The sequence below is a fragment of the Lithobates pipiens genome, unplaced genomic scaffold, assembly GCF_037356315.1.
Source record: "Lithobates pipiens isolate NorthernLeopardFrog02 unplaced genomic scaffold, aLitPip1_a1.2 Scaffold_18, whole genome shotgun sequence".
Classification (NCBI taxonomy): domain Eukaryota; kingdom Metazoa; phylum Chordata; class Amphibia; order Anura; family Ranidae; genus Lithobates; species Lithobates pipiens.
In genome coordinates this window covers 58,929,744-59,073,922 of record NW_027507758.1, presented here as the reverse complement: position 1 = coordinate 59,073,922, position 144,179 = coordinate 58,929,744, and the positions used below count along the sequence as shown (strand labels likewise).

The 144,179-nt window shown below is 43.8% G+C and overlaps 1 protein-coding gene across 3 annotated transcripts; it reads right to left on the bottom strand.

The window, feature by feature from the left end:
* Positions 1-38,958: 38,958 nt before the first annotated feature.
* On the bottom strand, positions 38,959-131,777 carry SERTAD4 (SERTA domain containing 4). 3 transcript variants are annotated; one of them, XM_077485717.1, is made up of 4 exons: positions 131,529-131,777; positions 89,864-90,049; positions 71,484-71,596; positions 38,959-42,029 (listed from the first exon to the last, which is right to left on the bottom strand). In XM_077485717.1, exons 2-4 carry the CDS (start codon positions 90,030-90,032, stop codon positions 41,304-41,306), a joined length of 1,008 nt encoding a protein of 335 aa, XP_077341843.1. In that variant the 5' UTR covers positions 90,033-90,049; positions 131,529-131,777; the 3' UTR covers positions 38,959-41,303. The 3 variants fall into 3 exon arrangements, with proteins under 3 accessions (XP_077341843.1, XP_077341845.1, XP_077341844.1); XM_077485719.1 differs by lacking the exon at positions 131,529-131,777 and adding an exon at positions 117,119-117,132; XM_077485718.1 differs by lacking the exon at positions 131,529-131,777 and adding an exon at positions 94,817-95,278.
* Between the last annotated feature and the right edge of the window lie 12,402 nt (positions 131,778-144,179).

The window sequence follows — 144,179 nt, the reverse complement described above, 5'->3', positions numbered from 1 at the left end:
GTTTTTCATCGTTGAACGAATGTTATTTTAATGCAAGAGCAAGCATGTAGTGACATACCTTTGGCCCACTCAATAGCCAGAGCCAAACAATGGCCTGATCATTTCTGCAAATAGGGCAGAGCCTCTGTACATTCCCACTGTCTGTGGGAAGGAAAAAAAAAGGGTCACACCCTTTAAATTCCAGTATTGCATGCGAACAATTTCTTCTTCATTTGTTAGGTGGGGCGATCTGGACAAGACGCAACTCATCCTCCAGACGATGAGAATTGGCATGCTCTAGTCCTTTCTATGTTCCTCGTGTGTATAGCCCGTGGACTCTTCACCCCTGCAGCTGGGAACCCCCTGGGACAACGAGATCTATAAGGCTAATTTGGAGAAGAATTAGCTCATCAGAATATCAGGGGAGGAGAGGTTTGGTTAGAGGGTCAGTGAAATACATCAATATAACTGATGAGATGTCGAAAGTTCTGCAGGACATTTAAAGACCACCTGTAGGCCAATATAAAAAAAAAATGTATTACCTAGTATGATAATTAAAAATATTTTAAAGCTGAACTCTGGCCAGATATAGAAGAAGACACACATACATCATTACCTTAATTTTTTTTTAAAAGCAAGCAGTAAGTAACTGAATCCCCCTGTAGTCTCTGTATAGCAGGGCTGAATTGTTAGAGGAAGAAACAGCACAAAGGGCCAATTAGTTCATGTGCTGAGAAATTACATGCCAGTCAAAGGAGAAAGTCACAGGCTGGGAGTGGGTCCATGACAAGCTGAGTTCAGAGGGAGTGGGTTGAATGATACTGGCCATCAGACTGAAAACATCTAAGGGCAGAAAAAAGTACTGTGGGAGAAATGTCAATGTTATCTGTGAGTTTTGCAGCAAAAGCCGTTTTTGTCTTTTTTATCCTTTAATGTACTATTCATTTTTCTCCCTATTTTTGGCTGGAATTCTGCTTCTGACATTTGCCTTTTATGAGTTTTGCATGAAAGTGACTGTGTAAGTTGATAGGTGAAACGAGAAAGCACTTGAGGCAACAGAGAAGATGCCATGATCAAGCACTCAGTGCAGGGATGCCCTCCTTTGTGTTCCCTATGTTTGGTCATGTGATCTAGGGTCATTTAGCAAAGCACGGAGGGTCCATGAAGAAATATGACACACCACTGTACTTTGTACCCACTTAATATACAGGATTGGTTTGATAGTAAGAGAAACCAGTAAGACAGAAGGGGTCCTGGGCCAAACTTCAAAACTGACCCCTATCACTGTAGCTATGCTAATGGGGAGCCCTTTTACAAATAGGGGAACACAAATACATTTTCTGCTTGTGTAGCTGGCAGTTTGATATATATGGATGAAATAAAAAGTGGCCTTATTTTTGTGTACGCACCCCTCAGTGAGGCTTTTGTGTTTCCAGAAGATTAGAAGAGGAAGGGCACTGATCAGTTCTGTGGTAATTTATGTGTCTTCTGCCAGGCTTGACTCTGCCTGTTCATCCAGTATTATATTCATTGAATGTAAACGTATGGATGACGATGCCTCGGAACAGCATAACCAATAATGAATCAAAGATGTCACCAAACTGTATGCAATGGCATCTAATGCTGCGTGCATGTGGGGTTGGATAATCTGTACATTTTATGTGTGATGTTTAAAGGTCCCACCTCATTCCATTCACAGCCATTTCCTGCAGAGGGAATGTAAGAACTGATGGCTGTGCTTTGTGGAGAATGAATGAGGGTAAAGGCCATTGTAACATCACAACTAGCGTAATCTGGGATGATTCTTAAAGCCTAAATTGTCTGAGGTTTAGGTAATCACTGTTATGCAGAGTATTGAAACATGCGCTGGAAGCTTCTTGTAAATAGCAGAACACCTTTACTTTCATGTAGGATATCTTTATTGTGGCTTTACATCATGTAGACAGAAACACAGGAAGAGGACAACAAACAAGTGCATAGTGAGGAAAGCAAAAACTTCCTCTTATTACAGTACCATAGAATACCCATTGTAATACTGTAGTGCCATCTACTGGTAAAGATAGGTATAATGCATTAAGTATTGTTCACAGTATAAAGCAAATTTACATTACTTGCTGTTGTTCTTTCAACACCTCTTCTCAACAGTATGTGCTTTGTCAAATTATATTAAGCTTCTACTGGAAATAACTATGACATTCCTTCAAAAAAGGCTTGGTGAGTACTTGACGTCAATGTGTTTGGTCCTAGGATTGACCCTTTTTGATTGTGTAAGATTTATACATCCCTGGTTGTCTTTAAAAATGGGAATTGGTTTTGACATGTCTATCCCAATGTCCACAAAAAGTTGACAATTCCATATGACTTCTTGACATGTGTGTGCTGCTGCAATGTACTCTGCTTCAGTTGAAGATAGAACGACAGTTGTTTGCTTTCAAATAGACCAACTTATGGTTCCTTCCCCCATAATGGAAGATAAATCCACTTGTGGATCTGCGGTCTGTGCAGTCTCTGGTCCAATCAGTATCCACATATCCAACCAAGTTTGGATTCATCTGAATTGTTTCTTTGAGGTATTGTATCACTCTCTTCACCGCATTCCAATCATGCTGATAAGGAGCTGAGACTTTCCTGCATAGTATGCCCACTGCTGCGGCTATGTCTGCTCTTGTCACAGTGGCAACAGACAGCAGCTTACCGATTGCTCTGTGATACAAGTCATTGTTGGGTAGCATGTTTTCTGCTTGATTGCTCTTGATAGCCTGGTTCCATGGGAGTTTTCACTTTCTTTGCACCTTGCATATGAAATTGTTCTAAGGCTGCGTACACACGGGCGGACTGTATGGCCTACTTAGTCCGTCGAAACACATTTCAGCGGACAGTCCGCTCGTGTGTGGGCTTCAGCGGACTTTTTCAGTGTGCAGTCTGGCGTACTAAGTATTTCGGATTTTTCGAAATTCTGTCCGTCATACTTTGGTTTCAGCGGACAATCCGCTCGTCAGTAGGCTAGTTCGACGGACTAAGAATGGCGCATGCTCAGAAAGGATTTACACGGCGGAAGGGTGCATTGCTGTGTATTGGACTTCCTATTTCTAGTCCCGTCGTACGTGCTGTACACGCCATCGCGCAAGCTTTCGACGGACTGTTTGTGCATCCGTGTGTGGTCAAGTCCGTTCATTCGAAAGTATGACGGACTGTCCGTCGGATTGTATGACGGACTAAGTAGGCCATACAGTCCGCTCGTGTGTACGCGGCCTAAGATTTCAGAATTTTTGAGATTGGTTGAGAAGATAACTTCCATCTTCTTCTCTCTCTATTTGGATTCCCACATAGTAGCTAATGTTACCTGGCTCTTTGATTTCAAAATCTTCTTCAAGCTTGTGAACTGATTGTAACCCCCTTCTTGTTCAAAACAAGTTATAATGTTATCAACATAGATAAGGATATATATCCACCTGTCTGATTCCTGAAGCAGAAACAGGGGTCTGCTTTACTTCTTGAGAATCCCTCTCTGGTAAGCACTTTGTTCACGTTCTCATTCCACATACTTTTGCTTAGGATCGTAGATGCTCTTCTGAAGTTTACACATAAGGTTGTCTCCTTGCTCAAACCCTGGTGGTTGCTTCATTTAGAAGTCTTCCTTAACCACTTTAGCTCTGTAAGATTTTCCTCCTCAATGACCGGGCCATTTTTTGCGATACAGTACTGCGTCGGTTTAACTGACAATTGCGCTGTACCCAAACACAATTGACGTTTTTTTTTGCCCACAAATAGAGCTTTCTTTTGTTGGTATTTGATCCCCTCTGTGGTTTTTATTTTTTACGCTATAAACAAAAAACGAAAATTTTGAAATTCCTAATAAAAAAAAAAAAAACGAATTTCTTCCTCAGTTTAGGCTGATATATATTCTTCTACATATTTTTGGTAAAAAAAAAAAAAAACGCAATAAGCGTATATTGATTAGAAAATACTGTTTGATGGGAATTGAATGTGTGGGACTGCCAACATCCTGAACGTAGAGAGAAAGGATATGCAACAAGTGCAGCAAGAGCTGCCCCTTGGACTTTTAAGGCAGAAATGGGAGTAACAGAGTAAGTAAAGGGCAACAAAGTGCCATTTTTATTGAGTACACAATATGATAAAATTTGTGAACATGGACGATAACATTAAAATATACAAAGTATACCAATGAACTAACTAATACATGTGTATATATCAAACCCAAAGCAAATAATCCAGGTACTGCCAAAGTCAAGCTGAGGTCAGTCCATGAAGATTTATAGCATGTAACCCAACATGTTTCGGATATTTGGTATATATTTTCCTTCATCAGAGGATGTTTACACTTGGGTGACTTTGTCTTTTTCTGAAACATAGATATAGTTACATAGTGTTTGCACTATAGTACGTAAGAGCAAGTAGTTTTCATAATAAACTGTATAGCATTAGGCTTAGAGATACTTACATAAAGGGTTCACTGACAAAACATTAGGTAATGGTAAAAACGATTACAGGGGATCCATGTTGGCCGAGAGAGTCTGCATGGACAGCATAGGTGAACAAGCATGCAACCCCTGAGTAGCCACTAATTCCCATCCACAAGAAACACCCTGAAGGCTGCACCAGCAAATAAGTAATAATGTCTAAAAGACCAGAAAAAAAACAATGAAAGGAGATTAAGGATGTATTGAGATTAGTACACAAACACAACCAGTGTGCTGTGACAGCAAAGCAAGGGCATAAATTGCCCAGAATTGCATGTATTCAAGAGTTCATTTACCTTTCACTATGCTGGTGAGAGTGCAAACATCACAGCGGCCATGCTTGCACCGAGATATGCCATCTGTGTGTGAGCACTTTAAGTAGGGAGTAGCCCATCGAGGGAGCTAATCCTTGCAGGGGGTTGTGCTGGATGTCCGACCTCATTTGCTGCATAATGAGCGTATATTGATTGGTTTGCACAAAAGTTAAAGCGTCTACAAAATAGGGGATAGATTTATATTTTTATTAAATTTTTTACTAGTAATGGTAGTGATCTGTTTTTTTTATCGGGACTGCAACATTGCAGCGGACACATCAGACACTTTTTTGGGACCAGTGACATTTATACAGTGATCAGTGCTATAAAAATTCACTGATTACTGTATAAATGTCACTGGTAGTGAAGGGGTTAACACTAGGGGCAATCAAGGGGTTAATTGTGTTCCCTATGTGCGTTCTAACTGTGAGGGGGAATGTGGCTGACTAGAGGAGAATAGAGACTGTTGCTCTTACTTAGTAGGAACACACGATCTGTCTCCTCTCCCCTGACAGAACTGGGATTTGTGTGTTTACATACACAGATCCGGTTCTCGCTCTGTCACGAGCTATCGCTTCTGCGTCTGGCTTTACTTTGAAAGTCCACTTACTTCCTATAGTTTTGCAGTTAAGAGGGAGCTCCGTGACGGACCAGGTTTTATTTTCTTGAAGTAACATTAATTCTTCTTCTGCTGCCTTTCTCCATTTATTGGCTTCATGTTTTGGCAGTTTTTCTATGTCTTCCAAGGATGTTGGTTCAAGTATGGTGTGGGTTTTGACAGTGTATGACAGCTTGCGGGGTGGTATCCACTTTGTAGTCCGAGAGGATTTTCTGACTTCAGGCAGTTCCACAGGATCTGGTGGGGAACTTGATTTAGGCAATGTGAGTTCCACCTCTTGTTCTGACTCCTGCACATTTTCCTGCAGAGGTTCGCTTTGGTCGACCCTTTCTTCTGGTTCTGTCGGTCTGTGACGCTTTAAAGGTGACACTCCATGATGTGTCTGCAGTTTTCTTTGTGATTGCTTTGGCTCTTTCTTTTGTGGATAGCTTTAGCTTTTGCTGCTTGGCTTTCCAGATGGAAAAGTCCTTTTTTTAAGTGACCGGTCCTTTTACAGCGAAAACAGTCTTTCTTTGTTGTGATTTGTGCCTTTGTACATCTTAAGAGCTTTGTCATCACAGTGTGCATTTTCTTTCTGTCTGTCATATTAATCGATTCATTTCCCTTTGACATATTCAAGTGTCAGCTCCTACTCGGGTCTGGTTTATAAAGGGTTAATAATAGCAGTATATTTCTCTGGAAGGCTGCAGGGGGGTAGAGCAACTGTATGGTTATCTTTGGTATCTTTATCTTTCCTCTCCAATGGCACATAGCTGCTCTGTGATCTCTAGCATAGCATTCACGTGGTCACACATTTGCTGGCCTTCTTCTAGTCTCATCTTTTATACCTTTCTTAGTAGAAACAGCTTACTGTTGAGGCTTGAATGCTCATGCAGTTTTTGTAGCAGTCCACATAATTTTGGCCATTTTCTCTCTTCTTATGTGGATAAGCTGCTTTTGCCTTTCTGTTTTTCCTATCCCAGTCCTCCGTCTGTCTGTATTTAGCACTTGCCACAAGTCATCCTTGCACCAAAGTATGCTGACACCTTAAGAGTTCCCTTCACTGAAACTAAGGAGCCAAGCCCAACCCCTGAAAAACAACCCCACACCATTAATCCCCCCTCCACCAAATTATTTGGACGAGTGCACAAAGCAAAGTCCATAAAGACATGGGTGAGTGAGTTTGGGTTGAAGGAACCTGACTGGCCTGACCTCAACCCAATATAACACCTTTGGGATGAATTAGTGTGGAGACTTAGAGCCAAGCCTTCTCATCCAATATCAGTGCCTGACCTCACAAATACGCTTTGGGAAGAATGGTCAAACATTCCCATAGACACTCTCCTAAACCTTGTGGACAGCCTTCCCAGAAGAGTTGAAGCTGTTATACTCAACTCAATATTGAACCCTACGGACTAAGACTGGGATGCCATTAAAGTTCATATGCTTGTAAAGGCAGGTTTCCCAATACTTTTGGTAATATATTTTATATATTTACACCAAGGACTTCTTTGTTAGAGAAAAATGTGAAAGAACTGTGTGTTTGAGTGTTTGTTTAGTTTAAAATCAGGATTACATATTGCTGGGACTGTGGTGGCAGGAGATTAAAAGGGAGTGGTTTGACAGAATTCTAGTCACTCCTCGACCCTTTTGGCCTGTAGCCATTGATTCTATTAAGGGTTAAAATCTGCCATTTGTATGTTCTTGAAGTGATCTGTTTTCCTGTCCTTTAGTTGAGCTTGCCACCAGCTTACCCTATCTAACTTACTGCATGTTACAAACTCTTATTGCTGATTATACTGCCATTAAACAAAATTAACTGGTTCACTTTGCATGTGTGTGCCTTTGAATTCTTTGCCTACAACAGAAATGTCAGAACCCAGAGTGTCAGATGTCAGAGGACTTACAAATTCAAGGAAACCATTAGGGTACAGTATTTTTAAGCGGCCTTCATGGGTCGCTTAGGGTACACATGCTATTCTTGTATTCTCCAAGTGTCCAATGCTATATGAATGCAGAAAGAATGTCAAATGCAAATGTATCTTTATAACACAGCTAATCAACTGCTGGTCAACTTGAAAGTCCATATAGGTCTGGTGCAAGTGTGCGGTGCTTGGGAAGCTCCTGATAGCCACAATAGCAATATGAACTTGTAGACTAGCACATGTAGTGGGATTAGGATGCTATTATATTTACCACAAGATTAAAAAGCCAAGTGTCCTTCCTTGCTTTCATGCTTCAGCCCTGTGCGGGCCTATGGCTATGACTAAGGCCCACACAGGCTTAAACATGTCAACAAGGAAGCAGTCTACAACTTCAATCTTGCCTTTATGCAGTGTGCTTTTCATCATTAGGTCTGCATGCTTTTTTGCTCGGCAGTCAGGTGATTGGGAGTCATGCCTCAGTTCGGGCCTACATGGTCATATTTAAATCTTCTTTAATGTTTAAGGAGCAAAGTCCATTCAAACGCGCATCCTCAAGCTAATGCTCGCGCACATGTGCACATGTATATGCACGCGTAGCCCTGATTCTGTACAGAGTTATATAGTTAGTCTGGTTGAAAAAAAACACAAGTCCATCCAGTTCAACCCACAAAGAAGAAAAAAATACACACACACAAATTGAAAACCTCCATATACTGTACACCATGGATATGCAATTAGCAGACCTCCAGCTGTTGCAAAACTACAAGTCCCATCATGCCTCTGCCTATGGGTGTAATGCTTGTGGCTGTCAGAGTCTTGCTATGCCTCATGGGACTTGTAGTTCTGCAACAGCTGGAGGTCCGCTAATTGCATATCCCTACTGTACACTATCCTACACCCACAGTTGATCCAGAGGAAGGCAAACAAACCCCAATAAAGCATAACCCATTTGCTCCAGCGAGGGGAAAAAAAATCTTCCCGATCCCCAAAGAGGCATTTGGATATTCCTTGGATCAACAGTTCTGTGGATTGTTCTGTATTCGGTTTTCCTGACATCCATCTTGTAAGGCTTATCATGATGGATAAAGCCAATTTGAGTTTTGTTAGTCTAAATATCTCTTAGATTGGTGTGTATTTTCATAACATTACCTTTCTTACCCATAGCACTCATGTAGACTTATCTCAGAATATACATCACATGCCTCTTGATACCTCTATATGCCAGAGTGCCCTGTGATCTGGATCCTTCAAGAAGGATTTTCAAGCTTTGATCTGTCCCTCCATGATTTATATTGGACTATAACTGTGGTTTTTGGCCTCAATGTCCAATAGCAATCTGCGGTTGGTGGGATGAAGCACACTGGAACCTCACAGGCTGGCTGAAGATCACTAGAGGATGTCCAAATGCGTGTGGCACCCTAGAGGGTCCATAAGGGCACTAAATGTTAAGCACAAGAATTCCTAATCCCAAGGAAGCTGAGGTCTTGCTAAATGAAAGGTGTTCTGGAGTCTCTTGGTGGATGGCCAGTGTCCATAAATGGTTATAAAGGATAGCTCTTGGAGTCAAACCAATGTATTTGGCCACATGACTGCCACCATGGGCAAAACTGGTTGGTAAAATTTCAGTAAAATTATTATTTTGGATAGGTAGAGCCCTGTGCGTGTGTCCACTGCCACATGCTCATCACATACCCATTGCATGCCCATCACATGGCCATCAATTCAACAAGGGTAAAGTTTTTTATACTTTCATTGTTACTCTCACTTCTTCCTTTATTCTTGGGGAAAATTTGTGACATTTTCTTTTCTCAGGCCATCTTAGTGCCATGACAAATACTATCTCACAAAGACGACCCCCTGCAAGGAGCAATGCATTATGCAAACAAAATAATAAGACTTCCATATTCAGTAGGGATCATTGTCATGAAATACAAAGGGAAAAACACATCACGGTTTCTATTTCCATGCCAACCTTTTGCGATTGCAATATCTTTTCGTTTCTCCAGGCACCAATTATCTGTTCTGCCTTTTTTTTATTGTTACCAATTAGATTATAATTTGGGGCAGGAAATGAGTTTCATGCCTAATGTCACATAGCTTCAAAATATATCTAAAAGCTATTATTAGCTGTAGAGGTGCGTGATTGGACAACGGTGAAGAAATTGTTTTTGACTATACTTGCCAACAGCTGCACGGAGCTTAGTGCTCTAAATTGTCTCTTGAAACAGATTGAAGTTATCCCTAGACACCGTTTGTATGGTTCTATTACCCTATTTAATGCTTTGAGATACAAGTTTGTTATTATCACAGGGAAATTGTATGTTATGTCAGCTACACACTGGTTGCTAAAGGAAAATCACATTTGTTTTTTATTTAGGTAAATCTACAGGCTCGTGGTAAACCTTTTAGGGTTTGCTGTGGTTTTAAAGGCTGAAAGTGGTTGTAAAGTCTAAAGTTGTTTTTTTGTTTACCTTAATGCAATCTCTGCAGTAAAAAAAAACAAAAAACTTTTCTGTGCAGCGCCCCTTCCCCTTATACCTACCTGAGCCTGATCTCGATCCAGCGATGTGCACGAGAGCAGTGCATCTGTTGGCTCTGTCTCCCCTTGTTGGCTCAGCCACAGCAGTGCGAGTCACTGGCTCCCCCTGCTGTCAATCCCAGCCAGTGTACAGAGAGTGGGGGATGGGGCAGAGTTGTACTCTGTAATGTCGCGTACACACGGGCGGACTGTATGGCGTACTTAGTTCGTCATACAATCCGACGGACAGTCCGTCGTACTTTCGACTGAACGGACTTGACCACACACGGATGCACAAACAGTCCGTCGAAAGCTTGCGCGATGACGTGTACAGCACGTACGACGGGACTAGAAATAGGAAGTCCAGTACACAGCAAAGCACCCTTCCGCCGTGTAAATCCTTTCTGGGCATGCGCCATTCTTAGTCCGTCGAACTAGCCTACTGACGAGCGGATTGTCCGGTGAAACCAAAGTACGACGGACAGAATTTCGAAAAATCCGAAATACTTAGTACGCCAGACTGCACGCTGAAAAAGTCCGCTGAAGCCCACACACGAGCGGACTGTCCGCTAAATTGTGTTTCGACGGACTAAGTACGCCATACAGTCCGCCCGTGTGTACGCGGCATTAGTCTATGGACACACAGAGCCTGCTCAGAAGTCAGAAAATGATTGCAAGTGGCTTGCTATGGGGGCACTGAGTGGGGGGGGGGGGGTGGAGAGCCAGGACGTGGTGGAAGACCGTAGAAGAGGAGGATTGGGGCTGCTTTGTGCAAAACCATTACACAGAGCAGGAAGTTTAACATACTTATTTTGATGACTGGTATTACATTAAATACCAGTGTTATGGAAACAGCTAGCCATCGGTAAAGGTCGGGCTGACCCATTGGTAAATCCCGGGAGCGATCCGATTTGGCCATTTGCGGGGCAGGAAGACAAGTGAGGCCAAGATGGCTGCCACTTGTCTCTATGCCCTTGGAGCAGTGTTTCTCAACTCCAGGTGCCCCAACATTATTTTGCACAGGTAATTTGATCAGTTTCACTGCCTTAGTATTTACTACAGCCGTTTATCTGGGGGAAATGCTGAAAAAATTACCTGTTGGGGGGCCTTGAGGACTAGAGTAGAAGAAACACTGGCTTGTAGGACCACCACAACGTCTGATGTCATTTCCGGTTCCCGGGTCATGACAAAGTTGGGGCAAAAATTGAATACACAGCTTGACAAGTAAGCATTCTTTTACAAAATGGGGCACAGCATATTGATGCATCGAGGACTCTTTAATGCAGGGGTGCCCAACCAGTGGCCCGGGGGCCACATGTGGCCCGCGGAGCCCTCTGATGTGGCCCACGACCTCCTGCTCTGGGATAGAATAGAATGAATACTGTTATTAAAGGTTTATTACTAAAATCACAGTGTATATATGGGCATATCTTTTCTGCAGTGGTTACTGGGCTGCTATCAAACTGATCCGCAGGTGCAGAGCAATTTACCTGCGGGTTACCTGCACTGAGCCCAAGACTTCTATTATTACCTGCGAGTTTGGTGACCTTTCTGAAAGTGCACCAAACCTACAGAATATAATAGAAGTCTATTGCAAACTGCAGGAAAGACAAAGGTACACTGCGTTGCACACGTGGTGCGGGTAAACCGCAGCGCATCAGTGTGAAAGCAGCCTTGGACCCCTTTTCACACGGTCAGTCCGACATTCTGAACAACTGGACCCTCCATTCACCTGTAAGTAGTGACAGACATAAACCGACTTGTGCTCTACCTCCAATACGATCTGCTAAAAAGTATCGTGGGCTGCGTCCGTGTCTGCTCTCCAAATGCAGAGTGGACACAGACATGCCATCCACCCGCTCTGCTCATTGTGGCTACCAAGTCACTCAAGTGGCCCTCACTCTTCAAAAGGTTGGGCACCCCTGCTTTAATGCATAGGGATTTTCTTTCAACAAATGTCAATAAAGGTGAACTAAATAGGTAGTCATTGATTCTAAAAAATATAAGAACATTTACAAACCTAAACACATCTTTTGTAAAATAAGATGAACTTCAGCTTTTAAAACCTTCTTACTATAAATGGTGGGGTATGTTCCTGACTCATTAGAACTGAACAACTCTCTTGGATGAGGGATGAAGCATCTTTAACATTAAGGAACAAGTGCAGATAAAAGTGAATAACTACTACTAACCATTTAAATAGACGTAGGCCATAACTGGTTGATATTTAGTTTAGTAGGGGACTGTATACAGTGGGGAAAATCATTATTTGATCCCATGCAGATTTTGTAAGTTTGCCACTTACAAAAAATGAAGGGTCTATAATTTTTATTATAGGTTATATTTTAAATGATATATACAGAATATCAACTAAAAATCCAGAAAAGAACATGATACAATTGTTAAAAATTGGGTTGCAGTTCAGTGAGTAAAATAGGTATTTGAGCCCCTACCAATTTGTCACACACGTGACTTTTTCAAAGGGTCCCTTTGAAAAAGTCGCGCGTGTGTGATACAACGCATCAGGGAGGAGCCAGGTGTCTCTGTCGTCACTTCCGGTCGTGGCCGAGACCGGAAGTATCGCTCTGTTTACCCGTGACTATCGTATTTTGAATGTGAGTGTGGATATTTTTTAATAAAGCCGTTTTTAAGTAATACTACACATTGGAGCCCCCCTCTTCCTCTCCTTTATGTGCCTTTTTATATGTGATGATGTATGCAATTCTGGCGGACTGAAATACGTGGATTTAAGGAGGTGTGAGACCACAGCCAATTGTTTACACAGCGTCATATGGTCCTTAGTGGCCTTTTATAGAGGTGAGAGGCTGGGGGAAACAAGGGGTGCACTGTGAGCACTGAAGTGTGGATCATCGGTGGAGTGTAACTTATTGAGCTTTTTATTTTCACTGCATGGATATGTTTTGAACTTTGGGACTTATTATTATCACTTTTGGCATTGCACATTCAACACTTTATTTTTATTTAATAGACCATTTCTATGTCAAGATATATGGAGTTATTGCTTGGACTTTGCACTTTATTGAAGTATTGCACAAACAGTTGTTTTTAAGGTCACCATAGGGTTACGGATTGATTATTGGCCTTGGAGTTATTGCTTTGACCCAAGTCCAGTCCTGAAACAGGAGGAGGAGGATTTCTTGGAGCAAAAATCAGTTGCTTTATTAATCGTGAGCAATTATGTCATATGCCTTTGCTACAGGAGCTCCAGGAGAATAATCCGGATGATTTTCGGAATTATCTCCGGATGACGGACCCCTGCTTTCACCAACTCTTGGCATTGTTGACCCCCTATATTAAGAAGCAGGACACATGCATGAGGCTTTTATTTAATTTTTTGGTTGAATAATGATTTCATTTGGTATATTTTCTATATTTTTGGATGCATAGAATGCACTTTTTGGTTAAGTTCTGTTGGCAGATAGCATGTCTAATTGTATTTGTTTTCTTTTTTTTCAATGCACAATAAAAAAAAAAAATGTGGAGAATAATACATGGCTATGTGTTTTACTACAAATGACAGTTTGGGAGTAGGCAGTTACATTTAAAATAATACAATGTAAAATTGACTTGCACCAAAAAAAAACCCCAAAAAATAATAATATTATCGTTGATATCACTAGAAAGAAAAAGCCTTTGAAAAATTGTTTGCAATAACTCCATCACTATCACCAGCAAAGCAGCTTCATTATTATCCCATTAAAGTAGAAGAAAATTGTGCGCTGCATTTCCAGATATCATAATTTTCCGCGTCACGAATGTTAATTCGACATTATGAAAGCTAGTTTACAAGATCGACCGCTTCTGGCTTGTCCTTGCTTCCCGAGCATGCGTGTTTATACTTTGGACTTTTGTCCGACGGACTTGTGTACACACGATTGGAAAACCCGACAACAGACAACATTTGTCCCCGGAAAATTTTAAAGCCTGCCATCCAACATTTGTCCGAAAATCCGACAACAATTGTCCAGTGGAGTATACAAACATTTAGATTTTCCAATAACAGCCGGTCATCACACAATTCCCATTGGAAAATCCGATGGTGTGTATGTGGCTTATGGGATGTGTAGAGTGCATAAAGAAGCGCACATGACTGCAACTAACATGCACTGCTCATTCCACATTAACAAAAGTGAGAGGGAAAAGGAGAGGTTCCAGGGCCTCAGGATGCTACAAGGAGGCAGGAGGCGCAGAAAGAAAAAAGTAATGAAAAATCAATTACAGGGTCATTAATTAGTGGATGTGGATGGATTATTTGGGGAAAATTAGGATATTGTGTTGTGTGTAGCTATGTATTTGCTTGGAGTTGGGATTTAAATGCAAATTTGTAATATTTTACCTGCAATGTCCCTTTAATACTTCTGGCAACAGATTAGTAGGTATAGCAAATTGTAGAAATATTACATTGTGGTAATCTTATTTATGTTGTAGCTAAAAAAAAAAACTTTTAATTTCTAATTTGTTCATTAATTACAGTAATTACCTGATTACACAGCTTAAATCATCTACAAAGAGATTCAGATTTTTACTTTACTTCCCAGCAGAATAGCTGGTTTAATTTCCTCCGAGTTCAGTGTTAGACCAGTTCTTTGTTCATAAGCCCCTGTACACACGGTTGGAGATTCTGCCAACCAAATCCGTCGGATTTTGTCCGTCAGATTTAGTCTGACGGATTGTGTCCGAAACTGTTGCATACACACGGTCGGACAAAGTTGTCGAAAAATCCAATCTTTCAGAACGTGATGACGTAATTTTGTTACGATGGGACTACATTCAGGCTAGTAGCAAAAAGCTTTGATGTAGGAATTTGATCTGAGCATGCGTGGCACTTGGTCCTATCAAAATTCTCTACACATGATCGGATTAGGTCCGACCGGCCCAGTTGGTCGGGAAATATTTCCAACATGTTGTAAAATTGGGTCGGACGGAGATTCAGACGGAATCAGTCCGATGCATACCACACACAGTCGGATTATCTGACGACACAGTCCGATAAGACGCATTCCGTCAGATTCTCCGACCGTGTGTACGCGGCATAAGACTAGCTAAACCATTAACTAACACCAATATGTATTTGTGTGCCACGGAAGCAATCACTAGATCTTCATAGAATTTGCATACAAAAATAATTACATTTGTGTTCATGACAAGTCCTTATTCATGTGACAGCTAAAGGTGCCTTAGACTGGCCATACACCTATAGATTATCTGCAGATTTTCTATGGTCAGATGGAAAAAGTTTAACAGATTCCTCCATCTATGCTGAACTGTGTGGATGGAAGAATCTCCCACTGGCCCAAGCTTCCATATCTTGCTAGTTGGCCCTGCTGGCTCTCACAATACCTGAACATTCTGATTGGGTACAGGCATTGTTTAGGTTAAGAGCCAGTGGGGCCGACTAGCAAGATACTGAAGCTTGGCCCAGTGGGAGATTCCTCCATCCACACAGTTTAGAATACATGGAGAAATCTGTTGCACTTTTTCCATCTAACCATAGAAAATCTGCCGATAATATATAGGTGTATGGCCAGCTTTAGTAAATCTGCTGTCAGTCATATGGTCAAGTAGTATTTAGGTCTGAAAATCAAAGCACTACACCCATAGGCATGCACAGCCTATTCCATTAGGGTGTGGACCTCAAACCAAAGCCCAAACACACGTGCGTCTGTATTAATTTACCACTTTATTATTTTGAGTAAGCCAGACCCCCATTTATTTTAAATAATGAATACATATTAATAATAATCATGTTTAAATATAATTTTAAAAGTTTAATGTAAATTAGATATATAAAAAAAATAACAGTATTAAAAATATTAAAAATAGTATTTACATTAAAAAATTCCTTATTGAAACCTCTAGGCGCTAATGATCCCAATTCATATACCCACCAGGATTCCCTTTGACTGGGAAGTCCTAATAAAATGGCTGCCCCTTCAATGTATTATGTATTTTTCTAATCCCCAAAACTCACTTTATCAATTGAGATTATACAATAGGTTTAAAGATGATTTGATTATTTTCTGGGATGGCAATAAGGAGGAGTTAAACACATTTCTGATGGGAATGAATAAGAATAGTAAAAACATTGCACTTTCATTGGAATCCAGTCATACGAAAATCTATTTCCTGGATTTGGAAATCACTAATGAAGATAATAAGATAATCACAAAAACCCAATTTAAAGCCACGGATAGGAATTCGTACAGTATATACCCTAAAATAGTTGTCATCATAAACCTTGGCTGGTTAATGTTCCAAGAGGACAGTTCCTCAGGATTAAGAGAGATTGCACTAATGTAAGTGACTATGAGGAACAGTCAATGGAGTTAGCTAATAAATTTATCAGGAAAGGTTATGATCAAGCTTTTATTGAAAAGAAGAGGCAGGATGTAGGTAAAATAGAAAGAAATGTACCATTAGAAAGCAAACCCGTACAGGAAAGGCAGGAATTGCCTCTAGCATTGGTAGTGGATTATAACCTTCAACATAAACAAGTGGAGACGATTATATGGAAATATCGGGATATATTAAAACATGATGATATCCTAAAATCCCTCATTCCAAAAAAACCAAGGTTCATATACAAAAGAGCAACCAATCTAAGGGACCGATTGGTTAAAAACGTAGTGGAACCCCCTGCTAATAAAGCGGAGCTCCACCCTAAAGTGGAACTTCCGCTCATCGGATTCCTCCCCCCCTCCGGTGCCACAATTGGCACCTTTCAGGGGGGAGGGGGTTGCAGATACCTGTATAATACAGGTATCTGCACCCACTTCCGGGCATAGATAGCCACAGAATATCCACAGATACATCACTCCCCCCCCCCGTTGTGGTCCCAGAACACAACGGGGACCAGTGAAGACGAGAGGCGAGACTCGCGTATGCGCAGTAGGGAACCAGGCAGTGAAGCCGCAATGCTTGACTTCCTGATTCCCTCACAGAGGATGGGGGTGGAGGCAGCTGAGAGATGAGCGATTGCTCGTCTTCTGCTGCCGACATCGCGGGCACCCTGGACAGGTAAATGTCCATTTATTAAAAGTCAGCAGCTGCAGTATTTGTAGCTGCTGGCTGTTCACAATTTTTTTTAAGGTGGAGCTCCTCTTTAATACCTTCACTATATTCGATGTAAAAGGTTTTTATACCCGTGGCAGATGCAGTAGTTGTAAGGCAACTACGAGTAATATCAAAAAACGTGAAAAATTCATTAATAGTCAAAATGGGAAACAATATACACCGAAGGATTTTATATCGTGCAACATAGAGGGGGTAGTGTATGCTTTGGAATGCCCATGTGGTATGATTTATGTAGGGAGGACCAGGAGGGCTATGCATATTAGAATAAAGGAAGATATATACCAAATAACTAAAGGAAAAAAGAGCATTACCTGTACCAACATTTTAGAACACTACATAATAAAAAAGTATCAGGGATGAAGTTTTGGGGATTAGAAAAATACAAAAGACATTGGAGTGGTAGCCATTTTATTAGGACCCTCAGTCAAAAGGAATCCTGGTTGGTATATGAATTGGGATCATTAGCGCCTAGAGGTTTAAATAAGGACTTTGAGCGTAACTGTTTTTTGGCCAATTTTTTTAATTTAAATACTATTTTTAATCATTTAAATATTTTATTTTCTAATTAACATTCAACTTTTAAAAATATAATTAAACATGATTATTTTTAATCTATATATTCCTTATTTAAAATAAATGGGGGTCTGGCTTACTCAAAATTAATATAGTGGTAAATTAATATAGAGTATTCCGATTAAAAAATATATTATTTACTCCATTTAATTACACTATCATATAATTTATATTATCATGGTAGGGATCTCAGATCAGTCACTGATCTAGTGGTTCTGGGTCTATGGTAAAATAGACACACAACTGGGGTAGCAATCTAGGAACCACAAGTTGTATACATTACTAAAGAGTATACAAATAGACAGTCACTGCACCGGGGAAAATATGAGCACAAATAAAACTACAAGAAAATGGTCACTATGCATGTGTTACTGTGGGCTAAAAGAAAATTACAATGATTAATGAATAACATATTGGTCACTGTTCGAGTCTGTCAGGATCTATGGCAAATTATGGCAAATTAGGCTTACACACTGGGGTGGGAATTTAGAAACCATTAGTTGGATATATTATTAAGGAGTTTATAAATAAATGTATAAATCGCACTAGGATCAAGACAGTTACTGCACTAGTATTAATATGAGCATAAACAAATTACTAGAAAATGGCCGCTATCCATACGTGACCGCAGGCTACAGGAAAATGGCGGCCACCACCGCAATAAATAACATGGGAAGTAGGTCAGTAAATCACAATTCCCCAAGGAAGTGACAAAACCGGTGGGCGGAGCTTGGGAGGCTGACATACAAAGAACAAGGAAGTGCTTTGGATTAAAGCTACAGATGGAAGGAACACCGCTGACCGGGGCTTCAGATCTGGTTTCAGGTGACACCATCACGGTAGCACATATGAGTGCACCATCAGGAAGCAGTAATTTATGACTGGACATCTGTGCTAGAGGTTTACTAGAGGAAGGAGGAACCACAGGAGGAATATCTAAGTGTGTATATATATATATATATATATATATATATATCGCAGGCGCTTTCTATAAGTTCTTATGGTGAGGGTACATCCGGTAGAGGGGAGCACCAGGATTTTGTGCACATTGCACGAAGACACCAGCATTATATATATCCATCCACATATGATGGACTGTCATGTTATGTATTGGATATATTAAGGACAGTGTGCAGAACACGCAGCACTTGCACTTCATATTTTGGACATTATATATTTTAAATTCTATTTGCACATTTCATGCGCACAGGGGTGGACATTTTCTAATTATAGTATTTGTGTATAAGGATATCACACTATGCATATTTAATTAAGGGTCCGCTACTTAGTATATTTTATTTACTGATTGTTTTCAGCACCACATTAATTGTTTTCTATTTTTTTATCAGAAATCAGTAACTATGATAAACGTGGTCAGTTTACAGAGGGTAAGACAGGCACAGCCAGGATCAGCCAGGTATTGTACAACATAGAAAGGGACAATTGACATGGCAAAAGCTCTCAGTGTCATGCTGCCCCTGCCCCCCTGCCAGCTCTCAAACCTTATACACATGGGCCTAAAAATTGTCCGAAATCAGCCCTTACAGTAGAAACCAGACTTTCTGGCCCGTGTTTACAGCTGCTTGTCCAACATAAGCTGATCTCACAACCGGCTTCTGTCGGACAAGCCTGCTGGAAAACTTTAAACCTTTGTAATGCACTGGCTACTCTTTGGATTGCCCCCCTGACGTTTATTGGAATAAAATTGTAATTGGACCTCATGGCAGTGGTATGGAGCCGCAATTTCCATTTTTGTTACATTACACTACAAGCCAAGGACCATGGAGATTTGGGGGTGTGGAAGCCGCCTACCCGGGAACTAGATCATTTACATCAAGATCAAAACTTTAAAATAGCAATAAGATAACCTGATGGGTCCAGCGATATTTCTCCACTTTCCTCAAACCTCAGAATGTACCAAGGCAGCCAAGCAGCCAGTATTTTCAGGACGTCAGCACTTGTAGCCCACATAGGTCTCCCAGAACAAGTTTCCTTTTCATATAAAAAGCATACCATCACTTAAAACTTTTTTTGCCTTTTTTGGGGTTAAAACAAAATCAAATTTACGTTTTTTTTTTGTTTTGTGACGGAAAGTGCGCCCCTTGTCTCAAGTCCCTCATTATATAAAATATCTCTAGCAACAGCCAGTTGCCATAGCGACCTTGAGAGTGCCTGTTTATTAGACACCATTATGTTGTTCTTTCAATACCTTTTTTTTTTTCTCGGAGAATTCAAAAACTGCAAGAGTGCATTAGACATAGCGAAAAGATAAAAGGAGAGGCAAGTCAGAAATAAAAAATAAAAAGATCCACCCAGTTTACTTAATGGATGTATAATCCTTCCCTGTCTCTCAGGGGCTACATTTCCAGGCACTATGTGTGATAGCTGCTTTGATAAAAGCATTTTTTGTTTAATGCACTTGGAGCAATTTATGGTAATTACTTTTTGCTTCTTTTCTCTTGTTTTTATTCTCTTAGAAATCTTTAAGAAACCCATAAACTTTCTCTATAGAATAATAAAAACAACTCACTCCGATAAATAAATAGTGATATGTTTTTGAGATGTGGTTCCAGAGTGGATGGAGATCTTAGCCCTTGTACACACAGTCAGACATTCCGACAACCAAATCCGTTGGATTTTGTCCGACGGATTTTGTCCGAAACTGGTGTTGCATACACACGGTCGGACTAAGTTGTCGGAATCCGATTGTACATAACGTGATTACGTTATTTCGTTACGATGGGACTACGTTCAGGCTAGTAGCCAATAGCTTTGGTCTAGGAATTTGATCTGAGCATGCGTGGCACTTTGTCCGATCGGAATTCACTACAAACGATCGGACAAAGTCTGATTGGATCATGTTGTCGGAAAATTTTATGGCCCAGCTCTAAAACTTTGTCGGTCGGATATTCCGACGGAAACAGTCCGATGGAGCCCACACACGGTCGGATTATCCGACAACACGGTCCGATCGGACATTTTCCGTCGGGAATGTCCGACCATGTGTACAAGGGCTTAGACCAGGCGTCTCAAACTGGCGGCCCTCCAGCTGTTACAAAACTACAAGTCCCATCATGCCTCTGCCTGTGGGAGTCAAGCTTGTAATTGTTAGCCCTGCAATGCCTCCTGGGACTTGTAGTTTTGCAACAGCTGGAGGGACACCAGTTTGAGACCCCTGGCTTAGACGAAGTGGACCTTCTATGTACATCATATGTGGGTTTAGGTGTTTCGAAGGCAGGGTACTGCTAATCCTACAGCATATAAAGTCATTTTAGACAATTGTGCTCTTCTGACTTTGTGGTTCCAGTTTGGGGAAGGCCCTTGTCTGTTCCAGCACGACTGTGCCACTGTGAACAAAAACAGATCCATAAAGATGTGATTTGATGAGTTTGGTGTGGAGAAACTTGAATGGCCTTCACTGAGCTTTTACCTCAACCCACTAAACACCTTTGGGATGAACTGAAGCTAATTTTGAGCCATATGTGCTAGTCTACCATCAGTACAGGACCTCACCAATTCCCCTTTACCTGAATGGGTACAAATTTCTATAGACGTACTTCAAAATCTTGTGGAAAGTCTTCCGAGAGGAATGGAGGCTGTTACAGCTGTGGTGGTGTTGGGCTACTCCCTATCATAAAGTTGGAGTCAGGCAAAATGGAATCAGAAATGAATGGACCAAAGTGGTCTTTATATGAACTGATGTACATAGTTTCCTTGTTTTTCAGCTTGATTTTCATGAAGGTTCGAGAGCAAGGATGCTAGCATATTATCCCATACCTATTCAACATGTTTACAAGGATGCATTATTCAATAACACTTTAGGGTCATTGAGGTTGAATGAGCAGATATACAGTACATTCCAGTATTAAAGAGAAATTAAACACTGCCTTTTTTTTTTTTTCTTTGATGACCTGCAAAGTAAAGGCATAATGTGCTAGTATGCATCATTATGTGAAACTTACCTGCAAACAAAGCCCTTGTTGTCCCCATCCATCTTCGCCTGTCTTCCTTCCGGGTCCGCAGACTCCGGCTGTGTGACTGGCCAGAGCCACGTGACGTCACTCCCGAAAAATGCGCGCGGGAGCCGCCAATCATGGCACAGGTCTCTGAAGAAATGGCATGGGCGGACGTTCCTTCAGAGTGCATGCGTCGATGACGTCATCAGCGGTGTATACAGTAAATATCTCCTAAACGGTTCACGTTTAGGAAATATTTACAGTACCTATAGGTAAGCCTTATGGCTTACCTATATGTACATACAATCAAGGGAAGTTTACTTCCTCTTTAATGCCCATGATTTTGGAATGGGATGTTTAATAAGCTCATATGAGGTTTGCTGGTCAGTTAATCACAAACATTTGGTCCTATAGTGTATCTACACAAGGTTATTGAAAGCAGTTCTGGGATTATACAGTATAGAGAGGAAGTAGACAACTGCTAACTTTTCCCATTCTCTATAAATTTTGAAAGGGGTGTTCTGAAATTTTTAAGGGGCCAGGGCAACAGTTATTTGCTTACTGCTGAGTTTGCGACTGCACTCCTACACAAACATATGTTCCTTTAATTAATACATGTATTGGAAAAGGCTTGCCCATAGTGCCAGATGGTGTTTCCAGATGCATACATGTGGCCGGGAACTGGCCGAACAGATGTGCACAGATGCACGCACATGCCATACCAATCACGCTAAACGGTCTATTTAAATGGGGCTACTGCACTGGCTATTCGCTGTGTGCTTGTTCCTGATTCCTGTGCCCGACCTCTGATCTTGACCTGGCGTGCTCCTGACCATGCTTGTCTGCTCCCTGCCCTGACCTCAGCTTGTCCCCAGATTCTCCATCTGCTTCCTACTCCTACCTTATCCGCTTCCTGTTGCTGACAATAGCCTGTGACCCAACTATTTTTCTGATGTCCATTCTTGATATACCTGTCTCTTACTGACCCAGCTTGACTGACCCTGCATCCTGCTTATTCCGCCTGTCTGCTGGGACATCTGTCTACTTTCAGCTGCTCCGGTTTCCGAGATCGGCCTCTACAAATTTGGCGCAGTGCCTAAAAATTGAGAGCAACTGAGTATATGCAGAGCAGCATAAGACAATGTATTACTGGATTTTAAAGCAAAGTTCCACCCACATATTTTTTTTTAAGGCATCTGCTGGTATTCATTTAATTCTCTAAAGGATGTTAATACTAAATTAACTCTCCATTATTATGGCAACAAAGCTAATCAATCAATCAAATGGTGCTTAGATCCACCTTGCATCGCGTAATTTCCTGTTTGGAAATAACGCAATGCATTCATGTGGCGATGCCCACTGACTCCTGGGAATGATGACACAAATCTCCCAGGAGCAGAGACGCCGCTGGATATGACGTACCTCACCGCGGCGCCGAAGGAGGAAGAAAACACAAGACACCCTAGCAACAAGGTACACAAAGCTAGAAAAAAAAAAGCCAAATGTTGTTAGACTTGCAGGACTGTAGCCATTGAAACAAAGATTAAATGATGGGTGGAACTTCACTTTAAACAGTATAGACACTTATTTTTCATGTTTTACATATAACTGCAAAAGGGGCAGCCTGAAGTGATCTAGCTGCACTTCATTTTCTGACTAAATTTCCACTTTAAGGCAAAATTAAAAAATCTTTTCAATATGTTAATGGTTTATCGCTTTCAACTAGCTAAGTACAGAAGAATAATTGTTGATATGCCAGAAATATAGTGTGCTGTTACCTTCTCTTTGATATAACAACACTGTGGGGGACATTTAGCAATCATGTTGTAAGGCAACGCTAACCTGGAGCAGTGAGATGCATTGTGTGACTGATGTATTGCAAGGTTACAGCCTGAGCAATAAATTTGTCTTTTGGCTGCTCCAAAGTTGCACTTTTGACTGAATTAGTGGCAGCCTGTCTATACAGGGTGCAGGGGCGCCACCCACCTACACCATGTGCCCGACCTCTAATCTACATTTTAAGCACGCGATTAGAGCCTGAGGCTCTAATTGGCTTCAAAAAAGAGTGGGCTTGGGCCGCAGATCATTGCACCCTGAACCCAACCAGTTGTGTGACATAGTGAATTTACTATTGTCTTCCTGATTCTCCTCCCAGCCAATCAGGAAACGGGTCCTGAGACCCGATTGGCCAGCTCTCTGCTCTGCCCCCCCACTCTCACTGGAGTGCTGGGCTATGGGGGGGGGGGGGCAGGAGTGGCTGGCTCAGGCTCTCAGCGGTTTGCTGAGAAGCTGAGCCGGGTGGCGGTCCAGGGCTCTGATTGTATCCTGACCATATGGTCGCGATCCCTCCGGAGCCTGGACTGGTTCTGTGACGTCAGCTGACAGCGGGCTTCTGACCCCTGTCTGCTGAAAATGGGTCACAGGAGTACAAACCAAACTGCACTTTGGCTTTAACAAACTTTCTTGCGGATTCCTACCTTTTCTTATTCTGAAGAAATAGCTGTTTGTTTGTCTGTGTCCATGAGCAGAGTGAACATGTATGGGAGTGATTGTATAATTATCAAACAGCTCTTGAAATTGCAGGGCTCTAATGAGGGAAGTGTAAGGCTCTGCATCGCTTTAGACTTTATTTCCCTTTGGGAGTATCTCACCAATTATGACATTTTTGGTGCAGGAGATGCTCAAAATCTGACTTGTATCTTAGTGCAGCCAATCACACAAGCAGGAAATGACATTTCAGGGAAAGTTCTATACACATTCTGTGCACAGAACACCTCCAGGTAGTCATATTGCATTTTACATAAAATTACAGAGCTGCAGATTGAAAAGGAAAGGTTATTTTTAATAACATTCAATTGCAATGTAGCTTGTATAGCAAATGTATACACTACGGGAGTTATTTATGAAAGGCAAAGCCACTTTGCACTATAAGTGCAAGCTACAAATGCAAAGTGCACTTGAAATTGCACTGAAAGTGCACTTGGAAGTGCAGTCGCTGTAAGACCCCTTTCACACTGTCTGCGTTTTTCAGGCGCTTCAGCGCTAAAAATAGCGCCTGTATAGCGCCTGAAAAAAGCGGCTCCATTCACTGCAGTGTGAAAGCTCGAGGGCTTTCACACTGGGGCAGTGCACTGGCAAGGCGTCACAAAAAGTCCCGCCAGCAGCTTCTTTGGAGTGGTGAAGGAGAGGTGAACTCACCGCTCTTCCACCTCTGCTCCACATTGAAATCAATGGGGCAGTGATGCGATACCGCTGGCAAAACACAGCACCGGCTGCATTTTGCAGCCAGATCTAACCCCTCTTCGGCTGCTAGTGGGGGGTTAAAACCACCCGCTAGCGGCCGAAGAGTGCCGCTAAAAAAATGGTAAAGCGGCACTAAAAATAATAAAATAGAAACTATTCTTAAATGATGCTGGACCCTCTCTCTAAGGGGCTTTGAAGATATTGGATTATTTTTCAATGGTCACAGGGTTGAAAGTAAACTGGAGCAAATCTTTGTTGTTTCCAATAGATACAGAACCCCTCTTCGGCTGCTAGTGGGGGGTTAAAACCACCCGCTAGCGGCCGAAGAGTGCCGCTAAAAAAATGGTAAAGCGGCACTAAAAATAATAAAATAGAAACTATTCTTAAATGATGCTGGACCCTCTCTCTAAGGGGCTTTGAAGATATTGGATTATTTTTCAATGGTCACAGGGTTGAAAGTAAACTGGAGCAAATCTTTGTTGTTTCCAATAGATACAGAGGCCAAAACTATGGCTTCTAATGATATTCCATTGCAGTGGGTGGAGAATTTTAAATATTTAGGAGTTGTTATTTCCCGTCAAGTTTCTGAATTTATTCCCCTGAATCTGACTCTGATTCTGGGAGATATTGGATTAAAACTGAAGGCATGGAAGTCCTTTCCGTTGTCTTTATTGGGACGTATTAATCTTTTGAAAATGAAAGTTATACCAAAATGTATGTATTTATTTAGACAGTCCCCTCAGTGGCCCCCTATGTCCTTTTTTCAAAAGTAAATCAACTTTTTTCATCTTTTTTATGAGGTTCGAAGAACCCCAGATATAAATTAACCACCTTAACCTCCCTGGCGGTATGATTATTTCTGATTTTAGGTGCTGAAAGCGGTACCGTTATTTTGCATGTAAATTTGGCGTTTTAGATTGTATGTAGGCCTGCAATTCTTAGGAATAACTCATCCGGGTATGATAGTAGTTTGAAACACAAAATCATAAATTATAATTTATTAAATAACTATAAATAATTATAACAAATAATAATAATAATAAAAAATAATCAATAATGTAATCAAATCAAAAACACTGAAATGTGCTCAGTTGCAGAATTGTCGCTCTCATTAGATTTAGTGTTTGATGACGAATTTCCCCAGAAATCGCTATCACTCAATTCTGCAAGTGATTATAATTTATTATCGCTGTTTTCTAGCTGGTCTATAACCACTTTTGACATAAAGGGACACTTTTTGGTTGCTATGGACAATCTCCAAATTCCAGGCAGAAAAAAATGTATTTTATATATGTATTTTATACTGTCCAGTGCCCTGCATGTAGTTTATAAAACTACATGCAAGGCACTGGACAGACCACTAGGGACAAAGGGGGTGTGTAATTTTTTTATACAGTACTGTTATCTGTAAAATTACAGTACTGTAAGTGTATTGTGTGTTTTTACTTTTTTGAATTTGGAGCCGATCTCCGCTCCCGTGCGTCGTAACATCGCAGGGAACGGAGCTCAGCGGCACTCGGCACTGTGTGAATCGAGTGGAGGACAGCTCACACACAGTGGGGAGGACATCACAGGATCCAGGGGACAAGGTAAGTAACTCTCCCTGTATCCTGCAATGCGATCCCGAGTCTGGCTGAAATTCTACCCCGAGCCAGACTGGGGAATACCGCCAGGGGGGTTAATGCGCCCTTGTGACCAGGGAGGACTAGCTTTTCCGGACTTATATAAATATTTTTTAGCTACTCAGCTGGTTATGGCCACATGGTGGCTGAATCCTGATATATATAATTCCTCAACCCAGCTGGAAGCGGCATTAGTAGGTTCTATAGATGCTCTTAGGGTCCTTTTATTTAGGGGCTGTAAGGCACCATATCAGTTGACTCCTCCAATGCTCACTACTATTCGTGCTTGGGAGGCCGGTCTTAGATGTGAGCATTATATCCCAAGGGTGAGTTCTCTCCAAGTACTCCGTTATGGCTTAATCCTACCCTTCCTCAATTTTTTAAAGCACCAGAGCCCATCGCATGGACAAAATATAACATTAAATTACTCTCCTAAGTGATCACTGATGAGAAACTATCCACCTTTTCTGTACTTACCTCGACTTTTAATATTCCAGGCTCCCATTTATTTAGATATTTTCAGCTTCTCCATACTTTTCATGCTCAATTTCCACAGAATAGTTTAGTGATTAGACAATTTATGCTAGAATCAGTGCTTAGATTTGAGTGCCTGGATAAGTCTATTTCAAGATTATACTCACATCTTAAATTAATTTCTACCCTGCCACTAGAGGATCTTAGAGCTAAATGGGTGCAAGACATACCAGATTTAGATGTGGAGGATTGGAGGGGTGTGTGGGGTATTCCTTTCTGATCCTTGATATCCTTGAGAGATCGTATGATCCAATACAAACTGGTACATAGAGCGTATATTACGCCACACAGACATAAAAAGATAAATCCTCTTTACTCTTCAGAGTGTTGGCGCTGTGGAGCAATACAGGGGGATTTTACACAAATTTTTTGGACTTGCCCATATATAGCTATTTTTTGGGCCGGAAGTGGTGGATTTATTGAACTCTTAGCCCTTGTACACATGGTCGGACATTCTGACAACAAAATCCGTCGGATTTTGTCCAACGGATTTTGTCCGAAACTGGTGTTGCACACACACGGTCGGACAAAGTTGTCGGAAAATCCAATCGTTTGTAACATGATGACGTTATTTAGTTACGACGGGACTACGATCAGGTTAGTAGCCAATAGCTTTGGTCTAGGAATTTGATCTGAGCATGCATGGCACTTTGTCCAATTGGAATTCTCTACAAACGATCGTACAAAGTACGATCGGATCATGTTGTCAGAAATTTTTTATATCCAGCTCTCAAACTTTGTTGGTCGGACATTCCGACGGAAAAAGTCTGATGAAGCCCACACACGGTCGGATTATCCGACAACACGGTCCGATTGGATATTTTCCATCGGAATGTCCGACCGTGTGTACAAGGGCTATCACTTCTGCTCCTTTACCAGTTTCGATGTCTGTTTCTCTATTGGGTCTGGTAGAGACTATTTTTCCAATAGTAACCAAGCGGGTGTTTGCCAATATAGCACTATTTTATGCAAGAAAAGCTATTTTATTGCATTGGAAGAAACCTCGTCACCCCACGCTCTCATATTCAAAGCAACTGGTAAATAATAACCTTCCACTGTACAGCGATACCTGCATGAATAGGGGTTGCCCTAGCAAGTATGATTAATGCCGGCCATACACGGTTCGAATTTCGAAAGAATTTTCTTTCGAAAATCGTATCTAAGAATTTTCGTATGAATTTCGCACCATTAGTGGGCTGCAGCAACAGCCGATTTTCGTGCAGAAATAAAATTTGAGGAATCGGACATGTTGGAAATTTTTAGAAAAACGAACGATTTTCTAATCAATGATGGGAGAATCGTGCGAGAAACGTAAGAAAATGTACGGAGATAAAAGAAAATGTACGGAGATAAAAGAAAATGTACGGAGAGAAAAGAAGATTCCCAGCCAAGAAAATTCTTTTCTGTAGCAACATGAGGTGAAATTGAAGGCTTGGTCGGCCGAATTTCGAAAATCAATGGTGGCATCATTGGATCACAAAAAAAACGAATTTTCTGATTTTGAAAAGAAAATTCGTTCGAAATTCGACCGTGTATGGCCTGCATAAGTGTGGGCAAAGTGGCTGGATAAGCCTTATACAGTATAGAACATTAATGGGGGCTAGGATGTATAATATGTACGCTGCTACGTGAGAAATGTCTGAGGCTATTTGTGAGAGAATTATTGTCCATTGTAATTTGTTTGCTCTTTATTAATTTTTCTATTTTCTTTCCCTTTTGGATTAACAAATCATATATCAGATTTCGGAAAGTGTATCATTATATATTTTTTTTGATCAAAATGTATGATGGTTTGTCGTGTCTCTGTATGTTTTGTTCGTAATTAAGAAATCTAATAAAAAGATTTATAAAAAAATAAATAAATAGTGCCGCTTTACTGGGGATGCCTGGGGTGGCTCCGTGTGAAAGCCCTCTAAATCTGAGGGGTAGATCTGAAATGAGGGGAAGTTCTGCTGATTTTGTCATCCAATCCTGTGCAAGCTAAAATGCTGTTTTTTATTTTCCTTGCATGTCCCTCTCGGATCTACAGCGACTGCACTTCCAAGTGCACTTTTAGTGCAATTTCAAGTGCATTTTGCATTTGTAGTTTACACTTGTAGTGCAAAGTGGGTTTGTCTTTCGTAAATAACCTCCTTAATTACTTATTTTTATTTGCTATTTTTTCCCCATAAAAATGGAGTTGCCCTTTAAGTCTCCCAGGATTCTGTGTGTTAAAATTAATCCATTGTAACCTTATATACAAACACACAAAAAAAAAAAAAACGCACTGACGTACATCAAAATGAACATCAGCCCATATTAAAAGAGTGTTGGCATATGTAAAAATCTACATAAAAGCGTCATTTTATTGCACATTACCACAAGCGCATACATGTGAGCCAGCCCTGATGGTAAGAGGTCTGCAAACTCACCGCAAAATATATGAGGCCGTCCCCCTCTTTATGTTAACTGTTTTTTAGACTCGACCACCTATAAATAAATTATTATTGTGGGGATGGACCGGCCCTTTAAGATTGCATACATCAATTGCTTCGAAGGGCGTCTGGTTAGTTTTAAAGGAAAGTTGAAAATATAAAGCCATGGTGTGGTTTATATAATAGCCGATTCCAGGCAGGCATCAACAAAGAGTTGTGTGTGTTAAGTGAAACCACAAATCATCACCAGGCAAACTTACATCCTGCAGCGACATAACACTCGCTGAGCTTTGTGTGAGGAGAGTCACAGATTTTTTTTTTTCTTCCATGAACGAGTTTAAATATAATCACATATAACACTTCCTTATAAGACAAAGGATCCCGTCCAAAATAATGGAACTCACAGGGAGTGCGTATCTATTTTCTAGGAAAAATCCCATTTTCCTTTTCAATGTGAACCACACATACCAATACTCTGAGAGAGGATTCATATAAAACTTTTTTTGTTTTGGATAAAGTGGGGAAGCCTTAGGGCCCGCACGCTAAAACGTTCCCTTTTGGCAAGGAGTCCCTATTGCAGGGCAATGAGGAGTGTTGATATATGAAAATAACTGGAAACCGCACAAATAATGCACAAAGTGAAGCTGCAACCCCACTAATAGAAGATATCCATTTTAATATCAAACTGTAAATAAAAATATTGCACAAAAAAAAAAGCATTATTTTATTATGCCACTTTCACACGGGTGATCCGATCAGATCCGCCGTCAGTTTTCTAGGAGGACCTAATCGGGCCCTCTAGTCTCTTCTATGGAAATGTCTGCTGACACCCGCCGCCATTCAATTCAATCCTGTCCGCCAAAAATAGATGGATGGGGGACCTATTCCCCATCCATCTGGTGGATCGGATGGCACCGGATGGAAACAGACAGGCAGTCTGCATAGTAAAGCGGCGATAAGCGGAGAGATCCCTCGCCGATAAAACGGATAAAGTGCAAATAATAAATACAAACATTGATTAAAAGTGAAAAAGGTGTCCATGGAAAATCCCAAAACCAAAGAAAGTCCTGTATTAAACGTGCATCATTCCAAACTCTGCGTAGTTTTCAAAAAATGTGCCAATTACATCTACCAACACCCAAGAAAGGTGCAGGCTTAGCCCACCACAGTTACCACCTTATTCAGAGTGGTCAGCATAAGCTCAATAATATTAACCCAGGGCAGTGACACCTCTCCTTTATGATGGACATCTATAGCCTTCTCCAAACCTCTATTGGCTCAAATCCATGTAGAAACAAAAGGATAAATGCTCCTCATGGTGTAGTACAAAAAAAATTTAATGTAATGCATTATAATATCACTTGCATAAGTATCTGGACAATGCGCATTGCAAAAAAATCCCGGCCAATAATTGAATTGTAATTCCGGTTCGCTTCCGTTACATGATGCTGTCACTAGGAGGCTCCCACTGACATGTTTTGCCATCAAAAGGGCATCTTCTAGGGCACCTTTTGATGACGAAATGCGCTGGTAGGAGCCTCCTAGTGACGTCATCACGTACTGGAAGCAAACCGGAATTACAATTTAATTATCAGCCAGGTTTTTTTTTTTTTGCAATGTGCATTGTCTATATACTTATGTAAGTGTTATTGTAATGCAATACATTAAATTTTTTAACATAGTACACCATGAGAAGCATTTATCCCTTTTTTCCTACATGGATTTGAGCCAATAGACATCTGGAGAAGGCTGCTCTGTGTTGGTTATAGATGTCCATCACCAGTGTCACTACCACAGGTTACTATTATTGAGCTTATGCTGGCCGCTCTGGATAAAGGGGTCACTTGTCGGGCCACCTTTAATTTCTTGGGTGTTGGTGGATGCTATTGGCACATTTTAAAAGCTACAAAAGAGTTTGCATGTTTAATACAGGACTTTATTTGGTTTTGAGGTTTTTCATGGACCCTTTTTTCACTTTTAGTCAATGTTTGTATTCAATATTTGCAGGTTTTAATGAGTTTTTGGGGAATTTTTTTATTTTTTTTTGTTTTTAGTGCACTGTGCAACACTTTTATTTACAGTGAGGAGTGCTGTGATGGAAATATCTTCAATGGGGACAAAGGCATTACTAAAAAACAGCGTTTGAAACATTTAGAATCTCTGTTGGCACTGTTTCAGCACAGTAGACTGTTCACATTTTTTTTTTAAAACTCTATTGAGTGCACAAAGTTACACTGCAATCAAGTCTCCACCCTGCGGTACATTGCACTGTGGTGACCTGTGGTGTTGTCCAATGTGCTGTAGAAAAATGCAGCACGTCTGCATTTTTCTGTACTACATATCACCACAACATTGTAGTGTGAATACAGCACATAGAAAACAATTGTGCCTTAGCAGAGGTCCATACAGCAAGCAAAAGTTGTTTGTATATGCTTCTGGAGCAGTGCAGAGCCGCATGCAGACAACTTAATGGAGTTGCATCAGCTGTATGGACTCACCCATAAGTCTGACAGGCATGCAGGGACTGGTGCACTGCCCCAACGCAGTGTCCCTGCAAACCTTTCAAATTGGGGTATCCGGTTGAGTCCATGCAGCAACTGCATCTCCATTGACTAATGGAGTCTCCATGACTCTGCATGCAGGCTGCCTGCATGTAGCTCCACACTGCTCCAGACACATAAACAAACAAACCTTGCACACTGTATAGGCCTCTGTGTCTGTGTATTAAGCAAAAAGGAGCTGTGCTAACAGTGCAAACAGTGATGTTAAAGTGACAAATATATAAATAAATAAATGACCAATGACAGCACTCAGAAATTCAATAAAGTGCAAACAGTGATGTTAAAGTGCCAAATATATAAGTAAACAAGTGAATAAATAAAAAATAATCAGTAGTGATGAAATTGATTAAATTAAATATGTACATAAAAAGTAAATACATATATATGACACTAGAATTAATTATATTGAATATAAATACCTAATTAAAAATAATAATAATATCAGACCATAACATATATATCTAAAATTGCATAACATAAGCTCAATAGATCAATAATAGATAAAGTGAAGTGAAGTGAATAATATCCACGTATAAGTAAACAATATCCACATATAAATAATTCAAGAAATAATGATAATAATTAAATAATAGTCCATAAATATCCTGTGAGTTCTTAGCAGGTGTGACAACCAAATTTCCACAGAAGAAAAGTTTGTGAACCACCTCCACCACGTGTAAACACACTGCCGCTTACTGCCTATAATAAGGTGGTCCCTTATTATAGGGGGCCACACTGTGTATTGGGCTTTAACCACAGCCAGGGATGGTAATGTTGCCAAAGAAAAGCTCAACAACTTGACTAGGTAATCTGCAATGGAAATCCACACTTGTACTCGGGTAAACAAAAAGGTATCCAAGCTCCCAAGGATTAATCCATATAGGCAAAATATACAACAGACTTCCCAAAAGATAAAATAAACTCACATAGCGTAAAACCCTTTTTCAGATTTATTCATAAAAAGACAAATGCACACTTACAGAACAATAGATGGAATCAGCATAAAGAACAATGCGAGCCGGCCGGCCTCGCTCACAGCCCATAGCTTCCGGGACTAGGCATAGATACCTTCCTACGCGTTCCATACCTTTTTATTTACCCGAGTACAAGTGTGACTTTCCATTGCGGATTACCTAGTCAAGTTGTTGAGCGTTTCTTTGGCATCCTTACCATCCCTGGCTGTGGTTAAAGCCCAATACGCAGTGTGGCCCCCTATAATAAGCGTCAGTGTGTTTACACGTGGTGGAGGTGGTTCACAAACTTTTCTTCTGTGGAAATTTGGTTGTCTTGAATTATTTATATGTGGATATTGTTTACTTATACCTGGATATTATTCACTTCACTTTATCTATTATTGATCTATTGAGCTTATGTTATGCATTTTTAGATATATGTGTTATGGTCTGATATTATTATTTTTAATTAGGTATTTATATTCAATATAATTAATTCTAGTATCATATATACGGTATTTATTTACTTTTTATGTACATATTTAATAACTACTGATTATTTTTTATTTATTCACTTATTTATTTATATATTTGGCACTTTAGTGAATTTTTGAGTGCTGTCATTGGTTAGCGCAGCTCCTTTTTGCTTAATATTCTGTAGGTGTTGTATAACATTTTGAGCCGCAGCTTGTCATTTCTAAGATAGCGCAGTATATTTCTTTAAAATATCTCTGTGTCTGTGTGAATGATCCCTTAAAGTGACCATGTATCCAGATCATGCACACTAAAATATTTGCATATTTTGAAGGAGCAGTAATGGCACTTTATAAAACAAGCCTTCATTCATCTCTGTATCTATAAGCATTGTGGAGAAATTACTTTTCAAATTCACAATACAGGCACTGTGTTTTTATTTGAGAGCAAGCACGTGTTTCTTAATACAAGCAAAGGGCCCTTTTACATGGGCTCCTTCTGTTCTGATCAGCAAGGAAACTGACATCTTATCGGAGCAGAATGGGGTGGATGACAGATCCATGTCCACCGTTTCTGCAGAGTGGACAAAGACAGACTCCACTTTGCTCTATGGGTGGATGGGAGTAAACAGACTCTGCTGTCCATTTACACCCAGCTACATCCGCTATGGTCCTCACAAACTAAAGAGAACGCAGTCCTCCATTTTTTTTTTTTTAATGGTCTGAACAGATAAGGGGGTAGGTAGGTGTAAACAGACACAAGTCCACTTACATCTGCTGATCCATAGTAATGCATGAACCTTTCGATTGGGTCCGCCTAAAAAACAGGTGGACCTGATCAGACACACTGGACACCTTTGCTGCCATTGGGCTATCTGCTGGGTATCCAGTGTGCCCCTGTGCCTTTAAAGGGGGATGGGCTACTTTCAGGCTCACTTGCCCTTTATCTACCCATTAGAATGCACGTGCTTCCACTATGGAGGCTCTCATAAATTTACAAGAGTTAGGAATTCAGAAATATTGTGGTGCCTTGTAGCAGCTCTATAGATTATGCATGTATTTGCAAATGTGTGCTAACTAAACCCCTGTTTTTAACTAAAACTGTTAGACGGGATAATTGGGTTGAGTTGAGTTGGGAAAAATAAGCTTTTTTTTAACTTTTTTATTTCTCCACTTATTTAGAAGAGTATTTCTCAGCCAGGATGCAGTTTAAGTTCCCCTGGGGTGTCACAAGCACTGAGTTTGCTCAGAGATCAGTGTTATGAGTTGCCATGGTACAAGCAGGCTGCCAGCACCAAGACAACCTGTGGGTTCTGTAGGCAATGATGGGTTTTGGCCTAGTCCAACAAGGCCCAGGCCCCCGCCCCCCTCCCCCCCACACACACACAACCGGGACATCTGCCGACTGGGGTCCCGCAAGCAGCGATCGGCATTCTGTATCACACTCCTCGGCTCCTCCCCCACACCAATGTTCTATTGTACATGGCCAGGAGGAGGGGGAGCCACAGAGGAAGGACACAACTTTAGTGAGAAAGCCGCGCTGCTTGTCTGAGGCCTGTGTACTGTATAGTTTACAGTGAGGGGGGGAGATAACAGATGCACACATGGAGTAATGGGAGGGGAGGGGGGTAAGGGGATATGTGCTGGGGATGTTTTGGGAGGGGAGAGGATATGTGCTAGTGGGGGGGTCTGATCCCCCCCCCACTAGCACATGTCCTCTCCCCTCCCAAAGCACCCCCCAGCACATATCCCCTTGCCCCCCTCTCCCCCCAAATTAAAAGATGCCTCTGTCCTTATCCCGCGACATCCCTCTGTCCCTCTCTGCAGCGTCCCTCTGTCCCCTCCCCGCAGTGTCCCTCTGTCATCTTCCCATGGCATCCCTCTGTCCTCATCCCACAGCATTCCTCTGTCCTTTTCCCACGGCATCCCTCTGTCCCATCCCACAGCATCCCTCTGTCCTTCTCCCACGGTATCCCTCTGTCCTCTTCAGACGGCATCCCTCTGTCCCCTTCCCTCAGCATCCCTCTGTCCTTCTCCCACAGCATACCTCTGTCCTCTTCCCACAGCTTCCCTCTGTCCTCTTCCCATGGCATCCCTCTGTTCTCTTCCCACTGCGTCCTTCTGTCCTCTTTCCATGGCATCCCTCTGTCCTCTTCCCACTGCCTCCTTCTGTTCTTTTCCCATGGCGTTCCTCTGTCCCTCTCCCACGGCATCCCTCTGTCCCATCCCACAGCATCCCTCTGTCCTTCTCCCACGGTGTCCCTCTGTCCTCTTCAGACGGCATACCTCTGTCCCCTTCCCTCAGCATCCCTCTGTCCTTCTCCCACAGCATACCTCTGTCCTCTTCCCACAGCTTCCCTCTGTCCTCTTCCCATGGCATCCCTCTGTTCTCTTCCCACTGCGTCCTTCTGTCCTCTTTCCATGGCATCCCTCTGTCCTCTTCCCACTGCCTCCTTCTGTTCTTTTCCCATGGCGTTCCTCTGTCCCTCTCCCATGGCATCCCTCTGTCCTCCTCCCATGAAGATGACAGGATGGGTCTTAAAAAGGAAGGGGTGTGGCCTTGACATGAAGGGGTGGGTCATATTTAAATTAGGGGCTGTGCGAGTTTAGTTAGGCCTAGGGCAGCACAAAACCTTAATACACCACTGGCTGTAGGGCCAGGACTTTGGTCATGGCGGAGGTCTCGCCTGCACCATGGCAATGCATGGCTTTGATTGGGCCATCTCCAGCATTTAGGAGAAGATGAAAGTCTGCTTACTCCAGAGCACCTCCACCTCCACCTCCTGTTCTCTGCAATGCTCCTGCAGCCAAAAGGTAGGGCTCTGATATGAAGATGGGACTGTGTGACTGTGGAGCTCTATTATGGGGTTACTCTGATATTATGGGCAGACTCCAAAGTGATGTGATGGAATGACTCATGCAAAGGGTGCCTCTGATGTGATAGGGGCTGTCATGTATAGGGGGCTTCTGAAGTATAGGGAGGACTTGAATATGATGAGGGGGACCTCTGACATGAAGGGATGACTATGATATGTAGGTGGAACTATGATGTAATGGGGAGGAGGCACTGACATGAAGGGAGCCCTCTAATGTGATGGGGAGACTCTGATATCAAAGGGGGGCTCTCATGTGATGGGGGGACCTCTGATGTGAAGGGAGGCTTCTGATGTGAAGTAATTTCTTAGGCTCAGGTTTCCCATTGATAACATTTAAGTTTTTTAGACTGGGAGCCTTGGGATTCTGAATACTTTTGAAGAGTGCCACGACTAAAGAAAGGTTGAGCAACATTAATTTAACCTCCCTGGCGGTACGATTATTTCGGATTTTAGGTGCTAAAAGCGGTACCATTATTTTGCATGAAAATTTGGCGTTTTATATTGTAGTCCTGTAATTCTTAGGAATAACTCTCTTAAATCTGTCCAAACCAGAGTCTAGCAGACATCCCGGGTATGATAAAGTTTGAAAAATTAAATCATAAATTATAATATAATAAATAATTATAAATAATTGTACCAAATAATAATATAACAATAATAAAAATTATTCAATAATTTTATCAAATCAAAAACACTGAAATTTGCTCAGTTGCAGAATTGTCACTGTCATTACTTTTCAGTATTTGATGACGGATCTCCCCACAAATCGCTATCGCTCAATTCTGCGAGTGATTCTAATTTATTATCGCTGTTTTCTAGCTGGTCTAAAATCATTTTTGATGTACAGTGACAGTTTTGGTTGCTATGGACAATCTCCAGTTTCCAGGCATAAAGAACAGTTTTTATTATATAAAACTGCATGCAGGACACTGGGCAGACCACTAGGGACAACGGGGATGTGAAATATTTACATACAGCAATGTAATCTGTAAGATTACATTATACTGTATGTTTACTGTTTGTTTCACTTTTTGAATTTGGCGCCGATCTCCGTGCCCGTGCGTCGCAACGCTCGCAGGGCACGGAGATCGGCGATGTAATGCATCGAGCGAGACACGGCTCGCTCGTACAGCGGGGAGACAACGCTGGATCCGAGGGAGAAGGTAAGTAATCCTCCTCCTGGATCCAGCGATGCAGTCCCGAGTCTGACTCGGGGATACCGCTTTTGGTATGAAAAATCCACCCCGAGTCAGACTCGGGAATACCGTCAGGGGGGTTAAAGTATATCTAAATGTAAAACATTTTGAATAGTGTAGAAATTTTCAGAATATTGGGTTTTTTTGTTTTGTTTTGTTTTTTTACTGCATGTCCCATTGGGGGAATTTATCTTCACTTTTACCTTGTAGACACAACACAAAGTTAGAAATCCCTTTATAAGCAGTGGTCACTTTTAGGCTGGATTCACACCTATGCATTTTTAGTGCTTTTTGCATTTTGCACTACAGAATGTGTTCCATAGGAAAGCATGGTAAATGGACTGCAGTGCAAATCTGCAAAATGTAAAAAGCACTAAAAATGCATAGGTGTCAATCCAGCCTTATACTGGAAGATTTCCCTTCCCTCCTGTTCCAGTAGCAAACAAAATTATGAGATTTTCCCACCACTTTCAGTCCTGAAGATAGAAGTCACCAGGACAAGTAGAGATGCAACATGGAGAATAAAAAAAGAAAAAACTGACCGTGGTTCTAATTCCTCCACAATTTAAAACAATTTTTTTTTTGTATTTATACAGTTTAAAGGCCAACGCTGGGAAAAGTAAAAGTCCTTCCTGGCAGTGGGGCTGCACCGGCACTGCAAGGGCTAACTTCTTGTTTCTATCACTTCCTTTACCTGATCTTCCACTCACCCATGCTCTGGCAGCGGACTGTTCCTGGGAGTCCTCATTTCCAGTGCAGGGCTATGAACCCTTCATCATCTTGATAACAGCAAAGAACCTTAGAAAGCTGGAACAGGGGGGCAGATGAGGCTGCAGGGACTAGTCTAGTAGTGCGAAGGGTCAGGTAAAGAATGGCTATAACCGGCTTTCTTGTGAGAGGAGACATTTACACTGATAATCAGCGCAGCTCCATCAGTACATCATATCAGTGTATATCATCCACTGTATATCATATGCAGCATATCAGTACCCATCAGTGCAGCATATCAGTGGCCATCAGTGCTGCCTATCAGTGTCCATCAGTGCAGCCTCATGAGTGCCTGTTTATCAGTGCCACTTATGAGTGCCGCCTCATCAGTGGCCAACAGTGGCCATCAGTGCAGTGTCATCAGTGTCATTAATGCAGCCTATCAGTGCAGCCTCATCAGCGCACATCAGTGAAGGAGAAAAATTACTTATTTGCAAAATTTCATAACAGAAAGAAAAGGGTTTTTTTTTTTTCTAAAAATTTTGGTCTGATTTCATTTGTTTTGCAAAAAATAAAAAAAGCCTGTGGTGATTAAATACCACCAAAAGAAAGCTGTAGCTGTCTCAATTTTTTTTTAAAAATGTCAAAAGGGTACAGTGTTGCATGACCGTGCAATTGTCATTCAAAGTGCAACAGCACTGAAAGCTGAAAATTGGGCTTGGCAGGATGAGGAGGGTGAAAGTGGCCCAGTAGGCATTTTGAAATGCAAGAATGGACCCAAAGAACAGTAAGATCAGATTCCACCCTGATTTTAGAGTTGCTTATACTATGAGTGCAGCTTAGATTCCGATTTTTAAAAATACATTCCCCAAATTCTGACCTTTACTTAATATATCACTTTTTAATATCATATGATTTTCAAGTGAAATAAAGGACCACTGTTTCATCTCAATATTTATTTTAATGCAAATATTACTGATGAAATTATAGTCACTACAGCATAAAGACAGGTGGAGAAGAAATACATTTGCAATGCTCTAAAATGTATAAAAAAAAAAGAAAAAAAAAAGCTCTCAAAAGTTTGAGATTTAGATGCACCTAGGAAAGGCTTGTTTAGCGCCCCCAGACAACCTACTTATGGCTAGAGGCGACCATAATGTGAGAAGCGCCATAGTCATACTAGGCTCCCCTACACACATCTAGGGGGTGTATTCAGGCATCCAGGCCTGCGTGCAAAAATAACTTGTCATATTCTAAAGAGCAAATCCACCTGAAAGTGATTACTCAGTTTTAAGAAGATGCCGGATAGTTATGTACCTTGTCCGCTTGCTAAAGGGGCAGCCCCCCAAAGAGCAATGCTTTACTTATGCATGGAAGTGGATGAGTTGTATCTGTCTCCTTATTTCCCTTGCCCTCCACCAGTGGCGTCGCTAGGGGGTGGCTTTTGGGGCTATAGCCCCAAGTCTCTGCAGAGGTCCCCAACTACAGGGCTGCAGCCCACTACCGGGCCATGGCCTCTCTGCAGCCGGGCCATGAGTGCAGCGAGCAGCATGGGAGAGCTGGAGAGCGAGCAGGCAGCACAGGAGAGTGAGAGAGCAGAGAGATGACATCACTGCCCACCCTGCAACACCACTGTTCCGCCCTCACTGTGCGGCCGCAGGCAGCAGAGAGATTATATTATCTCTCACTGCCTGTCCTCTCTCTGGGGACCCTGTTGCAAGGGGGGCCTCTCTGGGGACCCTGATGCAAGGGGGGCCTCTCTGGGGACCCTGATGCAAAGGGGTATCTCTGATGCAAGGGGGTGTCTCTGGGGACCCGTATGCAAGGGGGGGCTCTCTGGGGACCCTGATGCAAGGGGGGCTCTCTGGGGACCCTGATACAAGGGAGGGGTTTTCTGGGGACCCTGATGCAAGGGGGGGCTCTCTGGGGACCCCAATATAGTGATATAGATATATACACATGCATTATATACATGTGTATGCCCGCCCAAGCGTATGCCTTTCTTTACTTTGCTGCTATGGGCTCTAGCCCCATATCTTTTGTAGACCTAGCAACGCCCCTGCCCTCCACCACACCCATGGCTAAGGGAGGCAAGGTAGTGCCACTCCTTTTGCTTTTTCCTTGTAATGTAAAAAAAACTAAAGAATTCAGCAGCAATAGTAGGATCTTCTCACAATGGCCATGGCAGGTGGTGGAGCTAGGAACTGAGCAACAGATCTCAGGTTGGAGACCCTGGGAGATACAAGAAGTCTGTAATCAACTTGCCAACATCTAATGAAAACTATACTGCCAGTACGGAAAACTTGGAGAACCCTTGTGATCCCTAAAAAGAGATACCCTATACAATTTTTTCTCACTGAGCCCATTTCTATTGTTGACCAATCCCCAACACCCTATAACAATGGTGGCGGAAACATATAACAACATTACTCAGCACAATACCAAATGAGAAATGTTCTGTTTATGAACAATGGCTGCCATCCCTGTTGGGTCTTAACTGAGTTACCAGTTTTGGGTGGTTTGACCTTTAAAGGGGATTTCCACTTTACCATAAAAGCTGATCACTGCTTAACATCTCCCCTCTTCTAACTTCCTATCAGCAGCCACAAGCTCAGAAAGTACCTAAAGTGTACCTGTAGGCAACAAACTGAACTATAGCTTATTTAACAAGAGGGTGCCTGTCCTCACATGAGTGAATGCGTGGAAAGGACCAATACAAAGCTCTCCAGATACTTCTGATTTGTCACTCTTCTACATAGAAAAGCAAATGATCCAGCAAGATTAAAAACTTCCTCTGCAATAACAAGGAAATGTCACCCCACAGGCGTTTTTAGCACCCTTTGCTGAAAACTGACCAAGTTGTTGCAAATGATGGTTTAAATCATTGCTTTTCATTTATGACCACTATAGGTCCACGAAAAATGTAAACAATGGCATGAGTCTCATGAATCCTGCAGTGTAGAGTGGAAACCCCCCTTTAATGAGGCACAGAATCAGACTAAAAAACCATCTTCATTTCATATGCCCAAGACCTGGGCTGTACCGTAAAACATTATAACTGTTTATCTGTTTTTAACAGATTTTAAAGGTTTTTAAAACACAAATAAAAACACTGACAATATTTTCCATATTAGAAATCCCTTGCGCATAAGGATTTTCATCACCATATAAAGCTACAAAAAACGTTTTTTTTTTTCCCACTGCGTAACAGAAACCTCACTTTTGAGTGACATAAAAAAAAAAATTCATAAACCAGAATTTCCAAAAAAAAAAAAATACAGTGCTCACATTTTGTTCCCTTTATTACAGCACAGTTTATTGCCCGGAGCAACCTCTTTCTTCCGCAGAGATTTTTTCCACGGTTCACTTATGCTAGACTTGTCATTGCAACCAGTTGCCAAAAAATCATAAATGCGACCTCTTCGTTCAGAAGCCCCACTTCCGGTTGCACCATCACAGCTTAAGCTGAGAAGGCCTCGTTTTTCCTCCGCCGTTTCGTCCTCGTGCAAGTTTAGCTTATGAGGAAGTCGGGAATTAGTCATAAAACCCCCACATGAAGGGCCCTGGATGCTGTTCCTGTAGGAGGCCACCTCTGCTGAGTTGTAATCCAAGTGGTGAGAGCACCCTGGCAAGGACACATTACTGCTGGATAGAGAAGAAGTTGAGGCATTCCCTCCATTTGCATTAACAGTAAAAGGGATGTTTAGATAATGGCTCCCGCATTCCTGGTAAAAACAACATGTCTGAAGGCTACTGTCATCCTTGGCCATCCGAAGGCGTTTGCGGTAGGGGCAGTCCTGGGGCACAAACCACTCCTGCGCCGGCGTTGATCCCAAAGCGCAGGCTGAGAAACACCAGTTGTTCTGCAGTAAGATCTCTCCATGAATCCTTTTCATCAAGTTGTTGATGAGGACCGACCTCCTCAGGAATACTTCTGGATCATCAATGAATTTTAATTTCTCCAGGGACATGTAAAGAACATGGGCCCTCTCCTCAAAGATAGATACATTCTGAAATGGAAAAAAAATAAGATAGTCAAAACAGGGAACTGTATCATATCAAGTCATCTAAACCAGAGGTGTACAACCTGAGGGTCATAATGCCAGATACCATCTCAATAACAACTACCAGAGTCTGAAAATGTATGACATTTAGGCCCCTTTCACACTAACGTCCCGTTCAGGCCCGCCTGTCAGTTTTTCAGGCGGACCTGAACGGGTGCTCCATAGAGCTCTATGGAGCGTCGGATGTCAGCGGTGACATGTCCGCTGACATCCGACCCGCTCCGATCCGAAAAAGTGTGACGGAGGAAAAAGCTATTTTTCCATCCGTCTGCGGATCGGATCGGATGACGACGGGCACTGCGGTCCGTCGTCATCCGATCTCCCATAGGGGAGAGCGGCGCTGTGACAGGTCCGTCCCTGCACAGTGTGCAGAGACAGACCTGTCATCTCCCTGCTCAGCGGGGATCGGCGGAGTGATCCCCGCTGAGCAAACGGATATCCACGGGGCGGATCAGAACTGATCCGCCCCGTGTGAAAGGACCCTTAGTCTGTTGGGTTCTTCATGGACCAAATATTTACAAGCTTGCAGAACAATGTCAGAATTATGATTTTCTAAGAAAGTGAATGTTATTTATAACCATCTGGTGACCACAGGAATTTCTGGTGGAAGCTTTTCAGAGTTCTGACTCACTGGTTGTGCATCAAAAGCAAAAACGGTTATTTAAAACAATACAGTTAAAAAATAAAAAAAATTATTAACCACTTTCAGACCGGACCATTTTTTGCGATTCGGCACTGCGTCGCTTTAACTGACAATTGTGCGGTCGAGCGACGTGGCTCCCAAACAAAATGAACGTCCTTTTTTTCCCCACAAATAGAGCTTTCTTTTTGATCACCCCTGCAGTTTTTATTTTTTGCGCTATAAACAAAAATAGAGCGACAATTTTGAAAAAAAAAACATTATTTTTTTACTTTTTATTATAATAAATATCCCCCAAAAATATATAAAAAAAAATGTTTTCCCTCAGTTTAGGCCGATACGTATTCTTCTACATATTTTTCGTAAAAAAATAAATAAGCAATAAGCGATTATTAATTGGTTTGCGCAAAGCTATAGCGTTTACAAAATATAATAGTTTTATGGCATTTTTATTAATTCTTTTTTCTTTTACTAGTAATGGCGGCGATCAGCAATTTTTATTGTGACTGCGACGTTATGGCGGACACATCAGACATTTTTGACACATTTTTGGGACCAATGTCATTTATACAGCAATCAGTGCTATACAAATGCACTGATTCCTGTGTAAATGACACTGGCAGTGAAGGGGTTAACCAAGGGGTGGCAGTGTAGGGGTTAAGTGTTCCTAGGGGCGTGTTACTAACTGTGGGGGGCTGGGCTTTGTGTTAGTGAACACTGATCTCTGCTCCAATCACATGGAGCATTGATCAGTGTCACTTGTTGCTAGGCAGAACAGGGAGATGCTGTTTACAACGGCATCTCCCCGTTCAGCTGCCCCGTGAGACGATCACGGGTATCCCTGCGGCGTTCGAGTCTGCGGGACCCGCGACCGGACTCACGGGGGTCCCGACTAGCGCGCGATATGGCAGGGCGGCATATAGAAATGGACGTACCTGTACGCCAATATGCCTGCCCGTGCCATTCTGCCGACGTACATTGGCGTGCGCCGGTCGGGAAGTGGTTAAAGTAATGCCAAAACTGATGCTTTAACATAAATGAGTAAGAAGTTGTTAAAACCCATATCAACCTATTTTGTCTGTTAGGCTGGGAAGATTTTCGTTCACTTTCTGTCTTGGAGATGCAACAAGAAATAAAAGGAAAACTTTCCTAAGTAAATGAAATTCTCTTCATAGAACGTTGTCCCCATTGAATGATTTATTTTCAGCTATTTCTCTGATAACTTTCTTGGAACCAACATGCCAGTATACTACTACGTGTATTCTGCCATGGATTGGCACCAGGAAAGGAAAATTAAGGTATTTGATACAATTTTCTTCTTTTTCGAGGATGGTCACCACAACAAACACAAAAGTTACTCTTCATAGCAGGCATACATACTGCAATATCTACCTGACAAAGGGTCTAACCCTTCCCTACTACATCTAAAGCATGGATGCTCAATCTGTGGCCCTCCAGCTGTTGCAGAACTACAAGTCCCATCATGGCTCTGCCTTTGGGGGACGTGCTTGTAGCTGTCAGCAGCTTGCAATGCTTCGTGAGACTTGTAGTTCCGCAACAGCTGGTAGGCCACAGTTTGAGTACCCATGATCTAAAGCATGGGTCTTCAAACTATGGCCCTCCAGTTGTTTGGGAACTACAATTCCCATCATACCTAGTCATGTCTGAATGTCAGAGCTTTACAATGCCTCATGGGATGTGTAGCTCCCCAACAGCTGGAGGGCCGTAGTTTGAGGATGCCTGATCTAAAGCTTAAAGCTAAATTTAGACCAGCCTTTCAAAAAAAAGGATTCTGCTGAGCCCTCTGGTTCCTCCAGAGTTTGCTATGGGTTCCTTAATCTGTGAGCGGTGATGTATTGATCTCCTGCCTGATGGTGTTCACATAGTTCTGGCACCAACGCGACTGATTCTTGCCACTGACCACCATTGCAAGGAAGCTCTTATCTTACTGCTACCAATGTGATATGGCTAATGTTCCATGAGCTGTGGATATAATAGTTTGTAATCAGCTTCCCAGAGACCTGAATATTATTTTAGGGGATTCCCCTATGTAAATAAATGTTGAGAAAGGCTACTCAAAGTGTTACTAAACCCAGGTCACTATATCTGGTCTCCCACAGTACAAAGAACATGGAAATGCAATTATTTTAGTAAATATAAACTGCTAAATACTTTTTCTCATCAGCAGTCTATAGCCCTCTAATGACTTCTATCAGTGTTTGGTTAAAGCTTGTATGAGGAGTTTTCATTCTACTCTGACTGTCCTATGAGGCTCCAGGAACCCTGACTCTCTGTCTGGACAGTGCTGATTGACCATATGCTGATCAAATTAGCCAATAATTGTGCTGCTTCTCCTTTCACAGTAGCAGGCTGAGGTGGGTCCAGGATAACCTGGGCTCACAGGAAGTGGGTTGAATTATGCTGGTCATCATACTGAGGACATTTAGCAGCAGAAAATGGTCTGCAGGGGAAATCTTTGGAGTTAATTCTAATATTGCTGGAAAAGCTGGTTTATTCATTACAGGTACTTATATAGCGCCGTCAATTTATGCAGTGCTTTACATATACATTGTACAGTCACATCAGTCCCTGCCCTCAAGGGGCTTACAATCTAAAGTCCCTAACTCACATTCATACATACACATACTAGGGTCAATTTAGACAAAAGCCAATTAACCTACCAGCATGTCTTAAGAATGTGAAAGGAATCTCACACAGGCACGGGGAGAACATGGAAACTCCAGGCAGGCAGTGCCATAGTTGGGTTTCGAACAGACGACTAGTGATGGCCGAACGGTTCGCCCGGCGGTCGTTTCGCGGCGAATTTCCGACTTTCGCCGTCCGCGGGTTCGAACGCCTTTTTCCGTCGTTCGCCCCGGCGGACTTACGTGTTTAATGTATACAAGAACTTTAACCTTTCGTGACACGTTTATCATGTGTTACAGGACAACCAATTGAGACATGACAGCTCATGGACACTTGGACATTCCCCCTAACCTATAAATACACCCGATCCGGTGGCCATTTTACATTCTTTCTTCTGTCACTGTAGGGAAAGGATCCTGTGTGGAGTAGGGACAGAGAAAACGCTAGCTATTTGGTACACAAAAGTTCTTTTCAGGACTGGTATAGGTGTTAGGTCAGCAGCCTGAGTTTCTTTTGTCAGTTTAGATAAAGGGACAGAGCGCTGTATGCTGCTATTTTAGGGACAGCTCAGCCAGATTAGTCTTTCTTCATCATCATCATCATCATCATCATCATTAGCTGTTACTATCAGGTCCACAAAAGAGCTGTTCCAGCTAATCGTTCCAGCCTACTCTTTTTTGCCAATTTGTATAGGGACAGGCAGGAAGCAGTGTGTCAGGCAGTGAGGATAATTTTAAAGACTTGCTGTTACTATTAGTTCCACAAAGGTTCTTTTCAGGACTGGTATCAGTGGTACGGTAATAGGCTTGTACACGTATAATATTCTTTCTTCCAAATATAGAAAGAATATTATACTTGACTGCTGCCCTTCTGCTGCAGTCTGCTAATCATTCACAACTCACTTGTTCCACAAAGCTCTTTATCAGGACTGGTAACTTGGTCTGTCTAGGGTGCTACGGTACATAGGCTTGGGTGCGGTACAGTCTGCTGTTCTGTAAGGACCGCTATCGGTCCACAATACATAGGGTTGCCGTGCACTACTGCTGACCGCTGCCCTATACTGCAGCAGTCCTTCATTGGTATAGGGACTGACGTACAGTCTGCTAATCACTAACACACAACCTGCTTGGTCCACAAAAGTTCTTATAAGGACTGGTAACTTGGTATAGGGTGCTACGGTACATAGGCCTGAGTGCGTTACAGTCTGCTGTTCTGTAAGGACCGCTATCGGTCCACAATACATAGGGTTGCCGTGCACTACTGCTGACCGCTGCCCTATACTGCAGCAGTCCTTCAGCGGTATAGGGACTGACGCACAGTCTGCTAAACACTAACACACAACCTGCTTGGTCCACAAAAGTTTTTATAAGGACTGGTAACTTGGTATAGGGTGCTACGGTACATAGGCCTGAGTGCAGTACAGTCTGCTGTTCTGTAAGGACCGCTATCGGTCCACAATACATAGGGTTGCCGTGCACTACTGCTGACCGCTGCCCTATACTGCAGCAGTCCTTCATTGGTATAGGGACTGACGTACAGTCTGCTAATCACTAACACACAACCTGCTTGGTCCACAAAAGTTCTTATAAGGACTGGTAACTTGGTATAGGGTGCTACGGTACATAGGCCTGAGTGCGTTACAGTCTGCTGTTCTGTAAGGACCGCTATCGGTCCACAATACATAGGGTTGACGTGCACCACTGCTGACCGCTGCCCTATACTGCAGCAGTCCTTCAGCGGTATAGGGACTGACGTACAGTCTGCTAAACACTAATACACAACCTGCTTGGTCCACAAAAGTTCTTATAAGGACTGGTAACTTGGTATAGGGTGCTACGGTACATAGGCTTGAGTGCGGTACAGTCTGCTGTTCTGTAAGGACCGCTATCGGTCCACAATAGATAGGGTTGACGTGCACCACTGCTGACCGCTGCCCTATACTGCAGCAGTCCTTCAGCGGTATAGGGACTGACGCACAGTCTGCTAAACACTAACACACAACCTGCTTGGTCCACAAAAGTTTTTATAAGGACTGGTAACTTGGTATAGGGTGCTACGGTACATAGGCCTGAGTGCGTTACAGTCTGCTGTTCTGTAAGGACCGCTATCGGTCCACAATACATAGGGTTGCCGTGCACTACTGCTGACCGCTGCCCTATACTGCAGCAGTCCTTCATTGGTATAGGGACTGACGTACAGTCTGCTAATCACTAACACACAACCTGCTTGGTCCACAAAAGTTCTTATAAGGACTGGTAACTTGGTATAGGGTGCTACGGTACATAGGCCTGAGTGCGTTACAGTCTGCTGTTCTGTAAGGACCGCTATCGGTCCACAATACATAGGGTTGACGTGCACCACTGCTGACCGCTGCCCTATACTGCAGCAGTCCTTCAGCGGTATAGGGACTGACGTACAGTCTGCTAAACACTAATACACAACCTGCTTGGTCCACAAAAGTTCTTATAAGGACTGGTAACTTGGTATAGGGTGCTACGGTACATAGGCTTGAGTGCGGTACAGTCTGCTGTTCTGTAAGGACCGCTATCGGTCCACAATACATAGGGTTGCCGTGCACTACTGCTGACCGCTGCCCTATACTGCAGCAGTCCTTCATTGGTATAGGGACTGACGTACAGTCTGCTAATCACTAACACACAACCTGCTTGTTCCACAAAAGTTCTTATAAGGACTGGTAACTTGGTATAGGGTGCTACGGTACATAGGCTTGAGTGCGGTACAGTCTGCTGTTCTGTAAGGACCGCTATCGGTCCACAATAGATAGGGTTGACGTGCACCACTGCTGACCGCTGCCCTATACTGCAGCAGTCCTTCAGCGGTATAGGGACTGACGTACAGTCTGCTAAACACTAATACACAACCTGCTTGGTCCACAAAAGTTCTTATAAGGACTGGTAACTTGGTATAGGGTGCTACGGTACATAGGCTTGAGTGCGGTACAGTCTGCTGTTCTGTAAGGACCGCTATCGGTCCACAATAGATAGGGTTGACGTGCACCACTGCTGACCGCTGCCCTATACTGCAGCAGTCCTTCAGCGGTATAGGGACTGACGTACAGTCTGCTAAACACTAATACACAACCTGCTTGGTCCACAAAAGTTCTTATAAGGACTGGTAACTTGGTATAGGGTGCTACGGTACATAGGCTTGAGTGCGGTACAGTCTGCTGTTCTGTAAGGACCGCTATAGGTCCACAATAGATAGGGTTGACGTGCACCACTGCTGACCGCTCACCTATACTGCAGCAGTCCTTCAGCGGTATAGGGACTAAGAGTTTTGTCACAGGGTCATTTAAAAAATGACATGCAGAGGAAGAGGCAGGCCCTTCCGCAGGGGTGGTAGGGGTAGGGCAGGAGCAACAGGCTTGAGCCAAAGTGGGAAGTTGCAGAAGGTGCGTTCAATTACTTTAAAGGATGCACCAGACTTGGTTGAGTGGCTCGCTCAGCCTTACTCTTCTGCACCCTCCTCATCCTCTCGATCTGCACCCTCTTCTTCACTCTCTGCTATGTGCACCCCCAAAGACACTACCACCAACAACACGACCACCACCACCACCACCACATACCTTCCGCTTGAGTCACTGGAATTATTTTCCGATCCATATCAAGAGGACATTTCTGATGCGCAGCCACTCTTGGTATTGGATCAGGAAGAGGAGGTAGCAACAAGCGCTACTCAGCAGTCTGACGCCAGTACCCAGATCAGCCCAAGGAGGAGGTTGGTCCCCGGTGTTGCTGCCTACTCTACTTATAGCGGTGGGGAAGGTGACGTTGATGATGACGTGTCTAGTGATGTCACGTGGGTGCCCACAAGAGAGGAAGAGGAGGGGAGTTCAGAGGGAGATATGGACCAGCAGATAGGGAGGAGAAGCAGCAATGACTTACATTGCACAGCAGGGACAAAGCAGACTGCAAATGTATCAGGAGCGAGTCATCGACCATGTACGGTCACATCTGGCGCTCCCAGGACACCGGCACATGGCTCCGCAGTGTGGGCTTTTTTTAACGTGTCCGCTGCTGACAATAGCGTTGCCATCTGCAATCTTTGCAGTCAACGCGTTAGTCGCGGTAAGCCCAATACTCACCTAGGGACGACCGCCTTAAGAAGGCACATGAGCAGCCATCACCGAGCCCAGTGGGAGCAACGGAACACACAAAGCCACACTGCAGGCTCTCACCGTCCAGCCTCGTCTTCTACTTCTCCTTCTCCTCTCTCCTCACAATTGTCCTCCACTCCACCTTCCATCACGCCAAGCTCACATTTTTCTGCAAAAAGGCAGGCTTCCGTGGGCCTAATGTTTGAGCGTAAAAAAATGATGACGCCGGATAACCCTCTTGCCCAACGGTTGGCGGCTGGCTTGTCAGAACTCATAGCCCGCCAACTACTGCCATATAAACTGGTGGACTCGGAGGCCTTTCGCAAATTTGTGGCCATTGGAACACCACAATGGAAGGTCCCAGGAAGGAAGTATTTCTCAGAGAAGGGCATCCCAGAGCTATATGGCCATGTTCAGCGGCAAGTGAATGTATCTCTGGCACACAGTGTCGGTGCCAAGATACATCTGACCACAGACACGTGGTCTAGCAAACACGGGCAGGGAAGGTATATCAGTTTTACTGCCCACTGGGTGAACCTTCTGACGGCCGTCAAGCATGTAACCCGTGGCACCCGTGTAGATTTGGTTTTACCGCCACGGATTGCATGCAGGCCTGACTCTTCTTCTCCTCCTCCTACTCCATCCTCCTCCCTCTCCTCCTCAGCTGCCTCCTCCTTTTCCGCTGCTAGCGTCTCTTCCACTGCACCGCCCAAGCTCCCCAGAACCTATTCCACATGCCAGGTGAGACGTTGCCATGCCGTGCTGCGTCTGTTGTGCCTGGAAGCAAAGAGCCACACTGGCCCGGCACTCCTTTCAGCTTTGCGTTCACAGGCAGATGAGTGGCTAACACCGCTCAATTTGACAGTTGGTAAAGTGGTGTGTGACAACGGTGCCAATCTGCTTAGCGCATTGAAACAGGGCAAAATCACGCACGTGCCGTGCATGGCACACGTCTTAAACTTGGTCGTGCAGCGATTCCTTGTCAAATACCCTGGGGTCCAGGACATCTTGCGGCAGGCAAGGAAAATCTCGGCCCATTTCAGAAGATCTTACACGGCCATGGCTCGCCTTGCTGACATTCAGCGGCGACACCATCTGCCGGTCAGACGTCTTATTTGCGATTGCCCGACGCGATGGAACTCAACCTTCTATATGCTTGATAGGCTGCTCCAGCAGAAACGTGCAGTTAACGTCTACCTGTATGAACTCTGCGAAAGAAACGGTTCTGGGGAGCTGGGTTTTTTTTCACCGCGCCAGTGGCTGCTCATGCGCGACACATGCAGACTTCTGCGGCCATTTGAGGAGATCACCAAACTGGTCAGTCGCAGCCATGGCGCCATCAGTGACATGGTACCTTATGCCTTCTTTCTGGAGCGTGCATTGCGTCGTGTCATTGATCAGGCTGTGGAGGAGCAGGAGCGGGAAGATGAGGAAGTCGCAATGCTGGATGAATTCCCAGGGGGGGCTACTCTATCTGAGACAAGTCAACAACAGGAGTCTGATGAGGAGTCAGAGGAGGATGGTGCCGGGGCGGATGAGCAGGAGCAAGAAGAGCATGCTTTAAACCTTTCTGGGATCCCTGTTGTGCGAGGATGGGGAGAGGAGAATGAAGAGGACGACATTATCCTGGATGATGAGCAGGAGCCAGGCCACCACACCGCTTCCACTTTAGTGCAAATGGGGGCCTTCATGCTCCAGTGTTTTAATAGGGACCCCCGTATAAAAAGCATGAGGGTCAAGGACCAGTACTGGGTGGCAACGTACTTAGACCCCCGGTACAAACACAAAATGGCGGAAATGTTACCGCCGTCGCAGAGGGCTGTCAGAATGCAGCACTTCCAGGCCTTGCTTCGAGAAATGCTGCATTCTGCTTTTGCGTGCGCTGGCAGAGGAGCAATTCCCACTCCCAGAGAAGGATTTGCGGGTACCAATCCAACAGCGCCTGCAAGAAGAGGCCGGTTTGAAGATGTGTTGGTGACTTCGGATATGAGGTCATTCTTTCAGCCGACCCATCGACAGGTGTCATCCGGATCCAGCATCAGGGAACGCCTAGACCGTCAGGTGTCCGACTACATTGGGTTAACGGCCGATGTGGACGCTCTGAGGAGTGATGAACCCCTAGACTACTGGGTGGGCAGGCTTGACCTCTGGCCAGAGCTTGCCCAATTTGCAATCGAACTGTTGGCTTGCCCCTCATCCAGTGTCCTGTCCGAAAGGACGTTCAGCGCAGCAGGGGGGATTGTGACCGATAAGCGTACTCGCCTAGCTCACCACAGTGTTAACTACCTCACATTTCTAAAAATGAATGAGGCATGGATCTCGGAGGAATTCAACACATGTGATCAGTAGACCATGTATATGTCTATAAACAATTTTTGGAATCAAGCACACAGACCTTCTTAATTCATTTGGCTCACTTCCCTGACCCAAAAAAGCACACCGTACTATATGCCCCTACCCTCCTCTTTGAAGAGGTTGAGCGGTGTCATATTTCTACTGGGGCTGCTTATTATGAGGGGTTCCCACCATCCCTGTGCTGTGCTGACTTCCTCCTGGGTGTTCTTATTATGAGGGGCTCCCACCATCCCTGTGCTGTGCTGACTTCCTCCTGGGGGTTCTTATTATGAGGGGATCACACCATCCCTGTGCTGTGCTGACTTCCTCCTGGGGCTGCTTACGGTGCTGCTGTCAGCGCTGTATGTCACGGAGCTGCTGTCAGCGCTGTATGTCACGGAGCTGCTGTCAGCGCTGTATGTCACGGAGCTGCTGTCAGCGCTGTATGTCACGGAGCTGCTGTCAGCGCTGTATGTCACGGAGCTGCTGTCAGCGCTGTATGTCACGGAGCTGCTGTCAGCGCTGTATGTCACGGAGCTGCTGTCAGCGCTGTATGTCACGGAGCTGCTGTCAGCGCTGTATGTCACGGAGCTGCTGTCAGCGCTGTATGTCACGGAGCTGCTGTCAGCGCTGTATGTCACGGAGCTGCTGTCAGCGCTGTATGTCACGGAGCTGCTGTCAGCGCTGTATGTCACGGTGCTGCTGTCAGCGCTGTATGTCACGGAGCTGCTGTCAGCGCTGTATGTCACGGAGCTGCTGTCAGTGCTGTAAGTCACGGAGCTGCTGTCAGCGCTGTATGTCACGGAGCTGCTGTCAGCGCTGTATGTCACGGAGCTGCTGTCAGCGCTGTATGTCACGGTGCTGCTGTCAGCGCTGTATGTCACGGAGCTGCTGTCAGCGCTGTATGTCACGGAGCTGCTGTCAGCGCTGTATGTCACGGAGCTGCTGTCAGCGCTGTATGTCACGGAGCTGCTGTCAGCGCTGTATGTCACGGAGCTGCTGTCAGCGCTGTATGTCACGGTGCTGCTGTCAGCGCTGTATGTCACGGAGCTGCTGTCAGCGCTGTATGTCACGGAGCTGCTGTCAGTGCTGTATGTCACGGAGCTGCTGTCAGCGCTGTATGTCACGGAGCTGCTGTCAGCGCTGTATGTCACGGAGCTGCTGTCAGCGCTGTATGTCACGGTGCTGCTGTCAGCGCTGTATGTCACGGAGCTGCTGTCAGCGCTGTATGTCACGGAGCTGCTGTCAGCGCTGTATGTCACGGAGCTGCTGTCAGCGCTGTATGTCACGGAGCTGCTGTCAGCGCTGTATGTCACGGAGCTGCTGTCAGCGCTGTATGTCACGGTGCTGATGTCAGTGCTCTGTATTACGGTGCTGCTGTCAGTGCTCTGTATCTCCTGCACCCTCTTGTTTGCCTACCCTGGTCCCTGACCTTCCCTCTCCTCCATTGCCTTCATTAGCTCCATAGTCCTGAATTGTCAGAACAATTTCCCAAATAAAAAAAAAATGCTTGTAGTTATCGATCCCAAATTCACCTCATACATGTATTATGCTATTGTCCAGGTGGTGGGACTACGTGCTACCCCCTAATAATTACCCCGTGGCCGCAAATTCGACCTAAAGGTTTGCGAAATTCGCCTCCCATTGAAGTCAATGGAGCCCGCGGCGAACGGTCGTTTTCGCGAACGTTTGTGTCCGTTCGCGTTTCGCGTTCGCGAAACGTCCCGTCGGAAGTTCGTCCATCACTACAGACGACCCTACTGCTGCTAGGCGAAAGTGCTAACTACTTAGCCACTGTGCTACCCATTTTGTTATTTTAGTTTTTAACTAGCTAATCATTTTTATCTTTATTTATTTTTTATTTTTTTTAATGTTGGCTGGAGTTCTGCTTTAAATCAGTATTGTACCCAAAAGCAAACATTTATTATAGCTCAGCTTACCAATTCATAGATGTGATGGCTGTTTTCATTTCTATCCAGAGTCGGGGGACTCTAATATAGGGGGTGTGTTACTTACCAGGTCACAAGGGCAAAACAGAGGGGAAAAAGCCTAAAAAGAAAGGATATTACTACAGCCTCCACATCTAATAATTGGTAAGATGCAATTTATTACATCTCACTGGTTTTGGGTTTAATACAAGTTTAAGTAGTTGGTTCTGTCCTTTGGGGCCAGATGCCAGCACCATGCAGGACATGCTAGGAGCCTCAGGTGAGGAGGAAGGTGACTGATTTAGTACTGTCCTCGGAAGGTAGTAGCTGGCACCATGCATCACAGGTTTGGAGCCCTGGCTGACCCAGATGAGAAGAGAAGTGACAGATTTGGTACTGTCCTCAGAAGGTAGATGCTGGTACCATGCAGCACGGGTTTGGAGCCCCGGTTGACCCAGATGAGAAGAGAAGTGACAGATTTGGTACTGTCCTCAGAAGGCAGATGCTGGCACCATGCAGCATGGGTTTGAAGCCTCGGCTGACCCAGTTGAGAAGATAAGTGACAGATTTAGTGCTATCCTCAGATGGTAGATGCTGGCACCATGCAACACAGGTTTGAGGCCCGGCTGACCCAGATGAGAAGAGAAGTGACAGATTTGGTACTGTCCTCAGAAGGCAGATGCTGGCACCATGCAGCAGGGGTTTGGAGCCCTGGCTGACCCAGATGAGAAGAGAAGTGACAGATTTAGTACTGTCCTCAGAATGTAGTAGCTGGCACCATGCAACACGGGTTTGGAGCCCTGGCTGACCCAGATGAGAAGAGAAGTGACAGATTTAGTACTGTCCTCAGAATGTAGTATCTGGCACCATGCAACACGGGTTTGGAGCCCCGGCTGACCCAGATGAGAAGAGAAGTGACAGACTTGGTATTGTCCTCAGAAGGCAGATGCTGGCACCATGCATTACAGGTTTGGAGCCCCGGATGACCCAGATGAGAACGGAAGCAACAGATTTGGTACTGTCTTCAGGGGCCCGATGCTGACACTAAAGCAGCACATTTTAGGATCCCCGGCTGAAAAAGGTAAAAAGGGAAGTGACAGATTTCCTTTGGTTTCTTTATAAAAAAAACAAGCATGCACATGATTAAATAAACTTGTGGTTTCTTTCTTGTGCATATCAAGGAATTTAGCAGGATATCTTCATATGCTGTGGCGACAGTATACCATATGAAATCTAAGATGTCTTTTGTAGATACACAGACGCCATGTATATAAATTATGCATTCCTTCAGGTCCTGTCTATTATAACTGATCAAAGTCAGGCTGTGCCATTGCAGCCACTGAGGATTGTAAATACATTTTTATCTTCTTCACTAATAGGACACACCATCAAAACATCAATAAGTGAACGTGGCCTTTTCTTTATGAATCCAGCTAGTCTTTCACAGGTATGTGGTGTTTTGTAGAATAAACCTATACACTGTCCCTGGGAAATGCTTTGAGGACACCATATCATGGCAAGTCTATTGTAGTTTTCTTTGTATATAATGCTCTCAAAGCCTAGTCATAATATTTCTGTAGATTGGATTCTATCTTCATTGGCTTTGAGATGACTATGGCAGCTAGATTGGAAGTGGGAATACTGGTGGGGATACTTGGGCAATAATGTGGCTACAACTTGATTTGCCAGCAACAAAGCAAAAATTTAGGTTTTGGGTAGAAATGTTCTCTAAACAATGCCTAGTGTGCACATTTACATTTTAATAATAATAATTAACTAAACTAAGTTAGTCAGGTAAAGAACAGATGCAAATATACTATATGAAGAAAAGTATGTCAATACCCAAATGACTGAATGTTGCTGCTTTTAGTGAAGGCTACTCGTAATCAGGGTTCTTTTTAATAGGGAATGCAGGGGAACACATTCCGGGACATCCTTCAACACTGAATATGTGTAATGGCAAGGGGTGGTTCACTGGAGGTTCTATTGTTGCAGGGGGGATCTGTTGTTGCAGGTGAGGTCTATTGTTGAGGACGGGGTCTGTTGTTGCTGGCTGGTGGGGGGTCTGTTGTTGCTGGCTGGTGGGGGATCTATTGTTGTTGGGGTCGATCTATTGTTACTTGGGGGGTATTTTGATGTGGAGGGTCTATCGTTATTGGGGGGATTTATCATTTCTGGGGGATCTATTGATGCTGAAGGAATCCATTGATGCTGGGGGGGGGGGGGTCAATTGTAGCTAGGAGAGATCTACTGTTAAAGAGTCAATTGTTGCTGGCTGCTGGGGTGGGTCTGTTGTTGCTGGAGAAAGGAGTATTTTGCTGCCGGGATCTTTTGTTGTTGAGGGAGATCTGTTGTTGCTGGGGGAAGATTTGTTTTATTGCTTTTCTAGTTATCATTAACACATTTTATACAAACTAATTAGCATCACAAAATGATACTTGGTTCTGTATTCTCTAAAAGAGGTGGTACTTGGAGGTGGGTAGGAGGTGGATCCAAGGGATGGTGCTCAGAGGTGGGTAGGGGTGGAGACAAAGGATAACTTGGGGGGGTTCCTGCACCTATTTTCTGCGAAAAGATTTTTCAGATAATAGTGAGCATCCAACTTTGGGGACAACAGTTTGGAGAAGGTTTTTTTTTCTGTTCCAGCATGATTGTGCCCCTGTATACAACGCCAGCTCAATAAGGACAGGGATGATTAGTTTGGTGTAGAGGAACTTGAACGTGACCTGCACAGAGCCCTGTCCTCAACTCTACTGAACACCTTCAAGATGAATTGAAATGAGTAAGCTAGGTCTTCTCCTCTAACTATATTATCTGACCTAAAAAATACTCTTTGGGGTGAATGGGTACAAATTACCATAAACACACTCCAGAATCTTTAGGAAAGCCTCCCCAGAAGAATTAAGGGTGTTATAGCTGCAAAGGGGGCCAGCGTCCAAAATTTAGAAGAGGGTGTCCACCAAATTGATATACTGTAGGTTGTAATGGTCAACTTTCCACAGCTTTTTGTCAATAAAGAGCATGCTATACATATATTTTATACGAAGAGGTTTTGCAATTTTTAAGAACACCTATACAGTATATACTTTTGAACCCCAACTATCCAGGAATTTTTACTTCATTACAACCCTACAATATGTATTTTAAATGGTGCCCCGTGCCCCTATGGCTACCCGGAGGGCTGATCGAAAAAAAAGAAAAAAACTGATTCCCCCATTTACACAATCAGGGTGAACTGAAGAATCCTCCCTGCTGTGCCATTGTATTCTGACAGGGGGACACTTCCACTGTCAGAATGCACTGATCTGTTGAGCGGGAATGGCCATATACGGATTCAAATTTGGCCGTTCCCTGCAAAATTTTTGCAAAAGTTGGCATAGTCCGCCTTTTGCAAAAATGTAGTAGATGCACCTTAATTTAAAAAAAGTGTTTTTATTAAATGTTTGCATTAGAGTGTAAATTCAGCTTCAGCAAAAAGCACACTACACTGTGGCATATGGGTATATACAGTGCCTTGGAAAAAGTATTTATACCCCTTGACATTTTCCACATTTTGTCATGTTTCAACCAAAAACGTAAATTTATTTTATTGGGATTTTATGTGATAGACCAACACAACGTGGCACATAATTGTGAAGTGAAAGGAAAATGATAAATGGTTTTCTAACATTTTTTACAAATAAATATGAGAAAAGTGTGGCGTGCATTTGTATTCAGCTCCCAGAGTCATTACTTTGTAGAACCACCTTTCGCTGCAATTATTTTTTTGGGTATGTCTCTACCATCTTTGCACATCTAGAAAGTGCCATTTTTGCCCATTCTCCTTTACAAAATAACTTGAGCTCTGTCAGATTGGATGGAGAGCGTCTGTGAACAGCAATTTTCAAGTCTTGCCATAGATTCTCAATTGGATTTAGGTCTAGACTTTGACTGGGCCATTCTAACACATGAATATGCTTTGATCTAAACCATTCCATCATAGCTCTGACTGCATGTTTAGGGTTGTCCTTCTGGAAGGTGAACCTCCACCCAAGTCTCAAGTCTTTTGCAGACTCTAACAGGTTTGTTTCTAAGATTGCCCTGTTTTTGGCTCCATCCATCTTCCCATCAACTGTGACCAACTTCCCTGTCCCTGCTGAAGAAAAGCATCCCCAAAACATGATGTTGCCACCACCATTTTCAAGGTGGGGATGGTGTGTTCAGGGTGATGTGCAGTGTTAGTTTCCCGCCACACACAGCGCTTTGCTTTTAGGCCAAAAAGTTAAATTTTGGTCTCATCTGACCAGAGAACCTTCTTCCACATGTTTGCTGTGTCCCCCACATGGCTTCTCGCAAACTGCAAAATGGGACTTCTTATGGCTTTCTTTCAACAATGGCTTTCTTCTTGCCACTCTTCCATAAAGGCTAGATTTGTGGAGTGCACGACTAATAATTGTCCTGTGGACAGATTCTCCCACCTGAGCTGTGGATACTCTTTCCATTTTCGGATGATGGATTGAACAGTGCTCGGTGCGATGCTCAAAGTTTGGGATATTTTTTTATAACCTAACCCTGCTTTAAACTTCTCCACAACTTTATCCCTGAGCTGTCTGGTGTGTTCCTTGTGTTCTAACAAACCTCTGAGGGCTTCACAGGACAGCTGTATTTATACTGAGATTAAATTATACACAAGTGGACTCTATTTACCAATTAGGTGACTTTTATAGGCAATTGGTTCCACTAGATTTTAGTTAGGGGTATCAGAGTAAAGGGGGCCGAATACAAATACCTGCCACACTTTTCACATATTTATTTGTAAAAAATTTGGAAAACCATTTATCATTTTCCTTCCACTTCACAATTGTGTTGCCACTTTGTGTTGGTCTATCGCATAAAACTCCAATACAATACATTTACGTTTTTGGTTGAAACATGACAAAATATGAAATATTTCAAGGGGTATGAATACTTTTTCAAGGCACTGAATGTGCTAAAACCCACCTACAAGTAAGGGCTCTCTTTTTGTTAAACAGAAGATTCTACAAATCCTCTACAGTCAGCAATGGCTCCTTCCTGATTTATTGTAGGGACAGAGCAGCGATTGGGACCAGCGTCCCCTAGTGCCACAAGAAAGAGCACCCTGTGCTGAGCCAGATGTTGGTCAGATCACAACATTATTTTCAAGAACGCTGTGGAGCCTGGACTGGCCCTGTGATGTCAGCCGACAGCAGACTTTAGCCTGCCGTCAGCTGAATCTGGGTCACAGGAGTGCAGAACTACAAGAGAAGTATGGTCAAGAGAGCTTTGGCCATACTTCTCCTTTAAACTGAAAGGGTTCCCTGGCTGGGGATAGGTTAAGAATAATATGCTGTTATACCCATATGGAACAGCATAGTGTGCTTTTTTGTAAATTTTTTGTAAATCTGAACTTACACTTAAAGCCTGCAAAGCATTGCAACCATGGTCTGTACATCTCGATTGCAATTCACAGACACCTACACCCCTGCCCTAGATCTGTAGCAATGTACAGAGGAAGTAAACATTGGACTACAAGTGCGTAGATGTTTGTCCTCCATTCAAATTTGTGAGTTTCTCTCTGGCATGGAAGATGGTATTCGTAGTCTTTGCATATGCAGAAATCTGAGAATTGATCTGTGAATGGATGATGCAACTCTGCTGCGCTAAATTCAGAAGCACCACATGATCTTGGTAAGTGTGGGTGGGGGCAGTTTAATGGTGGGGTAGTTGGTAAATGTGACCATGTTTCATGTTACACCCTGGGAGTAACATTAAATTACTTCCAAAGGTGAACAGGCCAACAATGGCAGCCCCATATCTGTATCCACGCGGGTTCCCTTTACATACAGGCATGTTCTTCATATGGAAGCGCTCTCTCTGTAGAATAAACCAAACAGGCTATAAAAGTCATTGTACTTGTAGAGAGCAGCAGACAAAGACTTCTGGAAATTATCAGGGAAGAACTTGGGCTTGGAGGACTTTACGAGAGTGGAGGATTGCCAAAAATTACACATACCGTGCCACGGAATGAGATGGAAACATTTCTACCGAGACAGTGCTGGTGGGACAAGTGCTGAAACATTTCCACCACACCAACATTGAGGTCATAGAAAAAGAAAAGGCCTTGGTAATTTGATTCTTTGATGCGTTTTATTATTTTCTTTTTCTGTTAACATTCCCAAAACAGGAGTCTGCTGTTCATCACTAAACAGCCGGGGGGAGAAGAGAGGCTCGCTGTGTAGTGGTCATGGACACGCACAAGCAACTGGAATGCCACTTAATGGAAAAAATAATAAAGCTTTATAATGGCCACTGCCTGCCTACTACACGTTCCTTTGTGTGCTGTCCTCCGTTCTATAGGTGTCCCCAACACTGAGAGCCTGCTTTACCATGAAGTGTAACACTCCCTTTGCTGTAGCTGCAGAAAATTATCCAGCAAATTGTCATATGCCTGAACCATGCCTGGACTCTAAGGCCGCGTACACACGCGGGGACTGTTCGCCCAACTTTGTCCGTCAAACAGTTTCGGCAAACAGTCCGCTCAAACTTAGCATGGACGGACATGGCCACACACGACGGACGAACAGTTTGCTGAAACCGTGCGCGATGACGTGAACGGCACGTACGACGGGACGAAAAATACGACGTCCTATACACTGCATTATAACTTTCGGCGTGAAAATCCTTTCTGAGCATGCGCGCAACTTTGTTTGACGAACAAGCCTACACACGAGCGGACTGTTCGCTGAAACAAGGTTTCAGCGGACAGTTTTTCGGAAATTCCGAAAAACCTTGTCCGTCAAACTGTCCGCTGAAACTGTCCGCTGAAAGCCCACACACGAGCGGACTGTCCGCCCAAACACTGTTCAGCGGACAAAGTTGGGCGAACAGTCCGCCCGTGTGTACGCGGCCTTAGGTGGCCTAATCTTCATCAGCTGAAAATTGACTTTGCAAAGGGGACCCACCCAGACTCCTTGATACTGATAGGCAGCCAATTGCTAGTCCCACACAATTTCACATGACAAAAGGGGTTACGTCACTGCTCCCAATAGACTATGAAACCAGTCAGCACTGGGGATTTGCTGCTCCATACAGTCATAGAGGCACTGGGTATTGCCCCTGGCTGTGACAGAGAAAGCAGCAGTAGGGGGGCAATGGCAAAGGGAATATTCAGGGGGCCCCTTTGCAAAAAAAGAATGTTTCAATTAGCCGTAAATGGAAAAGCTGACAGTTTAAATGAACCTGTTTCTTTCCCCTGCATGGGCAACTCAGGTTTACCAACTGCTCTGACAACATGGATTTTGATACAGTTAGGGGTAGCTTAAAGCTGAAGTGTAATTTATGCATATAATACTTTACCTTGTTTCCCTCGCCCCAATCAACAAGCAGTTAAAAATTTTGAATCAAATAATTTTGTTTTTGTAAAATATCTCTTTTGTGACCCCTTTGGTCATCGCTGGGTCTGTATGTTGGTCTTTGCTCTGAGTGTGACTGGAGGGGCTGGCAGGCTCTTGTAATCGGCACAGTACCCTGTCTTAGGGTATTCTCTTTCTGTACTGTATGAAAAGACACATCCCCAGCATTCGTTGAAACATGCATGCGCCTGCTGGCGACTGGATGCTGTAGATCCTAGCCGTGCAATCTGCTGATCAATTCCATTCATTTAATTTCTTTTTTCTCTCTAAACACCACTATTTGCTTGATTTGTAATCAAGCAACTGATCAGAAAACTGCATAGCTCACATATGTCAATGACAAGGCCCATGGGCCAAATCCGGCCTACCAGGCCTTGTCATGTGGCCCCCGCACCCAGTTTTGCAGTGGAAATGTGGTGGAACTCCATTCCGCCACCATTGGCTCTCACGTTCCACTCCCACTTCCCACTGTTTACAAGGGACAGCTTTGCTCTCAGCGGCTCACAGAACTAACCAATCTCTGCACACACTCAGATCTCCAGAATCTGAGAGAGAGAATGATCTTCCTGCAAGACAAGGCAGAGCTGCGTACACAGGGAGGTACTAGAGCTAGGCCAGGTAGGAGAGAGTAGAGCTGCAAGGAAGCTTTGGGGAAGGGTGGGGGAGTCAAGGTTGCTCACTGTGCACTCTATACGTAGCATACTCCTGAACCCTGCACTCTGTACATAGCGCACGCTTAAACCCTACACTCTGTAAACGGTGTACCCCTAAGCTCTGCACTCTTTATGTAACACACTCCTGAACTCTGCACTCTGTATGTAGCATACTCCTGAACTCTGCACTCTGTATGTAGCATACTCCTGAACTCTGCACTATGTATGTAGCATACTCCTGAACTCTGCACTATGTATGTAGCATACTCCTGAACTCAGCACTCTGTATGTAGCATACTCCTGAACTCTGCACTCTGTATGTAGCATACTCCTGAACTCTGCACTCTGTATGTAGCATACTCCTGAACTCTGCACTCTGTACGTAACATACTCCTGAACTCTGCACTGTGTATGCAGCATACTCCTGAACTCTGCACTCTGTATGCAGCATACTCCTGAACTCTGCACTCTGTATGTAGCATACTCCTGAACTCTGCACTCTGTATGTAGCATACTCCTGAACTCGGCACTCTGTATGTAGCATACTCCTGAACTCGGCACTCTGTACGTAGCATAATCCTGGAACTCTGCACGCTGTACGTAACACACCTCAGATACAACTGGCCCTTTGAGGGCAAAACCATACTGATGATGCGGCCCACAATGAAATTGTGTTTGACACTCCTGGCATAGCTAAAGTCTGCACCTACAAGGTAGCATGCACATTCAAAGGGAACCGAGGATGTGTTCTTTCATAGGGAGCAAAATGATTAATGGCATAGAAAGCTAATAGTTGTGAAAGGTGGAGAAAACAGATCAGGAGAAAAGATGACTGATAATGCTTGAAGTCATTCATACAGGAAATTGAGGCTGGCTCAAAATAGCTACTCTAGCTTGATATTGTGGAGATGTAAGCTTGAGTGCAATCAGTTTAACCACAGGAAACAACTTGCTACAAGTGTGGGGAAAAAAATGTAAGACTGGAGTTCAGCTTTAAATTAAACTGGTCTGTACCATTAAACAGGCCAGAGCACTACCTATAGGGGGGGCTTGCAAATACCTTGGACACCCCAAGTTCCCCAAATCTTGGGACATTCTAACATGCAACTGTAAACTCTTACCGGTATTTGCCAAATGCCTCCTATCTGCTGCACCCAATAGGCCTTTCAGTAATATGGGCAGCCTTACTAGCCAATAAGAAAGCGCAGGAGGGGTCACAGCACCCCTCGGCACTAGAAGAAAATGCTCAAACCAGTTGGCACATCAGGTCAGAAGAATCCTATTTACGTCAATAGTCTTCATAACCATTCTGAGGCTGTCTGATCTGCTTTGCCCTTCCTAAATATGCTAAAAAAAAAATTGGATAATTATGAAGAACGACTTCTCCCACAATGAAAGGTCCCCTTTAAAAGATCTTCTACTGCAACTCAGACAGTTTTGAAATTGAACTCACAGGATTTTAAAAAGCAATTAAAAATATGTTTTACTGATGTGATTTATTTTAACAAGGAAAATCCTTGTGTAGAAATCTATGCAGTAATTTATTTTCCTTTTCCATTCCATGTGCCCACACATGAGAGATGGGCGGATCACAGTAACTGGTGCTTCAATTTCGTGGCAGCAGCCATGATTGGTAGGGCTGCCAATATGCGCTAATTATTTCCAGGGATACTAAACTGCTAGCGGGGTCCAGATATGTGTGGTCCATCTATGGCAAGAAAGATGATACGCATGTATTAGCGCAGCCTTAAAGTGAAACAGTCTAGTTCAAACTATCAAATAAAGTGAAGCTGTCACAAGCCCAAAACAGCTGCTGCTACCATCAGTCTTTTTCCTTCATTTTAAAAAAGGAGTTTCTTATTAAAGGAAACCTGTCTTGGGAGTAACACGGAGACTGCCATTTATGAAAATGGCTGTTGCTTGACTGGTATGCTGACCATACTTTTTTAATACTCTGAATCATTGACCCAGGAATGCAGGTAAGGACGTCCCACTTGTCTATGGCTTGCCTGACGTGCATACTTGTTCTGTTTCCGTGACCCAGAAAGTAACGGTGCCCAAGGCCACAGAGGGGGGACCATTGGTCCTCCTGTAGGGGGCCTGGACAGCAGGAGGTTTGGTGGAGCAGAGAAGGAACAATGACAGAATAATGCCCTCTGTGTCTCTCACCCAGCAACTGAAAGCTGGTTTCTCCTCCTCTCCCTCCGACCGGCTTTTAGCTGCTGGGTGAGAGACAGAGAGGGCCCAGGCCGGGCCTTCCTTGGATGATGAGCCTGGCCAGCCCCCGCTGAGCTCCTTCTCCCCTTATCCCGCTCACAGCTGGGATAAGGGGATGGTAGGCTGGAGCAGATAGAGAAGAAGAGGCAGAGAGAGGAAAGAGCTGGGAGGAGGTGCGCTGTGTTGTGCTCGCCCCTTCTGTAAGAAAAGCATTTCTGTATATAGCACATGAGACCCACACCAAACACTATGCTGAGAGAAGAGCAGCCCTTGGAGGAGGTGTGTGTGTACAATGCACGTGTCTTATGTGCTGTATACTGTAGATGAACGCTCTTCTGACAAGAGGGAAGAGCAAAACGCAGTGCACATCCTTCTGGCTTTGCAGTCGCTTCTCCCTGTAAGTTGGGTGAGGGGGGTGGGTGGTTATTTGTGTTGGGAAAAGTAATGGGGATTTGGGGAGGGGGCATATGTGCTAGGAGGAGGGTTTGGGGGGGGGGGGGGGTTGAACCAGGAGAGGGGATGTTTGTGCTAGAAGGGAGGGTGTGGGATTAGTGCTGGGGGAGAATTGGGTAGGAAGGAAGAATTTGTGTTGGGAAGGGTAATTTGGAGGGGGTTGTGCTAGAAGGAGGGATTTGTGGGAATTTGTCCTAGTAGGTGGACTGAAGCAGGAAGATTTGGCTGGGAGGGGAGAATGGGGGATTTTGTGCTGGGGGGGGGATTTGGGGCTAATAGGAGGGATTGGGGGGGGGGGGATTTGTGGTGGCAGGGGGGATTTGAGGGGAGAAGATTTGTACTAGGATAGAAAGTTAAAGAAGAAAGAGGATATGTGCTAGGCAGGTGATTTTTTTGGGGGTGAGGGAGAATTGTACTAGGAGGGGGAATTGGGGTGGGATTTGAGCTGGGAGTTGGTGGAATATGTACATTATTGTTTGGGGAGAATTTTGGCTTGAAGATGGAATTTATATTTTTTTATGTATGACGGAATGTTTGTGTCCACTAATAATGATTTTCATGTATTTTTTGATATTTTCCCACGGAGAGCCCCGGGGGTTGTGAGTGGGGTTCGGGGCCCCGTCTGGTAGGCTGCCCTGCCGTAGAGTTACAGAAAAACCAACCAAGCAGGCAATACACAACTTCAGGTCAGCACAATGACATACTGTATTTTTCTTTGGGGCAGCCCACTGATGTAGTTCTCTTTGGAGCAGTCCAGTGAGGCATCTCTGTTTGGGGCAATTACATATTTGTCTTTGGGGCGGCCCAATGATGTATTTCCTGTTTTGGCAGCTCAATGATATATTTCTCTTTGGGGCAGTGCAATGACGTATTTCTCTTTGAGGCAGCTCAATTGAATATTTCCCACTGGGGCAGCCTAATTATGTATTTCTCTTTGGGGCCACCCAATGGCGTATTTATCTTTGGGGCAGCCCAATGGTGTATTTCCTTTTCGAGCACCCAATTTCTCTTTGGGACAGCCTAATGATGTATCTCTGCTTTGGGGAAGCCCAAAGACATATTTCTCTGTGGGGCAGCCCAATGGCGTATTTATCTTTTTATCTTTGGAACAGCCCAATAACGTGGTTCCCTTTGGGCAGCCCAATTACTTTTTTCTCTTTGGGGCGGCCCAATGACATATTTCTCGTTAGGGCAGCTCAATGAGGTATTACGCTTTGGGGCAGCCCAAATGCATATTTTTCTTTGGGGCAGCCCAAATGCGTATTTCTCATTGGGGCAGCCCAATGATGTATTTCTCTTTGGGGTAGCTAAATGATCTATCTCTGCTTTTGGGGCAGCCCAATGATGTATTTTTTCTGTGGGATAACACAATGATGTATTTCTCTTTGGAGCAGTCCAATAAAATATTTCTCTATGGGGCACCCCAATTACATATTTCTCTTTGGAGCAGACCAATGGCGTGTACAGTAAATGCTGCTGCTCGAAGTTAAACCTCTGGCACCCAACCCTTACATTCCAACATGCTGTGTGGGTGCCTCAGAGGCCGAAAAATATTACTAAAGGATGTAGGATATGAGGGTCTGAAAGCCAAAGTAGAGGCCTGTATGCTGAGTGCAGCAATGTCAGGGAATTAGCCTAAAATCCTCATCTGAATACGCCCGTCATTTGCCACCTATGCCAGATCCAGCACAGTTTTATACGTTTTAATAAATATTTCCCATTGGATAATCAAGTTTTTGTAACTCACTTTGCCTTTACTGCCCAAAGCTTTGCATTTCAGTTTAATTAACCGTTTACGAGTACCTTCACCCGCACCTGGTATTTCAGTTCTCAGTGGGCACTACTGAGTTATATCACCTGCTCCTTCTATCTCTGTGGGATTCCAATACTGAGATTTCTCTGCCATAGCTGGTGCCTTTGTCTGCTTTCTCAAGGTTATAACAAAAGTGTCATGCTCGACTTGGCTCCCCAATTATTTGCTCACGCTACATTAGACAGAATCCATTGGGAGATCCTGAGACCATCACTTGGCTTTATAATGGCCCTGGCAGAGAGAGAAACGTAGAATTCTGATAGGATATCTAACCACGGGAGCCCCTGAGAGATACAAGACGGCAGCAAGTGATTCACATTGCAAAATGGCATCCACGCAAAACTGAATGAACAAATTTGGGTTGTAATAACTGTTAATAATTCAATTTAGAAATGAGATAATATATTTTATTAATAATTACCCTCGTCTATGAATGCGGCTGACAGGATTATCTATGCTATCATCTCTAGCAAAATCTCTTTTTTTTTGTGTGATCAGAATGGTGGGAGGGCTATAGAGCATCTGTGAAGCTTTCATTTCTTTCTGTGGCCCTGTTGGGGGATTTCCTCCAACATTCTTTTCTGTCTGACATTCCTTCAATAGACAGGAAGTAGAAAATCTTCCCTCACTTCCTGTTCTTTCTGACACCCATCAGACAGGAATTCTCGGTCTCCAGTGAATATACAGATAGCATTAAAAATGGACAGGGGTTCTAATCCTTTCCTACTCTATGCAAAATGAAATAAAATATTTTGGCTGGAGTTAGGCTTTCAAGTATTCTAAATCTAAAATATGCCCCATGCATCATGGCAGTGCTTAACCATTGACCAAGCATGCCATTCAGCTAAAAATTGTACAAAAAATAGCCTTAAAGGGGAATTAAACCCTTCTATCCTTTACAGCCATGGAGCTGCTTTTGTTTGATCTGCAACTGCCATGGTGCTGCACGTGTTATCAGTTATAATGGTTTGACAGTTTGGTCGAGGACACAAGCAAATGTGACAGTTAGCAATCCCTACATTCCAGGAATGTAACTGTTTTTTGAATCCCTTAAATCAATGGGTTTAGTTACGCTTTATGATTTACTGCTGTTCAGGGGCTCTGGGCTTCAGAAAAATGTCAGCCTCCAGCACTCCAGCAAGAAGAAACAGAAGCAATGCTGGAGGCAATTTGCAGCACGCGCTAATTTTGGTAGCTTATTTATGTGGAATGTATGTACCTTGCTAAAGAACATTGTTTTTAAGTTGTTATGAGTAAAGTTTGGCTTTAAAGGAAACCATGAGGATTTTATCATTATTATCTATATAAAAACAGCAATCACAAATACATGTTAACTACAACAGGTGAGACTTTTGCTGTTGCATGTGAGCAATCAAAACATGGAATTGAGGTGCAATTACTAAACAAATGTCACACATTTTTCTACTTTAAAGAAGAACTCCAGGGAAAAAAAACCTTTTAAAATCCCATGGCACACAAGGAGTTAAGTGCAACAAAGTGTATACCACCTAATGGGGTTCTCTCTTTTTTAAACAATTTATTGTTTGGCTGCTGATACCATGTCCATTGCTATTCTTACAGTATTCCAACACCCCAGCTACAGGTATCCAACGCAGCAGCCATAGCATCATATGCAGCTTTACTGTCTGCCCCTCCTCTCCCCCTACCCAATCACAGAACAATTTTCATGTTGTAAACCCATTCACAAAATCCAAAGCTTTCTGTGAAGGGAGAGGGGAGAGGAGGCTTGGGCAGGAGAGTTGTATCTCCTCTCTGAGCCCGGACTTTAGCAGAAGCACTATTGGCACTCATTGAACCAGGAGGTGACATACACCTTTGTATGCCAGCAGTTTTTAAATGTATTTTTTTTTCTTTTTCTTTAACCACTTCAGCCCTGGAAAATTTGGCTGCTCAATGATCAGGTCATTCTTTGCGATTCGGCACTGCATCACTTTAACCGACAATTGTGCGGTCCTGCAATACTGTACCCAAACAAAAATTGAAGTCCTTTTTTTCCACAAATAGAGCTTTCTTATGGTGGTATTTGATCACCTCTGCGTTTTTTATTTTTTGTGCTATAAACAAAAGAATAGAGCCAATTTTGAAAAAAACAAAATGAGGGTTATTTATTAACTACTTCCCGACCAGCTCCCGCCGATTTACGTCGGCAGAATGGCACGGGCAAGCAAATGGGCGTACCTGTACGGCCCTTTAAATTTGCCGCACTGCCATCGCGAGCGCTCCGTGCCGGTCGGGGCCCCCGCAAGTCTGGTGGCGGGTCCCGCGGACTCGATCGCCACGGGCATACCCGCGATTGTCTCACAGGGCGGCTGAACTAGGGGATGCCGTTGTAAACAGCATCTCCCAGTTTTGCCTAGCAAAAAGTGATGCAGATCTCTGCTCCATGTGATTGGAGCAGAGATCAGTGTTTACTAAAAGAAAGACCAGCCCCCAACAGTTACTAACATGCCCCTAGGAACACTTAACCACTACACTGCCACCCACTGGTTAACCCCTTCACTGCCAGTGTAATTTACACAGGAATCCCTGCATTTGTATAGCAGTGATTGCTGTATAAATGACAATGGTCCCAAAAATGTGTCAAAAATGTCCGATGTGTCCACCATAATGTCGCAGTCACAATAAAAATCACTGATCGCCGCCGTTACTAGTAAAAAAAAAACAATTATTAATAAAAATGCCATAAAACTATTCCCTATTTTGTAAACGCTATAACTTTTGCGCAAACCAATCAATAATCTCTTATTGTGATTTTTTTTACCAAAAATATGTAGAAGAATACGTATCGGCCTAAACTGAGGGAAAAAAATGTTTTTATATATTTTTGGGGGATATTTATTATAACAAAAAGTAAAAAATAATGTGTTTTTTTCAAAATTGTCACTCTATTTTTGTTTATAGCACAAAAAATAAAAACCGCAGGGGTGATCAAATACCACCAAAAGAAAGCTCTATTTGTGAGAAAAAAAGGACATCAATTTTGTTTGGGAGCCACGTCGCACGACCGCGCAATTGTCAGTTAAAGTGACGCAGTGCCGAATCGCAAAAAGTGGTCTGGTCTTAAGCCAGCAAAATGGTCCGGGGCTGAAGTGGTTAAAGGCAAATCCACTTTGCACTACAAATGCACTTGGAAGTGCAGTTGCTTTAGATCTAAGGGGTAGATCTGAAATGAGGAGAAGCTCTGCTGATTTTATCATCCAATCATGTACAAGCAAAAATACAATTTTTTATTTTCCTCAGATCTACAGCGACTGCATTTCCAAGTGGAGCTGCCTTTAGTAAATCAACCCCAACATCTTTACTTTTTGCTATAATAAATATCCCACATTTTTTATAAAAAAAAACTTTTTTTCCCTCAGTTTAAGCTGATATGTATTTTTCTACATATTTTTGTTAAAAAAAAACAAAAGCACAATAAGCATATATTGATTGGTTGGCGCAAAAGTTATAGCATCTACAAAATAGGGCATAGATTTATGGCATTTTTATTATTATTTTTTTTACTAGTAATGGCGGCAATCTGAAATTTCTATAGGGTCTGTGACATTATGGCGGACACATCGGACACTTTTGACACATTTTTGAAACCAATGACAATTATACAACGATCAGTGCTATAAAAATGCACTGTTTACTGTACGAATGTCACTGGCAGGGAAGGGGTTACCTGTGTTACCTATATGTGTTTCTAACTGTGGGGGGGGGGGGGGGGGGGACTGTTTAGCAGGAGAGAGAGAGATCGGTGTTCATACATAGTATGAAGCGATGGGGTCCCTGTCCCCAAGCGAGAAGGGGTCCCTGGGATCCCTGTTCCAAGGGGAGGAGCTCCTGTCCCAAGGGGTGATGGGGTCCCTGTCCCAAGGGGTGATGGGGTTTCTGTTCCCAGGGTGATGAGGTCCCTGTCCCTAGGGGTGATGGGGTCCCTGTCCCCAAGCGGAAAGGGGCCCCTGTCCACAAAGCGGAAAGGGGTCCCTGTCCCCAAGTGAAAAGGGGTCCCTGCCCCAAGTGAAAAGGGGTCCCTATTCCAAAGTGAGAAGGGGCCCCTAATAGGGCCCTCCCTATTGCAGTGTCCTCTGTACCCCTATAGCAGTGTCCTCTGTCCCCTGCACCCCCCACCTGTAATGTCCTCCGTCCCCTGCACCCCCCACCTGTAATGTCCTCCGTCCCCTGCACCCCCCCACCTGTAGTGTCCTCTGTCCCCTGCACCCCCCCACCTGTAGTGTCCTCTGTCCCCTGCACCCCCCACCTGTAGTGTCCTCTGCACCCCCCACCTGTAGTGTCCTCTGTCCCCTGCACCCCCCACTGTAGTGTCCTCTGTCCCTTGCACCCCCCACTGTAGTGTCCTCTGTCCCCTGCACCCCCCCCACTCTAGTGTCCCCCTCAAACACACAATGTGTAGGTAGAACTCTCCTATCTTACACAGGTGTGCAGCAAGCAGAGCAGCAGAGATCGCTATCACAGGACTGGATGGGGATGGGAACTGCTGAAGTTAACTTTTCACATTAACAGGCTGGTGATTGGCTGCTAGGATCGCCTGGCAACCAACCACCTGCTGTTTAATAAAAAAGTAAACTCCAACAGTTCCCGCCCCCATCCAGCCCTGTGATAATGGCCGCTCGTCGCTGTCCAATGAAAAGGACAGCGGAGAAAACGTCCGCGGGCCGGGTGCCCGTGAATTAATCACTGGGACTGACGGGCTGGACCTTCAGCGGTGGAGGCCAAGCGGGCTGTGGGTTGCCGACCCCTGCCCTAGTGGATACCCAATAAGAATATATAAGGAATGCATTACAGAGAGGGGGATCAGATCCCACAAAAGGGACCAGAAGGAGGAAAATATCTCCGCACCAAGGCCACAAACATCTGCAAAGGTCAAGTAGATTAAAAAAAACAAAAAAACAAAAACAAACATGCCAACCTCAGTCCTCAAGAAGCCCCAACAGGCCATGTTTTGGGAATTTCTCTTAGATACAATAGCTGTCCAAAACACCAAGCCATTGACAGATAAAGGAAAACCTGAAAACATGGCCTGTTGGGGGTACTTGAGGACTGAGAACCACTGCCTTATTCCACCTACAAATAAAAAACTGTTGGAAAAAAAAAACAGGAAAGAAAACAATCACAATCGTATGATGTAACAAATGAAGGTAAAGACAAAATGGAACATACTTTATGACTACAGCTGCTGAGCCTCAGATGATAATCCTCTTCTACATATTTCCTTTTAAAGTGTGTATTCCTGGATGCAGTTTTTGGATGTGAAACTCCCCTGTAATGTGACTCTGTGGTAATAAATCAGATATGACAGATGATGACACATAGTTCGCTCGAGGTTCTCCAAACAACATAACTTTGTTTCCTAAGACACACATACACAGAACACATCAAGCCACACACGATACTCCACATCCCCGCTCACTGCCAATATAACATGGTGCTGGAAGACGAGGCCCAGTGCAGCTCAAGGAAATATGGCAAACATTAAAAGAAAACTATAATGGTATGGGGCCAGTTGTATTTTACTACGTTAATAGATTTAACAGATACCTATGGATTTTCTAAAGAGAAGCAGTCTGCTGTCTCTGATTGAAACCTCAGACAGAATTGTAATTAGGAAGTCATTGGTCTGATTTGTGTACACAATTCTGTTTGAGCTGCTGAGCTTAGTAAACACCTGAAAGAAAGGATATACAGAATCACTTGTGAAATGAAGCCTAGAGCATCAACTGCTGGCTTTTAAATATGAAAAATGTATGGGAAAAATAATATATATATATATATATATATATATATATATATTGCGACACGTGCCTTTACATGCACATGGATTTTAGTGCCATCGCAGTCTTATGCCGGCCATACACGGTTCGAATTTCAAAAGAATTTTCTTTCGAAAATCGTATCTAAGAATTTTCATACGAATTTGGCACCATTAGTGGGCTCCAGCAACAGCCGATTTTCGTGCGGAAATAAAATTTGAGGAATTGGACATGTTGGAAATTTTTAGAAAAACGAACGATTTTCTAATCAATGATGGGAGAATCGTGCGAGAAAAGTAATAAGAAAAGAAAATGTATGGAGATAAAAGAAAATGTACGGAGATAAAAGAAAATTTACGGAGAGAAAAAAAGATTCCCGGCCAAGAAAATTCTTTTCTGTAGCAACATGAGGTGAAATTGAAGGCTTGGTCGGCCGAATTTCGAAAATCAATGGTGGCATCATCGGATCACAAAAAAAAAACGAATTTTCTGATTTTGAAAAGAAAATTTGTTCGAAATTCGACCGTGTATGGCCTGCATTAGTCTGCAGGGTTCAATATTGAGTTGGCCCACCCTTTGCAACTATAACAGCTTCAACTCTTCTGGGAAGGCCGTCCACAAGGTTTAGGAGTGTGTCTAGTGTTTAACCATTCTTCCAGAAGCGCATTTGTGAGGTCAGGCACTGATGTTGGACGAAATGGTTTGGCTTGCGGTCTGTGCTCAAATTCATCCCAAAGGTCTTCTATTGGGTTGAGGACAGGACTCTGTGCAGGCCAGTCAAGTTCTTCCACCCCAAACTCACTCATCAATGTCTTTATGGACCTTGCTTTGTGCACTGGTGCGCAGTCATGTTGGAACAGGCAGGGGTCATCTCCAAACTGTTCCCACAAAGTTGGAAACATGAAATTTTCCAAAATGTCTTGGTAGGCTGACACCTTAAGAGTTCCCTTCACTGGAACTAAGGAGCCAAGTCCAACCCCTGCAAAAACAATCCCACACCATAACACCCCCCCCCCCCCCAAATGATGTGGACCAGTGCACAAAACATGGCCCATAAAGACATGGATGAGCTAGTTTGGGGTGGAAGAACTTGACTGGCGTGCACAGAGTCCTGACCTCAATCCAATAAAACACCTTTGGGATAAATTAGAGTGGAGACTGCAAGTCAGGCCTTCTCATCCACATCAATGCCTGACCTCACAAATGCTCTTCTGTAAGAATAGTCAAACATTCCCATAGACATACTTCTAAACCTTGTGGACAGCCTTCCCAGAAGAGTTGAAGCTGTTATAGCTCAAAGGGTGGACCACATACATATACATATACATATATATATATATATATATATATATATATATATATATATATATATATATATATATATATACAGTGGTGTGAAAAAGTGTTTGCCCCCTTCCTCATTTCCTGTTCCTTTGCATGTTTGTCACACTTAAGTGTTTCGGAACATCAAACCAATTTAAACAATAGTCAAGGACAACACAAGTAAACACAAAATGCAATTTGTAAATGAAGGTGTTTATTATTAAAGGTAAAAAAAAATCCAAACCATCATGGCCCTGTGGGAAAAAGTGATTGCCCCCTAAACCTAATAACTGGTTGGGCCACCCTTAGCAGCAACAACTGCAACCAAGCGTTTGCAATAACGTGCAATGAGGCTTTTACAGCGTCCTGGAGGAATTTTGGCCCACTTATCTTTGCAGAATTGTCCTAATTCAGTTACATTAGAGGGTTTTCGAGCATGAACGGCCTTTTTAAGGTCATACCACAACATCTCAATAGGATTCAGGTCAGGACTTTGGCTAGGCCACTCCAAAGTCTTCATTTTGTTTTTCTTCAGCCATTCGGTGGTGGACTTGCTGATGTGTTTAGGATCATTGTCCTGCTGCAGAACCCAAGTTCGTTTCAGCTTGAGTACACGAACAGATGGTCGGACATTCTCCTTCAGGATCTCTTGGTAGACAGCAGAATTCATAGTTCCTTTTATCATGGCAAGTCTTCCAGGTCCTGAAGCAGCAAAACAGCCCCAGACCATCACACTACCACCACCATATTTTACTGTTGGTATAATGTACTTTTTATGAAATGCAGTGTTCCTTCTACGCCAGATATACTTGGACACACACCTTCCAAAGAGTTCCACTTTTGTCTCATCGGTCCACAGAATGTTGTCCCAAAAGTCTTGGGGATCATCAAGATGTGTTGTGGAGAAATTGAGACGAGCTTTGATGTTCTTTTTGCTCAGCAGTGGTTTTCTCCTTGGAACTCTGCCATGCAGGCCATTTTTGCCCAGTCTGTTCCTGATGGTGGAGGCATGAACGCTGACCTTAACTGAGGCAAGTGAGGCCTGCAGTTCCTTGGACGTTGTTGTGGGGTCTTTTGTGACCTCTTGGATGAGTCGTCGCTGCGCTCTTGGGGTAATTTTGGGCGGCCGGCCACTCCTGGGAAGGTTCACCACTGTTCCATGTCTTCGCCATTTGTGGATAATGGCTCTCACTGTGGTTCGCTGGATTCCCAAAGCTTTGGAAATGGCTTTATAACCCTTTCCAGACTGATAGATCTCAATTACTTTCTTTCTCAATTGTTCCTGAATTTCTTTGGGTCTCGGCATGATGTGTAGCTTTTAAGGATCTTCTGGTGGACCTTACTGTGTCAAGCAGCTCCTATTTAAGTGATGCCTTGATTGTGAACAGGTGTGGCAATAATCAGGCCTGGGTGTGGCTAGAGAAATTGAACTCAGGTGTGGACAACCACAGTTATAGTATGTTTTAACAAGGGGGGCAATCACTTTTTCACACAGGGCCATGATGGTTTGGATTTTTTTTCACCTTTAATAATAAACACCTTCATTTACAAATTGCATTTTGTGTTTACTTGTGTTGTCCTTGACTATTGTTTAAATTGGTTTGATGTTCCGAAACACTTAAGTGTGACAAACATGCAAAGGAACAGGAAATGAGGAAGGGGGCAAACACTTTTTCACACCACTGTATTTATATACACACACACACATACATTTAAAATATGTACAAAACCACCATAGATGTCTTTCATATGAGCATGTACTAAACTAAGCTACAAAGGGCAGAATTTCAATTGAAGGCACCATAAGGTATCTTGGCATACCTCAACTGGTTGGAGGACAGAGAAATGCCACGTAACAAGAATGTCCTCAAACAAGAAAGAACAGGGGCAAGCTACCCATTATTGCGCCAGGGGCTTGGTTGCCAAGATGATAGCAATATCTTGAAAATACAGCAGAATGGAACATTTCATCAAACTGACTGATATATACAGTATCTCACAAAAGTGAGTACACCCCTGACATTTTTGTAAACATTTTATTATATGTTTTTATGTGACAACACTGAAGAAATTACACTTTGCTACAATGTAAAGTAGTGAGTGTACAGCTTATATAAGGCTCGGTTCACACAGGGGCGAAACGACTTCAGGACGACTTTGTGAGGCAACTTGGAGACGACTTGAACACGACTTTTAGACACGACCTGGGGCGACTTACAAGTCCGACTTTTGCCGTGGCCAATGAGCTCTGAAGGGGGAACTCCACGCCAAATTTCTGAAAAAAATTTGGTGTGGGTTCCCCCTCCGAGAGCATACCAGGCCCTTAGGTCTGGTATGGATTCCAAGGGGAACCCCCTACACCGGAAAAAACGGCGTGGGGGTCCCCCCAGATCCACACCAGACCCTTATCCGAGCACGCTACCCGGCCGGCCAGGAAAGGGGGTGGGGACAAGCGGGCGCCCCCCCCCTCCTGAGCCGTACCAGGCCGCGTGCCCTCAACATGGGGGGGTGCCTTGGGGGAGGGGGGGCGAGCGGCCCCCCACCCCAAAGCACCTTGTCCCCATGTTGATGAGGACAAGGGCCTCTTCCTGACAACCCTGGCCGTTGGTTGTCGGGGTCTGCGGGCGGGGGGCTTATCGGAATCCGGGAGCCCCCTTTAATAAGGGGGCCCCTGGATACCGGCCCCCCACCCTATGTGAATGAGTATGGGGTACAATGTACCCCTACCCATTCACCTGTAAAATAAAGTACAAAAAAAAACACAACACACAAGATAAAATAGTTTATTGCACAGCTCCGGGGGTCTTCCGTCTTCGGGGGTCTTCTCGCCGGACTCCTCCGCTATCTTCTTGTAGCTCTTTTACTAGCGGAGGAGCCCGGCTTTCTTCCTCGCCGCCGCCCTCTTCTTCCGACTTCGGGGGTCTTGTCCCCCTCTTTGGTTCTTCTGCCGGGCCACCGCGCCTTCTTATAGCTCTTTTACAGGCGGTGGCCCAGTCTTCTATCGCCGCCGCCGCCGCCTTCCGTTCTTCTTCTTCTTCTCCTGGAGATGTTGACTCGACGCTCTCTCCGGCCGCAATGCCAGGGACACGCTGCGCGGCGACTTATATAAGGACAAGGGGCGGGGTCATTGGTTGATGTCACATGGCGACAGTCCCAGCATCCTCCGGGACTGTGACATCGTAAGGGGCGGGGTCACCATGTGACATCAGCCCCATGTGACATTAACCGATGACCCCGCCCCTTGTCCCTATATAAGTCGCCGCGCAGCGCGCCCCTGGTATTGCGGCCGGAGAGAGCGTCGAGTCAACATCTCCAGGAGAAGAAGAAGAAGAAGAACGGAAGGCGGCGGCGGCGATAGAAGACCGGGCCACCGGTGTAAAAGAGCTATAAGAAGGCGCGGTGGCCCGGCAGAAGAACCGAAGAGGGGGACAAGGCCCCCGAAGTCGGAAGAAGAGGGCGGCGGCGAGGAAGAAAGCCGAGCTCCTCCGCTAGTAAAAGAGCTACAAGAAGATAGCGGAGGAGTCCGGCGAGAAGACCCCCGAAGACGGAAGACCCCCGGAGCTGTGCAATAAACTATTTTATCTTGTGTGTTGTGTTTTTTTTTGTACTTTATTTTACAGGTGAATGGGTAGGGGTACGTTGTACCCCATACTCATTCACATAGGGTGGGGGGCCGGTATCCGGGGGCCCCCTTATTAAAGGGGGCTCCCGGATTCCGATAAGCCCCCCGCCCGCAGACCCCGACAACCAACGGCCAGGGTTGTCGGGAAGAGGCCCTTGTCCATCAACATGGGGCCGCACGCCCCCCCTCCCCCAAGGCACCCCCCCATGTTGAGGGCACGCGGCCTGGTACGGCTCAGGAGGGGGGGGCCGCCCGCTCGTCCCCACCCCCTTTCCTGGCCGGCCGGGTAGCGTGCTCGGATAAAGGTCTGGTGTGGATCTGGGGGGACCCCCACGCCGTTTTTTTCGGCGTAGGGGGTTCCCCTTGGAATCCATACCAGACCTAAGGGCCTGGTATGCTCTCGGAGGGGGAACCCACGCCAAATTTTTTTCAGAAATTTGGCGTGGAGTTTCCCCTTCAGAGCTAATAATTCTGTTAAAGTCGCCTCCGTATAGACAGAGATCCGACTTGGAGGCGACCTCCATTGAAATCAATGGGTACAAGTCGCCTACAAGTCGGATTCAAGTAGTACAGGAACTTCTTTTGAAGTCGGAGCGACTGTCAGTAGCGTGCATTAAGACGGCTCTCATTCACTTACATTGATTTTTAAATGTTGTCCGACCTGAGGCGACTAGGGGCGACCTGAAGTCGGATCGCAGTCGCCCCTGTGTGAACCGAGCCTAACAGTGTAAATTTGCAGTCCCCTCAAAATAACTCAACACAAAGCCAAACCGCTGACAACAAAAGTGAGTACAAGTGAAAATGTCCAAATTGGGCCCAAAGTGTAAATATTTTGTGTGGCCACCATTATTTTCCAGCACTGCCTTAACCCTCTTGGACATGGAGTTCACCAGAGCTTCACGGGTTGCCACTGGAGTCCTCTTCCACTCCTCCATGATAACATCACAGAGCTGGTGGATATTAGAGACCTTGCGCTCCTTCACCTTCCGTTTGAGGATGCCCCACAGATGCTCAATAGGGTTTAGGTCTGGAGACATGCTTGGCGAGTCCATCACCTTTACCCTCAGCTTCTTTAGCAAGGCAGTGGTCTTCTTGAAGTTGTGGTTGGGGTCATTATAATTTTGGAATACTGCCCTGTGGCCCAGTCTCTGAAGGGAGGGGATCATGCTCTGCTTCAGTATGTCAGTACATGTTGGCATTCATGGTTCCCTCAATGAACTGTAGCTCCCCAGTGCCGGCAGCACTAATGCGGCCCCAGACCATGACACTCCCACCACCATTCTTGACTGTAGGCAAGACACACTTGTCTTTGTACTCCTCACCTGGTTGCCACCACACACGCTTGACACCATCTGAACCAAATAAGTTTATCTTGGTCTCATCAGACCACAGGACATGGTTCCAGTAATCCATGTCCTTAGTTTGCTTGTCTTCATCAAACTGTTTGCAGGCTTTCTTGTGCATCATCTTTAGAAGAGGCTTCCCTCCGGGATAACAGCCAAGCAGACCAATTTGATGCAGTCTGTGGCGTATGGTCTGAGCACTGACAGACTGACCCCCCCCCCCCCACCCCTTTATCCTCTGCAGCGATGCTGGCAGCACTTATACTTCTATTTCCCAAAGACAACCTCTGGTTATGACGCTGAGTACATACACTCAACTACTTTGGTTGACAATAGTGAGGCCTGTTCTGAGTGGAACCTGCCCTGTTAAACTGCTGTATGGTCTTGGCCACCGTGCTGCAGTTCAGTTTCAGGGTCGTGGCAAACTTCTTATAGCCTAGCCCTAGGCCATCTTTATGTAGAGCAAGATTTTTTTTGCACATCCTCAGAGAGTTCTTTGCCATTAGGTTCCATGTTGAACTTCCAGTGACCAGTATGAGAGAGTGAGAGCGATAACACCAAATTTAACACACCTGCTCACAATTCACACCTGAGACCTTGTAACACTAATGAGTCACATGACACTGGGGAGAGAAAATGGCTAATAGGGCCAAATTTGGAAATTTTCAGTTAGGGGTGTACTCACTTTTATTGTTAGCGGTTTAGACATTAACCACTTCCTGACCAGCGCACGACGATGTACGTCAACAGAATGGCACGGGCAGGCATATTGGCGTACATGTACATCCAATCTTCAATGCCACCCTGCCATCGGGAGCGCGCCGCCCGCGGCGCGCTCCCGCGCTGGTCGGGACCCCTGTGAGTCCGGTCACGGGACCCGCGGGCATACCCGCGATCGTCTCACGGGACGGCTGAATGGAGGAAATGCCGTGTAAACAGCATTTCTCCATTCTGCCTAGCAACTAGTGACGCTGATCTCTGCTCCATGTGATTGGAGCAGAGATCAGTGTTCACTAAATGAAAGCCCAACCCCCTCAGTTAGTAACACACCCCTAGGAACGCTTAACCCCTACACTGCCACCCACTGGTTAACCCCTTCACTGCCAGTGTCATTTACACAGGAATCACTGCATTTATATAGCAGTGATTACTGTATAAACGACAATGGTCCCAAAAATGTGTCAAAAATGTCCGATGGGTCCCCCACAATGTCGCAGTCACAATAAAAATCGCTGATCGCCGCCATTACTAGTAAAAAAAAATAATATAAAATTATTAATAAAAATGCTATAAAACTATCCCTATTTTGTAAACGCTATAACTTTTGCGCAAACCAATCAATAATTGCTTATTGCGATTTTTTTTACCAAAAATATGTAGAAGAATACGTATCGGCCTAAACTGAGGGAAAAAAATGTTTTTTTTATATATTTTTGGGGGATATTTATTATAACAAAAAGTAAAAAATAATGCGTTTTTTTCAAAATTGTTGCTCTATTTTTGTTTATAGCGCAAAAAATAAAAACCGCAGGGGTGATCAAATACCACCAAAAGAAAGCTCTATTTGTGGGAAAAAAAGGACGTCAATTTTGTTTGGAGCCACGTCGCACGACCGCGCAATTGTCAGTTAAAGCGACGCAGTGCCGAATCGCAAAAAGTGGTCTGGTCTTTGATCAGCAAAATGGTCCGGTCTGAAAGTGGTTAATTGCTGTGTGTTGAGTTATTTTGAGGGGACAGCAAATTGACACTGTTATACAAGCTGTACACTCACTACTTTACATTGTAGCAAAGTGTCATTTCTTCAGTGTTGTCACATGAAAAGGTAGAATAAAATATTTACATAAATGTGAGGGGTGTACTCACTTTTGTGAGATACTGTATATAAGTAGAGAATAGAATGGAGGAGATGAACCTTTCATTCATCCACCCGTTGTCCATTCATACAGCACTTTTCATTGGTGGAAGCTGCAGAATGGCTTCTATGAATGGAGGAGGGGGATTGCTTTTTTAAATAAAAATTTTACTTAAACTTAAGCTTTAAAGTGGGAACATCTAACTGCATAAAAAAGCGATTTGGGAGGCATACAAGTTGTGTATACTTCCCAGAGGATTACTTTGGCATTTAGAAAAACGAAACACAGGTGTGGCAGTGTGAATGAGGACTAAGACTACCCTGTCCTCAAGGTGACATAGCTGCTACCCAATTTCACTGCTTTCAAAAGAACACGGTTGTCACCCTATTACAGGAAATGGAAACATAACTGGCAGGATCAACAAGTGATAAACCTAAAAACTGCCGTGTTAGTGACAGACTGCATCATTTAAGTCATGTTTGATTTGGTCAATAGTTAAGGTAAAAAAAGTTATTTTTAACATCTCTATAGTGGTCTCTTTATATCAGCCTTTCGCAACATTTTCTACACAGAAGAACCCTTGAAATAACTTTCCGGTCTCAGGGAACCCCTGCTAAAAGTTACTCGAAACAGTTCGGAGCCATTCGCAAATACTCGGAACCACTCGAAAATACTCCATTCCCGAGTGTTTCTGAGTTCAGCTGAGCTGTCCCAGAGTATTTCTGAGGTTCTCCGGCGCCCCCTACCCACCTCTGGCCACATGCAGAATTGCATGCAATAGAAGTCAATGTCATAGACATATACCGTAATGTGCAGTGTGTGGGAATTAAAGTAAGCACCGCCACCTGACTTGACAAAGATCGAAAATCTATTGAGCGGGGTGGAATATTGGTTGAACACTGACTGCATTCCTCCAGATCTTCCATCGGCATCCCAATCCTTTTTGAAATTTGTTATCTACAGCATGTGAACCTTTTCCTATTGTGATATGGGGATGACACACACACTTATTATGCTGCAATAATACATGAAGCTGGAATTACATTACAGTGATCAGACATTTAATAATGACAGTGGTGTCACTTTACCTACAACTTATTATTGTTGTCTGTGCTGCACACTGGCTGCCATGTGTGTCTGGAAGGCGGTGGAGTCATCATTGTGTTTATCAGGCACCCACCTTAAATGTACTTATTATCAGATGTGTAACTATGGAAATGGGATTTGAAGGCTCATGAGCTTTGTCTGCCTGACACTGTTCCTGCCAACATGCCTTAAAATGCACAGGAAAAAAAGTACCGATCGATCGAGCTATCTGTCTATCGATCAATGGATTGATCGATTTATCTATCTATCTCTCATGTACAATCACAATGTTATTGGATAATTTTCTTAGATTTACCAAATGTAGTGCAACAGCCCATGTGCCCTTGCCCTTCATACTTTTTCACTTCCTCACTCACACGCAATCCCTCACCATTTTCCTCCTTTTCCAACACTTTTATCACAGTCACATCCCTTCACTAGTCCCTCTAAGTGGATAGTTTACCCATTTCAACTGTCTCACCCCATCCATTTAGATACCAGTCCCCCCTAGTCACGGGGGGAACCTTTGGTGATGTCCTGTGACTGCCAGGGTTATAGGTAAGCAGCTCTGATCTCCCCCCCCCCCCCCATATATATTTTGTTATTGACATTATTGTATTAAATGCTGTTACTATTCTGGTGAATTGTATTGTTGTTGATCATTTGCCAATCAAATTACAGATATCCTCCTGACGAATCGACATTAGACCACAAAACTAGTTCAGATGTTATCTGTGGTCAACTATCCCACTGTGATCATTATCTTGGTGATACACATGGATTGTTACCATGCTTTTAATCTGTACCTGATTATTCGTTATGTTTTATTAACTTTGTATTAATAAACCTTTAAATACAATTTTTACATATCTGCCTACATACTTGGATTTACTCTAGTTTATATTGTACCGAGATAGTTCAATTGCCCCCGTTCTCTAAGGAGGCTTGGTTGGGGACCAAGCTCCCGACCTCTTCATTTCTATCTTTTTTGCCTGTCAAATGCTGTCTGAAGATCGCTCTTCAGAGACCAAAGCACATGTGAACAAACTCAAATTTTTTTTTTTACATTTTCTTTTACAGTTTTTAGAATTTTATTTATTATTTAACATTTTTAACAGCACTGTTGGGGGGACTTTGGTGAGATATCAGTGGTCTAAACAGACCCCAGATGCCTCACTTTTGGGAAAAAATAAAAGGATTTCATTTACTAAAACTGGAGTGCAAAATCTGGTGTAGCTGTGTATGATAGGCAATAGTGGTGCACCAAAATTTCTGCCGCCGATAATTATCGGTCAAAATCTGTGTTTTCGGCATTGGCCAAAAGAAGAAAAGATGCCGATAATGGAGCTGAAAAGGGGGTAGTGTCCACCCCGGGTGCCGCCTATTGCGGGGGCGTCATCCTGGCGTGCCCCAGTTCTCCCCACCCTACCTCCTCCTCACACAGAGTGGTGATCTCTAGGGCTGAAACAACTAATCGATTAATCGACAACTAATCGATTATGAAATTAATCGATTATTATTTTCAAAATCGATTAATCGGCCACTAACATAATGGGGTTAAAAAAAACTAAAATTAGCCCTTTACGGTACAACTACTGTAAATATTACTTTCACTGTCTCATATTAAAAAATGAACCCCTTACAGTAGTAATTACTTGCTCTTTTTGTACTAATTTTTTTTTTTTAACCCCATTATGTTACTAAACCTCTCAGGCCTGGGTCACACCTCTGTGTTTTTGGTGCTTTCTTCAGAAACACACTACAGTTCATTTACATTGTTTCCTATGGGACACGTTCATATCCATGATTTTTTTCAGCTGCTTGGAAAAGACAAGTACTTTTTGTTTTTTTTGGTTCAATATACTTCATGTAATAATACGTTTTTGCGGCAATTTGTGTTTTTGAATCTGCCCAACAACAAATTGGCCAAAAAAAAATGTAAAAATACAAATCGCAGCAAAATTACATTTTTTTTTTTCCTTTTTTTAAGGTTTTTAACCGATTAATCGAAAACAATAATCGACCAACTAATCGATTATGAAAATAATCGTTAGTTGCAGCCCTAGTGATCTCCCTGCATCACTGAGCTGAATTGTCCGGGCGGCTGCAGTAAGAGCTCACTCCTGTGATGGAGGAGGTGAGCAGTAATGACTAGGCCTCACTTAATGTCCTAGCAATATCCTTGGAGTATTCCAGTCAGGCTTCAGGAGATAGGTAGGGGGTCTACACCTACACAGACATCTCAAGTCTCCCATGAGGTGTGGAAGACTCGCGCATTTTTGCAGCAGCTCCAGCACACCCGCAAGCGACTCCCGATCTCTCGGGAATGATTGGTGCAGGGAACAGCTGTGAAGACTGACTCTGTCCCCGCAAACGTCTCTGCAAACAGCTTCCGCTGCTAGCATCCCCATCAACACTAATTACAATCCTTGTAATTAGGGCTTCGGCTGGTGGCCATTTTGTGGTGGACCAAATTGCATTGATTTTAATGAGAGAATTTTGTAACGCTAGAGAACAAACCTTTTTTTGTCGAGGCTCAGTTTTCCTGAGAAAAACACCTCCTTACAGCTTAGGACTATATATATATATATATATATATATATATATATATATATATATATATATACACAACTCACACAGTTTGTTTATTTGTTATGTTTTTTACTTTATTTCAGAGCAGAAAAATATTTTGCCATAGGGGGGCGGCTGAGGGGTTGCGGGCGCGAATCGCCACCTCCCTGAGATTAGTTTTTGCAGGTCAGGATGTCTGCCTACAGTAAGGGTATAATTCAACTTTAGTCAGAGCTGCACAGTTTGTTTTTATCTACAGGCAGTTTTTTCCAGTAAAGGTGAACTAACCCTTTACCACTGCACTGAGGTATTTCCTCTGGAGACAGAGCCATCCTGGCAGAATCCAGGCATGGTATCCAGGCACAGCTTCCCTGACTAAGTGCCTTTATTAAAGATCAGTCATGCGGTCCTGTGAGGTGAATTCCCTGCAGCATTCTGGAAAGCTGATCCGTCTCCTCAGACATCCACAGAACCCGACATGCAGAAGGTAATGATTAATGCAGATTAATGCACACAAAGCCTCGCCGAAGAATGGCATTAAAGGAGTTTTCTATTCCGGCAAACATATCATTTTATAACTGACTCCGGGGACAAAGCTTTCCCGGGCACTGGCTCTAATATATATTCGAGCATTCGGCCCTGAATACCCCTCCAATCAAAGCACCAGAGCTGTCCGTATCCTCATCCTCTGTCCTGACCTGAATGTGCAGCCAGGAGCGTGTTCCCCAATTCCAGTGCTGACCCTGTAACCCCGGCCACATTTAGGGCTCATGCATGCAAGGGTTGTGTTTCTGCTTTGCTTGCAATGGTTTTCAATAGGACTGGCTGTGTCCAAAGAGAAACGACGCAAACCAGATGAAACAGTGCCCCCACACTACACTATTGTAGCGGTGTAGTTGCCACTAGTAGCAAACATCCACCAATTCACCCGCTGCCAGACCTCCATATATCACTTGCAGAGACAACGAACAGTCCTTTGCTGGTTTTGTTTTTGTTTATTGGGGGGGGGGGGGGGGGTACAACTTGGTTGGGGGAAAGGGGTATATGGGATGCCCAATAGTTCATTTCGCCATCATACTTAGAGATTTTACAGATTAACACATAATTAGAGCCTGAAGAAATGATGCACATGTTTAACAGCTATGATCTTTCTCCTGCATCACCATGCAGACTATTGCTCCTCCTCTGCATAACTTCTGCAGACTATTGCTTCCAGAACTTCCTCACCTATGACCGTGTAAGGATGTGGACATCACTCTTGACCGTGTAAGGGTGATGTTTCCAGAAATCCTCTCCTCTTGCACACATTTATCAACGTAATGTAATGTCACATGCTCTATAAGCAAGAAGGACCCACTCTGAATAGCTCCTCAAGCTGGCTCTGGTTGCTTGCTGCTACTAGGCCAGAGGCCTGCAACACCTCTCCCCGGAGGCCTAGTAGTTTGAAATCACATGTTGAGCAGTGGACTACTGTTCCCAGCTAGCCCAGCTTGCAAATCCTGTGCCCTCAGGCCACATGGATTTGACACAACCCCCCCCAGTCTCTCCTCTGATCCAGGACTCCTCATCATTGACCGTATAATGATGAGGACTTCACTAATGGCCGTGTAGAAGTGAAGTGCCCTCACTGGCACATCCAGCCCTCCAATGTGGTACACTCAATGACCTTTCTCTGCCCGAGTCCTTGATGGAGAACTTAACCGGACCACAGGTTCCGACAGCTTTACCTGCCCCTCTGGTGTAGGAGTTCCTTATCAATGATCGTGTAATGATAAGGACATCACCAATGACCGTGTGAAGGTGAAGTTCCCTCACAGTCCTCCCAGAGCCCCCTCCTGCAATCGGCGCACCCCCCCCCCCCCCAGGTGGAGGTGCTTTCCTGCTGCTGTCTAGTATTCCATTCTCCACTTCACTCGGCCAACCACTCCCCCCAGTGGCATGTTACCTCAGCTTATATAGGAGGCCCGCCTCCTGCCAATTCCAGTTGGGGATTGGTCAGGACTCCCACATGAGCTGCCTGCCACTCCAGTTCTAGGCCCTGCCCCTATTCCAGAACATTCTCCCTGGAAGCAGAGGAGGTGCCTCAGAACTAGAGCACAGGTGGTCACACCCACTGCTACACTAACCACTCCCAGCCCCCAGATCAAAACAGACAGGCCTAGCTTGCCTAGCTCAAACAAAAATCAAAGGTACGCTGGGTGAACATTTTGACTTCAGTAAGGGAGAAAATAAAACCGATATTGTCAAAAGTATTAGAACACCTGCCTTTACACACACATGAACTTTAATGGTATCCAGTCTTAGTCCATAGGGTTCAATATTGAGGTGGCCCACCCTTTAAGGCAGCTATATCAGCTTTGACTCTTCTGGGAAGGCTTCCACAAGGTTTAGGAGTGTGCCTATGGGAATGTTTGACCATTCTTCCAGAAGCACATTTGTGAGGTCAGGCACGGATGTTCGTCTGGCCCGCAGTCTCCACTCTAAGTCACCCCAAGCGTGTTCTATCGGGTTGAGGTCAGGACTCTGGTCAGGTTTTTATGGACCTTGCTTTGTGCACTGGTGCGCAGTCATGTTGGAACAAGAAGGGGCTATCCCCAAACTGTTCCCATAAAGTTGGGAGCATGAAATTGTCCAAAATGGCTTGGTGTGCCAACGCCTTAAAAGTTCCCTTCTCTGGAGCTAGGGGGCCAGGCCCAACCCCTGAAAAACAACCCCACACCACAATTCCCCCTCCGCCAAATGATTTGGACCAGTGCACAAAGCAAGAGAATCTTCATCTTCTTCAACCCAACCCATGATACCATGGTCATTGAAATATGCTGACCGAGTTGTCCATGTGGCTGTAAATACTGGAGTATGTTACCAACGCTATAAACAATATATTGCACTGTGCTGATCTTCCTAAATTAAAGTGAAAATTCACTTAAAAGTCAAAGTACTGCTAAGCTGCCTCACCCTTCCCCCCACCCAAGTAAAATATTTGAAAGTTTGGGGGGGGGGGGGGGGGGGGGTTCTGGGAGCGGGTACCTTTTTCATACCTGTACCCATTCCCACTTCCGCATTTCTCACCTAGGCAAGAATTTATTATGTAAGTTTGGCTCGTCTCCCCCCACCTTTAAGCTCCTGGGACAAGAAACATCCCAAGAGGCTGCAGGACAGTGAAGCACAATCTCACGCAGTAGGGAAGCGGCTGTGACTTCCTGCTGTTTACCATCCGGCTCCCCACTGCGCTTGTACAAAATCGCTGTGGGAGTTAGCTGTGAAATGGCAGGAAATCCCTGCTGACTCCCATAGCCATGATGGCGGTGCCAGGAATCCGAAGACCAGCAGAGAACTGGCCTGGGTGAAGACAGAGCTGGACTCCTGGGCTGGTGAGTGTCTGTTTCTTAAAAGTCAGTAGCTTTAGTATTTATAGCTGTTGACTTTAATTTGTTTTTAAACGACTGGAGTTCCTCATATTGTGTGCCAACTGTCATAAAACTCAGTCCAAATTGTAAGAATATCTCACAGGTGAAGCTTCTGTTAAATGTTAAAACCGCAGGAGTTTATGTTGTATTCGCACCACATGGAAACAAAGTTGCAGATCTCTTAAATGGCATTTCCAACTTCTGTTTCTCGCAGATGATTCACAAATGTGAGTACATGTTGCTTGTTTTCCCAATATGGCACTTTGTATCACAGCCACACTTTATCACCATGCGGTGGTGTTCAAGATGATTTAAGCTAAACTGCTGTTATACTGCTCCGACACTCCTCCTGAGGAAGCCTACTCTAGCGAGTAGAGGATGCTTTATACTATGAGTATTAGAAATTTGTTTGGTACTGTCCACCTCAGGTTTTTCTGCCCTTCCTTTTAAAAAATAAGCCTTGCTTCCATTTGTTATGTGTTCTGCCCCCCAGTACCTGTATTACTTTATCTCATCTTCCTACATACTGTCTAATGCTAGTTGTAAAGTTGGACAGGGCACCCCTCATCCCTCCACGGCCAACCGACAACGCAGATAACAAGGAGATGGCCGATTTGACAGACAGTGCTTTTTTTCTCCAAGCAATTGACAGCTTGCCTGGCATATTTTATCTGGCAAGCCCCCCTCCTGTTGCATTCCCCATGATATGCTGACAGAGCATCTGACAAATAGTAGAGTATCATAACAAATGGAAGCAAGGCTAACATCTTTAAAATTTGCCCTTTTTAACAAATGAAACCTACGAGCTCCTCATTCACTCCCTCGTTATCTCTGGCCTTGACTATTGCAACTCTCTTATCATTGGCCTGCCTCTCCATAGGCTACCCCCTCTTCAGTCTATCATGAATGCTGCTGCCAGACTTATCCACCTTACCAACCGCTCAATGTCTGCCAACCCTGTCCTCCAATCCCTACACTGGCTCCCAATCACCCAGCGAATTAAATTCAAAATACTAACCACAACATACAAAGCCATTCACAACTCTGCCCCGAGCTACATCACCAATCTTGTCTCCAAATATCACCCAAATCCCCCCCCCGGTCTTCTTCTTCTCAAGACCTCCTACTCTCAAGCTTTCTCGTCTCCTCCTCCCATGCTCATCTCCAGGATTTCTCCAGAGCCTCTCCCATCATCTAGCTACCTTCACCGGTCCGGCTATCCCCTACTCTTGCTACCTTTCAAGCAATCCTTGAAAACTCATCTCTTCAGGAAAACCTATCACGTCTCCAACTAATCTTCTACAACTTCCATCAGCTCATTCCCTACAGTTCCAACCTTTTGTACCACCTGCCCCACCCTATTAGACTGTAAATTCTTCTGAGAAGGGCCCTTAATCCTCTTGTATTTTATTGTATTAGAAATGTATTCTCTTCTTTTTATATTGTAAAGCGCTGCATAAACTGTTGGCGCTATATATATCATGTATAGTAATAATAATAATGCTAGCATTGGGCAAGTGCTTGGAGACAGAGAAAAGTGCCAACTGTCGGAGCAGACTTCTCCTTGCTAGCTGAGTTGCAGATGGGTGTGGGGGGATGAGGGGTGCCCTGCCCTCACAGATAGCCTTAGACAACACATAGGAAGATGGGACAAAGTACTAAATTTACTTTGTCCTCTGAGAAACACATAAAATGGATTTCCAGGCTATAACTATCTCATCTTAAATTTGCTACCACCCTCCTTCAAGGCATGTACTGGCCATCGGGACTACCGGGAGTTTCCCAGTGGGCCGATGGCTCAGTTGGCCACTCTGATGTATGGGGGCTGCTCGTGGGACACTCTGATGTAAGGGGGCTGCTGATGGGAAACTCAGATGTAAGGGAGTGCTGATGGGACACTCAAAATGTAAGTGGACCAGTCTGGATGAAGTCCAGGGCCAAATTTCTGTCCCAATCCAGCCCTGCCTCCTTCTAACTCCTATTCTATCTAGCCTGTAGAAGGGAGATGCTTATGCCTATTGCACTCTGGTCTGGTCACCTCATCTGCCCAGCAGCTAGCTTCAGGGGAAAGAAGAGAGAGGCAGCAGTGGATGGAATGCCTGCATGGTGACGCCACCCATAGGCATACTACGGGTCATCTGTTGTTCACTGTTCCTCCTCCGTTGGGAGCTGATCACATGACCAGCCTGGAGCAACCTAAGAATAGGTAAGTATAAGCATCTTCCTTCTACAGGGTAATTAGGAGTAAAAAGGGTGATGGGAGCAATTTCAAGATTAGATCATTAAAATCTGTAAATTCCACTTTAATGAAATAGAAGTGAGACTTCTTAAAAACAAGAAGAAGACTTTTTCTGATGGGAACCGCAACAAGTGTGCTGAACTTGAATCTCAGATGCAATGTTCCTCCTACTATGGTCCAGGGATCGACAAAACCATCATACATTTTGGGCATTACATATTTTGCAGGAAAAAAATATTTTTTTCTTGTTTCTGCCAGGGGTCTTGTATACACCCTCCTAGTATAATAAGTAAATCCAACACATTTCGTACATCCTCTTAGTTGGATGAGTATAGCAGACACGTACCTGTAGAAGGGTCACATAGTCTGTACTCCTGGTGCTGGGCATGGAGAGAGGTGGAGGATCTGTCTGCGTTGTCCTGGGACTCCCACACACTCCTATAGTCCACAATGTCAGTAGCACCCTCAGAGGTAATGGGGCTGCAGAATCTGTTCATGGACAGAACCACAGTCATCTCTTATAACCAGCGATCTGCAAAAAGACACAAAGCAGGATGTAAGTATTGTGCCAGCTGGCAGTTACAAGCACACTTCAAGTAACAGTGTTGTGATAAACCCCAAAATTATGTTCAAAATTCAGGTAAACAGTAAAATATACATCTATCCTCAACAAGACACCAGAATATTACATGACGCAGAAGGTGTGAGGGGCTCTTACCTTCATACACTAGGGCAGTGATTTCCTAGCTGCGGCCCAGGGGCCAGATGCAGCCCTTTGCCCACCTATAACCGGCCTTTGGGGCACTATTCCTCCCACTGACACCAACAATGGGGCAAAATTCCTCCCACTGACACCAACAATGAGGCATTATTCCTTCCCCTGATACCAAAGATGGAGCACTATTCCTCCCACTAATACCAATGATTGGGCATTGTTTACTCCAATTAACATTAGGGCATTTTCTACTGACACTGACAGACTGGCCCCCAAAGTCTAAAGAACCGTAAACTGGCCCTTTGCTTAGAGAGTATGGCGACCCCTGCTTAGCGTATATAACCATTTGATCACAAGTCAGTTTAAGGCCGGGGTCACATATGTCCGGCCGCAGTTCCCAGCATGTGGTCTGGTGCGTCCCTGTTCAATGGTGCAGGTGCAAATCAGGTCCAAATTTTTGCCTGAATTCGCACCTGAACGGGACACAAAGACACGCAGGACCCTTTTGGAATGCGGATGGTGGCTGCCCCGGACATGTGTGAACCGGCTCCATTGCGAGCCGGGCACACTCACATGTCAGGCAAATTGGATGCGGGGCAAACCACACATCTCAACCTAGCCTAATTTCTATATTTTCTCATAAATCAGACTTTTATGTGCCAGGTTGAACAGTCTGTGAGCAATCATATGGTCACAGAGCCTTAAGTGGGACACAGCAACACAATCTGACCATTTCCTATTGATTTACCTGTCTGTCTTATGCCAAACCAATGATTTCTGTCCCACCTTAGGGGCACTTCAAATCAAAAATAAATGTCTTTTTCTAAAAGGTCAAATACAAGTCATCCATTATAAGCAGATAGTAGATAGCGTTTGGTTGTTTAATTGTATTTTCAATCACATAAAGGAGAATCCAGATGGAATTGCAGGGTTAGCGGAAGAGCGCATAATGTTATAAAAAATACGGTAAATGGTCAATAAAAAGCCCAGTTGGGAGGACCCAACCATAAGTATCTTAATATATATGAAAAAATATCAAGACACTCAGCGGCCAAGAATGGACAAGACAAAAACAACCTATGTATGTAGTCATTATTGTGTGTTCAAAGTAAAAAAAAAATATATATATATTTATTTTTTATTATTTTATGTACAAAACGGCAGTCCTATTCCTCATTACTGAACAGCGAAGTGCCATAAAGTGCACCTGTGTTCACTCCATAGATGCAAACGGATAAAATAAAACTACTTTCTAAAATTCCCCAGCGGGTGACTGTTTACTTCCATGATCGTTGTGGTTGGATTTTTTGCAGCTACACCAGACATGGGGAAAGGTGACTACACCACTTATGGTGGTTGTTTTAGTGTTAGGGGTTACTAGGGGTTAATATAGGCCATAGATAGGGTAAGGGATTGGAGGTGTCATTCAATTTTAGGGGGACAGTTAGGCAGGCCATAGATTAGGCAATTTTCTTTCCTTCCACCACAGTCAGTGTTGATGGGGGTAATCCCTCCCGCCACTAAGCCTTCCCTACTGGCAGTACACAATGATGAGTGTTGCTGGCTATAGCCAGCGATGGTAATTGTTCGGGAAAACTCAGACAGCCTGGTTGTGCACAAGTCAATCAATAAATCAACTTGTGCACAACCAGGTTGCCTACATGGATTTAAATTTGGCCAGTCCCTGCTGGACCAGCCGAATTTCGAGCTATGTACGGCCAGCTTAAAGGGTCAAGTGTTAGGGGAGAGTGTATGTAAACCCCAACAATGAACTTCTCTTATCTGCTCCCATTTAATAAGAAAAAAATACTTGTTGATCCTACCAGAATTTCTGACCTTACTTCCAGCGATCCAACTGCAAGTGGAAGCGGGTACCTACCAAACCTAGGTGCCTGCTCCACCCCCCCCCCCCCCCCCCAAAAAATGCACAAAAGTGTTAGAGGATGGGGGGGGACATAAAGTGGAATTTCCCCTTTAGGGTGAAGTTCCACTTTCAGGTATTATTTAGGTGATGGTTAAGTATTAAAGAGAAGATGAACCCTAAAAGCTGTGCCCAAAACAGGCAAGCAGGACACCAGTCACCAGTGCTGTATAAGATCTCTCTGCTGTTGATCTTTTTCCCATTGCTGACTTACCATGTCTTTTTACACTTTGTGTCTTTGTGTGGAGACACCACCTTAGTACATGCAGGGCTTTGCTTTCTCAAATTATAGCCCCTGCATAACTGATGGTTGAAGGAGAAATGATCAAGCCTGAGAGAGATTCAAAAAGCACAGATCCATGTAAAGAATTAAGCATAATGTAGAGAGCAGGGCAAATCTTTGCACTGCAGGTACTCAGGTGCAGCTTACTCTCCAGCATGGAGAACAGTCAGCAGAACTGAAGTGGCATCACCAAACCTCATTCCAAATATCGTGAGACTGGCAAACAGAGGTGGCAGTACCTTAGATCTCAAACTGCAGATACACAGCTATGTACAAAGAACAGGTGTAGATGGTTATTTTTCTTCAGGAGTACAAGACAAAAGGTAGACTTTTTTGGGTGCTGTTTAGGCATTATTATCCTTTCAAGAAGTTCCCTATAACAGCTGATCTTCACTCTCTAAGTTCAGGTCCACTTTATGTGTTCAGGGATAATACACACACATACATATCTATATACACTATATTACCAAAAGTATTGGAACACCTGCTTTTACATGCACATGAACGTTAATGGAATCCCAGTCTTAGTACATAGGGTTCAATATTGAGTTCGCCCACCCTTTACAGCTATAAGAGCTTCAATTCTTCTGGGAAGGCTGTCCACAAGGTTTAGGAGTGTGTCTATGGGAATGTTTGACCATTCTTCCAGAAGCGCATTTGTGAGGTCAGGCACTGATGTTGGACGAGAAGACCTGGCTCGCAGTCTCCGTTCTAATTCATCCCAAAGATGTTCTATCAGGTTGAGGTCAGGACTTTGTGCAGGCCAGTCAAGTTCCTTCACTCCAAACTCCCTCATCTATGTCTTTATGGACCTTGTTTTGTGCACTGGTGCACGGTCATGTTGGAACAGGAAGAGACCACCCCCAAACTGTTCCCACAAAGTTGGGAGCATGAAATTGTCCAAAAGGTCTTGGTCTGCTGACTCCTTAAGAGTTTTGTTCACTGAAACTAAGGGGCCAAGCCCAACCCCTGAAAAACAACCCTACACCATAACCCCCCCTCCACCAAATGATTTGGAACAGTGCACAAAGCAAGGTACATAAAGACATGGATGAGCGAGTTTGACGTACTATTGTTTGCTCTAATGGCTGAATGTTAGTTTTTCGAAAAATCGGTTTCAACAATTTTTCGTATAGTGTATGACCAGCATAAGACTGGGATGCCATTAAAGATCATGTGTGTGTAAAGGCAGGTGTCCCAATACTTTTGGTAACATAGTGTGTGTGTGTGTGTGTGTGTGTGTGTGTGTGTGTGTGTGTGTGTGTGTGTGTGTGTGTGTGTGTGTGTGTGTGTGTGTGTGTGTGTGTGTGTGTGTATATATATATATATCCCCTATTGCAGGGATATGCAATTAGTGGACCTCCAGCTGTTGTAGAACTACAAGTCCCATGAGGCATAGCAAGACTCTGACAGCCACAAGCATGACACGCAGAGGCAGAGGCATGATGGGACTTGTAGTTTTGCAACACCTGGAGGTCCACTAATTGCATATACCTGTCCTAGTGGTTGGAAATTATTATATATATATATGTATATATACATATATATATATATATATATATATATATATATATATATACCCTAGTGGTTGGAAGTTATTATTTCTATAATATATATATATATATATATATATATATATATATATATAATACAGTATTAAACAATCATTTCCAAAACACTGGAACAATTAGAGCTGGCCTGTCGATGTCACAATTAACATAATGACTGATCAGAGTCCTTCGAAGGTGAAATCTGACTAGTTTCTATGGGCAAACATTCCACCTTTGCCCGTCTTTTCCTATACTTTGTTTAGCACACCTACAAAGAAAAAAACCTTCTACCCGTCACTGCATATTATCCAAATGGCACCAATTTGTATTGTAGTATTTATAAAAGTAAAAAAAATATATATATATTATAATGATTTGTTTTATTATTTTATGTACATGATCTATGTATGTATAGTATATATTATTATTATACACGATTTATATATATATATATATATATATATATATATATATATGCATCTATCTCTCTCCGTATCTAATATATATATATATATATATATATATATATATATATATATATATATATATGTGTGTAACTATTTGATTTAACTCATTCCAAAATAACCACTACAATGGATTTTGTATAGGAAGTCCTGCTTGCTGTAACATTGCACTGACTGCACCATTCCGAAACACCTTGTAAAGCGGACACAGGTACCTCCAGGTAGGAACAGAGACCACACTGACACTCAGAAAACACCCAACAGATTTCAGAACTGGTGCTAGGAAAGTGATAGCCACATTCTGATTAGTTGCCTTTGTCTGGTGTTTACACAGCAGGGTAAGCGATGCACATATCTCTTACTAACCTCGCGTTTTCTCCGGGTACCAGACAAGGAAAGTCCTCTTGCAGAGCAGTAAAAGGAAACAGTCGCTGGAAATATTTGCTATCGCGGTAAAGAATACGACCCTTTCCCGATACAATAGAAAAAAATGAATGCATTGATTTACTTAAAAGTCCTTTTTGTTTTCGGCCAGGTCACTTCTATGTCATCTTTTCCCGGTGACCAGCGACCCGTCTCTCTGTCGTCTTTATGAAGAGCAGAGCATCGCTTTCGTAGTTTCCACTCGGACTAAACTGGATCTGCCTCCAGTCAAAACATTGTGAGATTAAGACAGAAAATTGGCTTTGGTTCCAAGACGTGAGTTCCAATCCCACAGGAGCCAAGCACAACATGAAGAGAGCAGGGAGGAATATTAAACAGGAGTAGGGTTTGGGAGCTAGTCATCCGACACTCAGCCTCCGACTTTCAATAGAGCTTTCTCTCTCTCATTAGATGTGCCTATTGTGCTGCCCCCCTCCCTCCGCATTTCCCTGTTCCACTCTTATCCTCACCTTCCTATACACTAAGCTGCGTTTCATCTCGCTACATTGCTGCACACTTCCACAACTCATTATTTCCAGTATAACGCCATAGTGTGCACTCAGCAAGGTTGTAAAGAAGAAAGCCACATTTGCCATTCTAGGTGCCAATTCTGTGTTTGATTTAAAGCAGCGCTTAAGGCAAATATCTGAATAGGAATTAAAAGTGCACTTACTGTAGGTAGCATGCAATGTAAATTTACATTGGAACTTTCTTTACAAAAAAAATTAAAAATCTAGATTTGGGCAGATAGACACACAATCTTCACCTAAGCACCATATCATCACTGTCACATGCGGCTGGGTTGAACGGGTACTCCAGTAGTGCATTATGGGGGGGAGTGGCACCTGTCCCTGGTGATAGGGTAAGGTAAGGGTTAATAATCCTTTGGCATCTTCTGTGCAGCAAACTTGCTTCCTAAGCAAAGCTCAGATTTGCCACTTCAGCCCCAGAAGAATTGGCTGCTCAAAGACCAGGCCATTTTTTGCGATACGGCACTGTGTCGCTTTAACTGACAATTGCGCAGTTGTGCGACGCTGTACCCAAACAAAATTGACATACTTTTTTCCCACAAATAGAGCTTTCTTTTGGTGGTATTTGATCATCTCTGCAGTTTTTATTTTTTGCGCTATAAACAAAAAAAGAGCAACAATTTTGAAAAAAAAAAAAAAAACACATTTTGTACTTTTTGCTGTAATCAATAGCCCCAATTATTTTTAAAAAAAAGCTAATTTTTTCCTCAGTTTAGGCTGATATGTATTCTTCTACATATTTTTGGTAATTAAAATCGCCAAAAGCGTATATTGATTGGTTTGCGCAAAAGTTAAAGCATCTACAAAATAGGGGGATAGATTTATGGCATTTTTATTGTTATTATTTTTTTTTACTAGTAATGGCGGCAATCTGCGATTTTTATCAGGACTGCGACATTTTGGCGGACACATCGGACACTTTTGGCACATTTTTGGGACCATTGGCATTTATACAGCGATCAGTGCTATAAAAATGCACTGATTACTGTGTTGATGTCACTGGCAGGGAAGGGGTTAACACTAGAGGCGATTAAGGGATTAACTTTGTTCCTTATGTGTGTGTTCTAACTGTGGGGGATGGGATTTGGAGTATCCTATTGGACAATAGGAGGTGAGAGATTGTGGTTCCCAAGCTCGTAGGAACTCGCGCTCTCTCTCCTCACAGAAATTTGATGTGTGTGTCCCGAGCATCGGCACCCCTGCTGTGCGCCTGCTATCCCGCTTAATGGGACCGACGTACAGCTACGACGGTTTGAGGGATCGCGCCGACCTGCCGCAGTACAATGACGGTGGCTGATCGCGAGTGGTTAAAATAACTAAGTTGCCCATGCTGGGTAAAAGTAGCCACACACCTTGAGGCCTCGTTCACACCATGGTGCAGAGACATCAGTTTTTCTGCACCCGTTTTGCAAGGGCACAAAAAATTGTTCTCCATGTGCCCTGTTCATACCACAACACCGGTATAACGTGCGGGAAAAAACCTGACATGACATCAACATTGGTGTGAATAGGGCACATAACTGACGCGTATGAAAACTGATGGAAACTGATGTTGGTTTTCCCATCAGTTTTCATGCACGCATTGGGGGGGAAGGAGCCCTGGAGCCAGTGATGAGTGATGGAGCCACTTTAAGCCCATTCTCAGAGCTCTGACACAACCCCCTGCTATGTCACAATGGACAGGGAGATCTTCTCCACAGGAGACCACCAATGTACGAGAAGACTGCAGTTGGTGTGCCAGAGCTTCAACGTGGAGGCGAGACATATCTACTGAATTTGGGGTTCAGTGGAACCTGGGCAGCATAGGAGAAGATTATCTAACAGCTAGATGTACTGTATATACAGGCAGGCAACATCTGGTGTCTGCTTGAGGGAACTAGCATTAGTTAGGCATGATTTTTGCAACTAAAACCAGTTGGCAGGCTGTTCAGGGGCCCACTGCAACCTTGCAAAGTCAAAAACTTCACTGAGTTTCCTATCAATAGACAGAAATGGTGCCAAACCAAAAGATGTAAGAGTCCAAGATGATTATAGTTGTTCGCAATGTGATCACATATGAACTCTCCTCTTACTGCAATCATACACTGCGGTTAGCGGCAACTAACCACCACTAACCATAGTGTATAATTGTAGTAGAAAGGAGAGTCCATATCAGACTCAATACAGATTTTTTTGGGTTGTCTAAAATGTTTGTGAGTCCATTCAAGCCCTCATTTTTTATTTTCTAAACCTCTTTCTGATCCAGCACAAGGTCAGCTCCACAACCATTGTTTTATTAGCTTGGTGTTAAAGTGGTTGTAAACCCTTACAAACCACTTTGACCTACAGGTAAGCCTAGATTAAGGCTTACCTGTAGGTCCAAGAAATATCTCCCAAACCTATATGGTTTAGGAGATATTTTCCCGAAAACGGGCACCGCTGTCTACGGCGCATGCGCCGTAGACAGCGGCGCGCAGGCGCACTGAGCGCGGCATTTCCAAGAATGGAGCTGCCGCGCGTGCCGACTCCCATGCGCATGCGCGGGAGTGACGTCATTGCGGCTTCGCCCAATGACAGCAGCGGAGCTGCGAGACCCCACCAACAAGATGGATGCGGCGGACTACAGGGGACAGCGGCGACTTCGCTGGCTCCTGTGTCAGGTAAGTGACACATAATGGGCTACTATGCGATGCATAGTAGTCCATTATGCTTTGCCTTTGCAGGGAATGAAAGAGGAAGTAAACTCATCAGGGTTTACTTCCTCTTTAAGGAAATAGCGTGGCCTGCACAAAGTCCTGGCCTCCACCCTACTGAACACCTTCGGGATGAGTCTGAACGCTGATTGCAATTCAGGGTGAACATCAAAGCTGATCATCAGGTAATCTCTGCACCTTGAGCCCCTCTGCATGCGGGATTTGCATGTTTTAATGCAGTGTACCTTTAAATCAGCTTCTGTTATTGCGCTTTGATTATGTTCATTGTGTAATCAGCGCTGTAGAATGGCGGAGTTCGAAGACTACTGCCGGGAACTCGGCTTAATCCGCACAGGGATTGTATTACATGACTGTTATTTAATAAACCAGTCTGCAAAGGCGAGCTACTGAACAAGACATCCAGGGTTCAGCTTTTCACTGTCAATTGAAGTCCCACGAATGTAAAGTTCTAATTAATTCCTAAACTTCTGCAGAGGCTTGAACAGGGCGGTAATTACAGAGGAACTCCAGTCTAAGGAACCCTCTTCTGTAGTTTCCAATAGCAGAGAAGATTAGATCTCTAATCATAACCTATTAGCAGCCTTCAGAGCTATTAATATACACAATAAAGGATATCTGTAGCCCAAACCTTTCCCCTAAAGCTGGCCATAGATGGATCGAAATCCAGCTGGTTCAGCAGGGACTGACCGAATTTCAAAGCCATCTTTAACCTTTCCCATTCCACAGAAGTCAGTCTAAAGACTGACTTCTATCTAACTGGCTTGTTGGAAAAGTTCTCTTTGATCAGTGCTGCAGCCAATTAGCTGCAGTGCAGATCAGTGTATTCTGGCAGCGGAGCCGTCCTGCCTGTCAGAATACAATAACTCAGTGAGAAGGATTCCTCCATCCATCTTGCTTGTGTTGATAAGTGTAATCCAATAAATTTAGCTGATTGAAACAAAAAATAAATAAACCTTATTTATCATACATATGCTATTTTTGTACATTCAATGTCGCCCTTGCGTGGGCAAACAACGGCTTGTTATACTATCTTGAAACTTTAAAAAAATATTGAAACAGGAAAAAATCTGATCTATGTATGGCCAGTATTCGTTTTGGATAGAGTATAGGACAGTTAGAACCTTTGTTGGGTCTCTGTCGCCTTCGCGAGATTTCCTCTAACTTCCTTTGCCAAAGACACCAGGAAGTAAATAGAAAGAGAGGAAAAAATGTCAGATAGTTGTCACCACAACAAGTGTCCCCACTGGAAGATTCCACTCTACACTTGTTTCAGTGACCACAGTAAAATTCTGGATTTCATATCACTTTCTACCACCATGGAATCCCACAGTACATCACCATGATTGATGTAAGAAAGAATCATTCCACTCGGTTAATGGTAACAGACCTTTTTGTTTTATATATATGATCTGCAGGACCAGAACCAGTGCACATTTTTTTTGTAAAGCTTTCCAAAAAAGTATTATTGGTGATAATAATATGGATATCTCATACATATTACTAGGGATGAACCGATACCGATACCAGTATGCTGCCATTACCTAAACCTTTGGGGTGTGATTTGCGTCAATACAAAATGAATATGCGGAAATCACACTACAAAGAATCACATGCAATTTGAACGCTGTGCGATTCCTGTCTGAAATGCATGGAATTTCCCCCACTGCTCCTGTGTATGTGTGGGGGTGTATAAAAATGGAGTAAAGTGCCATCGAGTGGGCAGTTTAAAAAATCTTATAACTCACAGTACATATCTGTAGTACACAGTACATGCAAAATAATCTACATAGGTGTTCTGGTCTGCTGATGATAGCAAATCAGAGCCGCTGTAGGTGCTCACAGGGCTGGAGAAGTTCCCGAAACGTCTCCTCCAGCTGCTCTGATTTGCTATTACACTTATGTAGATTATTTTGCGCTAAATGGTGCTTTAATCCCTTTCTTTACACACACACAGAAGCAATTTGCGCTAATTTTTTTATTGATGCAAATCGCACCACAAACTATCGGTACTCGTACTCACCAATAAAAAAACGGTATCAGTGCAACCCTACATATTACATGTTAAAGAGGAAGTAAACCCTGATGGGTTTACTTCCTCTTTTTTTCCCTGCAAAGGTAAAGCATAATGGACTACTATGCATCGCATAGTAGCTCATTATGTGTCACTTACCTGACACAGGAGCCAGCGAAGTCGCCGCTGATCCCTGTAGTCCGCCGCGTCCATCTTGCTGGTGGCGTCTCGCAGCTCCGACCAATGACAGCGGCGAAGCCGCGATGACGTCACTCCCGCGCATGCGCACGGGAGTCGCGTCTCGCAGCTCCGACGCTGCCATTCGGCAAAGCCGCGATGACGTCACTCCCGCGCATGCGCACGGGAGTCGACAAATTAGGCAAATCCATTCTTGGACTTGCCGCATTTAGTGCGCCTGCGCGCCGCTATCTACGGCGCATGCGCCGTAGACAGCGGTGCCCATTTTCGGGCAAATATCTCCTAAACCATATAGGTTTAGGAGATATTGCTTGGACCTACAGGTAAGCCTTAATCTAGGCTTACCTGTAGGTCAAAGTGGTTTGAAGGGGTTTACTTCCTCTTTAAAGAGGAAGTAAAGTCTTCCTCTTTAATTGTACCTACAGGCAAGCCTGTAATAAGGCTAGCCTGCAGGTACTGTAAATATCTCCTAAACTTGCACCGTTTAGGAGATATTTACTGTATACCCTGCCGTTGACATCTTCAGCGCATGTGCGCGGAAGGAACGGCCTGCTTGTGCCATTTCTTCAGGGTCCGCGCCGGGACCGTCGGCTCCTGTGCGCATGTGCGGGAGTGACGCAATTTCTGCTCCGGCCAATCATAGCGCCAGAGCCCGCAAACCCGGAAGTAACTTCGGAAAACATGTCGGCCCTGTCAGCAGTGTGCCGACGCCAATCCAGGGCACCATTCTAAGGTAAGTATTTCATAATGAGCTAGTATGCAATGCATACTAGCTCATTATGCCTTTGTCTTGCAGGCTTTCTTTTTCTATCTTTTTTTTTTTTGAGGTTTACAACCTCTTTAAGTTCACATATAACCATGGTCTGTATGTAGGTACTTTATGTAGGAATGTAGTCACCCTCTCTTGCTCAGTCCTGAGATGGACTATGGGATATGAAGGGTGCTAGAGCAATTCATATGAGAAAGAGAAAAGTTTGGGACTTTAATTGAGGCACATGTGACAATGTGCCTCTATCCCTATTTGTATGAAATAAGAAGAGGTTGGGACTTTAAATGAGGTGTGTAACTGACACTTGGTAAATTGCATATTTATTTATTTCAGGTACTTATATAGCACCGTCAATTTACGCAGCGCTTTACATATACATTGTACATTCACATCAGTCCCTACCCTCAAGGAGCTTACAACCTAAGGTCCCTAACCCACATTCATACATATACTAGGGCCAATTTAGACAGGATCCGATATGAACCTAGTGTTAATTCATATACAGAAAAAAGATACTAAAATCCCTGTGTCTACAGACATCCACAATCTAACACTAACCTATCTAGCACTTTAACGTCTTCAGCCCCGGAAGAATTTACCCCCTTCCTGACCAGAGCACTTTTTGCGATTCTGCACTGCGTCATTTTAACTGACAATTGCGCGGTCGTGCGACGCGGGTCCCAAACAAAATTGACATCCTTTTTTTCCCCCACAAATAGAGCTTTCTTTTGGTGGTATTTGATCACCCCTGCGGTTTTTATTTTTTGCGCTATGAACAAAAAAAGAGTGACAATTATGAAAAAAAAAACACATTATTTTTTACTTTTTGCTATAATAAATATCCCCCAAAATATACAAAAAAATCTATTTTTTTCCTCAGTTTAGGCCGATATGTATTCTACATATTTTTGGTAAAAAAAAAAAAACGCAATAAGCGGTCATCGTCATCGTGTGACGAAACGCGCGTCGGGTGACTAGGACATGCTGACGCAGTCACGTGAACTCTGAGCGAACGGGCGCTCGCTTGCCGCTTGGCATATACGCTGTGATTTTACATATGTTTGTGAGTATAACCTATTTTTATTTGGAATAAAGCTGTTTACCTGTTTTATACTATGGGAAGCCTCTCTACTTATGTCTTTTGAGTTACCATCTGCATATGTGCGAGCTTCCCGAGGGAGGTTTCAATCTGAATTGGTGGGGAGTTGCGATCCATCCGGCAGACCACATTGTGTATACTGAGTGAGCGATCACACGCTTTCCTCTGGTAAGCGTGCATTTCTAATGGTGTTCAGCGCATTTTTCTTGGTGATGGAAGACTGCACGTTTGAATATTATCATTGAAGGAAATACTATTATCACCGAAAGGACTATTTGGATTTCACTTTAGGCTTTGGGTCACTTTTCCACAATAATTTATGCTTAACTGCTTAAGATTTCATTATAATTCTAATACATTTTTTTAAATTTTTATCTATTCAATTATTAACTATTTATTAGTATCACTTATGAATTTGTACATTATTTATTTATATATTTTTTGTATATGTTGATGAATTATTTGAGAAATCATTAATTTATTATTCTTTCATTTTATTCACTGTGGTGATGGTTTGAAGGTTGCGATAATACAGGTGTTCAGATTAATGCCTTTGAATTACTATGGAGGTTGGAGTATATAGGTAGCGCAGCTATGCAGCTATTGTTTTTTGTTGACACTTTACATCGGCAGATTGTAAAAATTGTACATGATTGCAGCAATTCATATGGTAAAACATATACATCAATAATAAGATAAAATTCAACCATAGCACACTAACGTAGGTATATAGAATTAAGCCCTTGTACACGCGGTCGGAGATTCCGACGGAATGCGTCCTATCGGACCGTTTTGTCGGCTAATCCGACTGTGTGTGGTCTCCATCGGACTACTCCGACGGACCAAGTTTTCCAACTTGTCTGTAAAATTTTCTGACAAAATGCTCCGATCGTACATACTCTGATCATGTGTAGCCTACTCCGACGGACAAAGTGCCACGCATGCTCAGATCAAATTCCTAGACCAAAGCCATTGGCTACTAGCCTGAACGTAGTCCCGTCCTAACGAAATAAGGTCATCACGTTATGTACAATCGGATTTTCCGACAACTTTGTCCGACCGTGTGTATGCAACAGTTTCGGACAAAATTCGTCGGACAAAATCCAACGGACCGTGTGTACAAAGGCTGAGAGCCGATTACGTGAAAGATCATAGTGGGTATTACAATATTAGTTCAGGATAGGCAGAAATTGATATAAAAACAAACATCTAAACACATAATTGTAACAGAAGAATTACATCCTATATTGCTTGACACGTTTTGTAGAATATGCTCCACTTCCTCAGGAGATGGTGCAAAATGTGTACAAAAAGTATATAGACAGCAATATAGTTGGATAGAAAAAAATATATAGTGGGAGAACCAGATTGAAGCAATGCCCTTCATAAATTTTACTCACAAATCAGCTCAGAGTATTAACACATGTTGCTGAGGACCAAGGGCTCGCTGGAGACGTCCATAATGGGGACTCTGGGAGTGATACCCATCAACATGTTATAAATACAAGGACTGCAGGAAAGGTGCAAATCTCTACTGTGGGATCAATGGTGGCACAGCTAACAATCCACAAGAGATTCTTTGAGGTTCTATGAAAAATCCATGAATCCATAGGCGCAAAATACAAAATAGATAATGAGTGTATGTAAGGAGTGTGTGATTCCAAAAAAGTTCACAGGACTGCAATTAATGTGCACTGCTCATTCCAAAACAAAGGAAAAGTGAGACGGAAAAAGTGAAGTCTATGAGTGATCTGGTTAGTAATTTCTGTATACTGGGGCAGGCAGCCTGCATTGAAGATCTGCCTGTTTTACATAGTATTCAGCAGGGATGCTGACTGCACAATCTGCCATGCAGCTAACCATTAAATAGAACATCCAGTGTGAGAGTTTCCCTCTGTGTAGGAGCGTGCTGTAATAAAGACCGCTCACTACTGCTCTCTCTCCTTGTGCAGGGTGACTGGTCTTGTTTCCGCCCCCTCCTATAGTTTTCTGCTGGAAGTCTGTAGTGGGTGGAGTCTGCTGGGCCCCTCCTACAGCTCTGCTCTCTTCAAAGTTTATGTACAGCACAGTGATGATGTCACCACTTCTTTTACAAGTTAATATATGGGTTTGTAAAGGTATTTTGTGTCCTTTCAGTGGATTTATATCCTTTGTGGCTTTTGAGAAAAATATTTAAATGAAAAATGTTGTGTCTGAAGTTGAGCTGGCACAGTAAGCACAGACCATGTGAACATTCTATAAAAAGTGACACAATCAGTAAGTACTCACTAGTAATATATTAAGTCACCCAGAAACGCTTGAGTCATATTCCAGAAATAAAAACATTAAAATGGATAACCGCGCTGGGTAAAAACATAAACTCAGAGAAAGAGCGCCTTTTCCTGTCCCGATGGATGCTATTTTTTTGTATTTTCTTTTTCTTTTACAAGTTTTCCTTCTAGGGGAATTAAAAACTAAAAGGTAGGATTCCATGCGGGTGAGTCAGTTCTACTGGAACCGCGTCCAGAAATTGAGGCCAGCTTTGCAGGAGCCCTCAGAAGAATGGTTCTCCTTATTGCCAGACGGCCTGCTCAGGAGGATTACTGGGGGTTTAGTCTGTGTACTGTATGCGTGTGAGAAATGCACACACATGGAGCTGGACGGGAGCCAAGAGGAGCTGTATGTCCTAAAAACAAACCCTTTCACCACCACGGGGCCCAGGAACATCGAGACCTTCCAGGAAACCAGAGGTACAGCTAATGTGCAACCAATAGGACATGGACCATACATTTTCTCATGTTACAGTGCATCTGGAAAGTATTCACAGTGCTTCACTTTTTCCACATTTTGTTATGTTACAGTCTTATTCCAAAACTGATTAAATTCATCATTTTCCTCAAAATGCTACAAACAATGCCCCATAATGACAATGTTAAAAAAAGTTTGTTTGAAATCTTTGCAATTTTATTAAAATAAGAAAATGTACATAAGAATTCACAGCCTTTGCCATGGCACTCAAAATTGAGCTCAGGTGCATCCTGTTTCCACTCATCATCCTTGAGATGTTTCTACACCTTGACTGGAGTCCACCCGTGGTAAATTCAGTTGATTGGATATGATTTGGAAAGGCACACACCTGTCTACATAAGGTCCCACAGTTAACAGTGCATGTCAGAGCACAAACCAAGCCATGAAGTCCAAGGAATTGTCTGTAGACCTCTGAGACAGGATTGTATTGAAGGCCCCAATGAGCACAGTGGCCTCCATCATCTGTAAATGGAAGAAGTTTGGAACTACCAGGACTCTTCCAAGAGCGGGTCGCCCCCGGCCAAACTGAGCGATCGGGGGAGAAGGGCCTTAGTCAGGGAGGTGACCAAGAACCCGATAGTCACTCTGACAGAGCTGCAGCATTTCTCGGTGGAGAGCCTTCCAGAAGAATAACTATCTCTGCAGCACTCCACCAGTCAGGCCTGTATGGTAGATGGCCAGACGGAAGCCACTCCTCAGTAAAAGGCACATGACGGCCCACCTGGAGTTGGCGAAAAGGCCCCTGAAGGACTCTCAGATCATGAGAAACAAAATTCTCTGGTCCGATCAGGCATGTACTGGCCATCTGGACTACCGGGAGTTTCCCGGTAGGCCGATGGCTCAGTGGGCCATTCTGATGTAAGGGGGCTGCTGATGGGACACTCTGATGTAAGGGGGCTGCTGATGGGACACTCTGATGTAAGGGGGCTGCTGATGGGACACTCTGATGTAAGGGGGCTGCTGATGGGACACTCTGATGTAAGGGGGCTGCTGATGGGACACTCTGATGTAAGGGGGCTGCTGATGGGACAATCTGATCTAAGGGGGCTGCTGATGGGACACTCTGATGTAAGGGGGTGCTGATGGGACACTCGTAAGGGGGCTGGTGATGGGACACTCTGATGTAAGGGAGTGCTGATGGGACAATCTGATCTAAGGGGGCTGCTGATGGGACACTCTGATGTAAGGGGGTGCTGATGGGACACTCGTAAGGGGGCTGGTGATGGGACACTCTGATGTAAGGGGGTGCTGATGGGACAATCTGATCTAAGGGGGCTGCTGATGGGACACTCTGATGTAAGGGAGTGCTGATGGGACACTCAAAATGTAAGTGGGCCGGTCTGGATGAAGTCCAGGGCCAAATTTCTGTCCCAGTCCAGCCCTGGGTCCGATGAAACAAAGAGTGAACTCTTTTTAATTTATGTTTACTCTATTCAGGAGGACGGTTGCCACCATCCCTATTCACTGAATATCAACTCTACAAAGAGATATGTAATATTGCAAATGTATCAACCTCATATTTATTGATGTATGTAATGGATTTCTGGCCTGACAATGACCATATGTGTTTTTAATGAGGCTATGTTATGTTAGAGATTTTGTAATAAAAAGATTTTTTTTATCGAAATAATAATCTATTTTTTTCTTGGTTGCTGTCAAAAACCCATAAGAGGGCTTTTTAAACCAAATATTGAACTCTTTGGCCTAAACGGCAAGCGTCATGTCTGGAGGAAACCAGGCACTGCTCATCACCTGGCCAATACCATCCTTACAGTGAAGCATGGTGGTGGCAGCAACATGTTTTGGGGATGTTTTTCAGTGGCATGAACTGGGAGACTAGTCAGGATCGATGGAAAGATGAATGCAGTAATGCACAGAGACATCCTTGATGAAAACCTGCTCCGGAGCACTCTGGACCTCAGACTAGGGTGAAGGTTCATCTTCTAACAGGACAGCGACCCTAAGTACACAGCCAAGATAACAACAGAGTGGATAACAGGACAACTCGGTGAATGTCTTGCAAAGATTTTTCTTCTTCTTTCGCGTTGTCATTATGGGGTATTGCATTGCAGAATTTTGAGGAAACCAATGAATTTAATCCATTTTGGAATAAGGCTGTAACATAGCAAAATGTGGAAAAAGTGAAGTGCTGTGAATACTTTCCGGATGCAAAGTTATATGAATGAATAACATTTCCAGGTATTTATCATCTCTCACAGAGATCTGCTTTTCCCTCCAGAAAGATGGCACTATCTTATCTCAAGCATCATTCAAGGTCAGCATCTGCTTGCTTCATAGAGAGATGCCAAGCCCAGAGATGAGAATGTAAATCCTGATGTCTGCGTTCACAAATATTGACACAGATCAGCCCCTGCTGCAGTCTTGTGACTTTCTACACCATTACAGTGTTCTAGTTTGATCATTGAGATAGAGGAGCCTGGGGAAATGCTTCTTCCTGCCTGCAGCAGACTGATGACATCATCTTAGTCTAGGCAAAGTCACATTTGTGGAGCTCATCAACAGCACTTTAATGATAAAAGTTAGAGTTTTTCTGAAAAATGATACTGTTGCTGTACGTTGTAAATGTTAGGCATTTATACAGGCTGATTTGTACAGTTGCTAAAAAGTCCACTGTAAAGTAAGTCATCCTGTCCACTGGATAAGTACTGAACTCAGACATGACAATAAAGCCCTCCTCAGGGCTTGCGATCTTCACAACCCTTTGCTATAGCCCCCCACTTCTTTTTTCAGTGATTTAGAGGAGGGACGGATCCCACCTCCTCCACTGCCAAAGGCAGCAGTATTATCGCTAGTGGATAAATACAGCCTGCCAGATAAACAAAAAAACACTTGGCTTTCTCATTTTCCCGATGCCATTATAAACTATGGAATAACAGCCTGCCAAAAAATATAAAGCCACTGCTGGGCTTTCTAATTTACACAGTGTCATTTACACACTATGTGAATTACCACAGCTAACCAGAAGGCATAAAGCCATTGCTGGGCTTTCTCAATTACACAGCATCATGTTAATTTAGTAATGGTGCACCGAATGGGAATTTTGGTGCCAAAACAGAAACAGAAAATTCACTTGGTCGAAACCAAAACCAAAAACGACAGTTTTTTTAAATAAATATTTTTATACAGTGTATAATTGTATTGTATTTTACTTTTTAATTATTATCATGAATTTAAATTAATATTAATTTATTCTCGGCCATTATCGGCACCTTTAGTGCAAGAAAAGCTCAAGAAAAATGCATCCCTTTAAATTCTATGTATGGCATCACACTGGTCCGTTGCGCTTCCATTATGATGGTAAAAATCTTGCTTGCTGCATTTTTGCTGAATTAAAAAGACTGCACCAAAAACGCACACCTTCCTGTTGAAACGCATTGAAAACGCAGCAAGATCACATCAATAAAGAACCCGTGTTTCATTTTTGATGCTTTTTTTGTCACATGACCTATGAAAAAACACACCATAAGCACAATAAAATCATGGTAAAATTGCAGCAAAATCATGTGCATTTTCAGCTCCATTATCTGCAATTTTTTCTCTATTGGAAAAATGCCACACCTTTTTCAGCCTATGCGTTTCAGCTACTGAAATTTCTATGCATCTCTAATATTAAGTGCTACCCCCGGAGGAGCTGCTGTGATTCACTGGTTCTTTCCTGCGCAGCTCATTGGCAGCCAGGCAGACAGCATCAGTGAATTCACTCTAGCTCATTGAACAGTCCAGTAGGTTGTTTTGTGTTTTTTTTTGCTGGTAAGAACTTAGGAGAGGATTAGGAGTGTAATGAGATACTCCAAAATGATTGGCAAATAACAGTTTGAGGACAATCTTCTCCTTAAAGCGGAGGTCCACCCTAGAGTGGACCTTCTGCTCATCAGAACCCTCCCCCCCTCCGGCGCCACAATTGGCACCTTTCAGGGGGGAGGGGGGTGCAGATACCTGTACAGTACAGGTATCTGCACCCACTTCCGGGATAGCTCTCTGCGGAAAGGGGCGTAGATTACGCCCCTTTCCGCAAGTGCCCGCCCCTTTCCGCAAGTGCCCCGCTGCCTGCTGGGAAACACACAGATCCCAGAGGCAGCGGGGACCGTCCTTATTGCGCAGCGCAACTCGCGCATGCGCAGTAGGGAACCGAGAAATGAAGCCGAAAGGCTCCATTTCCTGATTCCCATACCCAAGATGGCGGTGGCAGGACCCGAGAGACGATCTAGAGATCGGCTTCGGGTGCCGACATCGCGGGCGCGCTGGACAGGTAAGTGTCACTATTTTAAAAGTCAGCAGCTGCAGTATTTGTAGCTGCTGGCTTTTAAAAAAAAAAAAAAAACGCGGAGTCCCGGCGGACTCCCGCTTTAAGTGAAAGTGAAAATCAACCAGCCTATTCCCCCACAGCTGAAGACCATGAGGTAGGTCACAGAACAAGTATAGCTAGTCAAGTTCACGGCTGAGGGCCATAAAGTAGCTTAGCATGAACACAGCTAGAAAGGCTCACAGTTGAGGACCATGAAGTAGCTTTAAGGTGCAGCACAGAAAAGACGCTCTACTCACAAAGCCTTGGTATAGATCAGTCCATAGGTGCAGCTCCTTGTTGAGTTATTCAGTGTCCAGTCCCTAGACTCCAGAGGCAAGTAGCCCCTGTCTTCCTAAGGTCAGCATTCCATCCCCTCAGTAGGAGAAGAGAAAATCTCCTCAGAGCTCCACAATATTTAACAGTTCCACCAGCCACCAACTGGGCACACCTCTCCAGGGATTGGCCAGGCCTTGCACAATATTCCAGGTGGTCATTTAAATTCCCCCTCCCTAAACTCTAGAAACCTCTTCTAGAGGCAAGGGGAAGCAATCAAACTCCCAGCCAGTGGAGCCCTGAGCAGACAAAACTAAACAAACATTCCTCCAGTTACAGCAAGAGCCCAAATCTAAATCTGCCTAGCAACCTAACTAGAAATGTGCAAGATCTACGTTTGGACAGGCCAATTTGGTTTGTTACAGGCTGGTTAGTGAGTTTAGCTGGGTGGTTTTCCTGCGATTTTGTTTGACATGCATTGCCCTTCCATGTGCTCCTTGCTGTTAAGGCCAGTTATGGGTTGGGGCAGTTGCCATTTGTTTGTACTGTTAGATATTTGGTAGAGGGGCGCACTGGGCACCTTTTCTGCCATTGTGCTATTTGCTGGGTGTCCAGTGCACCCCTGTGCCTTTAAAAAGGGATGGGCTCCCTCCAGGCTTACCTGCCCTCAATCTATCCATTACAATATATTTGCTTCTACTATGGAGGCTCTCATAATTTATAGAGTTAGGACTGCAGATAATATTGTAGATTAGGAAAGTCTTCCAAAAAGCATAAAGACACTGCTGGGCTTTCTAATTTGCTTATTCCCTATGGTAGAACACAGAAATCCTAAAAGAATAGGACAAAGGTGTTCTTGTTTGCAGTGTCATGTATACACCCTGTAGATTACCACAGCCTGCCAGAAAGCATACTTCTGGGCTTTATATTTTACACAATGCCATGTATACCCCCTATGTGTAGCAAACCCCAGAAAGAGCAGCTGATAGTTTGGGCTTATTTCCTCCCCTTAACGCACACGCAACCAGACACACAGTATTTTCTTCAGTCTTTTGCTGGCTCAATAATCAATCTAGAGGTGTTGTTTTGTTGTTCTGTTTGTGTTTTTATTGGGGAACAATGAACCTGAGTGGGGATAGGAAGCATGGAAATTGAACAACTTGAGGACTGCTAAGTTTCTGGCTGCCCTTCCTTAATACTTGACATCTGTACTACTCCAGTTGCACTTGTACAACACCCGATGGTATTTCACCCCTATTGGCTGAACTGGCACAACTTCTGCACTTATTCCAGCAAAAATTACCAAAGAATCTCAGTGTTGGCTGTGACCTGTCCTCTTCCCTGAGACTAAAGCACCACACAGTCACTCTTGCAGCACTGGAGCCTTGTACTCACTCCAATATCGAGTCAACAAATATCTACCAGACTCTTTCCCCCGTGAGGGAGATGAAGATTTACTCAGCCTATGGACAACTTGGGCTCTCTCCCACAGCTTCCTTCCCCTGATTTCCTCACGTAAGCTTTCTCTTGACCCCTTGGATTCCTGGAATACTCTGTAAATGTCCCCCCCTCCAGCTAAGCCTTGATGGGACCTCAGTGTCTTCAAACTGGCTTCTAACCAGCAGAGAAAGTCTCCTCAATGGGGGTCTCCTCCAGGCTGGACCCTGGAATGCTGCCTTACACCAGCATGCTGCAATCTCCCCTGCTACTCAGGCTTCAGACTATTCATGGGCTCCTCCCCACCTTCTGGGCATACCTTCCCAGGGATTGGCCGAAGTCCGATAAATATTCAGACTGCAGTCTCTGCCCTCCTTCCCACTAAGTTCCAGAAGTCTCAGGGGGAAGTAGCAGAGCAGCAACCTGTGAAAACCTAAGCAGCCCTAATCAGTCAAGCCGTGCTCCACTGATTACAGTGGCGCCAAACTGAATGTACATAGCAGCCTACTCTAACCCTAGGAGGGTGCTACATATGGATTAAAACAGCCTGCCAGAAAGGCTTTCGAACTTTCAATGTCACATATATACCCTGCATTAAAAGTTAATTTAAACAAATAACAAAAATTATAAAACAATTTATAAACTTTAAGACCTAATGCCCACAGACACTTAAAAGCTCCTGTCTGCTGAGGTGTCAAATACCCTGCGCTTTCTGGCACCCTGAGAAGTTGCATGAACCACATACAGTTACCAATGCAAGTGAATGGGTTCTGCATTGGCATTTACCCACGCACGCATGTGCTGTGCTTCTTTCTGAATGCACTACATTTACAATTAAGGAAAACCATTGCATGTGCAGGTAAACACCAATGCAGAAGGCATTAACTTATATTGGCAGCTGTATTTGGCACATGCAGCTCTCTGGGCACCAGAAACCGCCGGGGATTTTTACATCTCAATACACAGGAGCTGCTAAGCATACCTTTGGCACGAGCCTTAATACACTATTTTAAAATAAAATCAACCAAAACCCAAAATAGCATCCCTTTATGATGAAAGATAATCAGATTGCCCCAAAATAATTTTGCTGCGGGAATCCATAATTGAGTTCTACATCCCTATTCTCAATTCTTACTCAAGTTAAATTACCTTTTAAAATTTACCCTCCTACGCACATATGCGCTACGAGTGGAGGAAACACGGTGACTGCTGTCCTGGATCTAAAACGCGCCAGCCTGAACACCTGGAAGGAAGTGAGGAGTGCGAAATGGCTGTATAAACCATTACACGGATATCTGCAGTCTAAATCCCACCAGCACCTCAGGGATCTTGTGTAATACATGTGCTCTCCCTCTGTCACCCCCCCCCCTCCCCCCCCAGCTCAGGATGTGTATAACATATGGTCTCAAGACTTAACGGTTATTTTTTTTTTCCAGGAAAGCGAACAGAAAGTGCTCCAGGCAATAATCGAAGAGGAGAAAAAAAAAAAACCTGGCTGTGTTTACCTTACGCAAATAAACAACGTCGTTCCCGCCTTATTTTACAAGCCGCTGAGCTCCTTAAAACTAGCCTGTGGATAGGTCGGGGAGAGGCGGGCGCCCCTCGCCGCGCTGGAACAGATAGAGCGCTGCATGAGCCATAGCTTGTGCAGAGGGCCTGAGGTGCTCCGATTGATGTGCTTTGCATATAAAGAGAAGTCGTAGCAGTTGGCACCTTCCAGGGTCATTTGTCTTCCGCCTAGTGCTGCTGGCTGCTACGCAAGGCTGCCGCCACTTCGTACGTCAAACTTCTACTTTCAGACTGATTTTTATTTCTTTTAACTGGAAAAGAAGTCTTATGGTGGCCATACATGCTTCAATAAATGATTGATTTTCCGATCAATCCTTTCTGATAGGAATGATCAATCTATATTTGACAACCCATCTGAAGAAGTGGATTTTGAATGATAGTTAACCCCTTGGTGCGGGCACCTCCTGGCCCTCTAGGGGGTTTTAGATGCCGGGAGGCGGGGTGTGGTTCATGCTCATTTGACAGCTGTGATTGGCCTTTGGCATCTTCTGCACCAATTACAGCCTCAAGTCTTTTTGAGAATGATGCTACAAGTTTTGCACACCTATTTTTGGGCAGTTTTTCGCATTCTTCTTTGTAGGACCTCTCAAGCTCCCTCAGGTTGGATGGGGAGTGTCGGAGCATAGTCATTTTCAGCTCTCTTCAGAGATGTTCAATCGGGTTCAAGTCTGGCCATTCACAATCTTATCACAATGTTATCTTGGCTGTGTGCTTAGGGTCATTGTCCTGTTGGAAGATGAACCTTTGCCCCAATCTGAGGTCCTGAGCGCTCTGGTGCAGATTTTCATCAAGAATGTCTCTGCACATTGCTGCATTCATTTCTCCTCCGATCCAAACTAGTCTACCAGTTCCTGCCTCTGAAAAACATCCCCACAGCATGATGCTGCCACCACCATGCTTCACTCTAGGGATGGTATTGACCAGGCGATGAGCGGTGCCTGGTTTCCTCCAGACATGACACTTGCCATTCAGGCCAAAGAGTTCAATCTTTGTTTCATCAGACCAGAGAATTTTGTTTCTCATGGTTTGAGAGTCCTTCCAGGTGGGCTGTCATGTGCCTTTTACTGAGGAGTGGCTTCCGTCTGGCCACTCTACCATACAGGCCTGACTGGTGGAGTTCTGCAGAGATGGTTGTTCTTCTGGAAGGTTCTCCTCTCTCCACAGAGAAATGCTGGAGCTCTGTCAGAGTGACCATCGGGGTTCTTGGTCACCTCCCTGACTAAGGCTCCTCTCTCCCCCAATCACCCAGTTTGGCCAGGGAGCCCGCTCTAGGAAGAGTCCTGGTGTTTCCAAACGCCTTACATCTACGGATGTTAGAGGCCACTGTGCTCATTGGGACCTTCATTGCTGCAGAAATTGTTCTGTACCCTTCCCCAGATCTGTGCCTCGATACAGTCCTGTCTCGCAGGTCTACAGAAAATTCCTAGGACCTCATGTCTTGGTTTGTGCTCTGACATGCACTGTTAATTGTGGGACCTTCTTATAGACAGGTGTGTGCCTTTCCAAATCATGTCTAATCAACTGAACTTACCATAGGTGGACTCCAATCAAGTTGTAGAAACATCTCAAGGATGATCACTGGAAACAGGATGCACTGGAGCTCAATTTTGAGTGCCATCTCAAAGGTTGTGAATGCTTATGTACTTGATATATATACAGGGCTCAAGTCCTGCGGGAACGCATGGGAACGGAGTTCCTGTACTTTTTCCACAACAGGAACTCAGTTCCCGTTAGCAGCCATGTCCTGCAAGACTTTGAAGTATGCGAGCTGTATGGCAGGTGCTACACCAGCAGCTGCCGACACAGCTCACAATAGTAAGTGCCGCACACCTGACCATTCAGGCATTGCCAGTAGGGGGCCCCCTGACAGCTTCTGCTTTGACCTACCTGTCAATCACAGCTAGCTGATGGGTAGATCAGATCTAGGTCTAGCTGACAGGTAGATCAGCTATTCTGCTCACAGGACATGCAGGGAGAGAGGTGAGCTGAGGGAGCAACATCAGTTTGGGGTGGTAAGCTGAGCACAATACCCGGCAAAGTTTAATGCCAGAAGGGAAGTTTATGTGGAAATATGTGTGAAGGATTGGAATAGCAGCCAGTGTGTGTTGGAGCCCTGCAGAGTTTGCAGCCCCCCCGAGCTAACATACATCTCCTAAGCAGGAACACATCACTATCTCCCCAAGCATTCTGTCCAGATAATATGCAGTTAATTTATGACCTTTCCATTTAACCCTGTGTTATCCAAACTCTGTTCAATGAAAAGTGTAAACTCACCACATAAACACTCTAAATACAAAATAACATTCTCCAATAAAGATCAGAACACGATGTTCATATTTGCATAGAAGCACAATTGAATGAATGCTGATTATTCAGAGAATTACCCTATTTGTGTTTATTGAGGATTGTTTTTTTTTATGTACTAAAAGTTAAGCTTCATACACACAATACGAAAATTGGATGAAAAATCCCACTTTTGAAGCGTTCGTGCATATGAGCGTATCATTTTTTTGGGGGTTTTTGTTTGGTGGGGGAGTGGATCTTGGGTGGGAGTTCCCACACTTTTTTCCCCAGGACTTGACCCCTGTATATATATATATATATATTTTTATAAATTTGCAAAGATTTCAAACAAACTCCTTTTACGTTGTCATTATGGAATATCGTTTGTAGAATTTTGAGGAAAATAATGAATTTAATCAATTTTAGAATAAGGCTGTAACATAACAAAATGTGGAAAAATGTAAGTGCTGTGAATACTTTCCAGATGCACTGTATAAAGAGGGACAAACCCCACCATCGCCGGATTCAGCGTCCATATAGTAGCAGCAACAGGAAAACTTCAGGTTCTACAGATGCTGCGATTCACATAAAACACTCCCCTTATCTCCCAGAAAGAAGCCATGACTCATAATCTGACAACTTATTATTCTGCCTGTCTGGTTTGACAGGGGATCTCATTTGCATATTGCAGATTTAGGCAGATCTCAGCATGTATTTACAGCACAATCATTCACATGAATATTGCATTTTTGGCTGAATCCATGCTACTCCCTGGACAGTGCCAATGTACATCAATTGGAGTAAGTCTTAGTGCTCATGCACATGGACGTTTTAAAAAAACTGGCTGCAAAGCTAGCTCTGACACCTGGAAAAATCAGCGTTAAAAACACGATTTTTACCGCGTTTTGCATTGGCGTTTTTGCGCATTTTTTTGCGTTAAGTAGCGTTTTTTAAAGAAACACATCTCTTGGCTATAGCACTCCCAAATTTCCCACAATGCCACAGAAAACAAAGAAAATATGTTACGCGTTTATGCGCGTTTTTCCGCGATTCACGTTTTTACAGCTCTAGCTCTGCGCCACGGAACACACTGGTCCAGGGTTTTTTTTTACAGCTTAAAAACGCCTATGCCATTTGCAGCTCAAAAATGCCTAGGTGGGCATGAAGCCATAGACTAACATGGACAGCCGATTTTAAGCTGCAAAAAAAGCTAAAAAAAGCGGCTGTAAAAACGTCCGTGTGCATGAGGCCTTAAACTGATTTGCTTGCTAAAGGATTTCTAATTCCGTTCAGCCAGTCTTAATTGTACAGCCAGCAATTTCTTTACTGTTCCTGGGATCACTTCCCAGCTCATTGGGCAGTGATGGCAATTTATCTTCTAACAAGCAGGCTGACAAGGGAAGGTGCATGGACGAGCCAGGAGACACAGTAGGTGTCATCTGTCCTGCTCTGTAAAGTACAAGACTGACTGAACAGAATTACTAAGATAAAAGTATATACATTTATACTGTCCACTTAGCATTATGTTACAAATAAACATTATAATACAAGGAAAACCCAACACAGGGTTTACAGAGAACTGTGGGTTTTTCTAAGAAGAGACCATAGCGAAAGCTGTTTGCTTTCAGACTATCTATTCTTTGACTGAAGAGGGGGAGTTATATTCTGATTCAGTTTTGTGTGTAATTTTTTTGGAGATAGTGAGCCCTATAAATAACAGACTTTTTAACAGCACAGCTAAGAATATACTAGTGGTACACCGAAATGAAAATTCCAGTGCCGAAACCAAAAACTTCAGGATGCACTTAGCTGAAACCGAAAATTGACAGTTTAAAAAAATATATATATATATTTTTTATATATAATTGTATTATATTTGACTTTTTAATTAACATTGTGAATTTAAATGAATATGAATTTATTGTCGGGCAATTAACAGTGCCTTTTTGGCCAATAGGCTGCTTTAACATGGAGCCTGGGTTCACACTGGTGCATGCCGAACACCGCATTCCTGTGCACATAACATGTGATGTCTGTGCGTCACGATTTGAGCATTTTGTATGGTTCAAATTGCACCACACCCGCACGAAAAAGGTGCATGAACCTTTTTTATGTTTCACTGGAACCATGCACATCAATTCTGCCAATCGCACTGCGTTTTGCAAACAGTTTTTGGGGTGTCATTGAGTTAACATTGACACAACCGCAGTGGTTCACATGAGTGCAATTGTGATGCGGTGTGGGAAAAGCACAGGAATCGCTGCAAATCCCTGACCACATCAGTATAAACCAGGGCTGTGCAGTTTTTGAAGCGCTTTTGTGTTAAAAAAAAAAGCACAAGAAAATCAAGAAAAATGTAAACCCTCATGTTTTTTCACCTTAATGCATCCTGCCCGGGGGTTTTCGGCTCTTGATTGGATAGATTGATAGCAGCGCAGCCATTGGCTCCCACTGCCGTCAATCAAATCCAATGATGTGGGCGGGGTCGGGGCCGAGTCTTACATTCGGCGTCTATGGATGCCGAATGCTAGACCCTGGAGTGTGCCTGCAAGGTAACCCCCTGGGAGAACGCTTCTCCTAGGTGGTTATACGATGTGGGAGGAGCTACTAGCTCCGCCGGGGGACCCCAGAAGTTGAGGATCGGGGCCACTCTGTGCAAACAAACTGCACAAGGGAGGTGTCACCTGGCAGCATCACTTGGTGGTCCTGCCCCCTTGCGATGTCATGGACCGGAGTGCATGCTGGGCCGGTGATATCAAAAGGGGGCGGTGCCACCAGGTGACATCTCCAGGTGGCCCCGCCCTTACCTATATAAGAACTGTCAAACAGCAGAGCCTGCAGCAGGCGGTCTGCATGAATGGCAGGAGCAGTTTTTTTTTTTTGTCGGGTGCAGCGGGCGGTGTGACTGACAATGGATTTAAGTTCGGGGACACTGTTTTTTATTTTTTAATAATGGAAATGTCAAAAACTGTCTCTGTGTTTTTATAACTTTTTGACACTTTTTTGGTGAATGGGTAGGGGTACCCCATACTCATTCACATAGGAGGGAATGAGATTTGGGGGCCCGGAATAAGGGGCATTTTTGGGTTGAAGTCAATGGGACACGATTTTGCATTGTAGTCAATGGGGGGTGTTTTTGCGTTGAAATCAATGGGACATGATTTTGCATTGCAGTCAATAGGGTGGGTGTTTGCATTGAAGTCAATGGTACGTGATTTTAAATTGAAGTCTATGGGATGCAATTTTGCATTGAAGTCAAGGGGACCTGATTTTGCAAGTCAATGGAACACAGCATGCCATTATCTGCATCTTTTTTTTCACTATCGGCAAATGCCAATAACCCTATTTCTAGCTGATAATTTTCGGCGGACGATATATCAGTGCATCCCTACTTGATATAATGAATGGTGAAATCTATATCTCTGTACAGTGGCCAGGGGGAAAGGTGACCCATCCAGCTACAGCTCCCCAGATAATTTCCCCACATGGGAAGTTTACCTCTCCTGAGCACTGAAGGATGACTCTCAGGTTCTATAGGTTCTTATTGGCTCATGACTTTTGGGATGTATTTTTTTTTAAAACATTGCATAGCAATTCACCCATTGAAAATGAATGTATGTGTGTTCTGTGTAAATGTGGGAAATAACAAATGTTATTAGGCTATTTCTTGTATTGGACAATTGGTTTTTATTGATTTAAAACTAAATGTAACTTATTTGGCCACTAGATGGCGTGAATTATTATAGTACATGACTATTATACTCAGCGCCATCTAATGGCCAATTTGCATTATTCTCCATTTTATATAATAATAATAAAAAATTAAAAAAAACTTTATTTAGCCGAGGAAACAGCCTTTTACATTAGATTTTTCCCTAATTGTACAAAAAGAGTGTACATGCACTTTTACTGGATGAATTGCTATGCAAATTCTTTTTATTAATACCCCATAATGTATTTCATTTTTATGCATAGTAAAAATATGAAAACATTTTACTCCTAAAAAATTTGGGAATAATTGCACAATGTATTTGGAAAAGTGTTTATTTTATATTTCTATGTTGACAAGAGAACCTAAAACAATATGTTCATGTGTCTAAAAAAAGAAAAGTGTATGAGAGTTAAACACAAAGTGATTGATACTGCCTATAATTGCAGTTCAAGCTGAAGTCACTACTTTATCTTCATGAGTCTCTCGGCTATACCTGCATGATGCCAAAATGACAGGTCCTCTTTGCTGGCAGGGTTGGTCTGTACTACACTGCATAATGCTACAATGACAAATCCTCTTTACTGGCAGGGCCAATCTTTGCCATACCTGGAAGACATCACAATGTCAGGTCCTCTTTACAGGTCAGGTCGGTCGCTGCTACATCTGTATTATGCCTTACTTCCAGGTCCTCTTTACTGGCCTGGTTGGTCTTTGCTGCATCTGTATGATGCCATAATGCCAGTCCTTTATTGCTGGCCAGTTTGGTCTCTGTTATACCTGCATGATGTGATTATGCCAGGTCCTCTTTGCTGGCAGGGCCAGTCTCTGCTACACCTGCATGATGCCATAGTATGCCATAATATGCCTGCATGATGTCATAATAACAGGTCCTCTTTACTGGCCATGTCGGTCTCTACTACACCTGCATAATGACATAATGTCTGATACTCTTTACTGGCCAATTTGGCCTTTGCTACAACCCCATGATGCCATAATGCCAAGTCCTTTTTGCTGACTGAGTCAGCTTCTGCTACACCTGCATGATTCCATAATAACAGGACCTCTTTGCTGAAGAGGTTGGTCTCTGCTACACGTGCATGATGCCATTGTGCCAGGCCCTTTTTACAGGCAGAATCAGTCTCTTCTACACTGCATGATGCAAAAATGACAAGTCCTCTTTGCTGGCAGGATCAGTATCTGCTACACTGCATAATGCCATAATGCCAGGTCCTCTTTGCTGGTACCTTTCATCCAAAGACCAATACCACCATGGCATTGAGTCAGTGCTGTGCATGCATATAATGACAGGTCTCCTTTAGTTTCACCTCTATTCATAGATGCTATAACACTCAAGAGCCTGCACTGTATGACCACTGTTGGATCCTATTCTCAGTTATAGGCAGCTTATTTAGCTCTTGTCCCCACTATGTCACGTTGCACAGTGCAAGTGTATGACAGCCTATCACAATCTCTCTTGTCATCGCTGTGAATTCTACTCTAATCTGATCCAGAGTATGAGAGACAGATATAGAGAGATTGTCACCGAGCCAGGCCTGTCTTGTAGATGTAAACCAAATCAAGCAGGATACCTACTGACAGAGCAAAGCCAGGAGTGAGATCTACCTGTCAATAGCTTCCTGATGTTACACCCAGGCCAGGTCATTAGTACTCATGCAGAGGGCTCTGACTTGCCTGTTAGGCTTTATGTATCCAGCTCACAACTCCCTGCATGACATTCTAGAGACAGGACTGCTGCAGCTACACCTCTAGGCCGAAGAGGCCTTTTGCATCCCACTCTAAGTCCAGTTAGACCATGCTCCGAATCCACTATACCATTTTCCGGGAGACAGGCCGACTACAGCTGGCTCTTCTGGATGTAGGCCGATCTCTGCCCTGACCAGGGCCATCACAGTAATGACTACATCTGCAAGTGTGTGGGGTATTTGGTTCCTATGTCCCAATTACTCTCAACCTAGCATATACTGTATTTGGGCACTAACTCCATCTGCAACATCACTACAGAAAGGCTCTCAAAGGTGACCTAACACCCACTTACATAATTCCATGCTACACACTATTTTGGGACATGGCCACCTAGTGGCAGACTGTCTAACTGCACCTGCTTATACACTGTGTGTGCCCCCAAAGCAAAGCTCAATCCCACCTCACCCCCCCCCTTCCCCCGCTCCCTCCTCACAGGATTTGACTTGACAGCAGTGGGAGCCAATGGATCTGGCTGCTCTTAGAGACTGCAGGAAGAGAGGGGGCACTGGCAGGGACAGGGCTGGATCTAGAGTGGTGTCAGGTAAGTGTTTAGGGGTGGGGGAGGGAGGAACCGACATAAGAAGGTTTTTATCTTACTGCAGAAAATGAATTAAGTTAAAAACATTTTTGCCTTTAGAATCTACATTAATTTCTGTGTTACAGTATTTAGAGTTTCAGCTTAATGATTTTTAAATATTGCTGAGTGAAAAATAAATATTGCTGAATGAAAAAAATAAACACAGTGCATAAGCATCAGTAAAATAAAAGCATTTAAAGTAAATAAAAATACTTAACCACTTCAGCTGCCGAAGCTTTTACCCCCTTTCATGACCAGGCCATTTTTTTGATATTCTGCACTGCGCTATTTTAACTGGTAATTGCACAGTCTGGCAACTCTGTAGCCAAATCAAATTTACATAATTTTTGTCCACACAAATAAAGCTTTCTTTTGGTGCCATTTGATCACCACTGGGTTTTTTATTTTTTATTATATAAACAAAAAAACACTGAAAATTAAAAAAAAAAAAAAAAAATTATATATATATATATATATATATATTTATTTTCTGCTATAAAACAATAAAAAAAAGTAAAACAATTAAATTTTTTTTATAAATTTAGGCTGAAATGCATTCTGCTACATGTTTTTGGTTAAAAAAAAAATATATATTTATTGGTTTGTGTGAAAGTTACAAACTATAGTATATATACTAGAATTAGAATTAGTGTTTACAAACTATAGTATATATACTAGAATTTTTTAAAAAAAATGTGGGCTGCGGAAATTAACGATTAATTTCTTGATTAATCGTTCATTTTTTTGAATGACCAAAATTATTTTGATCGGTACTCACCTGTCCGCCGGCTTCTGGGTCTTCAGGGAGTTCCGTAGGAGATCCAGTGACGTCACAGACATCGATGTCACTGGACTCCTCCCCCCTTCCCCAAGTGCCTCCGTCTGCTAACAAAGGGAAGGGGGAGGAGTCTGGTGACGTTGAAGTTCTGATTGAACGTAAGACATACAAGGGAGGAGCTACACATGACGTCACTCGCTGCTGCCCTATGGAACTAACATGATTGTCGGCTTTACATGCTGTGTTTTTATCATCTTTATGTGAGTAGTGTTTGTTTGAACACAAAAATGAAATCTTATACTTAAGCTGTGAGCACTTAGATCTTTTCTTTCTACACATGACCTGGCGTCCTTGCTGAGATCTAAGGAGAAGTGAGAGAAGTTTAATGCTCCGTGTTAACCCTTTTGATACCAGCTTGCATGACCAGCTGTTTGCACAGGGGGTCCATGCCATAAGGTGAGAGTGTTTAGTTAGACCGGAGGTGGAAGGATTGTCACGCTACTGTGGGAAAAAAAAATTACTTACGTCAGTGCTACAGTTTGAATTTAAAATGTATTGTGTGAACTGTAAAGTTAAGTCATGGATTGTGGAAACTAACTAGTGTTGGGTGATTGTATATAGTGTATACCACATTTACCACTGACTAATGCAGAGTTGCAATGCAAGGAGATCAGCTAAAAGTAGTTGGATCTGTGTGTGCTTTATAATCAATCAAAATCAGTAGATTAAGCGATTAATCGAACATGAAAATTTTAATCTGTAAGAGCCCTATTTTTTTTTATTACTAGTAATGGCCGTGATCAGCGACTGTGGGCAAGCAATCTGACACTAACTGACACTTGGTGGGAAGTGACTAACTGACACTAATACAATGATCAGTAATTATACTATACACTGTCACTGTACCAATGACACTGGCTGGGAAGGGGTTAACATCTAGGGGCACTTAAAGGGTCTAAATGTGTGCCTAACATTTGTAATGTGTGTTGCTTTTACTAAGAGATGTGACTGTTCTTTATCTCCCTGCTCTGCATGGAGAAAAAAACAGCCACATCTCTGCTCCATATACAGAGCCCTGTGCTGCTAGTAAATACAGGGCTCTGTACTGTCATTCTCTAAGCCGATCAGCAGGTCCCGGCTATAAATCTTTGGCTGGGACCTGCTGATGATTAACTTGCACTGTACCGAATGACAGCACAGATATGACACACGGCCTTTACTTGGAAATGCTGGATCACATACATACGTGATCCAGAGCAGAGTGGCCGCCCTGTGCAGTATATCTACATGGGGCAGTCCACAAGTGGTTACGTTTGCCTGGTATTTGGTTCAGTGCAGAGTACAGATCACAGAGAGTAAAACTAATTTGATAAGCATGGTTTATGACTCTCATGTATCCTTAGCACAGTGGTCCTCAACTCCTGTCCTCAGGACCCACTAACAGGCCAGATTTTAAGTATTACCTTGGGGAGATGCAGACTAGAATACTGCAATCACTGAGCAGCAAATTATATCACCTGTGATGTATTTCAGTTATCTTGCAAACCTGGCCTGTTAGTGGTTCCTGAGGACAGGAGTTTAGAACCACTTCCTTAGCAGTTTTGGTGATATTTCAATTGCTCGCTGTTGCTAGTGCAACAGCTTTTTCTTGACCTTCAGGCTGCATTCACACCTGAGCGTTGCGTTTTCCATCAGAAAATCGTGCGAATTTACTGCGATTTTGCAGCGGTTTTTACCACGATTTGCCGCAATTTTGTGCATGGCAATAGGTCACCAATGTTAAAAGAAGAAAAACGCCCAAATCTGCTCGATTCGAGCGACAAAAAAGGGTCCGGAACTTTTTTGAGCTTCAGGCGACATGGAGCGGAGATGTGAACTTAGAGATGGACTATTTTATGATATTCAGTGGACACACCCTGTGACACCAGCTTTCCAGAGTACTTCTATATTTCCATAGGACAAGATTTCGCAATCCAACAACCAGCATATTGTTTACTGTAGCAGAATGAAATTACAATTTGTTAGATAGCAAATATAATATAGATTAGAGATGCACAATTCTGGCTAAAATGAGAATCACAATTTTTTTTGCTTAAAATAAAGATCACGATTCTCGCGGTATAAGATCATCTTTCACAATATACAAAAAAATTGGGCTAACTTTACGGTTTATTTTTTTAATTTTTTATTCATTGAAGTGTATTTTGTCCCCAAAAATTGAGTTTGAAAGACCGCTGCGCAAATACATTGTAACATAAAATATTGCAACAACGACCATTTTATTCTCTAGGGTCTCTGCTAAATTATATATATATATATATATATATATATATATATATATATATATATATATATTGGGGGTTCCAAGTAATTTTCTAGCAAAAAATACAGATTTGAACTTTGTAAAAAACAAGCGTCAGAAAAAGGTTTAGTTTTTAAATGGTTAAATTTCTCATCTACACACTGAAGTTGATTCCTTTGATAAGAAAAAGTTACAATGTTCATAGTTATCTACCAGCATTGACAATGTTGTGAAAAACTTGGCAGACTGCCCAGTTTGTTTCTTTTGACAGCTGAGTGAGCAGACAACTCTTTACACTTGTTACATGAATGCATTGGGAAATAGAGATCGTGAGGGGGGTTGAATCGAGATCACAATTTTTTTTATGATTAATCCTGCAGCTCTAATATAGATAGATCTTAGGTAATGTGTCTAATTAGCCTTCTCAACCTTGTGTGTTTTTGTGTCTAACTGATTGGTATCTTTTACTTTAGTGTAACCACTAGCCACTACTACAGCAGGAATTATGGGATATATATAAAGTTTGGCTCACAGATATATGCCTGAACTGCCTGCTAGACTGTTTACGACTTTACCATTTACGTCACAGCCTCATTAGACACCTTTTTCAGACCCTGGCTATTGCAGGTTTATGGTAACCCTGCATTCCATCCAACTTCTCTGCTTTTTGTCAAATTCATGGTTGCCTAAACACAGACATGAGATTTGAATCTGCCCATTTTTGTTACCAACTTCTGGGAAAATTAGGTTGGCACTGTGTACAGTACAGCGCTAATTTCATATTCTCTCTCAAAAGGAACTAGCAATTGTCACAAAGGGCACCACTAGACATAGGGCAGAATAATATTTTGAACAAAGGAGTGGAATCCACCAAACCAGTCACAGGGACAGACCCCCACTGTACATAGACTTCCAATGATGTGACCACAGCTACGCCCAGTGACTGAGCACCATTAGGCCCAACGACAAACCTCTTCCACACAAAGAAAAGACCACCAATGTGTAAGAGGAACTAGGATTGGGCAGGTTTTGGCTCCAAACTGTGCCCACTCTGCTTCTTTTTGGATAAGGCAGACACCCACCTGTTGTTGAATTAACCTTCCACCATCTTGTCATAGTCTTGACCTTAGGCCCCTTATGATATCCCCAGCCTCAGGCCTGAATATTTCAGAATAAAGGAATGTCTGTATACAAATGCATTGTCCCATACTTTACTGTGAGCTTTCATTGACATATCACATTAACATACTAGCATAGTCTTTTTTCTGTGGAATGCCACATGTAAGGTTAGGCATTCTATAGCATTCATTTGTGCTCATTTGTTTTTATCTTCCCTCTACACCGCCATTTCTCTCCTTGGGAGCACTACAGAGTTGGGACCACTTCCCCATGTATACTAAGTCCACAGCATTTATCTTTCATTGCCAAGTCACAGGACCCACAGCTGATGGTCAGGGGAATCAAGGGGCTCTTATTAGTATACCGGTCTCTTCTCAATGTCCCTTCTATAGCTCTGCCCAGCCAGGCATGTCCCAGATGGCACACTCATTCCCAAGCTTCGATCATCACTCACATCAGAGGACACAGTCCAAGCCTCCAAGACCTTCCACACCCCACTTTCGAAGGTCAGGGGAGACAGGACGACTACAGTTGTTCCTATTGTGTTTTGTACTACCTTGCCTGGGACTTCAGCCCTGCAAAGGGCCCTATATATCAGTTTGCAACAGACTACATCTTGATTGCTCTAGGGTCTTTGGCTGCCATGCCCTATCTACCCTAGACTCCACTCACCACTGGCATTTATATGGGCACTAACCTCACCTATTGTATCACTAGAGGAGGGATTTCTCTAAAAGGGGAGGTAACACCAAATTTCAACTTTGCCTTTACCATACTATACCATCTAGTGGCAAGCCAACTAACTGCACCTGCCAAAAACTGGACCCATAAACTGACCAACACTGGACTGATTGTCTTCCACTATTCCCAAGAACTGACCATAGCTGCACCCTGCAAAGATCAACCCAATATATATAACCTGTGTAACCTAGTAGCAACAGCTGGGTAACAAACACAACTGAAGGCAGAAGGTGCCAATTACTCCTACTGCTGGGAAATGACAGTTTATTAAATAACTAAGGCTACTTTCATACTGAGGCGCTTTACAGGCACTATAACACTAAAAATAGCACCTTGAAAGAGCCTTGAAAGAACCTTTCCTCTCACTCCAATGTGAAAGCCCTGGGGCTTTCACACTGGAGCTGTGCGCTGGCAAGATGGTAAAAAAAGTTCTGCAATCCGCATGTTTGCAGTGCATTGAAATCAATGGGCAGTGCCGCCAAACCCTCGGCAATGTGCCACTGCATCGGTGCTTTGCGGGTGGTTTTAACCCTTTTTCAGCTGCTAGCGGGGGTTAAACGTGCCCTGCTAGCGGCCGAAAACCTCTGCAAAAATGACGGTAACCTGCCACTAAAAGCTTTACTGCCAACGCCCCAGTGTGAAAGTAGCCTAAAGACAACACTTTGTTTTTTTAGTTTTGTATATAGTGGAAAGGGATTAGAACACCTGGGAGTTTTTTTTTTTCTTTTCTGTCTGTGCTCCCTTTGGGGGAGATTCATCCTCTCTGAAAGTAAAGAAAGTTCACATTTTTGATTTGTCCACAGAATAGGAATAGTGGGAATATCTTCTAATATGGACACTAGTTCTGATGACCCTGGTGACAACCAGATAAACCTTAACTTTGGAGGGAATTCCTCGCACTTCCTGTTTCGGCTATGTGACAGGAAGTGAAGGAATATCTTCTCAATGGAAAACCTGAAAGTGTTTTAACCCACCCTTCACCTATCCAAAATGCAAAAAAGCTTTGCCTTTAGGTCTACTTTAAGGGTAAGAACTGCGTCTGAGAGGTATTTAAGTGCTTGTTTTATGGGTTCAATTAAAGTGAAACTCTAGGCAGATCAAATTAAAAATGTAATGAAAAAAGAATTCCAGGCATGGTATATTTTTGCATAGTTACACTGGTCCAGCCTGCTAGCTGGAAATCACTGAAGCAGACTCCGCTACTCTAGTGATCTCAACTAGCTTCTTGGTCCTGTGCTGAGCGGCTGGCATGATGCATTCTGAATACAGGAGGTCGGCCCCATTTGGCACAAGCGCCATTCACAGTTTGCTTTGTATTTTCGAAATTCATGAAAACAATTATGTCAGTGACACACACGCTATTATTGCTGTAATGAAAATGGATAGTAATATCTATAGACCTCTATAACTAAGCCCAGGCCAGTTGGAGCGAAACGCGTCAGCTGGGGTTTGTTAAGAAGCACAGGCTGAGGCTATTTTCTACTCTTAACTTACATGGGCTGGTAGGGTAGATTAATTTGACCTCATTGCACATGATATCTGTAGTAGTGTTTAGTCCTGCATTATGGAAGCACTGGAGACATGGGCTCAATTTTCCAGCCACACTATCTGGCATACATTCCCCATGTTCAAGTGAGGTTGATTTTGGCCTTAGTATGGGTGAGTTGGACTACAACAGGGGTGCCAAACTGTTACCTGATGTAAATGGATCTGTTGCAGAATATGACAAACATATACTGTATGTTTATACTGTATATATTGTATACATATATGTGTATAGAGCCTCTAAAGAGCTGGGGAAAAATGTTCTTAAGGGTACAGTGTTGCCCCCCACAGGACACTTGAAGCACAGACAGTAACCATCTCCATCAATCACATCCTTGTAAGTCTGTTGAGTGCAGAACAGCTAGACGCACAGCAGTTGAACCCCCACCACCCCCTCCCCTCCCCCAGGTACTGTATGTCATAAACACTAAAATATTCATCTGCCCAACCTAAAATGACCTTCCTGGCAGCCTGAGCTTGCTGCTGGGAACAGACTGCTCCTTCCTCCCTGCCCGGGGCTGTGTTCTGACCTGTACGCCACACAAGCACAGACACGATCCCTAGATACATAATCATATGCTCTCCCTTCTACAGGAGACAATTAGTATTCCAAACATCAATTAAGAGTTATTATTCTATTAACCCTTTCATGGCCCCTTTGCCTGCAGGATGCAGTGTCACAAGATCAACGCATGCAAGGGACTAGTGGTTTTCCCATAGCAACCTTTTACCACCTGCAGCAGGGGTTTGCCAACTGTGCCAGGTCTCCAGTTTTTGGAGATGTGTCCCTGGAAACATCCTGAATCATGTCATGGTAAAATCCCTGTTTCTTTTTTTTTACCATAACATCTTGGCATTTTTTAGATATTGTTTTAGAAGTCTTACACTTATTTTTTTATTTTTTTAGAGTCAGCGTTATCTTTGGCGTTTTTGTTAAAAATTAAATAAATCCTGCAACAATTAAATTTAGCGTCCTTTTAAGCTAAGGGGAGGCTTAGGTGAGCAATAACTGAAGCAGCAACCACTGCAGCTTGGTGTGCCGTAAAGAGAGCCCAAAACACCCGTGAGTATTCTACTGTATGGCACAACAGCTTTCTTATAGGGCAGGAAGCAAACCGTGATCGCCATATAGCAGGGACCCTGTGCCATCAACCCTTATTTGACAATCATGAGCAAGTCCTCCTGATCCAGTTTAATAAATATGCTATTACTGAATCACCATTGGTCACATTCCTTTAATAGTATCATATCCAGCTTAGGTACACTTTAGCAGAAAAAACACTTCTGAGAAGGAATTTAAATGATCGGCGACTGTGCTGCATCTGTACCGGAACTAAAGTCTTGGCATACCCTGCCAAGCACAGAATGCGAAAGTCTATTTATGTAAGATCACAGGTACCCCCTAAGAATGCTTTGGTTAGGGACAGCATTAGACAGAATGAGAGGGCGTGATGGAACTTGTAGTCCACCACTGTAGTCCCACAGACACTGGAGAGTCACAGGTTGCAAAAGACTGTTCTAGGCACCAGCAGTTGTAGTAACATTGCATGTTGGCATGTATAGTGGCACGGTATGGATTGGCAGGTTTAGCTTGACTTGTAGTTCTACAGCAGCTGGAGGTGAAGCTGTTCTATGCTATAGCACTTTTGAATTTTACAGCAGCCCTTCTTAACTTATTACCCCAGAGGAACCCTCTAAAATAATTTTTGTGTCTCACGGTAACCCTTACTAAACCATTTCATTGGAGGTCAATGGGAAAAATGCCCCGGTTTTCAGAAAGAAGAATGCCCCTTACATTGATGGCCAGTGGGAAGAATGTCCTTTACCTTGGTGATCGGTATAAAGAATTCCCCCTTCCCCCTTTACATAAGTGGCCAGTATGAAGAATGCTCCCCTTACAACCATGGTCAGTGGGAAGAATTCCCCCCTTACATTGATGGTCAGTAGAAAGAACTCCCCTCTTATATTGGCAGTCAGTGGGAAGAATGTTCCTTACATTAGTTGGCAATGGGAAGAATACCCCTTATATTGGTGGTCAGTGGGAAGACTGCTCCATACATTGGTTGTCAATGTGAAGAGAGCCCCTTATATTGGTGGTCAGTAGGAAGAATGCCCCCTTTACATTGATGGTCAGAGTGAAGAATCCCCCCTTACATTGGTGGTCAATGGAAAGTATGTCCCTTACATAAGTGGACAATAGGAAGAATGCCCCTTACATTGGTGGTCAAAAGAAAGAATGTCCCTTACATTGGTGGTCAATGGAAAGTATGTCCCTTACATAAGTGGACAATAGGAAGAATGCCCCTTACATTGGTGGTCAAAAGAAAGAATGTCCCTTACATTGGTGGCCAATGGAAAGAATGTCCCTTACATTGCCCCTTATATTGGTGGTCAGTGTGAAGAATGCCCCCTTTACATTGATAGTCAGAGTGAAGAATGCCTGCACCCTTTACATTGGTCAGAGCGAAGAATTCCCCCTTACATTGGTGGTGAATAGAAAGAATGTCTCTTACATTGGTGGTGAATAGAAAGAATGTCCCTTACATTGGTGGCCAATGGAAAGAATGTCCCTTACATTGGTGGACAATATTATTATACAATAGGAAGAATGCCCCTTACATTGGTGGACAATAAGAAGAATGCCCCTTACATTGGTGGACCATAGGAAGAATGCCCCTTACATTGGTGGACAATAAGAAGAATACCCCTTACATTGGTGGACAATAAGAAGAATGCCCTTACATTTGTGGACAATAAGAAGAACGCCCCTTACATTTGTGGACAATAGGAAAATGCCCCTTACATATGTGGACAATTGGAAGAATGCCCCTTACATTGGTGGACAATAGGAAGAATGCCCCTTGATATTGGTGATCAGCATAAAGAATGCCCCCCTGCAAGTGGTGGTCAGAAATTTAATGCCATCCTTAGGCACAGCTAAAGAGAGCACTGGTGTCATGCAGCTGGCTCTGCTAAGCAGCATTAGACCCAGAACACCATCAGATAGGGGGTCAATCAGCTACAACTCAAGAAACCCCCAAGGCAATCTCTGGAGGAGCCTTGCATGAGAATAGCTTATCTAAAGATTAGTTACTATGGAATGTCACAGCATAGAATGGCAGGGTTTGCTAGCCTTATGGTTCCACCGCAGCTGGAAAGACACGGTATGCAAAAGGCTGCTCAATGCAAAATTGCTAAAAAGTCCTAAGCATTATTTAGCATATGTTGGCACACATGATGGCACAGTATAGACTAGCAGAGTTTGTAGGACTTGTAGTTCCACAGCAACTGGCAAGCCATGGTTTTCAAAAAGCTGCTGTCTGCATTATAACTAGTAAGTCCCCAACATAATTAAGCATAGATTGGCACACATGTTGGCACAGTATAGACTTGCAGGGTCTGCTGGGCTTGTAGTTCCATGGCAGCTGGCTAGCCATGGTTTCCAATGCAATATTACCAGTAAGTCCCCAACATTATTAAGCATAGATTGGCACACATGTTGGCACAGTATAGACTTGCAGGGTCTGCTGGGCTTGTAGTTCCACGGCAGTTGGCTATCCATGGTTTGCAATGCAATATTACCAGTAAGTCCCCGAACGTTATTTGCCATAGGCTGGCATGCTCAATAGAACAGCATAGACTGGCAAGGTTTGTTGGACTTGTAGTTCCACAGCAGCTGACCCCAAGCAGTTTGCAATAAACTGCTTGAGGCACTATCCCAAGTAATTCCTCATCATGAGGTTGGCGCACATGTTGGCACAGTATAAACTGGCAGGTTCTGCTGAGCTTGTATCTCCACAGCAGCTGACCAGCCATGGTTTGCAAAAGGCTGCTCTATGCAATATCACCAGCAAGTCCCCGATATTATTTGGCATGGGCTGGCATGCTCAGTGGCAGATCATAGACTGGCAGGGCTTGCTGGACTTGTAGTCCCACAACAGCTGCTCCATCACAATCAGCAGAAGGCTGTTCAATGCAACATCAACTGATAGACATTACATAACATAGGGTGGCATAGTAGACTGGCAAGGTGTGCAAAATTCTGCCCCATGCAAGATCAATCTCTCAATGTGATCTGCCAGTCATGGAACCCATGCACACTTCTCACAAACTTTTTCCCGTCTCCTTCTGTGCCACCCTCCCCCTATACCCATCGTCTTACCAGGGCTGTGCAGTGCAGGGGGTCCTGTGTGTGCTGGGTAGCAGGTTGGCAGCGATCAGACCTCCAGTTCCTTGCTGGCATCTGTGAGACCCGAGCTGTGCGATGTGTGACTTGCAGCAGACGTTGTGCTTATGAAATGATGGCTTTAGAGTCTAGCAGCGAGCGTGTGAAACCAGTAAATCCTGTTTAACATTTCCCTGTGGATCTGGCAGGAGGAATAGTAGTGTGCCCCCAGGGTGACAGAGGAAATATGACAACCTCGTGTCTACACCAACAACCCCCAATCCCAGCGACGCCGGCCGGGCGCCCTCTGCTGACAACTGCTGCTGCTGCAGGGACGTGCTCCAAGCTACAAAATATCACCTATGGGGCAGTGTATCCACTCTACACATTGGAACATATCATCCCACTGTTACCAGGGTGTATCTAAACTCAGGCATTCAAAAATAGACATTTCTTTACCTCTATGTGTACTTAGAGCAATCATAACAGCTTTCATACCGGGCACTTTTACCCCCTTCCCGCCCAGGCCGGTTGTCAGCTTTCAGCGCTGTCACACTTTGAATAACACTGTACCCAAACAAAATTTGTATATATATATATATATATATATATATATATATATATATATATATTTTTTTTTTTTTTTTGAGACAGATAGAGATTTTCTTTGGTGGTATTTATTCACCACTGGATTTTTTATTTTTTGCTAAACAAATGAAAAGAGACCAAAAATTTTGATTAAAAAAATAAATAAAAAATAAGTTTTAGCGCACTGATGTGTGCTGATGAGGTGGCACTGATAGGCACTGATAGGTAGCCTTCATGGGCACTGATGGGCAGCACTGATAGGTGGCACTGTTGAGGAAGCACTGACAGTCATCACTGATGGGCACTGAAAGGCAGCATTGATGGGCACTAATTGGCATCACTGATAGGCACTGATTGGCATGCAGGACTGGTGGAAATTGATTGACAGCACTGGTGGGCACAGGTGGGCATCACTGGTGGGCACAAGTGGGCATCACTAGTGGACACAGGTGGGCACTACTGGTGGGCATCACTGGTAATAGGGGTCGGCCGATATTCCCTTTTTTCGAAGACTCGGTATCACAACAAACTTACCAATATTACCGATATTGCTCAAGTGGCTGTACCAGGATGATGCATGCAGCTGCAAGCATTACCCCTGTACCATTCTTAAGAGCGGACAGTTGGCTTTCTTGTAATAACAACCAATGAGGCTCAACAGGCGCTCCGCCGTTATCACAAATAGCGGGAGGGGACATCATCCCCCCTCCCGCCACCTTCTGCAGCTCAGCCCGGGTCTCCTGTCCCACTGGAAGGACCGAGCGACCAGCCGACATGTCCGCCGGCTGGCCAGAGACCTGAACAATGCCGATTGTTTTAATCGGGTCTCAGATCCAGTAACCCGGAAGTGATGACATCAGGTCTGGATTACTCTCATCCTAAAGGCGCCAGTTTAAAAAAATACAAAGTATTCAAAAACGCAGATATTTCTGCGTTTTTAAAACTTTTAAGTGCAGTGGAGGGGTTTAAGGGCCTATAGGCCCAAGATCCCTCCATAAAGAGTACCTGTCACTGCCTATTACAGTCACAAGGGATGTTTGCATTCCTTCTGACAGCAATAAAAGTGATAAAAAAAGAAAACCAAACCACAGCTGATCACATGATAAAGAGCCTACGTGATAGGCTCCTTACTGTGATCGGAGATGCGGTGTGTTTGACACACTGCACCACCGATCGCCTCACTGCGCACCCCTGGGGGGCGCACACAATTGGCTTGTTTTGAAGGACATCATATGACATCCAGTCAGAACAATTAAACCCCCACCCAGCCATCATTTTGCTTTAGGCCAGGCAGGAAGGTGTTTATTACCACTGGGGTTTTTTTTTTTGCTAAATAAACAAGATATTATTGTATATTGTATATATTATATATATGTATATTATTTAGTCTGTAGGAAAGTTATAGAGCCCACAAACTATGGTGTATATATACAGTATCTCACAAAAGTGAGTACACCCCTCACATTTTTGTAAATATTTTCATCTTTTCATGTGACAACACTGAAGAAATGACACTTTGCTACAATGTAAAGTAGTGAGTGTACAGCTTGTATAACAGTGTAAATTTGCTGTCCCCTCAAAATAACTCAACACACAGCCATTAATGTCTAAACTGCTGGCAAGAAAAGTGAGTACACCCCTAAGTGAAAATGTCCAAATTGGGCCCAATTAGCCATTTTCTCTCCCCAGTGTCATGTGACTCGTTAGTGTTACAAGCTCTCAGGTGTGAATGGGGAGCAGGTGTGTTAAATTTGGTGTTATCACTCTCACTCTCTCATACTGGTCACTGGAAGTTCAACATGGCACCTCATGGCATAGAACTCTCTGAGGATCTGAAAAAAAGAATTGCTGATCTACATAAAGATGGCCTAGGCTATAAGAAGATTGCCAAGACCCTGAAACTGAGCTGCAGCACAGTGACCAAGACCATACAGCAGTTTAACAGGACAGGTTCCACTCAGAACAGGCCTCACCATGGTCGACCAAAGAAGTTGAGTGCTCAGCGTCATATCCAGAGGTTGCCTTTGGGAAATAGAGGTATGAGTGCTGCTAGTATTGCTGTAGAGGTTGAAGGGGTGATTGGCCCTTTATGTACCATGTGATCACTGTGGCCAATCACTGCTAGCAACACAATTATACAGAATGGATGGCATGAAAGGAAGCCACCCATTGTTTACAATTTTCATGTGATCTGCTGAGATCTGCTGGTCCCAGTGATCACATAGTACCGGCAGTGGGTTGGTACACTGATCAGTCATTGGCTGTGTCCAATAAACACAGCCCCATATAATGTCTGGATTGATAAACACCCTGCCTGGCCATCATTTTCCTATATATATAGGTTGGACGGGAACTGGTAAACTGTCAAATCGCTTGACAAGTCACGCGGGTGTGAACATAGGCTTAAAGTGGTTTTTAAAGCTGGAACAGTGCTGAGCACGTGTGCATCTCTTCTCTCACCTCACTTCCAGGTCTCGCTGGCTTTGCTGGGGAACTGGGGGCCATTGGCAATTGTCAATCACAGCCAGTGACGGGAGAGCAGGGGCGGGGCCAGGTCCCGTTGTCTGTGTAGATGGACGCAGCAGCGGGACTCGGTAGCACGCCCGCATGAGTGCCCACCCATGGGAAGCGGCTTTCCATGGGGGCAGAAGAGAAGGCAGCGGCGGCGGCGGTGACAGAAGACCGGGCCAACGCTAGTAAAAGAGCTGGAAGAAGAAAGCGGAGGCCCGGCAGAAGAACCGAAGAGGGGGACAAGACCCCCGAAGAGCGGGACAAGACCCCAGAAGAGCGGGACACGACCCCGAAGTCGGAAGAAGACCCCCGGACGGCGGTGACGGCGAAGAAGAAAGCTCCTCCGCTAATAGAAGAGCTAGTAAAAGAGCAGAAGATAGCGGAGGAGTCCGGCGAGAAGACCCCCCAAGACGGAAGAAGAGAAGACCATCGGAGCTGACCAATAAATTATTTTAAAAACTTGTGTTGTGTTTTTTATTTACACTTTTTTCACCAGGTGAATGGGTAGGGGTACATCGTTATTAAAGGGGGCTCCCGGATTCTGATAAGCCCCCCGCCCGCAGACCCCGACAACCAACAGCCAGGGTTGGTGGGAAGAGGCCCTTGTCCTCATCAATGGGGGGACAAGGTGCTTTGTGGTTGGGGGCCCGCAGGCCCACCTTCCCCAAAGCACCCCCCATGTTGAGGGCATGCGGCCTGATATGGCTCAGGACGGGGGGGGGACTCGCTCTTCCCCATCCCTTTCCTGACCAGTCGGGCTGTGTGCTCGCATAAGGGTCTGATATGGACTTTGGGGGGGACCCCCACGCCGTTTTTTTAGCGTAGGGCTTCCCCTTTATTTCCATACCAGGTGACGGGGCTCGTGAGGTCTCAATCTCGCCGATAGAAGGCGGCGACATTGACTTCCTTCACTAGTCCCGTCTACCTGGATCCGTGTTTAAAATGAACAGACTTTTCTCCGTGTGTGAGCAAGTCGGTTAATTTCAAAAGTCCGGCGGACTCCCGCCATAGTCTGGCGGATTGTCCACTGGATATGTCGGTCATGTGTGGGCAGGTCCGCTCGTTCGGAAAGTCCAGCGCATCTCCACTGCAAAGTCCGGCGGTTTGTCCACCGGACTAAGTCCGCTGGATAGTCCGATCGTGTGTACGCAGCATTACAATCACTTTATGAGCTTTGCGGAACATGGAACATGGAACAGCTGTATGCAAATTGGTAATGCTGGCTCTGGAAAATATTGGCCATACTATTGCTGAACACCATCAGTTCCGGGTGCACTGATGGCTAAAAGGAGCAAAAAAATTATAATTTGCATGACTCCGTTCACTTAACCATAAGCAGACTCAGGTTCTTTTTTTTTATTTTTATTTTTTTGTGTCAATTCTGTTTCTCACAATACTATAGAGGTGGGTTTTTCAGTTCCTTTTGTATCACCTCCCCTCAACCCTAATGGTTGTACAGCTCCTCCACGTCAAATATAATAAGGCTTATATGTTAGGGATGAATTTTTTTAGATTTTTTCTATTGGAAGGCCTCCACGTGCCAATAGGCTACCATTATCTTCCCATCATCAGTAGAAATGCAGTCATCTAATATAAACTTTAAAAAAAATTGTCACAATATTCCATATCAGATTAGGACTAGCAAAGCAAGGAAATGTTATTTGTGAAAGAGGTGACCCCGATGAAGGCAATGTTAATTTTGTAGATGAAAATAATATTTTCGGCATAATTTTCGGCAGCTGTATGTTTTCAGTGACAAAAATGAAACAAAAATAAAATTTGAAATAAGTCAATTGATAAAAACTATGACAAAAATCAATTCCAATTTTTGGCAACGAACGAAAACGGAATGAAAATGTGAGGGAGGGATGTTTACCCACCTGAACTGCTTTTCTCAGAGCTCCGCCTGTCTGTTAAATCCCTAGCCCCCTGACTCTATCAGCAAGCTGTATTGGCTGAGAGACGCAGGATCCCATCAATCCTTTCCCTTTCCTATGCAGTTCCACACATTACACGCGTTCACGCTATCTCTTTGGCGCCCTCTACTGGCCTTTTCTAAATTGGCAACACAATTCCATCCCCAACCTATAATAAAAGCACATTAACCACTTGACCTTGGGATATTTACCCCACTTCATGACCGGGACATTTTTTGCTATATGGCACTGCATTACTTCAACCCCTTATACTGCAGCAGAATGGCACGGCTGGGCGAAACTATGTTATGTAACATGGCTTTTCCCCGTGGTTACTGGGGGGCGTGCGCATGCACCCCCCCCCCCAGCTGATTAGAGTGCCCGTCACTAATGATCCCGTAATCGCCGCTGACACACAGAGAACCAGGATCTGTGTGTCTAAACATACAGTTTCTGGTTCTCTGAGAGGAGAACAGACAGATCGTCTGTTCATACAGAGTATGAACAGTGATCTGTCATCTCCACTGCACAGTTCCCTTCCCCCTTCAGTTAGAACACTTACTAGGGAACACATTAGCCCCTTGACCAGGCCCCAGTGTTAACCCCTTCACCGTCAATAACATTTTTACAGTAATCAATGCATGTTTATAGCACTGATTGCTGTATTAATGCCAATGGCCCCAAAATTTTGTCAAATTTGGCCGACGTGTCCACCATAATGTTGCAGTCCCAATAAAAGTCACAGATCACCGCCATTACTAGTAAAAAAAAATGAATAATAAAAATGCCATAAAACTATCCCCTATTTTGTAGACGCTATAACTTTTTTTGCGCAAACCAGTCAATATGCCCTTATTGCGATTTTGTTTACCAAAAATATGTAGAAGAATACATATCGGCTTAAACTGAGGAAAAAAAAAATGTTTTTGATATTTTTGGGGGATATTTATTATAGCAAAAAGTAAAAAATAATGCTTCTTTTTTTTTAAATTGACGCATTTTTTTGTTTATAGCACAAAAAATAAAAACCGCAGTGGTGATCAAATACCACCAAAAGAAATCTCTATTTGTCGGAAAAAAGGGACGTCAATTTTGTTTGGGTGCAACGTCGCACAACTGCGCAATTGTCAGTTAAAATTACTCAGTGCCGAATCGCAAAAAGTGCTCTGGTCAGGAAGGGGGTAAAATCTTCCAGGGCTGAAGCGGTTAATTGACAATTGTGTTGCAAAGCTGTACATAAATAAAACGTTTGTATTTTTGTCCCGCAAATAGAACTTCCTTTTGGTGGTATTTGCTCAACACTGTGTTTTTTTTTTTTTTGCGCTATAAACAAAAAAATACATCACAACAGCTAAATATGTCTGTAGTTCAAACCTTATATAAATATTATTAAACCTTAAATGTTACATAATAAAATGTTATTTGATTTTTACTCCAGAAGTATATCATGAGTTTAGAAATTCTAGAGAAATGCTTAACCAGTTGACGGCGGGGCAGGGCGTCTCTCGTTCTGGGATGCCATCATACGACGGTGTCCGAGAACAGCTGCTCAGGGTTGCGCAGTGCAGCGATCACGGCCACGCCGCGTTGCTAAGACATGGCATGACTTCGATCTCTGTTAACCATGTGAACAGCTGGTCACGTGTAAACACAGAGATGCCGTTAATCGGTGCTCCTCGCCTCACACTGACAGAGAGTATGGCGAAGAGAGCCGATCAGCAGCATCTCTACGCAAGGGGACATCTACACATGTAATCAGGGCACTGATCATCAGTGCCCTGATTACAATATAGTGCCAACAGTGTCACCAATCAGTGCCCACCATTGCCCACCAGTGCCAGCAATCAGTGCTCACCACTGCCCACAAGTGCCACCAATTAGTGCCCATTAGCAATGTCAGTCAGGGTTGGCTATCAGTGCCATCCATCAATGCCCATCACTGCTGTCCATCAATTCCCATTAGTACCGCCTATCAGTGCCCACCAGTGTCGCCTATCAGTGCTCATCAGTACCATGTAACAGTGCCCATCAGTGCCACATATTAGTGCCACCTATCAGTGCCCATAAGTGCTGCATATTAGTGCCTCCTCATCAGTGCCACCTAATCAGTGCCCATAAGTGCTGCCTCATTAGTGCCAATAAGTGCCACCTCATCAAAGCCCCCCAGTTCAGCCTATCAGTGCCGCCTCATCAGTGCACATCAGTGAAGGAGAAAAATGACTAAGATACAAAATTTACTGACAGAAACTAAGTGAAAAAATTTTTTTTTCAAGATTTTTGGTCTTTTTTTGTAAAAAATAAAAAACTCAGCCAAAGAAAGCTTTATTTGTGTGAAGAAAAAGATAAAAAATTGCATGGGCATGAAGGGAGTGCAAGTGCCCTGTAGGCAAGTGGGTAAAGTGATTGTAAAGTCTCATTTTATTTCCTATTAAAATAACAAAATGTTATACTTACCTGCTCTGTGCAGTTGGTTTTGCACAGAGCAGCCCAGATCCTCCTCTTCTCAGGTCCCTCGTCTGCTCTCCTGGCCCCTCCCTCCTGTTAAGTGCCCTCACAGCAAGCAGCTTGCTATGGGGGCACCCAAGCTGAGCTGCAACTCTGTGTATCTCTCCAGACATGAAGCCGCTGCCCAGCCCTGCCCGTCCCTCTCTCTCCTGATTGGCTGAGTTCTATTGACAGCAGTGCGAGCCGATGGCACCACTTCTGTGTCTCAGCCAATAAGGAAGGAGAGTCCTGGATGACCGAGGCATTCGTGGACATGACTGGATAGAGATGGGGCTCAGCTAAGTATTAGGGGGGCTGCTGCACACATAGAATGCATTAAGATAAAAGAAATGCCTTTAAAACCACTTTAAGTGTTTTTTTGTCTCCCCTAGATTAAAGCCGGCCATAGATGAAGCGATTTTCTTTCCTGCAACCATGGGTGATTGATTTCCTGATCAATACAGTGTTCTTCTGGCAGAGGGTCAGGGGTTGTGGCAGCCATACCGACCAGGAGAACACACAGGGAATCACATGAAAAATCCAACAGGCTGGTTGTACCTAAGTTGGTCGATCAGCCTGCCCATAGATGGTTCAAACCATCTATCACTGGCTTTAACAAGCAGTTAACACTTGAGGTCCCATTGGGTTTTAACCCTTGCAGTGGAGTTAGGCTTTAAAGGGACACTCAGCCATTAATGGTGTCCACCCTGAGTAAGCACCAGTGTCAGGTGATGTTAAACTTACCTGGATGACTTCACAGCCCTTCCCACATATAAGAGTGTTCAAGACTGGCCACTGGAGGCTCAGGCCAGCGTACTGTCCCATGGGGAGGTCATATACTTCTCTAAATCCAGAAGTCCAGCTTCATGATGGAGCATAGAGGCAGCAAGGGAGAGATTTTGGGGGTGAGTATATCTGGCTGGGATGGTTGGGCTACCAGTAGACACTGCCACTTGGCAATGAACGTATTCAGTATATAGGCCTTTACCCTCAGTTGGTCAAACTTTTTCCCGAAACATCCCGACAAGTTGATTTCTCATGAATAAAATTCCACTCAGAAGATGAACGAGCTTTAGAAAAAGTCATCTTAGAAATATGACACAAGCGCTTAATCAACCTCCCTTTATGATTCAATCTTTGATTAATGTCGTTATTACAATACAAGGCATTCCGGGGCTTTCTACTGTTGTAGGTCATCGCTAAATAATGTATCTTAAAATAATCATTTGCCCTCCACCTTAAATAATTCATGATAATGGTGGGAAAAGAGTTATCATTACTGGCTTCATCAAGGTCAGGCGAGATAGCAAAGATTAACAGGATGTAGAATGATAAAAAGAATACTTGCGTCATTATCATTTTACCGTGCCGGTGAGTCTGTCACCTTGTACGCAGCAGGCGTCCGCGACATGCTGGGAAATCAGGTCAGTTTTAGGGGTCGCTTAGAGGGAAGAGAAAATGATGCAAGATAAAGGGCACTAGTGATAGGCAAATCTGCTCATGTTCAACTTTCCAAGGGTTTGACGAATCTTGTATGAAATTAGTGAAGCTGAATTTAGTGGACTTTTTCTACAGGGGCTGTATCCTTTTGTAAAACTCCAAATTAAAGGTAAGGAACATGGATTCCATCATAAAAACTCCCATTCGTTATTGGTCAAAATATACAGTGCCAAGCTCTCAGGGCTCATTAATTGTTAGGGGCAGCAGAAACCCAGTATGGCCCCCACTCACCTCTCTGTAAACCTTTCTTTTATAAACAGATCCATAAATGTATTTAGGCATCTAGACGTGGTGAAGACAACTTGGTGAACTTCAAACCGAGCATCAGAATGGGGAAGAAAAGGGAATTTAAGTGAGTATTTAAAAAACTGCTGATCTTCTGGGATTTTTACGCACAACCACCTCTAGGGTTTATAGAGAATGGTCTGAAAAAGAGAAAATTTCCAGTGAGCGGCAGTTCTGTGGAGGAAAATTAGGCAGCCTCACCACCAGTGTCCATAATGCAGCCTCACCACCAGTGCCCATAATGCAGCCTCACCACCAGTGCCCCTCAGTGTAGCCTCACCTCCAGTGCCCATAATGCAGCCTCACCACCAGTGCCCCATAATGCAGCCTCACCTCACATTTTTGTAAATATTTTATTATATGTTTCCATGTGACAACATTGAAGAAATGACACTTTGCTACAATGTGAGTGTACATCTTGTATAACAGTGTAAATTTGCTGTCCCCTCAAAATATCTCAACACACAGCCATTAATGTCTAAACCGCTGGCAACAAAAGTGAGTACATCCCTAAGTGAAAATGTTGAAATCAGGCCCAATTAGCCATTTTCCCTCCTCAGTGTCATGTTACAAGGTCCCAGGTGTGAATGGGGAGCAGGTGTGTTAAATTTGGTGTTATCGCTCTCACTCTCTCATACTGGTCACTGGAAATTCAACATGGCACCTCATGGCAAAGAACTCTCTGAGGATCTGAAAAAAAGAATTGTTGCTCTACATAAAGATGGCCTAGGCCAGTGATGGCGAACCTTGGCACTCCAGATGTTTTGGAACTACATTTCCCATGATGCTCAACTGCACTGCAGAGTGCTTGAGCATCATGGGAAATGTAGTTCCAAAACATCAGGGGTGCCAAGGTTCGCCATCACTGGCCTAGGCTATAAGAAGATTGCCAAAACCCTGAAGCTGAGCTGCATTCACAATGGCCAAGACCATACAGCGGTTTAACAGGACAGGTTACACTCAGAACAGGCCTCGCCATAGTCAACCAAAAAAGTTGAGTGCACATGCTCAGCATCATATGCAGAGGTTGTCTTTGGGAAATAGACATATGAGTGCTGCCAGCATTGCTGCAGAGGTTGAAGGGGTGGGGGGTCAGCCTGTCAGTGCTCAAACCATATGCCGCACACTGCATCAAATTGGTCTGCATGGCTGTATCCCAGAGGGAAGCCTCTTCTAAAGATGATGCCCAAGAAAGCCCGCAAATAGTTTGCTGAAGACAAGCAGACTAAGGACATGGATTACTGGAACCATGTCCTGTGGTCTGATGAGACCAAGATAAACTTATTTGGTTCAGATGGTGTCAAGCGTGTGTGGATGGTGTTAACCAGGTGAGGAATACAAAGACAAGTGTATCTTGCCAATAGTCAAGCATGGTGGTGGGAGTGTCATGGTCTGGGGCTGCATGAGTGCTGCCGGCACTGGGGAGCTACAGTTCATTGAGGGAACCATGATTGCCAATATGCACTACTGTGATATACCGAAGCAGAGCACGATCCCCTACCTTCAGAGACAGGGCCGCAGGGCAGTATTTCAATGACCCCAAACACACCTACAAGATAACCACTCCCTTGCCAAAGAAGCTGAAGGGTAAAGATGATGGACTGGCCAAGCATGTCTCCAGACCTAAACCCTATTGAGCATCTGTGGGGCATCCTTAAATGGAAGGTGGAGGATTGCAAGGTCTCTAACATCCACCAGCCCCGTGATGCTGTCATGGAGGAGGGGAAGAGAACTCCAATGGAAACCTGTGAAGCTTTGGTGAACTTCATGCCCAAGAGGGTTAAGGCAGTGCCTGAAAATAATGGTGGCCACACAAAATATTTACACTTTGGGCCCAATTTGGACATTTTCACTTAGGGGTGTACTCACTTTTGTTGCCAGTGGTTTAGACATTAATGGCTGTCTGTTGAGTTATTTTGAGGGGACAGCAAATTTACACTGTTATATAAGCTGTACACTCACTACATTGTAGCAAAGTGTCATTTCTTCAATGTTGTCACATGAAAAGATAGAATTAAATATTTATAAAAATGTGAGGGGTGTACTCACTCTTGTGATATACTGTATTTATATACAGTATTATATATATATATATATATATATATATATATATATACCGTATTTATCGGCACTTTTTTACCCCTAAAATAAGGGGGAAAATCAGGGGTGCGTGTTATATGCCGATCCCCCTCCTTCCTAACCTTCTGCGCCGCTCTCAGCGGCTTTCAGGTATTTTCGGACATTCTCGGGTATATTGGGCCATTTTCGGCTACATTCGGAAAGCCGCCGAGAATGGCTGAGTGCGGCCGAAAATAAGAGAGAAGGGCCGAAAATAGCCGAGAACACACAAGTGCGGCCGAAAATACCCGAAAGCTGCCGAGAACGGCCGAGAACGAGCGTTGCCAAGATACACAGGACATCCGCTCTGTATTTTGGCGGCGCCATTTTTAAAATGACACTGACAAGCCTGCAAACGACTGACAAGCCTGCAAAAGACTGACAAGGCTGCAATCGACTGACAAGGCTGCAAATGACACTGATAATGCTGCATTGATGGACATTTAAATGTAATTTTTTTCCTTAAACTTCCCTCCTAAAAGTTTTTTTCTTTTAAATCCCCTCCTAAACTTGGGGTGCGTGTTATATGCCAATAAATACGGTATATATATTATCATCACATCAGGGTCCCCAGAGAGCCACCCCCCTTACATCAGGATCCCCAGAGAGCCCCCCTTACATCAGGGTCCCCAGAGAGCAGAGAGCCCCCCTTACATCAGGGTCCCCAGAGAGCCCCCCCTACATCAGGGTCCCCAGAGAGCCCCCCTCCTTACATCAGGGTCCCCAGAAAGCCTCCTCCTTACATCACGGTCTCTAGAGAGCCCCCCCCCCTTACATCAGCATCCACAGAGAGCCCACCTTTGCACCAGGGTCCTCAGAGAGCCTCCCCCTTGCATCAGGGTCCCCAGAAACCCCCCTCTTACATCAGGGTCCCCAGAGAGCCTCAACCTTACATCAGGGCCCCCAGAGAGCTCCTCCTTAGATCAGGGTCACCAGAGAGCCCCACTTTACATCAGGGTCCCCAGAGAGCCTCCCCCTTACACCAGGTTCCCCAGAGAGCCCCCTCCCTTACATCAGGGTCCCCAGTGAGCCCCCCCCTTACATCAGAGTCCCCAGAGAGCCCCCTTACATCAGAGTCCCCAGAGAGCCTTGCCTTAGGCTTTCTGGCTTTCTCAGCCTTTCATCAGGGTCCCCAGAGAACCCCCTACTTACATCAGGGTTCCCAGAGAGCTCTCCTTACATTAGAGTCCCCAGAGAGCCTCTGCCTTACATTAGGGCCTCAAGCGAGCCCCCTTTACATCAGGAT

What these genes read in the sequence shown, in the direction of transcription:
- SERTAD4 (XM_077485717.1), bottom strand. Translation starts at nt 90,032, where the DNA reads ATGACTGTGGTTCTGTCCATGAACAGATTCTGCAGCCCCATTACCTCT. An exon ending in ACTATGTGACCCTTCTACAG is followed by an intron (nt 71,597 to 89,863) that starts GTACGTGTCTGC and finishes TTATTACCACAG; the next exon opens with AGTCACATTACAGGGGAGTT. An exon ending in TCAGCAGCTGTAGTCATAAA is followed by an intron (nt 42,030 to 71,483) that starts GTATGTTCCATT and finishes TTTCCATTTCAG; the next exon opens with AATGTATCTATCTTTGAGGA.